The following is a 143,104-nucleotide window of genomic DNA, read 5'->3' on the forward strand; positions in this document are numbered from 1 at the left end:
GGCGCTGCGAAAATCTCCGCGGCGCCGCCGCAAAACCGGGACGCTTCGCGCCACGGCTGGCAGCCCTATCCGCGCCGGGCTCGTTCTCATCCCGCCGCGAGGGACGCGCAGCACCGCCGAGCACGAGGCCGAGCCTGGCTCTGGCTGGCCTCCCGCAAGTTCGGCGCTGCGACGCGGCTGGCCCACCTGCCAGCCGCCTCCCTCCCCTCACCGCCCACGCGTCGTAATTGCCCGCGCGGCGCCCGCCTGGCCTGGGTTGGGTTGGAAGACTTGTTGGAATGGAAAGCAACCGCCGTAACCGCGTCCGGTCCCCGGGATCCCGTATTCCCGCCTATAAATCCCCGCGCGCCTCCGCCTCAGCTTTCCCCTCCATCATCGGCGAGCAGCAGCTACGATCATACGAGTGCTTCCTAGCTTCAAGGCATCGCAACAAGCAAGGCATCAATCGCCACCAGCGACATCTTTCTTCTTCTTTCCCTGCGCGCGCGACACCAACACCAGGCACCAGCGCCATGGGCAAGGTCCGCTCCTTCTTCTCCCGCAGCGGCAAGCGCGCCGGCGGCGGTGGCAGCTTCCGCGCGGGCACGTCCTCCTCGCCCCGCTCCTCCTCCGCGGCCGCCAGCGCGCCGCCCTCCTCCTCCTCCCCGTCCCCGAGGAACGCGGCGGGGGCCCCGCGGGAGCAGGACGAGATGGAGCGCATCTTCCGCAAGTTCGACGCGGACGGCGACGGCCAGATCTCGCGCTCCGAGCTGGCGGCGCTCTTCGAGAGCGTGGGCCACGCGGCCACCGACGACGAGGTGTCCCGCATGATGGAGGAGGCGGACGCGGACGGCGACGGCTGCATCAGCCTGCCCGAGTTCGCCGCGCTCGTGCGCTCCGCCGACGCCGACGCCGCCGCCGTCGAGGAGGACCTGCGCCACGCCTTCATGGTCTTCGACGCCGACGGCAACGGCCTCATCACCCCCGCCGAGCTCGCGCGCGTCCTCAGGGGGATCGGGGAGGCCGCCACCGTCGCGCAGTGCCGGCGCATGATCCAGGGCGTCGACAAGAACGGCGACGGGCTCGTGTCCTTCGACGAGTTCAAGCTCATGATGGCCGCCGGAGGAAGCTTCGGCAGGATCGCCTATTCTTAGGGCAAGGCAGTGGCGACGGAACCTGCCCTGCTTCGGCTCTGCAATGCTCTGCTCTCACAAATTCGATTCGTTTTATTGTACATACCCCATAACAGCGACAAGAGATTATCACCAAAGTAGTAATTAGTAGGTCCATATTACACGGATAAAAAGCACGATTGGTTTTGTGTATATATGCATATATTGCAAATGTGCATCATCCATTGTATGGAGGCTTAATGGATTGTCCAATTTCAGTTCAAACTTGCGGCTTTCAATTTTTCAGTTTGCGTCTCATGGGGTTTTTGAGTTTTGTTAACTTTGGCGACTTGTGAGATTACGAGTGCATTTCGTTCATATGACAAAGGACGATCTTCTGCTTAATTTCACAATTACCACAACTCTTTTTGTTTCTCTTTTGATTGGAAAGCTCGAGTTACATTCAGTTAGAGAGAGAAACCTAGCAGGCTTCATGTGAACTATTCCACTGATGTATCGGCCCCGTGGCTTTGAGAAAAGTGGTGACAACAGGAAAGGAGGAAAACGACCCCTTGTTGATCCCCTTGGGTGTTCCTCAAAGTTCCTTTCGTGAAAACAACCGGCTTACAAGGGCATGGTTTAACTTAAATAAGGACCAGTAATGGTAGCCCAAACTTGCTATCTCCACCAAAGGTTAAAAGAACAGATGAAATTGGCCAAGTTGGAATAAACTGAAATTCTAAACTCGGACGCGCCAGCAGATTATGTGTATTATATACTCTGATTAGATCTGACCGGTGACAGTGCGATGACGAGGACGTCGAGCGGAGGATGATCCAAGAAAACGGATAGGATCAAACAAACAATTTTGATACTAGTATCAAGTTCGTGTCGGAATCCAGGACACATGAATTTTATCTTCTCACTGAAATTGTATCCTGTTGTGGGTTTGTAAGTTATTAGGCAAAAGGGGAAAAAAAATCAAAATGCCTTTTGGCAGGAACACCATCAGATCACAATCTACACCATGTGGCCGAATGAATGGCAATCAGATCATGTGCCAGAACAGTTATCCCACGAGGCAAACCTGTCCTACATGCCCCAGCGAGCACGGGGAACTCATGTGTCCGGGATGATCCAGATGCTAGTACATAGCATGATCAATCAGGCGCCTCGGGCTTTCATGAACAAGACGGAGCTCGTGAAGATCAATCGAAAGGGATGTTTTGTTTGTCGCCCTTAGGTGAGGATGACAAGCCATGCCTTTTAACGCCCAATTTTATTCAGAGATTCAGCTTCTGGAGCATACTGAAGTCAAGTCACTGCGGTGTGCGAATGTGAATGTATGGTAACTTTTCAGACCATGAGTCCTAAGAAAGGAGAGCATGAAGAAACGGGGATCGGAAACTTAACCAAGGAACAGGAACCACCGGCGAAATTTGCATGGCATGGGTAGTGTTATATTCTTGACCAGTGCAATGGCATGTCCATTTCCTGAAGCAAGTCCAGAGTAGTATATTTGTTCTACAAATGACTTCTGTGCACCAGGTTTGTCGGTAGCTTTCTGCTGGTAGGCTGGAAAGTCTGCAAAAGTTTGTAACATGTTCACCTGGTACCATTACCCCAGGTTCGAATTCCTACCTGTGAGAGGCGGTGTCGCAAGCTTTTGCCTGCCCTTTTGGCATCCTTAGTCAGATGGATATGCAAAAGGTTACCGGCTACGTTGTTGTGTAGAATGCTTACCAGAGGTTATGCCTCGATCCTGGTTACTTCTGTTTGGCACTTCCAGAGGTTTGCAGCTTACCGCGGTGATGCTTTTGTTCTTTCGGTAATTCTTTTCATACAAACTTCGGGTGCCATTCTTCTTCAATTGTTTGCCGAGCATGAAAAATCGTAATTCTGACAGAGCAATATGTTGTCTGGTGCAAAACAGAGGATTTGGCATCACCGTTCTGACAAGCAATCCGCCAACAGGAAATTCTTCCAAACTTCCAAGTCCAGCACGAGTTTGTAGAACAGCGCGCGCCACCTCTGCATATGCTAGGAGCGAGCGTAAAGAAAATTATGATCATGTAAGAGAAATATATGTGAAAGGCAATGAGAACTGCAGCGGAGAGCACACCTTAGCTTTCTCCTTGCACCGCCTTTTCTTTGCCAGATGTTCCTCGAGATATCAAACCAACGGCAAGAAGTAACGTAAGTAGCCTGTGACAAATGGCACTTGATCCAATCGAAAATTTACGTGCATGGCACCCCGTACAAATTTACAAAATACTTTTTTTAAAACGAAAATTTAAAAATATACTTGCAGCGGAGTTACGCAGGAGGGAGTCATCTGCCATCAGGGATTCCAAGTAGACACAGAAGCAGCTCGTCCGCATAGCTGCCAAGTGTAAACAGATTGATGCAATACATATGGTTGATGTCTGTAAAAGAAACAAGACCAAGAAATGATTGTATGTAACATCCAGGTTATTAAGATCTCGAACTTGACAGAAAAGCGGCAAAGGATGATATTCACATAGGAAGGAAGGAGGGTAGCGTGCACCTTAGCGCTTAGGAGAGGAGGTTGTCTAGCTGCTGGCCACAAAATAATATTTTGTACCAAGCATTTGAGCATGCAGAGACGAGGGCTCTGGCTGCATGTTGCCAAGCAGAGTGCTGCTGGACACTTGCCTCGTCAGTCACTACTAATTCAGGGATGTCCCTCACTCTGTCCCAGTAATCTCCTCCGGGTTTGCATTTTCTTACCAGTGCAGGGTAGTTAAGAACGGTGAAACTTTCTAGGCTAGGCAGCCTCTGCAGGAGACCTTCAGGTAAAGCATCCATGGCCGGACAGTCCGAAATATCTACGAACGTGAGTGCTACCAGATCATGCATCCCTTCAGGCAATGATGGCAGGCTGGCACAGTCTGCCAATTCAAGGCTTCGTAGGTTTGAAAGACACTGCATATCATTCATGGACTTCAAGCTTGGGCATTTACCAACTACCAATAGTTTTAACGTGTTATGGCAATCCAATTTGGCAGGTATAGACTCGAGTTTAGAACTTCCCCAGATAATAAGAACTTTTAGACAGGCAAAGCATGTTGGAAACGACACTAAGTTGGGGCAGTCACTAATGTCCAAGGATTCCAAATTGCACGGGCCCTCATACTCAGAGGGATCAACCGAGAGTGGGGCAGGTGATAAACCCGTGAACTTTTTATTCTCACTAGTATCATGGCTTTCCTCACTCTGGCCAAGATCATGTCATGTTGCTGAACTTAAATGACTTGCAACAAGAGAAAGGGATGATAAATGTTGTTAAACCTGCTGCTCTATGAAGGAGTGCTTTATTTCCTTTCACGATCAAGGATTTGAGTACTGGAACCTTAGGTAGAGCTGTCAACTTAGGGCAGTCCACAATTTTCACTGCATCAAGCAATGGAAAAGCAACTGATGATACTACCCCCACATCAGTTTCCTTCCACCTCTCTAAGAGTTCCATCTTCTCCAAAGCCAATAACTTTAATTTGGGGAATATCTGTAGAGAGTGACTGCACTCTTCTTCAACAAGTTTGCACAGCCAAATTAAACTGCTGCACAGGTATGCCAAATTACCCATCAATTCTAGCTGAAGGACCTCTAGACACGGAAGCTCCCACACTGACGGAATACTAGTTCAGTTTGCACAACCAATCAAAGTGAGCTCAACAAGTTTATGCAAGGTCATGTTGTTTGTCATCCACCTTGGGAACTGTGTCCCTAAATACTGATTTATTTCTAGAACTTTCAAATTGCCGTGAAGTTTCAGAGCTTCAAAGACTTCCTTAGAAACATCCACGTGCAAATCTTTAGACATGCGTACTTGTGTGTGCCGAGATGTACGTGTACCCCAGCAAAATTTCAGCTGCTCAATATTTGTTTTAGTCTCAAGATCAGCTTCTCTGGCCTCTAATGGATTAGTTAGTCTCATCAAACCATATATCTGTAGCTTGCCACAGAGTTTTAAATTTCTGATCTCCTTGATACCACGGTCAGGATCATCCCCAACTATGTACATGGTAAGTGTTTGTAAGGAACTGAGTTGGCCAAGACCAGCTGGCATGCACATTAAACTGCTACATTTGTCAAGGTAAACATGGCGAAGATTGACAATATATTTCATGCCCTCTGGTAGCTGAATCAGATTACTGCAGCCATTGAGCATCAATACTTGTAAATTATATAGTGCACTTGTCGCTTCAGGTATTGCTTTTATGCGGCTGAAAGATAAATCTAGGTATCTCAAGTGCTTCATGAATGCCAGCTCAAACGAAAATGCTTTACTCTGATGTATGTGAAGACCAAGCACCCTCAAAGTGGAAATTGTGAAATTAGGATGTGGGTCACTAGTCACAAGATTCTTACACAAAGAAAACATACTACGGATGATTCGACAATGCTGCACTGCTAAATCAATCTTGTGAGGATGAGGGTAAGCCAGATGATGGATGTCCTCTGGATTTTTTTTAATGTCAGAAAGTTTTTGCAAGCACAAAACTCTCATTACCACTTATTACTACTGCAAGATCATGCATCAGATCATGAATTTTGAATGTTACCACATCATGGTACCCATAGTTTTCCTTTCCCAACGAAAATGTTTTCCTTTCATTGTACGCATAGTATTCCTTTCCCAAAGACCCACGACTTAACATCTTGGAAAAAGGATCTCCAAACTAGCTGTGAAAAGATAGCATGGCCTTTTGCTTCCAGATCAGATGTCCTTTCAGATGGAATAAATCCATTTGCTATCCAAAGGTGTATCACTTCCAACTTATTAATCTCATAATCCTTGGGGAATACAGCACAAAAAAAACAAAACACTGCTTCATGTGAGATGGAAAATGTTTATAGCTCAGCATTAATGCTGCACGTATTGGGTTTTCCTCATCCTCCCAAGTATTGCTTTCAAGGATGGTAAACCAATCACTTATCTCAAGTTTTGTACTCATCAAGCCCCCAATACTCTTGAGAGCTAATGGAACTCCTTGACACTTGCAAGCAATTTTATTACCGATCCTAATAAGATCAGAAGACTCCAACTGACTCATGCCGAATGCTCTTCTACTGAATAAAGTCCAAGAATCTTGTTCACTGAGGGGTTCCAGCAAGAATGGCTCTACTGTTCCCATGATAGATGCAACTTCCAAATCTCGGGTTGTCACAATTATTGCACTCCCCACACCACATGAACCAAATAGTATTCTTAGAGCATCCCATTTCTCAACATATTTATTCCAAACATCATTCAATACAAGAAGACCTCTTTCGGCTCAATTCTTCCCGGAGGCGCTGCTGTAGCAACTCCATGTTATCATTCTTCAACCCACAATCATACCCAATTGCAGAATCAATAACCTTCTTCACAATATCTGGGACCCTGAACTTCTCAGATACACAAACCCACAAATGCTTTTGGAAACCCTTTTTAGCCTCGTCATCATTGAAGATCAGCTGTGCCAGAGTTATCTTGCCCAATCCTCCTATCCCGACAATACAAGAAATGGACAATTTCTCACTCTCGGCACCAAGCTGTTAAAGGATAGGTTTCGGTTCTTGTAAAAGAATTTTATGTGAACACGTCAAATGAACGAGGTGGTATTGGACACATAGATATGTTGGTTAAATCTTATTTTACAGATAGATATTGTATAGATAGAGGAGGTTTAAACCAACTATATCTTGTGTCACACATTGTAATCAAACTCTGTAATCTGTTGGGAATTCCCCATATATAACACGAAACCGTGCGCTAGCCTGAGTAGGCAGCCACGTTCACCCAATTACTATTATTTCTTTCATGGAAATCAGAGCTACTTCCTCAAAATACATCTAAGCTGCCGCAGCTATGGCTTCCAGTTCCTCGTCGTCGTCATCAAGTGCTCTCGGGCCGCCCGTCTCCGAGAAGCTCACGCGAGAGAACTTCATCCTTTGGAAGGCTCAGGTGTTGTTGCCGATCAGGGGTGCTTGTCTTCTTGGCATCCTTGACGGCTCATCCCGGCACCACCGAAAACAATTCAAGATGATGAGAAGAACATCATCTCCAACCCGGCGTACGAGATCTGGTTGGTGCAGGACCAGCAAGTACTCGGCCATCTTGTCAACTACATGTTGTCCACAGTGTTGGCGCAGGTAGCTACGTTGACATCGTCGTCCGAAGTTTGGACGGTATTAGAAGACATGTACTTGGCACAATCATGTCCACGAGTAACCAATCTACGGATGCAACTTGCAAGCCTCAAGAAGGGAAGCATGAACATCGCGACGTACTTCAACAAGATGAAGGCTATCGGAGATGAAATTGCTGCTGCGGGGAAGCCTATCGACAATGATGAGATGATATCCTTTATTCTGAATGGTCTTGATTTTGAATATAATCCCATTGTTTCTTTTGTTTTGGGTCAGTCAGATCCAATCTCTATCGATGATCTCTATGCTCAAATTATGGCTAATGAGATGCGGCTGGATATGTTTGATCAACGTTTAGGAGGTCACTATCAATCGTCAGCAAATTCAGCTTCTAGAGGTCGAGGAGGCTTCAACCCTCGTGGTCGCGGTGGAAACTGTGGGTGAGGGTCAAGCGACCGTGCTGGAGGGCGCAACAACTTTTCAACCACCAGCAACTCCACTAACAGTAATTTCAAGTCTGGAGGACAGTCAAGCAGACCTCGGTGTCAGATATGTAGCAGGACAAATCACACTGCTATTGAATGTTGGCACCGGTTTGAAGAAGATTTTCAGCCATCAAATAACAACAAATCAAGCTTGGCCACATATGGTGTTGACACTAACTGGTATATGGACAGTGGTGCGACTGATCATATTACTAGGGAATTGGACAAGATGACGGTACATGACAAGTATGGTGGTCAAGATCAAATACACACAGCGAATGGTTCAAGTATGAAAATTAGAAGTATTGGTCATTCAACTTCACATACCCCAGCTCGCAATCTTTTATTGAAAAATATTTTGCATGTTCCTAGCGCTCATAAAAGTCTTGCTTCAATTCATCGTCTTGCCTCTAATAATAATATTTTCCTTGAATTTCATCCAAATTTTTTCCTCATGAAGGACCGGGCAATGAAGAAAACTCTTCATCAAGGCAGGTGTGAAGGAGGCCTTTATCCCTTAGTTTCCAGTTCTTTTGAAGCAAGCACAAATAAAGTAGCGTTTGGAGTTAATAAGTCGTCCATGTATAGATGGCATAGTCGTTTGGGTCATCCATCTTTCTCTATTGTTAGGCATGTTTTGAAGAACAATAAGTTGTCATTTCTAGATGATACTAGTAATAATTTAGTTTGTGATCCTTGTCAAAGAGCCAAGAGCCATCAACTACCTTATGCAAATTCCAATAATGTGTCTACTTTTCCTCTCCAATTGATCCATTCTGACGTGTGGGGTCCAGCTCCAGAATCTGTTGGTAGACACACATATTATGTAAGCTACATCGATGACTATAGTAAATATACATGGATCTATTTGCTTCGAAAGAAGTCTAAATTTTTTCAAGTCTTCCATAATTTCCAAAACCTTGTTGAGCGCAAGTTTGATAGGAAGATTCTATCCATGCAAATGGATTGGGGAGGAGAGTATGAGGGATTGCATTCCTTCTTCCAGAAAATTGACATCTCCCATCGAGTTTCATGTCCTCATGCTCACCAAAAAATGGTTTTGCAGAAAGAAAATATAGGCATATAGTAGAGGTTGGGCTTGCTCTTCTTGCTAACGCTTCAATGCCCCTGAAATTTTGGAATGAAGCTTTCCTAACCGCTACTTATTTGATTAATCTTTTGCCTAGCAAAGTCATCAATTACCACACGCCAGTAGAGCTCCTTCTTCAAGAAAAACTCAACTATGCGTCTCTTCGTGTCTTTGGATGTGCATGTTGGCCGAATCTTAGGCCTTTCAATACGAGAAAACTTGCCTTCCACTCAAAAAGATGTGCCTTTCTTGATTATAGCTCTATTCACAAAGGATTCAAGTGTCTTGATATTCCTACTAGGTGTGTGTATATCTCTCTTGTTGTAATCTTTGATGAATCTATTTTTCCTTTTGAAACTCTCCATGAAAATGCTAGTGCTCGTCTTCATCAAGAAATTCTTCTTTTACCGGATCATCTTTTGAATAATAGCTCAGGGGATGTAAGTTGTAATGCTAATACTACTGATGATCATAACCCAAACCATGGTTCTAGTGCTGTCACATGTGCAGGAAGAATCTGGAGAAAATTTGGCACCAAACAGTGCTTGGATTGCTCAAAACCGGCAAGAAATTGGAGGTTCTCCATACAATAATAATCTGACCGGCACTGAAATTGGAGGAGATTCGCCAGCACATGCGGGTCCTGACTCCCAGGCAGATCTCCCTGCGTCGCTTGTTCGCCAGACACAATCACGCATAGCACCGTCTTCATGTGCCGCGCCGTCTTCGCCCGACAAGCCGTGTAGCGAGCCACAATAGGCGGGCGAGCCGAGTCACGTGCCCAGCGCAGGCCGCGCAGTGCCTGGCGAGCCGCGATTGGTGGGGAGCACACCACGCCCCAAGACATCGCATGGAGCTAGCACCTCGCCCGCATCTGCCTTGGACTCAGCGAAGATTCTCCCTCCGGGATCTTCTGCGAATACTACTCCGGGTGTAACTTCGGAATCTGAGTTTGTTTCCTATCCAACACCAAATATTCCTCCTCCTAGGACCAGATCTCAAAGTGGCATTGTTAAATAAAAGCAATATACTGATGGGACTATTAGATATGGGTTCTTCTTGTCTACAGGAGAGCCACATACTCTACAGGAAGCACTTGGGGATCACAGATGGACAAAAGCAATGGAAGAGGAGCTTATGGCGCTTCACAAAAACAAGACTTGGCATTTGGTTCCTCCTTCTAAAGGTAACAATCTCATTGATTGTAAATGGGTGTATAAATTGAAACGGAAAGCTGATGGAATTATAGATCATTATAAAGCAAGATTGGTTGCTAAAGGATTCAAACAAAGATATCGTATTGATTATGAAGATAGTTTTAGTCCTGTTGTGAAGATAGCTACTGTTCGGCTTGTACTCACTATAGCCATCTCAAGAGGTTGGTGTTTGAGGCAGCTAGATGTTCAGAATGCGTTTCTTCATGGTGTTCTTGAGGAAGAGGTTTACATGAGACAACCTCCAGGCTTTGAGGACGCAAAATTTCCAAACTATGTTTGCAAGCTAGATAAAGCTATTTATGGGTTGAAACAAGCTCCTAGGGCCTAATATTCACGGTTGAGTTCAAAATTACTTGATCTTAGGTTTAGAGCATCCAAGTTTGATGCGTCACTATTTATTTACACCAAGTCAAACACAACCATATTTATACTCATATATGTTGATGATATCATAGTAACAGGGTCCTTCATGGATGTAATTTCAGCCTTGCTTACAGATCTTCGAGCTAACTTTGCTCTTAAAGATTTGGGTAATCTAAATTATTTCCTTGGCATTGAAGTCAAACCAACTCAGGGAGGCATTATATTGTCACAAACAAATTATGCTTCAGATGTGTTGAAGAGAGTTGGCATGACAAATTGTAAGTCTTCTCCTACTCCTTTAGCAGCTTTAGAAAAGTTATCCTGTCAAGATGGCACGCCATTATCATTAGAAGATAGTACAAAATACCACAATATTGTTGGAGCAATTCCCCATATATAACATGAAACTGTGCGCTAGCCTGAGTAGGCACAATTACCATTATTTCTTTTACAAGCAGCATTTGCACTATTTTCTTTCTACCTCCCTCCCTTCTAATAACAACTTGCTCATCAACATATGAATGTGTCCGCATTCTCTCATCCATTGGCATGGAAGGATGTATGCTGAATCTAAACTGATTCATTTGTCGAACAAGTTCATCAATCCGTCCACTATCTGTTGGAGCCTCTTTCCTATCTTGTAGGTAAATAGCAAAGGATTATAATGAGGAGAGAAGAAGCCCCTTACATCACCATTTATCTTATGGCCATGACGAAGTGCCTCACGGTGGAGTGCCTCGTAACGCAGCTCATCAAGGGCGTTATCAGCATCACAGGCAGCCAACTTTAGCTGAGCGATCCAGGATTTCACAGCAGGCTTCTTGTATGCTTGTTCCTTGGCATCAGAAACCACTTGGTTGATGGCAAGCAGCAAGTTATGCAACTTCTGACGCCTCTGTTGAATGCTACCAATGAAGATAAACTCTGTGGAAAGAGACTCGCCAGGCAAAAGAGCAGAGAGTAACTGAGCCATGGATCAAAGCTCAGCAACTATAGGAATATGAAGAAATATAATAGCGCAGGGCCGGTAGCGTGGAGTTATAAACGCAATCGGATCCCTGGGCGGCGTAATTTTACATTCTCGCAAATTTACATTTCACCAAAACGGGTCGTACACTTTTCCTCATAGTGGGTTCCACATTGGAGGTGAGGTTTTCTATTGAGGCAATTTTGGTGTAAATATTTACATTATGAAGTAACGAAATTCCCCCTGAAACTGTGTTCAAGAATGCTCCCATGACGGGATAACTTTACTTTTTTGTTGGAGAACACCTTCGCATGGGGTGTCAAAGAGAATGCGCCTGTGACGCGATAACCTTACTTTTCTGTTTGAAAAAAACACCTACGCACGATGTGTTAAAAGAATGTGCTTGTGACGCAAGTCTTATCATTTTTCTATAAGAGAAAGAGATAAGAAAACACGTTCACACGAGGTGCAAAAGAACGCGCCTATGACGCAAGTCTTATCATTTTTCTATAAGAGAAAGAGATAAGAAAACACCTTTGCACGAGGTGTAAAGGAACGCGCTTGTGACGCGAGTCTTGTCATCTTTCTATAAGAAAAAAAAATAAGAAAGAGGCTTCACATAAGGTGTCAAAGAAATCAAACGAATTTACTTTTATGTTAATGAGAGGTACATCACATGCGAAGGTGTCAAAGAAAGATATCGCGATCATCAAAAACCAACTAGAAAGTAAAAGAAAGAAATTAACGTCGAAAGCAACCTAAAGGTTGCCATTTTGACACACAAGAGTTAGACTTGCGAAGGCTTTCAGCTAAATGAATCCATCATAGGCTATGTTCAATTATCAAAGATTACAAGGAAACATTTTCCTCTGCATCTCTATCACTTCCTGAAGGCGGGAGGGGGGGATGTTTTTTTGCAAAAAAACCTATTCCAAAAGTGATCGAGACTTGAAGAAAATCAAAAGTTTACAATTCAAAAGGGAAGTTCGATTACACAGCCCACACGACTAGGGGCTGTGCTAGGAACAAAAGCATCTAATACAAAACAATATTCTTTATCCTGGGGGCACTTGTTTTCGATCTTAACCTCCGCAGCACACGATTAAAAATCTGGTGCCTGGGATCGACTAACCCGTTCACCACCAGTAGAATTGAGCAAGTGACGTAGTGCATAGCTGCGCAATGGATAATAAGAACAACAAAAACGCCAAAAATCGTCAAAAGATTTATCTGGGTACTTAGCATGATAAACCGTCCAAGAATGACCGCTGACACACAAGCCTTCTCGGCAAAATGTTTTGGGAATTATTTCACACACAGTTCCATCACATGGAACCTACGTCATAGTCAATATTTACAACAAAATAAATACAAGTCTTTCCGGTCAACAACAAGTTTATCAGGCGTAAGCATTCTTTACACCTTCGACTCCTCTTCAGTTGAGGGCGGGTCTTGAGGTCGAGCATCGGGCAACAACGATTCTTGGGGCTGGGAATCCTGAGGCTCCTCAGACATGGACGATGCTGATGGTTTCACAGTCTCAGGAGCAGCGGACACTGAGGACAACACCTCCGCAGCAGCAGATTGATGGCTGGGTTCTGGGCCGGCCATTGAAGTGGAGGAGTATAGAGGCCTTGAGTAGCAGAATCTCCATGAAGCGGTTGAAGCTTGCGAATCTCCATCATTTGTTTTGCCCGGCCAAGATAGAACTATGAGGAAATAACCTCATAGCATCAAAAGATATTTCAAAGCATCCTCAAAATTGCAAAGAAGAAAAGAGTAACAGAGAAAAATTACCTTTCCAAGATGGTCAACAGCTTTTTTACGAGCACCTTCGCAGCCACTTTTAATCCAGAACTCCCTGAGAAATAACTTAGACACGGTATCGACATTACGGCTAAGGACTAGGATTTCGGAGTGGTTCGAAAACTTGTAACCGCGTGAGCCAAATTTTTTGAAGTGATTGTAGCCCTTGCCCTCGAGAATCTGAATCAGGGATTCGACACTCGTACCCACAACATAATCGCCAACCTTGGATAAAATCCCTGGCAAGAATTTCAATTCATCTGCCAGCCATTGAAAGAGCTTTCCAGTATTTCCGGTTGCAGGGAAAGGCTGTGGTTCAGCACCAAACTGGTTAAGAGTGTCGCGATATTGATGGTTTATATGAAGGCCCCATTGCCAAATCCTGGACTCATTTTCCTCTAGAATTTTCTCCTGGGAAGCATTGACTTGCCTTAGCTCAGAAATAATTTTATTTTTAGTCACCAATCTCTAGTTTGCGCGGTGGCAGTCATCTTGATGGTATCAAGCTCTTTGTGAACCTCGTGAAAGCACTCCGCATCTTTCTCAATCATCGCGTGAAGGTTATCAAGAGCTATCTCTTGCTGCTGATTACACAAGGTCAAAGACTTAACCTCAGCAGAGAGGTCTTTATTGTTCGCTTCCATTTGAGCAATTTGATCCTTTAGCTTCTGCACCTCGGCAGTGAGATCTGTTTTCTCAATGCGCAGGTCTTCCATCTTGTTCAAAACTTTTTCACAACCAAGTTTTCCAGCGATCACTTCTTTCATTGCGAACGTGGTCATCAATGAGCAAAGCTCAAGTCCGCTGAGACCCTTGATTCTTGACTCAAAAGCTGTCAAAAGGAAATCGATAGAATTTTCTTTATAAGCAAAACAAAAAACAAATAATAAAAATGTCATTAGCTAAGGTGTTAACCTTTCGAATAAAAAAATTGATATTGTGGAATTTTAGCGTTAGCCTCACCAGAGTCAACAGCTCGAATGACTTTGAAGGAATCCCCTTTTTCAACACTTGTTTCAAATGAGCTCACGTCTTTAACCAATCTCAGTTCATCTGAGTCAAGTTGACTCAAGGAAAGCAAAGCGCGAGCAACAGTTCACCATCTGCGCAAGCAAGACAATTTAATAGCATGTCAAATTGAATACACAACAAAAACACAAGGTAACACCGGGTACAAGTCTAAGGTAATCATCTTTAGGGGGAGAGAAAATCCCTTTACCATTGGCAGGGAATCTCATGAACCTTAGGAAAGGTAAAATCTTCGTCAGTCTTGGATGTAAGAGGATTCCCTTCGGCATCAATCTTGGGGGTAAGGTCTCATTGCCTTCACTCTCTTGAGCATTTAGCACAGGAGACAAATTAAGAGGTAGTTTATTGGACGAACAAACAACATGCTTAGCCTCGCATGACTTGGGCATCAAGGCTTGGCTAGAAACAACCGCATCTTTATCACAGTCAATTGGATCCTCATCTAAATAAATCATGCTTTCGTCTTGATCCAAGATGTCAGCCATCCTAGCAAAGGCAGAAGCGGAGGTACTAGGCATTTTGGCCTCGAAATTGATATTCGTGTCCTCCAGGTGCTGATAGTATTCAGCAACCAAGCCGTGATGCTGACCAATTTTGCTTTCAAGAGCATCAGTTCCTACCAAACTATCTTGAGGAGCATCTGCAGGCTCGGGCGAGGGTGTTACCTTAACGCCCGGTGAAAATCCATGTTTAGTCCCGTGCTGCTCGGCAACAACACTATGGTTTCAAGTACCTGGAGCGAGGGTGAACTCTCAACACTTGGTCGTGCGTTGGGAATTATCTTACGTTGCTTGGCAGCACCGGCTGTTTCCAGTTCTCTTTTCCGTTTCTACATTGCTGTCACAACCTTTGTTGATTTGGAAACAGCTGATGACCCCGCAACGTCTACCTTTTTCTTCTTAGAAAAGCTTTTTTCTTAACCTTAGGAATTTGAGAGCCAACGTTCCCCCGACAAAACCATTTTCTTCGCAGACCCACCAGGATGCGGACGCGGCTTGTAAGAAAGTTTCATCTCATCAAATACCCGATTAATTCGTGCACCGTGTTTCAAAGCCAACATCGCAGCCTCATGTTCCTTCAGTGAATAGTTGCTAATCAGGAGAACAACTTGCCTCTCAATTTCAGCTACGAACTCTGCATCTGACACACCATCTGGTTTCTTAACACCAAATTTCAGAAATTTAACTTCAAGGTCTGTATAGGGGATCTTTTTCTTAACAAAGGTAGTCGGTTTCCAACCATGGTGCGAGGGCCAGATGCCAGCAGCCAAAAACTCCTCGATGGCATCTCGACTAGAAACAACTTGACTGGCTTGGAAATAAGCAAATCTCGCAGGTGAAGAGCAGCCTCGACGTCTAAAAGTGGGCGCAAATTCCAATTCCATGTCTTTGATCTTGCAAGCCAAAGGATGCTCCAAAATTTCTTTGCCCTTAGAATATTTTCCAACAACAACAGGAATGGTTGCATAGAACCAATAAGAATCCCATTTGTTTGACCACTTATTTTTTTGGCTCGGAGCGAGGGCAACTGGCACTATGTTTTGACCTAACCGTCATGTCCAGAAGGTTCAGCATCGATACTGCGCCTCAAATTCTTCCTCGCCAACCATGAGGTGTTTCTTTTGGAGATGCAATTCAAAATGGCGAGCGAAAGATTCAGCATCTATTTTACCTCCAAAAGAATGACTCCACCAAAAATACTTCAGGATCTGTGGGATAGACTTGGGAGTCAACTGACAAATGCGAATCTTCGTCAGCCTGGCAAAAGATTTTTCTAGCAGAAACCTCAGCCCGGCAACAAAGAAGTCCCAAAAGACCACAGATTCGTTAGGCTCAGGAGCTAGGACATCTTCGTCTCCTGGTGGTCGGCAATCTCCAACATTGAAATAACCTTTCTCAACATAAAAATCGATATCATTTTGGCTAACCAAAGAATGACCAAAAAAGCAGCTGGTGGGAACCTCCGCAACCAGATCATTCACATCAACCTCCACGTTATCGAGATCCTCGCCTTCCTCTTCCTCTGCACCCTCAGCAGTGTCACCCTCACCATCAGAATCACTATTTTTCCCAATGGACGATTCCCCATCAAATGAGCTGTTACCTTCGCGGTTGTGCTGAGAGCCGCCCAAGTCATCGTCTCCACTTGGAGGCAGTTCGATCTCCGGGTTCATCGGATTTGCCGCGACATTTTCTTCAGCTTCTGGAATAACCAGATTGGCAGCAGCTAGTTCTTCTTCAGACATTAGTCTAGCATTAATCTTAACACGAGCCACTATATTCAAGGAAAGGTAGAACATATAAGAGAACATTAAATTTAAATCAGATGTTACAGTAGCATAGGTAAAGAAAATCACCTTCGCAGAGTCAAGAAGGGAGGAATCGAAAGGGACACACGAATCTCAAAGCACAAAGAAAGAAATCAGCAAGGGTCGTTGTCGAAACAAGGGTGCAGAAAAGTTACCGCACCCCCATCTATTTATAAGCATAGGAAGGCACTGTTTCGGTAATCGTGCTCAACAGTAAAAAAGCAAGGGCAAAATAGTCATTTAACTACCTTCATAGAGAGATCCAATCCAACGAGCAGGGGAGATGTTTTCAATCCTTGATCGAGATCAAATGATATTTTGAGGGTTTGGCCCACTGGAGTTGGACCTCACCCCCGAGGGGCTACTGTTGGGGATCTAGATTTGGATTGTCAACGTCACCCTTGCACGCCGCTTTAGAGAATTGGATCGTCACAATGATAATCAAAATGATCTTCACCATCGCTCAAAGCTAACAACCTCGTTTCCTTTCTTACCTTCGTCACCTCGCCTGCGAGGGTGCAGGCAAATTGTTTTGATCGTGTTTGCAGGTTCTCGTGCTGGAGGGCGCGGAGCGAAGTTATTCGGCAAATCGGGCGAAGGGAGGTGGAGGTCATGAGCACATTCGCTGTCCAAAGTTCAAGGTCCATTCAAGATCACTTTCGCGGAGGTGTGGAGGATTAGGGTCACGCTGCGAACGTGACCCGGGTGGCATGAATAGCATGACCTGGTTAGGGTGTACAAATTGGATTAGGACTCTTTGTTTATCAAAATGTACAACATATTCTTGGAATGTAGTGGTTGAATGAGGGTAAATTCGTTATGTAAAAGTTGGTTGGCCTCCCTATAAAAGGGGAGGCACCCCTACTGTACAAGGGTTCACATTTCTGGAGAAATACAAACCTTAGAGAGTTTTGTTTACCATTTGTGTGTTGTTTCTTTAAGTGTTTGATGAATAGCTTGCTCTGAACCAACACGGGTAAAGTGTACACCTCTGCGCAGAGTTATAAAACTATTCAAATAGCCGAGGCTCTCGTCAAGAGCTCACATAGCTAAAGCTTCCATTGATTAGTCATGACCAATTTCATAAAGGAAAGAGAGATTCAGGCTTGTCCTGGGATGTGTCTAGAAATAAGGCAAAGGCCAGCTCAGGTAATCCTTGACGGATCCTGATGCTCTTAAAACTTGGGGACATGTAGGGAGGTAGATTCCCCTCCAGGACCAACAACTTATAAATACTTGCATTACATCCTTTTCAAATGTTGCAACCTTATACACTGTGCATAAAATTAGCTCTTAGGTAAAACTAGCAGCTATTCCTTGAAACCCTGCATGAAATAGTACAACAACTATAGGATTTGCTGGGTACCTATTGTTTGGTACTCACTCTTACTTGCTATTCCTTTCTTACTCCAGAGGAAGAAGAAGTTGCCGCTGAAGAGGACGAGGATCCTGAGGATCTCCCATAGGAGCCAAACCGCCTGTTGGCTTGGGATTGCTACGTAGGACTCCACTGTATAATTAAGGTTGATGCTACAACCCCTCTTATATCATTAGTAGTGTGTTTTCTATTTTTCAACCTTATGTAAATTATCAATAAAAGTTGTACGAAGTATGGATGTGATACTTTTTGTGAGAAATGCTCGTATCATCTACAGATCCAGAGAATGATACAAATGACATTCGGGGTCCCTTTTTAGGGGCAACCCCCACAACTTCTGATTGCTTCCTTCCAATAGTCAGCATCAGGAGATCCATAAGCCTCAGCAATGGTTTTTGGAGTGTCATCTAGTGTCATCTACAAGGTACCTAATGAAGTCATCACTAAAAGACTTTTCAGTCCTTCATCTCTTACTCTTTCAAGTCCCTTCATTGTCAACCTTCTCATGTTTTTTCTCATGTAGTTTTTCAAATTGTAGTACTATATCATTATTTTCAGGGGAATTAACAAATTCATGACTAAAACTACTAGATGTTTCTTTCATAGGAAAAATGCTCTCAAAGAATATGACATCTCTGGACTCCATGATTGTACCAACATGCATGTCCGGTACTCCAGATTTTATTATCAAGAATCTATATCCGAAACTATGAAAAACATAGCCTAGAAAGACACAATCAACTGTTTTCGGTCTGAGCTTGCGTTTCTTAGCAATTGGTACATTAACCTTTGCCAAGCATCCCCAAGTACACAAGTATGAGAGTGTTAATCTTTTATTTTCCCATTCCTCGAATGGTGTATTCTCTTTATTTTTCATAGGAACTCTGTTAAGAGTATGACAAGAATCAACATGGCTTCACCCCACCATTCATTAATCTTTTATTTTCCCATTCCTCGAATGGTGTATTCTCTTTATTTTTCATAGGAACTCTATTAAGAGTATGACAAGAGTCAACATGGCTTCACCCCACCATTCCCAAGAATGTCCGGCTGTTTCTAACATGGCGTTAGCCATCTCAGTTAGAGTGCATTTATTTCTTTCAACCACTCCATTTGACTCAGGGGAATAAGGTGGTGTTTTCTCATGAATGTTGCCATGTTCCCCACAAAACAAATTGAACTCATTAGAGAAATACTCTCCACCTCGATCCGATCGAACATGTTTTTATCTTCCTCTCAAGTTGATTTTCAACTTTGGCCTTATAGATCTTGAAAAACTTAAATGCCTCATGTTTCATTTTAAGCAAGTACACATAGCAGTATCTAGTAGAATCATCTATCAAAGTTATGAATTATCTCTTTCCACCTTTAGTTAACACACCATTCATTTCACATAAGTCTGAATAAACTAATTCTAAATGTGCCAAGATCCTCACCTCGGCAGCCTTGTGAGGGTTGCGGGGTTGCTTAGATTGCATACACACCTGACACTTAGAATTTTTGACCAAAGTGAATTTCGAAATTAAACTCAAATTAGCTAGCCGCAACATACAATCAAAATTAACATGACAAAATTGTGAATGCCAAATATTTGATTCATCATCATCATTACACACATGATTCACAACTTTATTACAAGAGTCCGACATGGACAAGCGAAACAAACCATCACATATCCTTTACCAACAAAGGAACCAAACTTAGGCACAACACACTTGTTCGACTCAAATACCAACTTAAAACCATCCTTACACAGAAGGGATCTGCTAACAAGATTTTTATTTATTGAGGGGACATGCTGCATGTTCTTCAGTAGCACGGTCTTTTTGAAATAAACTTTAGATCGACCGTGCCAACACCATGAACAACAACACCTGAGCCGTTCCCCATCAACACAGATCCAGTCCCTGTGACCTGTAAGAGGAAAATAAAGAAATATCAGCACACACATGTATATTAGCTCTGGTGTCAATCCACCAATTTGGTAAATGATAAACTGAAAGAACAATAGCATGATTACCATACCCTGATGTCCCCTTCTCAGCATTGCTTATAACAACATTAGCAGACTTTTTCTCCCCGTGCTGCTGCTTGTCCTTGCGGTCCTTGGCCCAATGGTCAGAACCACCGTACACAAAGCACTTTCCATTGTTCTTCTTCTTCTTAAAGTTGATAGTCTGAGTAGTCTTGTGTTGAAACTTAACCTTCCCTTTGCCCTTATTCTTGTGAGATTGGAAGTTCCTTTTATGCACCACATGGGCGCTAGAACCTCCCTCATTACCACGTGCACGTGAATCCTTTGCTCTCGTCTTTTCCTCAACATCAAGAGCGACGATCAGACCGGCTACAGTGAATTTCTATCTCTTGTGTTTCAGAGTAGTAGCAAAGTTCCTCCACGAAGGAGGCAATTTGGCAATGATGCCACTGGCCACAAATTTATCCAGCAGCTCACACCTGACATTCACAAGGTCCTTTGCAAGAGTCTATAACTCATGAGCCTGTTCAACTACAGAACAGTCATCAACCATCTTGTAGTCATAGAACTGTTCCCTGATGTACAGCTCGCTCCCTGCATCAGATGCCCCGAAATTTGCCTGGAGTGCATCCCACAATGCTTTGCCAGAGGAAAGATGCATGTACGAATCGATAAAATTCTCTCCGAGAACATTGATCCTAGCCCCAATGAACAATGTGTTAGCAGACATGTACACACTATCCTCTGCGGATGTGTGCGGTCCCATAGGACGCTCCTTGGTAATGAACCACACATTCATAGCCGTGAGCCACAACTCAAGTTTGCCAACCCATCTCTTGTAATTCGTTCCATAAAAAACATTCGGTTTCAATTGCGCAACAAAGCCAACAACCGAAAAAACCCTATAATAAAGTTTTTGGATTGTTCGAATAAGAGGCATTTTATGGTCCATTTTAATTACAAATATTAAATAAAACATGACATAAACTATAGCATAAATAGGACCATAAACATTTGTGTCTATAGCAATAAACATAAAGCATGCGATGGAAATAACGAAAAACAAACAATGAAGCAAAAAGTTCATGAGAGAGTACCCTGCAGTAGGACCAGTGTCGGGAGCACCAGGTGCGCTGTTACTCGATATTTCAAGCCTATTCAATGTAGTCGATTAAAGTCGATACCACGCAGATGTTTACCGTGTAGTTGCGCCTCTAAGAAGAAGAGGTGGGCAGCGAGTAGTCACGCAGATGCGCTCCCCAAAAACTTTATTCGCCTTCACTTCCAATGCAGAAGCCGCGGAAGATGGAGGTTCTGGAGACCTACCTCCCAACACTAGTGCACGCGAGCACCGGGATGAGGATGCAGATTCCATGTAGCAACTAAAAAAAAGTGGAAGTGTATTTCATCTCATTTGTGAGGTCAAGCACCTTTCTTTTTAAGCAACGCATGGAGACACAAAGTCACCAGGGACCGCATGGGTTTTCACTTATGCAACGGAAGCAATTAGCACTTAGTGTATTAACCTTGCATGCACCTCATGGCTTGCAACGCATGCACCGAATAACTCCAAGGCTGCCAACGTTAACCGCATTTGCATGCACCTTATGGCTTCCGTTACATGCACACTATTCACACCAGTAATTGCATGATTTTATATTCTGCATGCTACCGCATATACACTTCACTCTTAGCATTGAAATGACCTTTGGAATTTATTGATTAATTGTATTTTATCAAAGAATAAACCCTGAATAAATCCAACACTCTCATTTTGCCGATGAAGATTGTAATAAAGGGGCTGTTTGGTTTCGTTTGCTTATTTTAGCACGTGTCACATCGAATGTTTAGATACTAATTAGGAGTATTGAACGTAGACTATTTACAAAACCCATTACATAAGTGGAGGCTAAACGGCGAGACGAATCTATTAAGCCTAATTAATCCATCATTAGCAAATATTTACTGTAGCAACACATTATCAAATTATGGACTAATTAGGCTTAATAGATTCGTCTCGCCGTTTAGCCTCCGCTTATGTAGTGGGTTTTGTAAATAGTCTACATTTAATACTTCTAATTAGTATCTAAACATCGATGTGACGGGTGCTTAAAAATAAGCAGCGTAAACCAAACCAGGCCAAAATCAGTATGAAATGCAAAGATCAGTCTAGCATTACTAAAGGTCATGATATACACGTACTAGGATCCCTTGTGTTTATTATTGGTTAAGGGTATGTTCTGTTCACATTCTTTTATTGAGAAAGTGGTGCTAATTTAGAAAAAAGATCGCAATGTCTGACATCAATATGTATCGCACACAGAAATGAGGGCGTCATAAATTTATGAAATATAAGTTTTTATGGAATTTAAATATATATATAATTTAACAGAATCCTAAAAATCATTTTAAAAATATTTGAGTATTCAAACAATTTTCGAGATTAATCCTCGGTTCGACGGTTCCTCACTTCACCAGTTGATCGTCTCAAGCACAAAACCGAAGCAACGACCACGAAGCCAACTGACTTCCCCACCCCCCACTCCCCTCTAGATCTCCCTTCCCTCCACTTCCCAGATCCACCCCCACCTCGTCGCCGGCCGCCGGCGCAATGGCCGCGCCACCCCCCACCACTCCGCGTCTCCTCCTCTCGCCGACCTCCAAGGACCTACTCACCGCCGCCGCCTTCCCCTCGCCACCCTCCCAAACCTCCGACGACCCCGCCTCCCCGCTCGACGCCTTCGCCTCCGACCCCGTCCTCTCGGCCTTCCTCTCCCCGTCATTCTCCCCCTCCGATTTCTCCTCCGCCGCGCTCTCGTCCGGCCTCGCCGCCTCCCGCGCCGAGCAGCTGCAGGACGCCATCCGCCTCCTCCGCCGCCATCTCCGCGCCGAGGTGCTCCGCCGGCACCCGCTCCTCCTCTCCCACCTCCTCTCTCTCCGCTCCGCCTCCGCGTCGCTCTCCACCCTCCCATCCCACCTCCACCTCCTCTCCTCCCACCTCTCCCTCCTCTCCTCCCACCTCTCGGCCCCGCGCTCCCATCTTGCGCTCTCCTCGGCCTCCCTCTCCAGCCTCCTCGCCACCGCCGACCTCCTCCTTCACTCCCACCGCCTTGTACGCCTCTCCTCCCGACTCCTTGCCTCCTCCCCTGCGCCTGACCTCGCCCGTCAGGCCGAGCTCCACCGCGAGATCCGCCTTCTCTACGAGGAGAAGAACCTCTCCGGGATCAATGCCGTTGATGAGGAGATGCGCAAGGTCGATGCTGCCGCATCCAAGCTACGCTCGGAAGCCAGCGCTGTGATCGACCGCGGTGTTGCTGAGTCCAATCAGAACGATGTGTGGTGCGGGCTTCAGGTGTACTACAATCTTGGGGAGTTGAAGCCGGCAGTGGAAGGACTTGTTGGGAAGTACAAGGCAGCAGGCGCAAAGAGTGTGGCTGTGGCTCTGGACATGAAGGCGATTTCAATGGCTGCTGCCAGTGGAGGTGGCCCTGGAGGAGTGCAGAGGAGTGGTACACCACAGATTGGTGGTAGTAAGAAGGCAGCAGAGGCACTTTGGGATAGGATGAGGCAGTGCATGGAGGAGCTGCATCGGGCTGTCAGCGCTGCTTGGCAGCTGCAAACTGTACTCACCAAGAAGCGTGTGCCATTCACACAAATGCTGTTCCTTGAGGAGGTTTGGCAGGTGAGTTGAGATGCATGAAATTATTAGGCTGGGTAAAAATGATATTGGAATGAAAAACTAGAACTTAAGCTCTATTATGGCCACTGCATATGTGGGACATATCATGAAAATATGAAACTATCTGTCGTGTGGCATTCATTTGTGAATTCACTGTTAAGACAGTATCTGTTGAAGAGATCTAAAATGGTAGTAAAGGCAGAACAAAGCGAGCATATCTATCTACCAGTGGACCTTATCTAATGAACGCATTAAAATTTAGGCTATATGTTTTGTTATACTTGGAACTTTGAATTTTTTATTAACCTTTGGTAGTGTGGTGGGAATTTCATGGCGTAGCTAAATTGTTTATGGTTTTAATCTCTTTCATAATGACGTGTTCAGTACTTGATGCCAAGCTAAAGCATATTTTGGATCATGGTGGGTGGTGTTGAATGAAATGCGGAATTGATTGCTAAATACCTGTGATCTTTTGACTCTTCCATAATTTTAGCCTTCTTCTGGTATTGGCATGCAGAATTGTGCATCTTAAGACCCTTGTGATACTGTTCTTACTCCTATGTGAATAATTCTGATGTACTATTTTCTTCAGTTGTTTTAATAACAATATAAAATAAAATCTTTTGTAGGAGGGTGAGCCTCTGTTAACAGAGAGAGTTTGGGATGCAATTGTGAAGGCCTTTGCAAGTCAAATGAAGTCTACCTTTACGGCTTCAAGTTTTGTGAAGGAAATATTTACTCTTGGGTATCCAAGACTGTTTTCAATGGTTGAAAACCTTCTTGAGAGGATTTCAAGAGATACTGATGTAAAGGGTACCCTTCCAGCTCTTACTCCTGAAGGAAAAGATCATATGATTTCAGCCATTGAGATATTCCAGACAGCCTTTTTGGCTCTTTGTCATAGTCGTTTATCTGATTATATCAATAGTATATTTCCAATGTCAAGTCGTGGAACTATACCTTCAAAGGACCAGATATCAAGATTAGTTTCTCGCATACAGGAGGAAATCGAAGTAGTGAGAACTCACGGGCATTTGCTTGTTCTTGTTCTACGGGAAATTGGAAAGATCTTACTTCTTTTAGCACAGAGAGCTGAATATCAGGTATTCACTTGCTACCTTCTAATGATCTAGTCAAGTTATTTATGTATGTTTTTTCACCTGTGGATTTCATATGCTTTCTACATTAGCTATGAGTAAATGTAGTCCTTGTGGCAGGTTACACTAGTAAGTTCTGAATTCTGATAGTAATGGTATACTTGAAACTGTGTATACATATTCCACTACCCTTTTTTGTCCTTGTATTGGGGTCTGTTTTACTGATTGTAACGCAACATTACTTGGAGCTTGACAAATCTCCTTTTGGTGATTCTAGTTGTTAGCTCCATATCTTCAGTAGGATAATTCTTTATAAGTCTTTGAGTAATTGAGTTGAAACCAAATCTGTTACATTAAAATCCATATAATTATATGCTTTTCATTATGTTGAGTCACTTCTTGTTCTTTATTTTTGTTCTTCTGAAAACCTTTGCCAAGCACAATAGCACTAATCTCATGAATCAAGTGTACTCACTAAGTACACAAATAGCTATGCAAGTTTTGGGTCAGTTGAGTGATTATTGTGGTCTTGGCTGAGTGAAAGTTGTAGTCATCTTGTATAATCAAACTTGTGCAACAGTTGGTTTTTAATGTGCTCTTGTTTGTTTGATATTTTTATTCTGATTAGTTACCTATTGATTATAGAAGTAAAGAGAACTTGGTACTCTGACGTGTACAAGTCATGACAAAATACTGTTCTATTGTTATGGCACTCCTCTGGATTCATCTCTGCTGTCCTGTATACTAGTAGGTTTCACTTGCGACTCAACAATATGAACAGTGTAGAGTGATTTTGGCTGTCCTAAAACCTTCACCCAAGGAAAGGCTGGTGGATCATATGCCGACCCTCTATGAAAGTAAAAGACCTGTATTATTGTAGCATATTGTTAAAGAGGATCGTATCCATCTTTTTCCTTCCTAACTTGTCTTATTAACTGTTTATTGTCTAGCCACTTTGCACGCATAGATAATAACTCCTAACTTCCTCTGTTATTTCTTGCGTGCTTATACAATGTCTCAAATGTCCATCTAACTTATGTTGGTTGCTGGGTACTCCCTCCATCCCAAATTGTAAGTTGTTTTGGTTTTTCTAGGTGCATAATTTTTGCTATGCACTTAGATATAGTATATGTCTAGATGCATAATAATATCTATGAACCTAGAAAAGCTAAAACGATCTACAATTTGAAACGGAGGGAGTATTGCTTTAGTTTCTGTGTGCAGTTGCTAACACATATTTTGCTTTAAATGTAGATCTCTACTGGGCCTGAAGCCCGACAAGTTACCGGCTCAGCGACTCCAGCCCAACTCAAAAACTTTGCTTTGTGCCTCCACCTTCAGGAGGTTCACACACGCATTTCGAGCATCTTGTCAACACTCCCTAATGTTGCTTCTGAAGTGCTTTCACCATCCCTTGGTGTCATCTACGGTGTTGCTTGTGATTCAGTGACCTCCCTGTTCCAAGCGATGCTTGATCGACTCGAGTCATGCATCCTGAAAATGCATGAGCAGGACTTTGCAGGTCATGGAATGGATGCAGCAATGGACAACAATGCATCAGCTTACATGGAGGAGCTTCAGAAGTGTGCCATCCACTTCCGCAGTGAATTCTTATCGAAGCTTTTGCCATCATCATCCTCTCGTTCCGAAACCATATGCACCATCATGGTTAGAAGGATGGCCTCAAGAGTCCTCATATTTTTCATAAGGCATGCTTCTCTTGTCAGGCCACTTTCAGAAGCGGGGAAGTTGAGAATGGCGCGGGACATGGCTGAGCTGGAGCTTGCTGTTGGTCAGAACCTGTTTCCAGTGGAGCAGCTGGGAGCACCATACCGGGCATTACGAGCATTCCGGCCTGTCCTTTTCCTGGAAACATCTCAGCTTGAGAAATCTCCACTCCTTCAAGACTTGCCGGCTAGCGTTATCCTCCACCATCTCTATTCTCGAGGACCTGATGAATTGCAGTCACCTTTACAGCGCAACAAGCTCACGCCACTGCAGTACTCTCTGTGGCTTGATTCGCAAGGTGAGGACCAGATTTGGAAAGGGGTGAAGGCGACCCTGGACGACCACGAGATGAGGGTCAGGTCTAGAGGTGACAAGGAGTTCAGTCCGGTGTATTCTCTCATGCTTCAGATTGGATCTGCATTGTCTCAGGCCACGATCTAACATGTATTCGGTTCACTCATGCATTTGTACCATCTTGTAGCATTGATTCCTGGAGGGATCGGGGGTGAGATTTTGCATAGTTTATACACATGAATGAAATAGCAATTGTATTTGTTTCCGGAAATAATTCTTAGAGTACAGAGTGTCTTGTAGTTCTGGTAGTTTCTGTATCTTGCTATCTTTGGAACTCTGATTCATATGAAATATCTTGAAGGGTGCCAATTTTTTAAAATCAATCTGAGTCCTGGAAAATAGGAACAGGAAAAAAAGAATCATAAGCTACCATCGGGTGTTTCTCCTTCCCCTTACACTCCATTTTAGCTTCTCTCCCTCGGTCCCTTCATCCTTTTCGCATCACTGTCCACCATCTCGGCATTTCCGGCGAGGTTAGGGGAGAACTGGTTCTCCGACAAGCTTCGGCACTGCGGTCCTCTGGCAAGGTAACTGGGGTGCTCCCTGGACTTAGACCGACAGTTAACCTGCCGGCTTCTGTTCAAAAAGATGTTGGGAGCAGCAGTGCGGCTAGACAGGCGTTGAGCGTAGTAGGTACGGAGCAGCGAGAGGGGTTTAGCCGCTGGGGACGGGGAGCGGAGATCGTGCACACCGGCGGCGAGCAAGAAGAAATCTATGTGAAGGAGGCAAGCAGTAAGGAAGAACGATTGAACGAAAAAGAAACGTTCCGACCGTTAGATAAAAAAATTATTAAGGGTCAGAAAAATCGAGTGTTTTGTTGAGTGTCATCTTAGATGCTAAACAAAGTTGGGAATATGAAATAATGCAATTGCAATCTTATAGGGAGGCTCCCTGTGAATTATTTTAGTCAAAAGGAATTTCTCTGATAAAATTTATGCAAAGTTCTATGGATTGAACAAAAATAAAATCATAGTAATTTACTCTTACAATATATAATACTATTACTATATACACGCTACACACATCCCAGATATGGAACTCCTCAATTATCTAGCCAAAAGAACATGATTATAAGAGTGCTAAAGAAGTAAATCGAAATCAATTTAAATACTATGGATGAAAGTTCATTAGTTCACTAACCCTAGAATAATTACTCCTCCGTTTCAAATTAGAGATCGTTTTGACTTTTTAGATTCATTAATTTTATCATGCACTTAGATATACCTATATCTAGATCCATAATAATATCTATGAACCTAGAAAATCCAAAATAACCTATAATTTGAAACGGAGGTAGTACTACTTGTCGTCGTGTTGAAGTTGTAATTTGCAGGCAAAAAGAATTCGGAGTTGCTGAGTCAAAGTTTGAGTTTTTGAGTTCAAGGTTTTAAAGTTGCAAGTTCACGATTTTTGTCTTGGATAAACTTAAATTTCGAGTTAGAATTTCTCTAGGTATTAAGTGTTGCAAAGTTTACACCCAGTTGTGAACGTTTGAAATTCCAATATAGATTTGACTTTTTAAAGTTAAATTCATTAGATAGAAAGGCATTATATATATTAATAAAAAATAAAAGCCAAAGACATGCCGTCAGCAGTAGCAGCAGACCCAATCTGAAGAAAGGGATCGCCTGAACAAAACAGCAGTGTCAGAGTGAAGAGTCTTGACACAGAAGCAGCAGCGAGATGGGGCGGTGGTGGTCGCCGGCGTCGGCGGCGGTGGAGCCGCGGTCGGTGCAGCTCCTGCTCCTGGGCGTCGCCCTCGTCGCCGCTTCCTTCTACGCCGGCACCCTCTTCGGCTCCTCCGCCTCCCCCGCGCTCATACTGCCCCCTTCGCGCCCCCGATCGCCCGATTCCTCCAGGTCCAAAGGTGCCTACCTTCATCTCCCTTCGGGCGTTTGCCCCGTTCCGATCCGCTGGTGGATCGCATTTCCAGTCCATTTCTGGGCGTCATAGAAAAAATAGCGGCTCATGGCCACTGTTGTTCGAGGTTCCTTGCTAATTGTTGTAATTTGTGCAGCGGATTTAGGTTTATTGTTGCAGGTTTCGTGTTATATGCTCCTGCATTGTTTGATTGAGATTTAGGAATTGCTTTGTGCCAGCAACAGAGATTAGGTCGAAGTGAGGGCCAGTATGTTGAAGTAATTTATATTGCCAATTTTTTCAGTAGGTCATGATGCTTTTAAGCAGATGCTATTTCTGAAACTTGTGTCCTGCTTCTCGTTGCAGCAATGTATGTGATACTAGAATGTTCATTTATCATCCCATCCTCCTAGCTTGTCATATCCCTATGAATGGCATTTTTCATTATATATCCATGCCAATGTGGTTAAATCAGTTTGCTTTTCAGTTGCAGATGCTCGAATGTTTACAAACAGAGTTTCTCTTACATACCGGACGAAACCAGTCAGAGTTCCAGATCATGGAGTTGATGTGTGCCCTTTGGAATACAATGAGTATGTTCCCTGTCATGATGTGGCCTATATAAGCAGCTTAAAGAACCTGGATAGATCTAGGCATGAGGATCTTGAAAGTATTTGCCCTCCACAAGAGAAACGATTGTTCTGTTTGGTGCCCCCACCAAATGACTACAAGATACCAATAAGATGGCCAACAAGCCGAGACTATGTATGGCGTAGTAATGTTAACCATTCACATCTTGCTGAGGTCAAAGGAGGACAGAATTGGGTGCACGAGAAGGGCAAGCTTTGGTGGTTTCCTGGAGGAGGCACTCACTTCAAACATGGTGCATCAGAGTACATAGAGAGGTAACCATAACTCCATAAGTGCTGCCTAACTCACATTTCAAATTTTGGCGTTTAAGCTTGAGAATTGTTTTATAATTAGTATTAGTTTGCAGTCCTGTGCCTGTAGCCTCATCTAGATGATGTCAGATGCGACGCCTAGCAGCAAATGCTGTGGCCTATTAATTTCGATCTAACATTTTATATTCTTGAGGGAACAACCTATTGAGTATGTTAGAGGTGGAGTGTATGTGCAGTGAAGGGACAGTAATTTAGAGCACCAATTAATTGAACATGGTCCATGCTAGAGCTTTCTTTTTATGTTGTGAAAAGGGTATTCTATTGATTTAGTTTTTGTAATTGGTCAATGCAGGCTAGGAAATATGACAACAAACAGTACTGGCGATCTCCGTTCGGCAGGAGTAGTTCAAGTTTTGGATGTTGGATGTGGTGTTGCCAGCTTTTCTGCTTATCTTCTACCCCTAGATATTCAGACCATGTCATTTGCCCCAAAAGATGGCCATGAGAATCAAATTCAGTTTGCTGTAGAACGTGGGATTGGTGCAATGATCTCTGTGTTGGCCACAAAGCAGTTACCTTATCCTGGAAACTCATTTGAAATGGTTCACTGCTCCCGATGTCGTGTTGATTGGCACGAAAATGGTAAGATTTACATTGCAGTTTGTCCTAAGCTACTGGCTTGATTTTACTTTCTATGAGACCTTTTTTTGTTAACAGCATTGTATGTGAGAAAAGTTATATTGTGTTGTACCATGCACATGATTGAATATAGCAATCTTGATTAAAAATCAGTTGATTCTCAGCTTATGTATCTATACTCTTGGACCATTAGTAGTTTTCTTACAAAATTACTTCTGATGGTCTTTTCTTTATTAGTTCTGCCTTCTGGATACAACATCCAAAACTTGACTCATCACCCATGGTTTTTTTCTTTTCAGATGGAATATTGCTCAAAGAGGTAGATCGTCTTTTGCGGCCTAATGGATATTTTGTATACTCTGCTCCACCAGCTTACAGAAAAGATAAAGACTTTCCTGTTATCTGGGAGAAGCTAGTTAATATTACAACTGCAATGTGTTGGAAGCTTATTGCTAAGCATGTTCAGACAGCTATTTGGGTCAAACCTGCAGATGAATCCTGCCGACAGAAAAATGCTGATATGAAGCTACTGAATATTTGTGAATCTAACGACAATGTTTCACCATCATGGAAAATCCCGTTAATGAACTGTGTGAGGCTTAACAAGGACAAATCAGAGATTAAGAAATTTCCCTCCAGACCTGATCGCTTATCATTTTATTTCAAGAGTTTGGAAATGATAGGTCAGCTCCATTTTTCCATTGCCTACAGAAAAAAAAAGATGAGACCTGTTTTGATGCTACAAATTTGAGTTAACTTCCATTCTGAAAACGATGTCCTCTACATTCAATCATAATAAGGTCTTGGGTTGTGAGGATCTAAAACTTGCTTAACCAAAGTGATTCAAACCTCTGATCTAAATCTAGTTTGACTTGAATTATATTGCTTATTCTGTGAATCATAATCAGTTTTCTGAACATATCTGTTAGGAGTTACACCAGCCAAGTTTGAGAAGAATAATGAGTTTTGGAAGAACCAGGTTCACAAGTATTGGTCATTTCTTGATGTTGAAAAGACTAGTGTCCGAAATGTCATGGACATGAATGCTAATTATGGTGGATTTGCTGCGGCACTAAGCAATGACCCTGTCTGGATTATGAATATAGTACCTTATACCATGAGCAACACATTGCCAATTATCTACGACCGTGGGTTACTCGGTTCTTACCATGACTGGTTGGTATTTCATTCGAAGAGAATAAACGTGTTCCTCTTATTTATGATGAAATTCAAGCCATTCAATACTCATGCTGCAGGTGTGAGCCATTCCCATCATATCCTAGGTCCTACGACTTGCTGCATGCTTTCCACCTCTTCTCTCATTATGAAGGTCGCAATGAAGATTGTTTGTTGGAAGATATCATGTTAGAAATGGACCGCATCATTCGGCCCCAGGTAACTACTGCCTTTTAGTTGATTAGGGACACTTTTTTAGATACTTCAGTGTATACCTTATTTAAAAATGTCCATGTTATGTTTGCAAAAACAAAGGATTCTTAATTTTGCAAGAGAAAACTTTATATCATGGAACAAGAGATTCCTGAACTTGGTCATTGGTCATGTGTTTTGTTATCAAATACTTTTGTACATGGCTCTTTTGTGTATCCTCAGTAGAGTGTACATGCCGTATGGTGTTAAGTTGTATCTATATCTTTGAAGAGCTGAAGCAGTACTTGCCTTTTCCATTCCAAACTAGTTTCTAAATGATTGAGCATGCCAGCCATAAAACAAATCACAAATAGCTCAGGTATTACCGGATTCACAGTAAAAGAACAATTTGTTCAGGGAAATTTGATAGATCAATCTTTCCCTCAACCATTTTGCCTTTCTTAGACAAATATATTATATAAAGCACAAACAATCTGGTTCTTCATTCAGAAATTTTCTTGTGTAGCATAAACTTCTATGTTTTGCTTTTCAAAACCAAGCAATCAAATATGCTTTTTTATGAACATGCAGGGTTCCATCATTATTAGAGATGAGAAGAACACTCTTTCAAGAATCATTGATCTAGCACCGAAGTTCCTTTGGGATGTTAGCACACATATGTTGGAAAATGAGGAAAATGGGACAGAGAAAGTTCTGATTTGCAGGAAGAAATTCTGGGCTATTGTTTAAAAGTTACACTTGGGCCGGAAGCTGCCAGATCCTACCTTGGGGTGTCCTACTGTCCTTTGTGTCAATACAGAACAGAACGTTAGGAGAACTTTTCAGCATGCTGTAGTTTGAGATGTCGCTCCAGTGAATGTAGTATTTCGTCGACTTCTCTCTGCAGTTGAGAGTACTGAATTGTTGAGAAAGCACATGGTATCATCAGGAGGTTTCTTCAGAAACTATCATACTAACTTGGATCCTTTTTTTTGCTTTTGAGCGGTACTGTTTGTAAAGGACATGCGCATGGTGTAAAGAGGTGAGATTTTGATTTGTGTAGTCTTACTAATAGCTAACGTTTTGTAGTTTCTCTCAAAAGAAATAGCAATTTGTACCTTGCTACTCAATTAGTAAGTTAGGGTTTTGACAAATTTTTTTCCTCGTGTTGTTTCTGTTGTTCCAATCTGGGATCATCTCTACTACCATAAACCTTATGATGGATTGGAAGGTATTCTGCTCTGTATCCTTGAATTTATCAGTCTCTTGGTTGCAAGAGCTGTGTCTGGACTATCTGCAAGAACTTCTTAGGGTGCGTTTGGCAACTAATGGGAAGGGGCATGGGAATTAGTGGTGGAAGTTGGAGGAGAGAATTCACCTGGAATATGATTTTTTAGTCCTATTCTTTTGTTTGTCTTTTGGAGGGAATTAAGAGTGGGAATTTAAATGAGACTTCATATCCTCCATTTGGTATAAAGGTTTAGAGGTGGGAAATTATATATTAAGTCATGATCAACGGTGTAGATGCATCCTTTTTCCACTTAAAGTAAATTCCCATCCAATTCCCACCCCTCCCCTTGGGAAGTGATTGGTGGGAGTTGCCCCTTTAAATTATTATTCCTTATCCCATATCTAAACTCCCATGCCCATCAAACAAACAAGAGAATTTTATCTCATATTTGAACTCCCCCTCTGACTAATTACCTTCAACCAAACGGACCATTAAAGTTTGTACTAGCTGGTTATTGATTCTTCACCTGAAACTAGAATTTCATATTAGCATGCTTGCTTGCTTTCTTAAACATCAAAGGGCCTAGAGGTAGGCGTGATCAACCATCCACAAGTTGGGATGATGGGGTGAAACAGGCATTCATTGATTTTTTTTCGTTGGGAATTTGATCTAGATAATTTACTGTTCTCCATGATCTAGGTCAAGAGGACAGAACGATCCTTTTTGCTTCTTTATTTCTTTTACTGGGAAAAAGGAGACATATAGCGGCCAGATGGATTTGAAATTAACAGATGGATTACCCTGTACTTGAAGATGTATGAACTCGTGGTTGTAGCTCACAGTGTATTCCCTCTAGTTACGAACACTTCAAGTACTCGCTCCGTTCCGTTACATACTGAATACACCCCGTTCTAAATCACAAACTTCTAGCATTTTAATTACACCAACAGAAGTTGTACAGCTTGAGTTGGAGCGTAAAGCGCACCATGCATCCCATCCCAAGATGAGGAACGCAAGTATACATTCCTAGTAATTTCTAGCAAAAAAGATATATTCCTAGTTATCGCAAACAGATTGAAAATGAACTCCGAGAAGCATGAAATGCAGCTATTGATGATGTGCCATGTTACTAATAACTACTGTAAGTTGTGGGGGGCAGAACCTAAACCATGTATACGCTAAATAAGTTACTACAAGTTTTGTTTAAATCTTCAATGTTTAATTTCCTGATAAATTCTCGCACGGTTTCATGTATTTTGAAAACAAAATCTCCACATCTGTGAGGTGGCCTCCGCCGCTGCAGCAAAGTTAAGTATTATACTAATTATAGTGAGGCTCATCTGCAGTAGTGCTGCAGCTGAGGCACTCCTAGACCCACATGTTAGTGACTCAACTGTAAAGCGGTATTATTGATATTATTGGTCTCTCTAGCAATAGAAAACCTTTATACGCTTTCCACTTGTGCAATATTCCACATGGCTAATAACATCAATGCTTTTGAAATTTGCTATGTGCAGCAAGGCTACCTTCAAAAGGTTTGAGCTATCTCTAAGTCACCCTACGTTATTTGGAGATGTCACACAAGAGACTCCGCCAACAATCTAGCTTTTGTAACACTGTTCAATATTTGTGGGACTAGATGCTAGCAATTATTTATCCACATCGATCCTCCCTTTCCATACTCACAAGGCCCATTGCATTGCTCCTCTCCTCAGTTCCTTAGGGGTCCACTTGTGACTCGAATAACATGCCATGAGCTAGTGGGAAATTAACCCCCATCATAATCTTTTTTGGTGCTCCTCCCTCATCTACATCAACTAGAATTTGACTGATTTCTCTCTCCATTGGGAACGGCCAAAGTGTATTCATCTTAACCATATGTGATCAACATCTTAAAAAAACTCTATGTGATCAAGGTTTTCTGTCATGTGTACTGTACAACTTATTAGTTAATTTACATACAATTATAGCCGTGATATAAATAGGAACAAGAGAGCCACAGACTTCGACACATATGTTGATAACTGATATTAGGTAGAATACACACGCAGCACACAACACAAAGCATCTCGTAAGTTTCATATATTCTCACGCAAAGAAAAGATAGCTGTTATATCCTGGATAAATTCTCTACACCACTAAGGTGAACCTATGCTCCAGACAGCATGCTCATGTAGTAGATGCAAGCATATCGGGCTATATAAAAGGATGGCAAGTATTACCACCATGAACACAAGCAGCCAAGATTTCCCCAAGAAACACGTACTAACCAAAACCCCTCTACCCACTGCTCATTTCACCCGGGAACAACATGTCTGCCAACGGGATGAGCAGGGTGTTCACCCCTGTGGTGCAAGGCAAGGACCAGCACAACAGCATGAACAACATGCAGGTAACTACACTATAACTTGTAATTGTAAGCATTCGTTCTGACTATCGTACAAGAAGATCATGTGGAGGTGGACTCGGGGATTGAATTGAACGAGCTGCTCGATCTTGTAGAATCATAGCACGGGCAACAACACAAGTGTCCCTGTGACTGGCACTTCCTTCACCGGTGGCTCCTTCTTCAGTGGCAACTCAGTTAACGCGCCGCCGCCGCAGGTGAAAAATACTCCTATCATATTTTCATTAATCAGTTTCGAACAGAGTAATAATATGCTTTAGTTTTGTTTCGCATTTAGGGCCCAAGCCATTACTCTACCTTTGGCATCGGGGGAAATTCCAGCTTCTGATCATGGGGCCGGCAGTGCCGCAGTGGCAGCAGGACTACCAGCTACAGCCTGAACTAATTAAGTAGCACGAGCTTGCAAGAATATATATGTATGTTTGAATAAAGTCATGATAGCTTGCTAGCTACCTCGATCAACGAAGCAACACAGTCCTGTTATGATCTATACGAACCTGCAAGTGCAAAGAATAAAGCAAGTAGCTCGATCAGCGGAGCAACGCAGTCCTGTTATGTATTACTCCCTCCTCCCAAATTATAAGAATTTTTAGCTTTTCTAAGTACATAGTTCTTACTTTGCTATGCACCTAAATATAAGTGTATGTTTAGCTATATACAAACATCTATGCTAGAAAAACCAAAAGGACCTACAATTTGAGGAAATATCTTCTATACTGCTAATGCCCTCAAAGCAAATGGCACGAATTTACAATTTTACATTGTGCATCACTCTGGGCACACACGTTTGGTTTATTGCCAACGTGCGCCTCGCCATTTTTTGGCGCGCCCATACAAATTTGGCCAGTGCTTGAATCGGTGCCGCTACCTTAGCGAACCCATGCCCCTGCGCCCGTGCCAGAGGAGAGCTAGTTCATTTTCTTGCCTAAGCATCATCGGCAAAACGAGCATGACAAATTTGTTCGCCCGCGCATTGGCTGGGTGAGTACGGGCTACAACCAAACATGGCCACAATAACAACGACATACTCCCTCTCTCCCAAATTTTCCAAATTATAGGTCGTTTTAGCATTTCTAGATGAGTAAATTGCACCCACCGTACAACAACTTGTGAGGTGGGTGCAGATTGATCCAACAACTTATAAAATACTCAATCCAGTATAATAACTTCGCATGTGGGTGCAGATTAGTCCAACAACTTGTAAAATATGCAATTTATTCCGTCAAAAAATATTCAATTTAGTGCAATAACTTGATAAACTTGTGCATCCGCAATCCAAATGTTATAACAAACCACATATTTGCTAATGTCTGGGTTAGGATATATATATTCGCGTCGGAATAAATTATTAAGCATTGTTTGACTATTGATACTTGCGTTGCAATGGCAATGTATTTGACCAAGCGTAGAACATTCAGTATTTAGGAAATTAATATCACGTTTCCTATTAATTATTTTTTATATCAATTTAATTTTTATAGGAATGTTTAATTTCATATTCAATAGTTGATAAGTTTGCCCTCATGATTTTTTACATATTTGATTATATGCATTGTTCAGCTAAAAAAACAATATGTTAATATGTACTAGCAATACATTTTAGAAGTTTGGCATAAATATTCTTTAAAGCCTCAAGTGCTTGTTTCGAAAAAAATGAGCTAAAAGAACAGTGACAAAACCTAAAGTCACAAGGTCCCTATTATGAAGTATAGTATCTCGGTAGAGCCAATGGTGTAATTCTAAATTATTATTTAATTTAAACTAATGAAAAAAATAAGCAATGTATATAGTTGAGAAGCAACAGCCGGTCATGATCAACAACATTTTTCGACAAAAAATAATAATTATTGACTAAAAAAATTCACATGTCCATCTACTTTTTATAATACGTTTTCGTTGTAATGTTTTCACTGTAGGTGCACCAATTTGCTGTGCTAAATTAAGTATTTACAAGTTGTTGGATCAACATTCACCCACTTGACAAGTTGTTGCATGATGAGTGCAATTTACTCTTTCTAGATTTATAGTTTTTACTATGTATCTAGATGGATAGCAAAAGGTATGAATCTAAAAATGTCAAAATAACGATCTACAATTTGGAACGGAGGGTATACACTCACGCACTCAAAGAACCCTGCCACTCCACCAATATCCTCAAAGAACCCTACCACTCCACCAATATCCAAATGAGATGCTCAATCAAGGACATCTATATAGCCAACCAACCCATCCCTATCCAAAGAATATTTTCGCATTCAAAAATGCTCTAATATTGTAACGCACACTAATTCATAATAACAACACAAGACTACCATGCAACCGACGACCTGTCAGTCCCAATGGCTGACCGCCTAGTTTAGTATATGGGTGAAGATCCTGCCAGCCAGCACTGTTGTCTTAGCCTACCTCTGGAACTACTCTGTAGGGCGTGATTGGTCCGTGGATGCGCACGACCTAACCCGTATCCTAGAGCCTATGCACTCGTGGCTCAGCTCATGCCAGGCATTAATGTTTGGTTGCTTGAATTCAACTGGCCTAGCTCATTGGAGCTGCTGATTCAACTTTAATGGTTATACTAGTACGTGATAAATAATCTGGTTCTCGAGTGCTCTCAAAAATACATTAGGATTTAGAGTGCTCTCAAGGGGAGTTATAATGAGGAAATCCATAATTGATCATGGTTATAATATACGTACGCAATTTAGGAATCTACCACGACGCGTTGTTGGCATATCTCTTAATCTCTTAAAGTTGTTACGTAGACAACCGATCGGAATTAGAATATAGTTTTATAATAATATTATGTATGGATAATTTAGATGAAGATTATGGGATACTTTAATACAACGGTGGGTAATTCAGATATCGGTTTAGAGTGTTACTTTAGAATATTTTTATAATGATAATAGTGGGTAATGTTTTTAGGAAATATAATAGAGAAAAAGACTATAATTATAAAGAGTCTTCACGTAAAGGACCTTCAAAAGTAGTTTTAATCAGTACTAGCAAGATTGATTTGAATCTACCGAGAAATGGAGGGCCAAAGCACATAACTGTGCCGACGAAATGCATGGACACGAGTACACGACTACATCGCATCAGATCAAAGCTTTTGACTAATTTGATGGTCACTTGCAGCCGGACGATATAGAAGAGATTTAAAGAGAACATCTGCTGACTCTCGCCGGATTTACTACATTGCACACGTGCGTAACGCAAGCCCACGCGCATCTTATACTAGCGCCCTCTGCTTAATTAGGTCTTCTTTAGTTTCCTTAAAATCCTAACTTTAACACTATGCAAAAAGAAGATTCCCCATCACATCAAACTTGCGGTACATGCATGGAGTACTGAATGTAGATGAAATCAAAAACTAATTGCACAGTTTTATTGTACTTTGCGAGACGAATCTTTTGAACCTAATTAGTTAATGTTTGGACAATAATTCACAAATACAAACAAAACGCTACAGTATGCTACAGTGCTGGCACAATGATTTTAGTTGGCCAAAATCGGGTAAATAGCTCAGAGCATCTCCAGAGGATTGAGAAAAACCCATTCCCTAGTTAGGGGATTGAGAAAATACGTTTTCAACATAAAGGGGATCAACGCTGCAGCAGATCCCCTTCCTCCATTCCCGTTTCCCTTTCACCTGCTTATGTGGGTCCCACTATCAGTGACTAATCTATTTTATTTTTTTCCTCTCCTCTTTTCCTCTCCCCTCCGTCTCTGCATCTCGCGCAAAGGAACTCCGGCCCGACCAGAGGGACGGTGGCGTGGTGGGGTGGCGGCCGGGCCAGCCCGCGCGGTGGGACGACGGTGTGGTGGGGTGGCGGCCTGGCCGGCTCGCGCGGAGGGATGGCGTCGCGGCCGGCCCGCGTGGAGGGACACCTCGCCAGGGGTGGGGGCGGTCCGGCGGCGGCGTGGGGGCAGCTTCAGCAGCGGCGCATGGCGGGCTGGTGGTCGACGGGGCAAAAGCACGGCCGGGCTCGCCGGAGAGGGGCGGCACCGATAGCGGTGGGTCGGCGACCGGCGGGCCGGGGCAGGAACTGGAGTATGGCACGTCAGGGCAGGAACGGGAGCGGGCCTGACGGCGCGTCGGGCAGAGCGGGAGTGGGGCCGGCGGCGCGTCGGAGTAGGGGCGATGGGCGGCGCGTCCGGGCAGGGGCGGCGGCCGGGCGCGACGGAGAAAGAGCCGGAGCAGGGGCAGCTCGCTGCAGCGGGGGAAAAGTATGAAAGGGGAGAGGAATTGGATACCCTTTCTAAAGGGAAGAGAGGAGGGCAGTTTTTGTCAATGGATAAAAAATCATAGGGAAAAGGGATCATTTTTTCAATTTGCTGGAATAAGTTTTTTCCATCTCAATTCCCTTTAACCAGTCCACAAATATAAAGAAAGGGGATTGATTTTGTCAATATGCTGCGGCTCTGTTCGCTTCAGCTTATCAGCCGGCCTATCAGTCACCGAACAGTATTTTTCTCTCACAACTTAACCGTTTTAGCTTTTCAGCCAACTTATAAGTCCAGCCGAAGAGCGGAACCGTTTCAGCTTTTCAGCCAGCTTATAAGTCCAGCCGAACAGACCCGCTCTTGTTGCTGTGGATCAATCCAGCGCCGATCACTTTCTGTTCCATTCGTGGCGCCTCCAAAAATTTCGGCGAGAACCTAGAACGAAGACGGCTGAGAAGCAAGGTAAACATATAAGGAGTGTACACGCACATTTTCCGTCCGCTGGCGCAGAAACCAGGCTGAGCATAACGATTACCAGCTATCAGTGGTCGGTGCGGACGCACTTTTGTAGGCGCACAGATTAACAGGTTTGTGGTCCGCAAATGAAAAAAACCCCGCAATGAGTCAGTCGATCTATAAAAACACAATAATTTGGTAACCAGCATAAATGAGGATTTGATTAGCATCTTCCGTGAGTTAGGAATGTTTAGATATTAGGAGCTAAAATTTAACCCTATCACATCGGATGTTCGAATGCTAATTAGGAGGAGTAAATATGAATTAATTATAAAACTAATTGCAAAACTCCTAAGCTAATTCGCGAGATGAATCTATTAAGCCTAATTAATCTATCATTAGCAAATGGTTACTGTAGCACCACATTGTCAAAATCATGAACTAATTAGGCTTAGTAGATTCGTCTCATGAATAGACTCTATCTGTGTAATTAGTTTTGTAATTAAACTATATCTAATACTCCTAATTACTATCTAAACATCCCACTTTAGCCCCCCGAGCCAAACATCCCCTTACTCATATCTTATCCCAAAATAATTTCTCTCCCTTATGAACAAAGCGGTATACGGATCCACGACGACCACTCCATTGGAAGCCGCGAAATGATGGCTCATATATATATATATATATATATATATATATATATATATATTAGGAAGTATACGATCTTTCTTTAAATTGGTCAACCCAAATTCATTAGATAGAACAATATATTTGTCAGGCTGGACATAATGCCCTTATTTTGCAAGCCAATAATTGTCTCCAGCTCCTCGATGCAGCCCTGCTAACGGGGATAAACCTGCCCCAAACCCGCTCCTACCCACAGCAAATGACACGACGTAAATTAGTCAACCCGTCCCACCCCGCAAATATACCAACCCACCCCACCCCACCCCATTTGTGCGGGTTAACCACAGCAAATACTATTTGCATAATAAATCAAACTTTCTAAGAAATCAAACTGGCGGCCTGGGGAGATCCTCGCCCGCAACACCGAGACAGAGTACCTCACCAGCAAGTGCGAGTACCTTGACTGTGCCACCTTCCGGGCCAAGGTTCCCATGGTGGAGTACGAGGACCTCCTGTCGGTGTTTTAGACCGGCAACCCGCCTAGGGGTACCCTAGGTGGTCTTTTATGTGGTAAGGATCGTCGAGAATCAAGGAATCAATGGTGACGCAAGGAACACGATTTAGACAGGTTCAGGCCGCTAGATCGCGTAATACCCTACGTCCTGTGTGTTGGTTTGTATTTGGTGAACTGGAGTTGTTCTTGTGTGTCCTGCCGAGCTAGGTACCCCTGCCCTCCTTTATATACTCCAGGGGGCAGAGTACTAGTCGGATTACAAGGAGGAGTCCTAGTAGGAGTACACGGGACTAGTCCTAGTCGGATTACAGGGGAATCCTAGTAGGAGTCTGACTTCTTCCTTCCTTGCGGGTACTGGGGATGTATCCCCGACACCTCCTGCCGTACATTTGCCGCATCGCCAATGGCGACCGCAGGGACACCCCGTCACCGAGTTCTTCATTAGCTCCGGCACGTTGGGCGGCGGGAACAAGCTGATACCCACCATAGAGGATGAGTTCCACCGCCGCTGGATGTTGCGCGGCCTCGTCAAGCCCTCATCAATTAATAAGTTACTAATACTGCATCTAGCTTGTTACACTCTGTACTAACAGTAATGGCGGCCGTGGAGCATGCAGGTATGTGTCTGGGCTTGATGAGGGATGTGGCCCCTACTTCCACTTCGCCAAGTCGGAGATGATGATGCCGGGAGGCTTGCCGGCGCGGACAGCCCTGATGAGCTTGTTCAAGAGTGAGGCATTCTAGAAGCTCCCTCCCAAGGCACTCCCTCCCTATGGCATCCTCTGGGCTGTCCACTTCTTCTAGCAGAAATGGGAGAAGCTCGCCGCTGACATCGAGGCCAGCGAGCTCACCGACTGCGGCACCGACCCGTGGTGTGCGAGGCGGTCGCCGGCGTCCTCCGGCCAGACCCCGAGCTCGCCCAGTTCGTCCGCGCCAAGGGCTTGGGGTCCAATGGCGACAGCAGGGCCGGGATTATCGCACGCATCTGGCCCAACACTAAGTACCTCGACACCGTCATCACCAGCTCCATGGCGCAGTACGCTCTCGCAGATCTGGCAAGAAGAAGAGGTGAAGGGGTGATGCGGAGGAGATTGAGGAGGGGACTGGAAGGGGACGCGTACTTGGATCCGTGGCCGTCGGAGGAGGGGTGGTGGCGACAGCGGCCGGTGCCGGTGGCGGTGGCGCCTTCTTTTTTTCTTGCGGGCGACGCGCCGACGGCCCGACTTGAGGAGGAAGGTGCGGTGGCAAGGGAGGAGGACGGCGCGAGGAGGAAGGGGCAGCAGCAAGGGAGGAGGACGGCGCGAGGAGGAAGGGGCGGCAGCAAAGGAGGAGGATGGCGCGAGGAGGCCCGACGTGAGGTGCCCATGCCTCCGTGAGCCCCTGCGCAGGTCAATCCTTGTAACCCGCCCCAGACCCACAACCCGCCCCGCCCCGCCCCAACCCGCTCGCCTCTAAACCCGCATCTACCATGCAAACGGATCCCCACGCAAGAACCCAACCCGAAATTCCCATTTGCCCCCGCCCCACTACCAGGCTTACCCCGATATCCTCATCAAAGGAATGTAGGGTTCAATACACTGCATGTGCTTGGCCAAACGATCAGGGGCTTCTTTTGTCTGACAATGAATAATAATCGGTTTCTCCTTCGTCCTTCGAGTAAGGACGAGTAGCGGAGCCTAGACAACCCAGTTGCTGAACAGCGGCGCCAGGTGCCTAGTGTGGTAACAGCATCTAGCACCCGGCGCGTCCTCGTCGTGGCTGCAGCAGCCATGATCCTGGATCAGCTCTTCTTTTTCATTTTTCCCCTTCCTTTTTATTTACTCGTCCTTTTTATTTACTTGAGTCGGCTAGTTTTGTCATTATTGTTTCTTTGACTTTTGGCTGATTTTTGTTTCCGTGATGTGTCCGATTCTTGTTAGTTCATGTTTTTTTTTTCTCTTTTTCAACCTCTAGGTGTTTCTTATTTCTCCTTTTTTTTTCCTTTACTTAATGTCAAGCATGTCCTTTTTTTTCTCTCTGTGCGGTAGAGATTGAAGATAATATGTTGGTATTTTGTGATTAGCATGGTCTTAGAAGAATTTTAATAGTGCTTATTTATGTGCTAATATGATCTGTACAATCATGGTACATCAAGGAACAAATATGGATTGAGTTGTGCACATGAAATATTTCCATATTATTAAAAGGTACATAGGGGTACATTAATATTGTTGTACAACGTTCATATAAGCTATGTACGCACATATCATGAAGTTTGGCTTGAGCAGTACCATGGTGTACCATGACTCCATAATGTTGCACGGCTAGAGAGGATGTAATGTTATTAGCAAAAAGCAAACAGAAGGTGATACGTGCAACGATAATAATTTGAATTTTGAACGGATTTGATGACTCGGTACAGTTGGTGAAGGACATGGTATGTGTACAGACTTTATTCCATCTCTTCTCTCTCATATGGCTAAAGTGGCTTTATGTTCTGTCTATAAGACAAGATTTTTGATGCATGTACAAGCATTCTTGAGAAAAAAACAAAATACAAAAGAAATACATGCACTAAAGACACCATCACACGGATCCCAAAACAAGATGGAGGGATGTGATAAATTCTACCATGAGTGACGGGTGTACCGATGAATTTTTGTATTTAGATGATCTGTTCCATAACTCCATTGAAGGAACAGTGGTCAGCCGGATAAGATTCCCAAGTGCTAAATGTAAATATACACGATAGTTCCCATGGACTGGATCCGAGTGCGCGTTCAAGCAACTAGAGATCAATGCATTGACCCACGCCGCACAGGCACACAAATATGCATCTAGAGATGTAGTATAGGAAGCGAAGCAGAGCAGAGCATACGTGTCACGCTGGTAACAATATCGCACAAGCACTCAATCATCACCGGAACTGGAGAGGTGGAGAAGCAAAGCCCAAAGCATAATTAGTCCCAGATCCAGGTCAAAGGTCCAAGCTGCTAAAAAACACACAAAATAGCCCCCAAAATAGGGGGAAAACATCACAAACTTGAGATGGATAACAATTGGCACAAATTTATATTTTCGTATATTACTCAAGATACATTATTACAATGACTTGTTGACTCCATAAGCAAAAGTATAGAAATGAGATGCTCGATCAAGGACAGGCATCCAATCAGCCCCCTCTCCTTACCCCCACAAATATATATATTACGAGGGAAGTTCTGGTACTCCGGCAGCTCGAGGTGCTCCTATGCACCTGCCACTTGCATCTATCGGATGCATCATTAATGGTGCAGGTGGGGGAGCTGTGCATCATATAACATTTTGCATCTTGTCCCGTCTTTTCTAGAAATTGAGCACAGTCCAATATTGGATTCACATGCACCGTGAATGATGCATCCAACGGATGCTAGAGGCCGGGTGCATGGGAGCACCTCAAGTAGCCGGAGTACCATAACTTCCCTATGTATATAACAACATGTGCCTTTTAGTGTGCCTGGTATATAAAGTAACCCATATGTGTAACAAATCAACAAATAAAAACCGCAAGCAACCTGCCATTCCTTCCCGTTCCTTCCCGCGTAGATAGGCAGTCGGCGATCGAACCGACGGCTGGCCAGCCGGCCGGTTGGTTTCTCTACGGGTGGACACCTGCTTGCCAGTCACCACGGTTGCCGTAGCCCGGCCCCCGGGTTAGATGACCCAGCCTGATCAGCCGCAGCCAGCCGGTGTTGCCTCCTTGTATCGCCGCCATGATCACGATGCAGCCTTGGATCAGCACGACGGCGGCCACCACCACCGCCCTGGCCTTGGCCATGACCGCGCGCCGCAGACGACGCCTAGTGAATTTTGCCGGACGAACAAGGTCGATGGATCGCGTTCGGGGTGGTACGGTTGTTGGAGCGAAGAGAGACGTACGGGCATGTTTTATAGGTCCGTGACGAGAGTTTGGAGCGAAGAGAGATGTACGCCGTTAAGAGTATTACCTAGTAACGAAGGAAGAAACACCGGGGAGCTGCACGTATTACAAAGTTAATTGCAACAGATCGGAATGAAATCGTTTGGAGCTGCCAACGTTAAGAAAGCAGAGCTGTGTGTGGACGGAATGGAAAAGTCCAATATCGCAGCACACGCACGAAGCTTTTGTTTAATTCGGCGGCCACTTACTTTCGGCCGAGAGAGGGGATCGAAAGAGAATTACTACAACGCTGACTCCTGCTGCCTGCTGGGAATTGTTATATTCTTGTCTTCCACGCGTGCGTCCAGCAAGTTCACGAGCATCTTTGGCAGCTGATGAGCAAGAAAACTGGAATCGATCCCTCTTGGCATGGGGGTGAAGAAACCCGACAGCCGCCCTCTTCGATCGCATCCCCGCCTGGCTGCAAGAGATAAAGAAAACAAGATTAAAAATGAGGTTAGCATAACGGCGTTGGTCAATCTTGTTTTCGTGGCAGCGGAGAGCTGAGACTAACGGATCGGATTAATTATTCCACATCTACGAATCAGTGCTGATGGCGCGCCAGGACGGCTGGTAGTGAAAGAAGGCCAGGTTCACATATGCACACGATTATTCCATGGAAAAATATATTCAAATAAGGAACTTAACTAATTTGATCAACATTCATGCACTTTCTACTCTCCCGTATCTTCTTCCCTGGAGTACTTTCTCACGCAAGTTGAATCAAAGGTAATCCACCAAACATGGCTTTAATTCACCAATAATAGAACACACACATGCTCTCTAAGGGATATGCTGCACAGACATACGCGTATCGGTATCGAGCTTATACAAATACGGGGATATGTGAAAAAAATCCGATACGTGGATTCAATACTGTCATCTAAACGCCGACTCGGACGTCTGGACTTACATTTGGGGAAGTTCTTTTTTCTCATCCTTCAAAATTGTTGGGATACGAGTTAGGCTACGCTAGCGCAAAATAAAATTTTTCTACCGCGTAAACCAAGAAAACTGCCGTATATGGATCACGAGATTACCACTCGACGCACTGGTGCGGAAGATGTAGAATCGTGTCGGGGCAGCGAAGTCGATTAGCGTAATCGAACACGTAGTCGATCACGTCGACGTCGAGCAGCTCCTCAGCAGCTCGTCCATGTGCAACAAGGTCGCCCTCGTGCCGCGGCTCATCGTCGACTTGTCGGCGGCTCGTCGTGGCTCGTCCAAGTACTGCAGGTGCAACACCTCCAAGGTATCCACATGTGTAGGGAGGAAGCGTCGCAAGCTGGACTGCTAGGTCCGCGAGTTGCAACAGGGTGAGGGTGTGGGAGGCATGGCAGATGTGTTTTCAGCCAAAAGGATGAAACCCTAGGGCGCCCCACCCCTCTATTTATAGAGGTTCCTGACGGGCCTCTGGGTCCGAGGCCCATTAGTACTTCTAAACCTGGTCCAACTCGGACCATATCTGAATTGGGCTTCCAGCCCCTTAAGTGTGTGACCCTATGGGTTCGGATACGTATAGACATGGCCCGAGTACTCCTACTCGGCCCAATAGTCGGTAGCGGCCTCTAGCAAGACGTGCCAACTCCCATACGCACACGAGGATCATATCAGACGAACCGTCACAACATTATGTACATGCTATTCGCTTTGCCTCACGATATTTGGTCTAGCTCCAAGCCAACCGCTCTTTCTCGATCCTGTGATTCGGAATCCCTTTGTAGGTTAACTCTTAACCGTACGTAACATGGCCATGTATTTCCGGATCCGATCACTTGAGGGGCCCAGAGATATCACTCTCAATCAGAGAGGGGCAAATCCCATCTTGATTGACCATGTCTCACAGCATGCTTCCTGACAAACCGGAAAGCTACCTTTTTAACTACCCTGTTACAGTGTAGCATTTGATAGCCCCTAAGTAAGTCGATCCACATCTTGAGTACATGCGACAATCTCATGTCTAAGGACAAAGTGTACATGTTATGTAAAGAGAGAACTACTTCTCGTGTTGGGTCAGTCCTAGCACATGTCTCTACATATGCCTACATTATTAGTTTGACATCTCCATGTCCATGACTTGTGAAACATAGTCATCAACTAATACATGTACTAGTCTAATATTCATGTGTGTCCACACATGAACTCCGACTAGGGACAACATTTAGAATAACCATACAAGTAAAGAGTTCCACATACAATTCACATAATTGCAGATCAATTCAAGTAGCCTTTAATGGATATTCAATGAACACAATATACAAATCATGGATACAATCAGATATCATCATCTCTATGATTGTCTCTAGGGCATACCTCCAACAAAGACTTATCGGCAACTCGTTGTCCATAGAGAAATCCATCTAGTTTTCAACTGGTTGTGGAAATTAAGGTGCCAGAACAAGCACAGGGTTTTCTTCTAGTTAGTCTTAAAAGGCAGACTTAGCATCAGAAATATGCTTAGGAGGAAACACATGGTGCTGCCCTCATATAACTGTGTCTTATGCCAGCAAGGGGTTGAGGAAACACTCTTTCACCTTCTTTTGGAATGTCCATTTGCTCAGGAGTGTTGGATCCACTTGAGTTTATTCCCCAACACACAGGATGAACCATATACAATTCTCCAAAGTTTTAGAGACCAACTACATGTTCCTTTCTTCATGGAAGTCATAATTCTCATGTGCTGGATAATATGGATGGGTAGAAATGATCTCATCTTTAAAGTACTTAACCCATCGGTCCAAGGAACCTTACTGTTCTTCAAACTGCTATTCACCTAAGTTAGTCATCGAGTTAAAGATACATGGAAGCCCATCGTATCTTTATGGCTAGAGCAATCATTGTAATCTTCATGATTTTTTTCTTTCTTTTTTTCCTAAACTTTCCTAAACTGTACCTCGGATTGTTTCCCTCTTATTTAATATATAACCAGCAGGGCCCCTCCTTCACAAGAGCACAAGCACACGGAGCAATAATGGCTAGCTAGCAAGCATAGCGCCAGGCCCAGATCCAGAGTTCCACACCCAGTGCCCACCGACCAGCACAAGCAAGAGCAAGAAAGGGTGTAGAGAGCGGAAGGGACATGAAGATGTACTCTTAAAAAGATGGATAGGAAGGGTGCATTGAACTTTTTTTTTCTCAAAAAACCACCGAATCGTCCGCGGAAGTCAGATGAGTAAGCAGGCGCTGATCTGTCGGAGCAGAAGGTGAGGGAGCAACTTGATGGAAGCAGTGCGCGGCGCCACCGCCCTCATCTCTACTCGCTCGCCGGTGAATCGCTGCTACCGGATCTGCCGAGCTAGTGTGCAGGTGCACACCGCTGGCAAATTGTGTCGAATATTTGTACAAGTCCGGTTACGATAGGACTTGAGTTATATTTAGCAGAATAGGGTAGAGTCCGTGTCATACTCTGTAACTCGAGGCTCCTTACAAATATGAGAGGAGGGCTGCTATTGTAATCATGATGACATAGCGACAGACTTGCAGTGGGGAGGTGGCACGATGCCGGGATCTTGGAGCGACCAGTGTTGCGGTATTAGGGAGGAGCGCCAATAGTCATGCTCTGGGGATGTAGGCTTCGGCTGAACCTCGTCAATAAAGATCGTGTCTTTGTTGTCGTTTGTGATCGTGCAAGTTTATCTCGGTAGATTCAATCGCCGTTCCACCACGTGAAGATTAGTGGGCGGCTCGTCATCGCGAGGGCTAATTTTCTAACAATTGGTATCAAGAGTTATGATTTGGATTGGATCTGTGCGAAAGATCACCTGGAGAAGTGAGGATTATACGTCTACAAGGTGTCGTCCAACGTGCGATCGGTGCGTAGTCGATTCGCCCAAAGTGGAGCATGGTCGTGGCCGGAGTGTGGAAGTTGTCCGCGTACGGTCACGACGGGTCGACGAGGAACGTCGATGGAAGCTGGAACCGCTAGCTGGAGATGTGTTGTCGTCGATAGTTGCACGTATGGTGTAGCATCCATTGGAGGCATGGTCGGTCAGGCCGCATGTTCGCTGCTACGGGGAGATTGACAGGTGCTGCAAAGCCCGCGCGAGGTGGTGCTGTGGCGAGGGGTCAGCTCGATTGGAATCATGGCAGCCGGTTGTGATTCAGTAGTAGCACGAGAGCGGTGCAGAGGCGGTGCAAAGCTGGGCGTGGACATGGAGTAGCATGGAGATCGTGACGGACACACGAGGCTGCTGGACTCCGGGTCGAACACGAATCGCAGGAGACCTCGTTGAATTATCATGGATGCAGAGGATCACGTGGGCACGCTGGTGAGGACTAATCGGAATTGTCTGTTTTAGTTTCTTTTGTGGCTTGTTTTTTTTTTTGGAGTTGTAGGACTCCAGGGTCGTGTGAAATTCCTTCGGACCAAGTTGCAGTGGTGAGGAAAATAAAAAAGGACAGGGATCCGTGCGGAGAAGTCCAACAGGAAGCAGGTGCGTGGTGTGCTAATCCATGGGCATATGGTGAGGTGTCGAGGCGGTTAGCAGTGGCACAGAAGAGGCTGATGCACATAGATGAAGTTTCGTGCAAGGCAGTTCGACAATGTACAGTTGGGTTCGGTGATGAACCCAAGCAGACAGGGTAGTCTGACGATCGGCCAGCCACGTCGGTCGGATCAGTTTATAGCGACGAGATGTATCGTGCAGAAGCGTAGCAGTGAAGGAGGAGAGGTGGTGTTGAGTGGAGACCTTTGGCTGGTGTTGCGGGCTCGTTGGCAATGAGTAGATACTGTCGATGGTGTTCAGTTGTGGTGCATATGGCGACTGATGGGAGTTCGACGGCAGTTCAGTGGCTGCTCAGGAGCGACGGAGTCAGTGACAAGTTGACATGGTCGAGGTGTGGAGTAGCTCACTGGGACCTGTGATGGTGTTGACGCTCATTATTGATACACTTTTAGTGTCATTTAAGTGGTGTTTTCATATATATTTTTATACTAACCCGTCACTTGTCACATGGAATAACCCCGTTTTTGCATATGCATTGTATTTTGGAGGACATTATATTTTTTTAGAAAATTGGACCTAAAAGTATATTTTTAGATGAAGTCTGAAACAAGCAACGAACCTGTCTAGGATGAAGGCCAGCAGGCTCAGAAAGAGCCCAAGCCGATCGGCCTGGTGAAGCCAAAGCCGATCGGCCAGAAGTCTTCTAGCCCTCTCCGACGCTCATTTTTAGCAAGCACACCTCCAAGATTACTTAAGGGCTAATATTGTGAAGGTATGACAAGTATCACTTCGGGATCAAAGAGGAACTAAAGAAAATCAAGCGGAGATTTAGAAAGTTATCAAAAATCAATCTCATCCTAAATCTATCGATGTGGCAAGCCCACATAAGCTTCCGGAATATTAGAGGAGACTTGGCGATGAAATTAGGTATGAGGGGATAAAAGGAAAGGCTAGGCCGATCGGCCCAGGGCTTTCCTTGTTCCCCTCGCCTTCCAATTTCAGGCACGCGTCTTCCAGACTATAAGTATGTCCAAAATTCATCGGCACATGCGGGCAATCCACCAAAACTCAACGAATAGAGGGACACACACCAAAGGAAGCAGAGGGCTGCTGCAAGTCTTTGAGGTTGTCTAGGAGATGGCTTAGGCTAGACCTTAGCCGCCATGGTCTTCCCTGCGAGGCGAAGTCATGGTGGAGTTTCGGAGCCAACCCTTGTGAACATCAAGGCTTATGTACACACGATGGTGAAACTATGATGCATGCTTATTTTCATATGTTTAGCTAGCATATGTTCTTAATAGGAATAGATGTAATCGTGGTGATTAGTCTATGTCTTGCGGATACATCTTAGTAGTGCATAGAAAGTCGGTGTGATTGCCTTTGCGTGGTGACAGCATGTGGGAGGGAAAAGGCCGAATGATTGCGTAATGTTGAGTAGGATCGATGGCAAGTATTGTGGGAGTCGTTGAGGTAAAGTTTTGGGAAACCAGAGGCGTTAACACGCACCTCACAGTGGTGACCACGAGAAAGTAGGCCGCTTGCGATCCGCCTTTCTGAGATATGATTATTTATTAAGGTGCTATATAGATTGGTTACCATTTTGGCTGGAACTACAACAAGAAGACAATAGGCTCATGCTACCTTTCGTTGTGTTACCCCATATATATGAATGTGATCTGTTTATCCTGTCTATAATACTTATCTCATGATTGGGTTTACCTTTATATGCAATTCATGCTTCATGTTAGGATTAGATTTGTTTAGCTAGATAGAGAACCCTAGTCACTTTACCGCCGATCCACGGATTGATAAACCTTGGATGGAATACTCTAAAGGAAAAGCTACGATAATCCGTGCACTTGTGGTTCACAAATTGACGCACTAACTGCCATCAACTGATGGCAGACGATTCAAGATGGCTGGCGAACAATTCACTTGGAGGGTGAACATACCATGGTGAAGCGTCCCCACAAAAGTAGAGACTAAATGTAATGCAAATATCAGTCCCAGGAGGCTGATAACATATTTATTCGACAGATAATTCAATCACCGTACAACTCCCGAGGGAGTGGGCGTGAAAGCCACGCAGCGATAAGAAGCAAATAAACAATAGCGGCTAACCAAGCGACTGCCAAAAGATAGCACTCGGGACTACACGGCAGCAGAAGCATCTTGGAAAGGCCAACACCACAGGCAGCATTGAGTGCGGACACAACCTCCTACTCAAACTCCTCGGCGATGAAGTCCGGGTCCTCCTCTGTAGCAACGAAGCAAGGGTGAGTACAAAAGTACTCAACAAGTCCAACCCCATCCACGAAGGGGGATACAATGAAGTATATGCATATGATATAGCAAGGATAGGCTAAGGTTCATTTGCAATAAAGCTAGATTTTCAACACATGCACGGGTCATTTTCAAAAGAGTTTTTGTAAAGCTTTACTTTAGTAACCGAAACAATGAGCGGGGTTGATCCTAGCCAAAGGATTCAAATTTTATTGCTATCGGACTCCCCGTCCGTCATAGCTCACGGCACAACTGCCGGACATTTCCAAAATCCAACACACGCGCGCGCGCGCACACACACACACACACCATGAAACCATCCATTCCCCAAGTGCTAGTTATGTGACCAAGCCGTTACTCGTCCAATTCCGTGGACACGGCTACCCGGATAGGTTTTAACTCTGTAGAGGTTGTACCCTTTTCCCACAAGTAGGGTACCGCAGCACGATCACCTTAGTGCCGGTGCGAATCCTAATAAAGCCATTACCCACCTTAGCTAAGACTGACTAGTCCACACGGAAGCACCCAAGGGGTTAACGACTCATCCATGAGGCCGTAACCGGGACCTAAGTCACCAAGATCTTACTCCTTTTCCATGGGCTCCCGTTGCTCACCAGCACACCTGAAGACTAACAATTCAGCTAGTGGGATTTATGCTAAGCCGTTGCCCATACAACGGTCGAGTGGTTGCACGATGGTTGAATTAGGCAAGATGACACATCAAATCGGTCCTTAACCATGACAAGATGGATATCTCCCAACTTTGCTCAACCACTAAGGTACGAGCACAACATTCTGGCGTTTCACACAAGAAACACCCATCCATCTCATCTACACATTCCTTTCCTTTGAACCCGGAAACCCATTTTCCCATTTTGAACACGCACACACATTCATTCTCTAAATAAACCCTTGTAACAATGATTGAAGTTGAGTAGCAATTTCCTAAGCATTCTAGCAGTAGTTATCATCTAAACAGAGCAAGTCATATTTAGAGATAAACATAGGACAACAAGGAATGTTCATAACAATCAAGCGGTGGATATCCAACCATGTCTTGCAATAAAACAATATGCATTTAATAAAACAGGCCGATAGGTTGTGTTTGAAAAACTAGGTATTAAGTATGCATCAAAGGGTGATATTGGACTTGCCGTCTTCAAAGCCTTCCGGGAGTTTCGGCTCATGCTGCTGGTCCTCAAGCTCGGGCTCGCGGTCAAGCTCCTCCTCGGGCTCCTCCTCAGGTACTCCGCGATCTACGGCACACACAAACGGGCACACAAATAAATAAAAGAAAATCGGTTTTTACCCGTTGAGCTCCGAACAGAAAACGCGAACGGAAAATAGGTAGAAAGAGTATTTTTAGGAAATTTGAATATGGATCGGCAGAAGTATACTGGAGGATGATGTGGTCGAATTTGGGATTAATCGGAGGAAGTTTGGTGCATGAAATGACGAGTTAAACATGGATTAGGGGGCTTAAAAAGGAGGTTTAGGACTGATTTGCGAGGAACCAGGGACCTTTCTATAAATACTTTTGGAGGTGGAGGGGCTTATCTGCGAAAAGGGTTATGAGAGTGGTGGAAGGGCTTATTTGAAATTTGGGGAAAGTTGGGGGTCAGATCGGGAATATAGGAAATCTTATCTCTTCTCCAGGAACTTGGAGAGGGAGAGAGAGATGGGGGTTGGCCGGTGGCGGCCGGCCGGCCGGGCCTCGCCGGCGGCGAGCCTTGGGCCGGGGGCGGCGGAGGAAGGGGAGGGGGCTTCATTTTGCCCCTTACCTTGGGGAGTTGGGGATGGAGAGGGGGGGGGGGCGGTGGTGGCTCGGTTGGCGGCGGCGCACGGGAGGAACGGCTCAGGCGGCGGCGCACGGGCGGCGGTGGCGGCTTGGCACGGGTGGCGGTGGCGCTGGAGGTGCTGGCGGGTGGAGGAGGTTGGGGCGTGGCGCGGTTTGGGAGAGGGGCGGCCGGGGCGGCCTCCTTTTATAGCCGGTGAGGTGGAGCGTCAAAGGCCGGCGGTGCGCGGCATGGAGGTCGGGGCCGGGCAGGTCGGGCCGGCGGTAGGGGCTCGGGTTCCAGGGGGCGGCGTCGCGGTGGGCGGCACGGCAATGGTGGCGTGCGGCGGGCGGCGCCGGAGGGGAGGTGGGGGCCGGCGGCGGCGCGCCGAGCGCACGGGGCCGGGCCGGTCGGGCGGCGCGGGGCCGGGCGGTCGAGGGGGCCGAGCGCCGGAGGGGCCGGCCGGAGTAATGGTGGGGGGGGCCGGTCAGGAGGAGTGGCGCCAGGAGCCGGCGTGCGATGCGCCAGGAAGAAGGAAGGAAGAGGAGAGAGAAGGAGGAAGGAGGAAGAAGAAAGAAGAAGAAGAAAGGAAGGAGAAAAAGAAAAAGAAAAGGGAGAGGAAAAAGAGAAAAGAAAAAAGGGAGACCAGCAGCGATTGTGGCACGCGGTCGGAGCACGCGCGCGGCGTCTGACGACGGCACGCGGCGAAAATTACGGGCACGGATAAAATGATAGCTGTCGGCTTGGGTGCCGGGACGGCGAAATCGCCGGGAAGGTTTTAGAATTCCGAGAGCTCAGCGGTAAAAAGATTTTGAAAACGATTTTTAACGGGTGATTTAGGTTGGTGATTTTGCGGATGTTACACATGGTGCATGACAGAGAGACTGGCGGCAATAGGCTAGTCAGACTGGGGGTCAGGAGCGATGATAACGTCAACGATAATGACATAGGAGCATGGCGGCTGATGGGGTTATCATTTTCCGTGGCGTGGAGACACGCGGCGCGATTTTAGAATGCAGGTTTGCATTGGAGGAGTTTGCGCGCTTCCAAATCAGCAAGGACGCAAATCGATTCGAGTTGTGGCCACGGGTTCTGAAGTGTGAATCGAAAGATGTGGTGGTACCAAAGGCTAAACTGGAAGGAAGTACAGACTGTGGTGTCTGTACTTGCAACTAGAGTAATCTGGTTGGACATGGCTGCAAGAGACTACGGTATAAGACGTCCGACGTAGTATGACAGCGGTAATGGAAGAGCAATGCTAGTCTGGCAATTTTGATATTTGACTCGGTAACAACTGTGAGGTTCTCAGTATCATGTGTGCAGTCAGATTGAGCATGGTGTGTTAGATTCAGTTTGCTATTAGGCTGGAGATGAATCTAATTGTTTGCTTGGTGGAGATTGTGGTGATAGAAGAGAAGGGTGCACAGTTGCAGGTGGAGTCATGGAGTTGGGAATTGCATGGAGAGCAATGTTTCTTCAGTCAGGAGAGCGCCAAAGGCGATAGCTCAAGTTCAATGTACATGGAGGTTTGCGCATGACGGCTTCAAGATGGCGGAATATTCGTCAAGCTGGAGTTTGTTAGATATTGTATTGAATATTTGTAGAAGTCCGGTTACAATGGGATTTGAGTTGTATTTAGCAATACATGGTAGAGTCCGTGTCATACTCTGTAACTCGAGGCTCCTTACAAATATGAGAGGAGGGCTGCTATTGTAATCATGACGACATAGCATAGGCTCGCAGGGGGGAGGCGGCACGATGCCGAGACTCTGGAGTGACCATCGTTGCGGTATTGGGGAGGAGCGCCCGTAGTCATGCCTTAGGGATGTAGGCTTCGGTTGAACCTCATAAACAAAGATCGTGTCTCTGTTGTCGTCTGTGATCGTGCAAGTTTATCTCGGTAGATTCAATCGTCATTCCACTGCATGAAGATTAGTGGGCGGCTCGTCACCGTGAGGGATAATTTCCTAACAAGTGGTATCAGGGCCAAAGGTCGGGAAACCTGGAACATCGTTCAGTCCCACATATAATGGGGGAGATTGTTATGTTTAGTCCCATATCAGAAATGGATGATAGGGGAGCACAACATATAGGTGGGGGCAGCCTTAAGGGCCTGTTTGGGAGTACTTCACTTCAGAAAAACCAACTCCACTCCACCAGCTCCACACTTTCCTAGCTCCACTCCAACAACTCCAAAAAAACATGGAGCTGCTGCACGTGTTTGGTTGGTGGCAGTGCTCCAGCTTCAAAAACATGAGCACTTGTTGTGAATAGCCTATTTTACCCTTTGTGAACGGACCCACATGTCTGTCTCTCCTCCCCTTCTCTTGTCTCTCCTCCCCTTCTCTTCCTCCTGTACATGCCTAATCTTTCTCTTTTCTTCCGGTTTCTTAATCTCTCTTTTTTTCCAGTTTCTTCGTTTCATTGTCGACAAGAATAAACTTGAGAAGTTTCATTGCTTGTTATTATCGACAAGAATAAACTTGAGAAATTCTAAAGTGCCGTCGCAAACTGAAGAAAATCCAGTTCAGAGAAGAATTCTTGACGTTCTTGGAGTTGGGCCACGCGGCACAACGCGGATGCCAATCCTGTCGTGCCATAGTAGTACTGTACAATCAGGATGAACGTTGGTGACAAGATCTAGCTTCGGCAGGAGGAGCTCCGGCCGCGCCGCCGCGGGGGAGCTCGCCCCCGGCCAGCCGTGCCGCCGCGGGGGAGCTCGCCCCCAGCCGGCCTGCGCCCCGGCCGCGCCGCCGCGGGGGAGCTCGCCCCGGCCGACCTGCGCCCCGGCCGCGCCCCCGCGGGGGAGCTCGCCCCCGGCCGGCCTGTGCCCCGGCCGCGCCGCCGCGGAGGAAACGGAGTGCTCGTGGGAGAAGGAAACGGAGTGCCCGTGGGAGAAGGAAAGGAGACGAGGGAGATAGAAAAATTAGAAACGAACCGGTACTTGTGTAACCAGTGCCAATGGTGGGTAAATAACCCCAACTCCATAAGAAGGTCTGAAAAGGGAGCACCTCTTGAGGTACTCCACAAAAAACGTGGATCTACCCCCTGCTCCACCTTTTTCCTGGAGCCGGAGTTGCTGGAGCTAGACGCGTTTGGTTGCGAAATTTTCAGAGTTGGTGGAGTGGAGTAATTTTTCATGGAGTGGAGTGCTCCCAAACACCCCCTAACTCATCAAGCTAGTCTTTTGGGTTGAATTAGGCTCAAAATCTTATTGTTGTGGGCTCTGATAGATATGTGCTTGATGGAGTACCAGCTCGTGGGTATAGCAGGTGGGGATTCTGCTGCCCACTTTAACACTCACGCTGGCGACAAGTACTTGCCTCGGCGTTCGTTGCGACTAACGGCGCCGTATGGAGCCGGAGGAGGTTGGACTCGTGGCCTGGACCGTATCCAACTGACATATGAAAGGCCGAAACGTATCAGCCCAAGTATCCAATTTTATTATTATTTATTTTTTATCAGATACTTCCCGGTACGTATGGCGGTGTATCCGTGACATACTTATCGGTGTAACACAACTCAAGGGTGTCAGAATGACCATAATTGGTCATAGCTATCATATACGTAGGGAGTTTAGGAATGGATAAATTGTACCCAACAACAACAACTTGTTATGTGGATATAGATTGGTCCAACAATTTGTAAAATATTCAGTTTAGCATAATAAGGTTGGTACATGTTCATCCAACAACTTATAAAATGCTTAATTTAGTGCAATAACTTGGCAAATTAGTGCACTTACAGTCCAAAAGTTATAATAATAATGTATTAAGCGAAGTACACGAACATATGAATTTTCTTCTGGTCAATAATTCTTTATTTTTTCCAATAAAAGTTGTTAATCATGATCAAGCTGCTTTTCAACTGCGTACATAATTAATTTGTTCATTAGTTAAAAATTAAATAAATTTTAGAATTACACCATTGGTATTATCGAAAGACTAATTTGTCGAAAGACTAAACTTCAAAATAGGGATTTTGTGACTTCAGGTTTTTATTATGATTCTGCTCATGTATTCAACATTTGTAAACAAGCTATTTTTGTCTCTAGCACATGAGACTTTAAAAATATTTACACCAAACTCCTAAAAGGTATTGTTAGCATGTATTAATACATTGGATTTTTCTGTAGCTGAACAATGCATATAATCAAATATTTAAAAAATATATAATGAGGGTGAACTTAATAATATTGAATATGGAATTGCATATTTACTGATCAAAATTAAATCATTGTACAAAAATAATTAGCATGAAATGTAACATTAATTTCATGAACCTGGGAGTTTTAATCCTGACCAAATACATTACCATTACGATGCGAATATCCATGATCAAATAATGCTAATAATGTGTTCCGATGCGAATATATACTTGACCTAGCATTAGAAAATATTTGCTCATTATAACATTTGGACTGCGGATACACTAACTTATGAATTTATTGCACTAAATTGAACATTTTACATCAATTCGCATCCACCTATTAAGTTATTGTATTAGATTGAGCATTTTACAAGTTGTTGGACCAATCCACACCCACCTGTTAAGTTATTGTATTAGATTGAGTATTTTATAAGTTGTTGGTCCAATCTGCACCTACCTCACGAGTTTTTGTATGGTGGGTACAATTTACTTTTTGTAAGGAATCTACCACAATGCTGAAGCAACAAAGCTTTTATCGGCACATCTCTTAATCCGCGCGACAGCTGCCACGAGGCAGACCTTGGCAAGCTGGCGCAGCGCGTATTAGGCCCCATTTGGATCAATTAAGATTTTGAGAATCAGAAATCTGTTGGGGGAAAATATTAACGACCTCCTAATGCCCATTAAAACAACAATCATGAAGGCCCAGGGCCCACTGAGGTGATGAAGACTGTCGTCGGTCCAACATGGGAGGGGAGAGCCCCGCTCCGCCTCGCCCGACCCAGTGCCCTAGGGTCGGACGTTCCCGACCCCTTGATAACCAGACTCCGCCTCGCCCGACCCACGGTCCCAGGGTCGGGAGCACCCAACCCCGCAAGACTCCGCTTCGCCCGACCCGGGGCGCAGGGGGTCGGACTCATCCGGGCCCACAAGACAAGTATCCGCCTCGGGCGCAGACTGGAAGATAAGAGCGTGGATCTCATGGGCCCCCCTGTCGATCTCGCCATAAATGCACCGCAGCTCTAGCGTGCAGAAAGGCGCCCGCGCCCCCGACGCGACCCGCCACAAGTACCCATGCACGACTGCACAGCATAGGCTACAGTGGTTGCCGCTCTCCCCGATTCGCTGCAGGGCACTCATGGCCTGCGCCGCCCGGCATAGGAGGAAGCCCTGCCCGTTCTCGTGCCCCGCGCATCCGGTGACAGGGACGCGACGTCCGCGTCCCACGGACCATCAGCAAGATAACAGGATTAGCCGTCTTCCCCGATGGGCACAGATGCCACGACCGAACACCATCATCATGCCTGGCGGCAACGGCCACCAGGAAGATCGTCAACAGGATCCGAAGGCAGCCGCCCTCTTCCGGCGGACGCGCTGACAGGAGCCGAAGGCCGGAGTGGAGGGCGGCGGCCCTGGACCTTGGTCCTTCCCCTTGTATTGTATTTTACTTGAATTAGCTTATCTCTTTTACTTCTCCTCGTGCCTGGCTCATCTGTAACCCCGGTGTCCTCCTTGCGCTATAAAAGGAGAACCGGGGGCCCTGAGACGGGGGATGCTCTCGAGCCATCAGAACACACACACACTCTCCTTCAGAGCATCAGTGCACACCCAAGAGACTTGGGACCAACTCCCTCTCTCGCCCTCCTGTAACCCCTACTACAGACCCCGCGTGGGCAACACGAGCAGCACCTCATACTGGACGTAGGGCTTTCCCTTGCCCGAACCAGTCTAAACCCCGTGTCTCCCACACTACCATCCGAAGCCTTACGCGCATAAAAGAAATTCACTAGTCTTAGTCTTGATCCGCTAATCTTGACAACGACAGTTGGCGCGCCAGGTAGGGGACCTTTGCGCGTACATCACCGGATTCAGATGGCCTACCATGACGCCAGCTTCGCTTCGGGCTCCCTGGTCTGCTCCGGGAGTCTGGACTTCCTCGCCACCGGGGAGGAGATCGAGTTGATCCCTCTCCTCGTCTTGCCTGCTCGTCCCATCATCTCTGGCTCCGCCATCGGGATAGCGGCGAGCGGTCGGGCGCGCGCCGAGGGGCCTCCTTCGGAGGGTCGGCCCTTCGGGCTGCGCAATGCCGCGGTGACCTATGGTCGTCTCCTGGCGCGGTCTATGACCGTGCCACCTGCGAGCAACGAGCTCGTAGGCGTGGCGAGGACGACTTCCGATGCCGGCTCCAACAGCGGGAGCCACCAACCCTCGCGCGAGTACTACATGGCCGATGTGCACTCCGAGGTGTCCAATGATGACGGCGTCGAAGGGAGGCAAAGGACTCCCCCACCGTGCGCCGCGCTACGACTGGGGCCCTTGCCAGGGCCCCGGTGCGACCCCGACAGCCAAAGGCGCGCGCGGCGCCCCGCCAGGAGGTCGAGCGCCCCCGCAACGAAGGCGGGGCACGACAACGGGCGCGCGACGTCCAGCAGCGCATCTGCGTGGACGAAGATCGCCCTCAGCTCCTCACCCGCACCAGCCAGAACATCGCCGCAGCGGCGGCCCTACTCCGACAACTCCCCGAGCCGGCGATGCCCGAGGAGCATCAGGCGCACCAAGAGGTGCGCAACCTGCTCGAGTGCGCCGCCGTCCAGCAGGCGGAGAGCTCCGTGTCCCGGCGACGCGGGCAGAACGTCAGAAGGGCAGCGCCCACCGCACCCCCCGAGAGGCGGCGGGAATCTGTCCACCAGCCTCCTCCTAGGGCGAACTAGGCCGCGCCCGCTCGACAGACACCGCCGCCCGCAGGAGGCGGGGCTCAGTCCGTTCACCGGCGCGTCGGTCCCATCCGCGACACTCGCGACACCCTGGACGCGCGGAAGCGCTCCCGCGCAGACAGGGAGGAGGGGGTGGACCGTGGCTACCACGTCCACCGTGGCGGTCCCTACGACAGCAAAGAAGACCGCAGCCCGAGCCCCGACCCGGCGGGGCCTCGGGCCTTCTCCGCGCATATCCTGAACGCGCCGTTCCCACCGCGCTTCAGGCAGCCAACGAACATGGCCAAGTACTCCGGGGAGACGAACCCCAGGCTATGGCTCAGCGACTACCGGCTTGCATGTCAGGCTGGTGGGGCGGACGATGACTTGTTCATCATCCGCAACCTTCCACTCTTTCTGGCCGACTCGGCGCGAGCTGGGCTGGAACATATCCCTTCGGGTCGGATCCGCAGCAGGAATGACCTGAAGGAGATATTCGTGGGAAACTTACAGGGCACGTACATGCACCCTGGCAATTCTTGGGACCTCTGGAGCTGCCGCTAGGGGTCAGACGAGTCCCTCCGGGACTACATTCGACGCTTCTCTAGGAAGCGCACCGAGCTCTCCAACATCGCGGATGCCGACGTCATAAGGGCTTTCCTGGCAGGAACTTTCTGCTGGCCTCTCATCCACGAGATGGGGCGCCGAGGCCCGCGGACCACAGAGGAGCTCCTCAATATTGCCACCAGCTTCGCCTCGGGCGAAGAGGCCGTCGGAGCAATCTTCGACCACTCCAAGGGCAAGGCAAATCAGGAGGAGGACGCCGACGAGGGCACTTCCAACCGTCAACAGAAGAAGAAGAACAAGCAACGGCGCGAGGCTCCCCTCGTGGCTGCCGTTGAGCGCAAGTGGGGACAGCCACCCCCAGAGGGCACCCCCGGCTTCTTCGACAAGCTTCTCGAGGGACCGTGCCCAAACCACGAGTTCCCCGCGAAGCACGCCTACAAAGACTGCAACCTCATGAAGAGGTATTTTGTAGGCAACCCGGTGAAGGGCGACCGGAGGCGGAAGCTCGACGAGGAGAAGAAGGACGGCGAAGAGAAGAAAGACAGCTTCCCTAAGGTGGACGGCTGCTTCATGATCTTCAGCAGACCGGCGGCTTACGACTCCAAGCGCCGCCAGAAGCTGGAGCGCCGCGAGGTCTACGCGGCCGAGCCTGCTACACCGGCCTTCCTCGACTGGTCAGGATCTTCCATCACTTTCGACCGGTCCGACCACCCGGGACGCGTCCTACAGCCAGGATGCTACCCACTCGTCATCGGCACGACGCGCCTCACCAAGGTTATCATGGACGGAGGCAGCGGCCTCAACATCCTCTACGCCGAGACTTTCGACACCATGGGGATCGACCGCTCCCGCCTCCGCCCCAGCAAGGCGCCATTTCACGGCATCGTGCCGGGGAAATAGGCGATGCCTCTTGGGCAGATCGACCTGCCCGTCACTTTCGGGACTCCTTCCAACTACAGGAAGGAGGTCCTTACCGTCAAGGTGGTGGGTTTCCGTGGAACCTACCACGCCATCTTGGGGCGCCCGTGCTACGCCAAGTTCATGGCCATCCCCAACAACACCTACCTCAAGCTCAAGCTGCCGGGGCTCAACGGGGTCATCACCATCGACACGTCTTTCCAGAAGGCGTACGAGTGTGACGTAGAGTGCTACGAGTACGCCGCAGCCATCACCTTCACGGAGGATTCAGCGGTCCAGCTCGCGGAAGGTGCCGAGGATCAGCCCGACTCCAAGCAGTTGGCCACCTCCTTCGAGGCCACCGAAGGCGTCAAGGAGGTCCCCCTCGACCCCAGCAGTTCCGATGGCCGGACCGTACGGATCGGCGCTACCCTATCTCCCAAATAGGAAAGCGCGCTCGTCGACTTCCTCCGCGCGAACAGCGACGTCTTCGCGTGGAAACCCTCGGACATGCCCGACATTTCGAGGGAAGTCGCCGAGCACTCCTTGAACATCAAGGCCGGCTCCAAGCCAGTGAAGCAAGGTCTACGCTGCTTCAACGAGGAGAGGCGCAAGGCCATCGGCGAGGAGCTCCAAAAGCTTTTGGCGGCTGGATTCATCAAGGAAGTGTACCACCCCGAGTGGCTAGCTAACCCTGTTCTTGTACGAAAAAAGAATGAGAAATGGAGGATGTGTGTTGATTATACCAGTCTCAACAAGGCATGCCCAAAGGATTCGTTTCCTTTGCCGCGCATAGATCAGATAGTCGACTCAACCGCCGGGTGCGAAACCCTTAGCTTCCTTGACGCGTATTCCGGCTACCATCAAATCGCGATAAAAGAGTCCGACCAGCTCGCAACCTCTTTCATCACCCCCTTCGGCCCCTATTGCTACGTTAAGATGCCATTCGGCCTCAAAAACACGGAGGCTACGTTCCAGCGATGCATGCTTAAGTGTTTCGGGGACCTCATTGGGCGAACCGTTGAGGCTTACGTCGACGACATCGTAGTCAAGTCCAAGAAGGGTGACCAACTCATCCCCGACCTCGAACTAGCTTTTGAAAGGCTGAGAGACAAGCGCATCAAGCTCAATCCTAAAAAGTGTGTTTTTGGGGTTCCGAGGGGCATGCTGCTGGGTTTTATCGTCTCCGTGCGCGGCATTGAAGCCAATCCGCAGAAGATAGCGGCCATCAGCGACATGGAAATCGGACTTCCCCCGGCTGCACTCCTGGAGGGCCTAAAGACAATATATACTCAGTAACAGAGCGACGGGAGGAAAATAACCACCAGGGAGAACACCATACCTGGCCAGCGGGAACGACGACGTCGTCTAGCTCCCCCATCACCGAGGACAAGGCAGCGCGGACATTTGCAAGTCCACCCTGCACTGCCCGCCACTTGCCCCACTCCTCGGCGTCATCCAGTATGAAGAGGGGTCTATGCAGATCATCGTGGGACATCAAGCGCAGGGTAGCCCCACTCCATGCCTTGGGAATGGGACTGACCGAGGCAAGGGTAGAGGCAGCTCCGGCCGCCCCCGGCGCCGCCGTCCCCGACGCCGCCGCCGGGGTAGGCGCCGCCGCCCCGGATGCCACTGGCCTCGCCGACGGCCCCGGCACGTGCGCCGCCATCCTTGTCAAGGTCGTCGCGGCCGTCGTCGACGCCACCGTGCGTCCCGATCCGTCCGCCCCCGCCACCATCTCCGTCGCGGCTGCCGGAGCGGGCGTTCCCGTCGCCACCGCAGCCATCATCGCGACCACCGAGGCAGGCATCCCCACCCCGTCGTGGTCGCCGGAGCAAGCACCCCCACCTCCGTCGCCGCCGCTGCCTTCGCCATGGCTCCCCGGGCGGATGTCTCCGCCTCCGCTGCCGCCGTCGCCTTCGTCGCAGCCGCCGGGGCGGGCGTCCTCACCTCCCCCGTTGCCGTTGTGCCCGTCGTGGTCACGGGGGCGGACTCTCTCTCCTCCGTTACCACCGCCGTCCCCATCACGGTCGCTGGGGCAACCGCCCCCATCTCTGCCACCGCCGTCGGAGCTGCACGCTCCTCCTCCACCTCGTCATCGAGGTCTATCACCACCCCGGTCGGAGGGCTCCCAGGGGCAATGCCCTCCCTCGCAGGGTCGGCCGAGGAGGCAGAGGGCGGAGCAGGGGTCAGACCCCGCCCCGTGCCCGGCTGCGGCACCACTCCACCAGGTGCCGCCGCAAGAGCCACCTCCGCGGTCTCCCCGGCGACACCGTCGCTCGCTGCCGGCGGGGTCGCGGTCCGTCCCGCGGAGGTGGATGATACCCGTAGCGCCTTCTTTGGCGCCAGTGGCAGGACGAGGCCTCGAGGGGCGGCGCTGCGAAACAACAAACAACATCAACAAAAATGACTCGATGCCAGGAAAGGAACGAGACTCGCGAGGAATTTCCACTCACACTCCCCCAGCGCAAGGACGGCACGTGCGTTTCGCCTCCGAGCCTGACGCCGACCCCGGGGCATCTAGCAACGGCCGCTTGCCGCTACTCCTCTACTCCTGGGCCGCAGGCAGAGGGACAGGGGTTGACTCCGTCGACTCCCGAGGCGCGCTCCGCGCCGACCCCTGGGGCGCGGCCCCAGAGCTTTGCAGGGTTGAGTCCCGGGCGGGCGGCCCGCTCGGTTTGTCCCCCGCGGCCGTTTGGGAGCGCGGCTCCCGGATAACGAGCGCGCCCGACCGGGGGGTCAGAACGAACTCCTCCTCTTCCTCCTCCTTCTCGTCCTCCTCCTCGTCATCGTCGTTCGACACAACCTGGCCTTGCCGCCGCCGTTGGAACTCCTTGGCGGCCTTCCTTTTCTTCCTCGTCGTCTCCTTGTCCTTGCGCTGCTTCTGCTTCTCGACGAGGAGGCGGTTCTGCTGCCGCTGCTCGGCGTCCTCTGGCACCGACGGGCGCGAGTCGACGACGCTAGTCATGCTGCCCTGCGAACATGAAAGCTTCGCATTGGAACGACGAACCAAGAAACACAGAAGAGGGAAACGGAAGCACGAAGTCCTCACCAGCTGGACGAAGTTCTCGTCCGGGCGTATCGGAGGGTGGCCAGGCACCGTGTAATCGGCATCCTTATCCTCCAGCGCCTCCCGGACTCGCTGCCGGATCTCGGAGGCGGCGAGCGCACCCGTCGCAAGGACGGTGCCCTCGGTCGGCGCGCTGAGGGTTATCTCGGTGAGCGAGCGGACCCGGAGCATCAGTGGCGCCACCCTCCGAGCATGGTACGCCCTGATAACTCTGGCACTGATCAGCCCCTTTCCCTTCAGGTACTCGATGGCCTGAAGCAAGCCGGTGATCCGCTTCTTCTCCTTGTCCACCGGGCCGTACGACCACAGCTCTGGCGCCACTTCAATGACGCGGCCGGTGAACTCCGGCAAGGGGGAGTTAGAGTAGTTCTTCACGTAGAACCACTACTGATGCCACCCCTTGTGGGACATCGCGGTCTTCATCGCCATGTACTCCTTGGCGCGAGTATGGCGGAGGTGGATTCCGGCGCACCCTATCGGCACCGGGGTTGCCCGCTGCTGGCTTCCTTTCTTCTCGGCCTTCTGGTACAGGCTGACCGCAAAGAAATACTTCCAAAGCAAGAACTTGGGCTCGATGCCCAGGAACCCCTCGCACAGCGTGATGAACGCCGCGATGTGTTGGATCCCGTTGGGATTAAGGTGCTGCAGCAGCCCGTGGAAAAAAAGGCTCAGCGGGGTCGCGAACCCTCTCTCGTGGAAGTGGGCGAACGACACAACGTAGCTGGCGGGCGGACTCGGCACCTCCTCCATCTCGGGGAACTGCCATTCGCCCCTCTCGGTCCTCTCACAGAGGAGGCCCTTCCTCGTGAGGCCGTCGGCGCGCGAAGTGCCAAAGCTTGTGCGCGCCCAGGATCCTATCGCAAAGGGGAGAAAAGCTCGATGGCGGAAGGCGAGGAAGGTTGCAGCGCTGGGCGGAGAAAGACGAACGGCGCGCAAGAAAGCTAAGGGAGCGCAAAGAGGCAAAAAGACTTGGGGGCAGATTGCGGGCAGAACCGGCGAGGCGGACTTCCCGTCTTATAGGAAGGCACGTGGGAAGCAGAACAGACGCCCCCATCGCAATAAATGCGGCGCTAGGTACGCCACGTCACGCCCACCCCTTTTTCGGAAATCGTGCGCACGACCTGCTGCAGGAAACATGGGAGGGGAGAGCCCCGCTCCGCCTCGCCCGACCCACGGTCCCAGGGTCGGGAGCACCCGACCCCTCACTGCAAGACTCCGCCTCGCCCGACCCGGGGCGCAGGGGGTCAGACTCATCCGGGCCCACAAGACAAGTATCCGCCTCGGGCGCAGACTGGAAGATAAGAGCGTGGATCTCGTGGGCCTCCCTGTCGATCTCGCTATAAATGCACCGCGGCTCTAGCGCGCAGAAAGGCGCCCGCGCCCCCGATGCGACCCGCCACAAGTACCCATGCATGACCGCACAGCACAGGCTACAGTGGTCGTGGCTCTCCCCGATTCGCTGCAGGGCACTCATGGCCTGCGCCGCCCAGCACAGGAGGAAGCCCCGCCTGTTCTCGCGCCCCGCGCATTCGGCGATAGGGACACGACGTCCACGTCCCACGGACCATCAGCAAGATAACAGGATCAGCCGCCTTCCCTGATGGGAACAGATGCCGCAACCGAACACCATCATCATGCCTGGCGGCAATGGCCACTAGGAAGATCATCGACAGGATCCGAAGGCAGCCGTCCTCTTTCGGCGGACGCGCTGACAGGAACCGAAGGCCGGAATGGAGGGCGGCGGCCCTGGAACTTGGTCCTTCCCCTTGTATTGTATTTTACTTGAATTAGCTTATCTCTTTTACTTCTCCTCGTGCCTGGCTCATCTGTAACCCCGGTGTCCTCCTTGCGCTATAAAAGGAGAACCGGGGGCCCTGAGACAGGGGACGCTCTCGAGCCATCAGAACACACACACACTCTCCTTCAGAGCATCAGTGCACACCCAAGAGACTTGGGACCAGCTCCCTCTCTCGCCCTCCTGTAACCCCTACTATAGACCCCGCGTGGGCAACACAAGCAGCACCTCATACTGGATGTAGGGCTTTCCCTTACCCGAACCAGTCTAAATACCGTGTCTTCCACACCACCATCCGAAGCCTTACGCGCATAAAAGAAATTCACTAGTCTTAGTCTTGATACGTTAATCTTGACAACGACAAAATCTATAATCTGGAAAGCTCCCAAATAGGTTGGATTCTTGGGAGAATTCGAGAATCCAGATCTGGATTCTCAAAATCCTAGAATCTGGTGTGGAGGAGCTTCCAGCGGCTATTGGATAGTGCAATTATGATTTTACCCTCGCTCTATCCTTTCCGATCCCCCTCCGTCATTTTCCCGTGCTCATCCGACCGACGCTCCAGGCCGCGCCACCCTTCTCCATCCCCTTTCCTGCTCCCCATCCGGACTCGCCCAGGCGACAGCAAGCCGGCTCCTGCTACATCCACCGCTGAATCCTCCAGCACGTCGCGCCCACCGACCCAGCCCGCATCCATCTCCCACTGCCTCCTCCGCCCATCCAGCCTGACACTACACACTGCTTCGGCTCGTCGATTCCAGCCAGCAGAAGCTGGCGTGGCAGCCGCTCCAGATCGATCCGGAAGTGGAGCACGACAACGCAGGGTTCTGTTGGGACTCCAATGCCAATTCGATGAATCTTGGATCCGATTTCTTCAACCAACCCCTGAGCTTTCCTGTGGGGGCATCCTCCTCATGCAGTCATGGCCGCGGACCTCATCGCGAACCACCGGAGTGGAGGGCTGGACCTCAACTCATAGGCTCTGGACATCACCGATGACATGTCCCCTGCTAAGCTCGTCGTCGATTGGCTTGCTCGGGGAGGGTGAGCACACCGACGCTGGCCGTGGCACTAGCCGCGCCATTAGCTGTGTCACTGGCCGCATCGTAGCGGACCACGACTTCGGCGTTCCTTCTCGGACAACCATTGGTGCACGAGGCCATGGCTGTGCCGCGCAGAGTCCTCCTCCTGGCACCACAGCGGCACGTCAATTCTGTCCACCTCGTCTGTCCAGAGCACAAAGCAATGCGGTTGTCGCAACTCTTACTGTTGCCGACGCCGCCTTCAATGGTGGCCTCCATGAACCTGCCGCATCTATATGGAGCCAGAACCCCTACATGTAAAGTCACTATGAAAGAGTGTTTGTATTGACAAATATTATGTGTGTGTGAACTTGTAAGCTTTGGTTGTTTCTTTTGTCTCGTTCACTGATATTGAGCAACCGCATCTTGGGCAACAAATGGTAGCAAGGGCATAATAGGCACATATCAACAAACATCCATAAAATCTGATTCTGGATTCCAAACAGGTAGAATCCAGTTTTTGGAAATCCAACCAAAATCCAGATTTTGGAAATCTATGATAGGATTCAGATTTTGCTTAGAGCCTGTTTGGATCCAAGGACTAAATTTTAGTCTTGCACTTTTAGCTCAAAATTTAGCTCTTGGGATCCAAACAGGAGGGCTAAAAGTGACAAATAGCTAAACTTTAGGAGCTAAAATTTAGCCCCCAAAGAGGCCCTAAAAGGGGCTAAAAGTGCTCCTCCCCCCCAATTTCCACACCCTGCCGCCTCCGCCCGCCTCCTCCTCCGCCTCCTCCGCCGCCGCCTCGCCCCCGCTGCCACCTCCTCCTCCGCTTCCTCTGCCGCCGCCGGCCGCCAGATCTGGGGGCCGCAGCTACTGGCAGGAGGGAGGCCGCCGTGGTGGCGTTGTACTCTCTCCACGTCTCGGTTGACGGCGAGCTCGATGACGTGTAGGACCTCCTCGGCGGCGCATTCTTCCTGCCGCTCTTCAAGTGGACCGCCTCGCCGCCTCCGACGCCCGACCCCTCCGCCTCCGCCCGCCCCTGCACCTCCGCCGACCCTACCGCCTCCGCCCAAGCCTCTGCCGGCAGTGGAGGGCAGCGAGAGGTGGCAGCGGCAAGGGCGACACGAAGGAGGAGGGCGAGGGAGGGCGTCACGGAGGAGGAGGTTGGGCGTAAGGGCAATCTCTCCCGTCAGAAGGAAAATAGAGCAAAAGCAACATAATGAGGGGCAAATCAGTCATTCATTGATGGGAGACTAAATTTTAGCCCATGGATCCAAACACCCCAGCATAAATTTTAGTCCTTGAACTAGTGATCCAGACACCACCTTAGAATCCAGATTTTGGAAATCCAACCAAATTAAATCCAGGAAATCTATGATAGGATCCAGATTTTGCTTAGAATCCAGATTTTGGAAATTCAACCAAACTCCAGATTTGTGATAGGATCCAAATGGGACCTAGAAAGTTTTGTTACATGGATAACCGATCGGAATTGGAATATAATCGTTTGAATCTGCCAAGAAATGGAGGGCCAAAGCACAGAACTGTATCATCGAAATTCATGGACACGACTACATATCGCATCAGCTCAAAGCTTTTGACTAATTTGATGACCACTTGCAGCCGGACGACATAGAAGAGATTGATAGAGAATATCGTTGACTCACGCCGGATTTACCTTGCAGGCTTGCACCAGTGCGTAACGCAAGCCCACGCGCATCTGATGCTACATGCTAGCGCCTCTGCTTATTTAGGCCTTGTTTAGTTCGTTGAAGTTGGCGCCATCAAAATCACTGTAGGCACTGTAGCATACTATAACATTTCGTTTATATTTGTGAATTATTCTCCAAGTATTGACTAATTAGGCTCAAAAGATTCGTCTCGCAAAGTACAACCAAACTGTGCAATTAGTTTTTAATTTCGTCAATATTTAGTACTCTATATATGTATCGTAAGTTTGATGTGACAGGGAATCTTCCTTTTCATAGTGCCAAAGTTTGGATTGTGGGGCAAGAAAACAGGAATCTTAGTGCCTCGAGACGGCCGCCGCACGCCGACAGCTATCTTGCTGATGAATCAATCCGGTGCCGACAACGTTCCGTTCCGTTCTATTCGTGGCGCGTCCAAAAAGTTTCGCCGATAACCTAGAACGAAGACTCCTCGGAAATTCTTTGTTTCCCGGTTTACAGTTTACTTCCATTTTGACGTAGCGCAGCGTTTTGCAACGCACCTGCACCCAATCACCCTGCCCTAGCTATGTTTATATATTCCTTCCGTTCCAAAATATAGTAATTTTTGGATTCAAAATTTATCCCTAAAATAAATTATTTTACTCTATTTGATATATGAAAATACATGCGGCAGCTAATTATAATATTAAATATGGCTAATAAATATGGGTAGTTATTTTGTTTTTATTTCTCCTGAAATTTCTAGAATAAATTAATTTTTAATCGAAAATAGATAATAGCGTGGGCTTAATGAGCACAAAGAGCAATCCCCATCTGCGTGGCTGCGTTGGTTGGGCCACAATCTAGTCAGTCGTTTGTTGTTACTCTAGCGGCGGTCTAGCCCACCCACCACGACGATTTGGATAAATTGTGAGTTATTTGGTGTTCCGTAGAATAGTTATCTTTAGCAGAACTTCGGAAGTTAAGGTATTACTCCCTTCATTTAAAATTATAAATTATTTTAACTTTATATTAAATCAAACTTCTTAAGTTTTAATTAAATTTATAAAAAATACATAAATGCATACCTCTTCAAACAAGTTTGCCTTATGATAAATCTAAAATAATCCATAATTTAAAATGAAGGAGTAAGGTCGAGCGTTCATCGACTTATGTCTTTCTAACATAACTAATATATTTTGTTTTCTCAATATTGTAATGCACAAATTTATTGCATCCGGTGCAGCTTGTAGGACTTGAAATGTGTTGTTAACACATTTCTAAATTAATCCTCCATTTCAAATTATAGTTTACTTTACACTAAGTTAAATTTATCTAATTTTGATCAAAATTATAGATAAAAACACTAACATTTACGATATTCAACTAGTTTATATATTGATGGTGAATTTATTTAATCTATAAATATGTCAACCTATTTTTTCTAAAAGACCAAGTTAAAACTAGAATAATCAAAGCCCAGAAGCAGAGTAATCCGCATTGCCTCTTGTGCTCCAACGGTCTTCTGCGCTACTCCCTCCATCTCAAAATAAGTGGCTCTTTTAGAAAATTTTAGATGAAATTGTGAGGACACAAAATATTCTACGTACCCCTAATCAATTTGTTTAGTTGGTTTTGATTCGAAAACTCGTTGGGTTGAATTCCGATCTTTTGATGAAAGTGAAGGGATAACTCGATTGGTGGATGGAAATGACGTTCACGACCCGAATACAGCCTTCCAAGGGCGCTGCGCCTTAGCAACCAATACACCACCTCCAATGGCTGTCACAATCTTGTGGAGCGCGACACTCTGTCCACTAGGGCACTCGTCTTGCAAGCAATCGAAAAACTAGCAAGAACAAGTAGAACAAGTACTGAATTACTATATGTAAATGAAGGTTTCAAACTCAATCTCCAATATGGTGGGGTTTTGAAGACAATAAGACAGGCGGCTAATCCAGCACCTGCGCTTACAAGCAAGTAGCAAAAGCTAAACTTAATCTAAACAAAATTAAAGTTTTCCTGGTGACGAATAAGGGATATAAATACATGGGGGGATGACCGCAAGGGTGTTGGGGTCATGCTCCAACCTTGGGACGCGTCCCTAATGGATCCAACTTGATACATGGCTCATTGAGCCAAAATAAGGTAACACAACACCGTGGATAGAAAAAGATCTCTGTAATAATTTGACGATTGCGGCCACCTTAGAAGATATTGATATGAGTCCAGATCCATATGAAAATAGATTTCATAAGGATTCCATGAAGTACTTGAACGCCCCAATCCGAATCCGTATGCGACCGTGGTGACCGTCATAAGTTGGCGCTTTTCTGCAGTCCGAATCTAGCCTGCGCGAATCCTTTTCCCTTTCGGTCTTCTCCCTGGTTCGTAAGCAAAACAAGAGTGCACGTGTCTCCATGATCTAAATATGAAGGACATGAACTCAAGAGTGTACTCACCTGACGGTTGAGCTGATGAGCACGAGCGCGAGTAATGGAACTAGAAATTGGTACTTGTGTCGGTGGTACTTGTGTCGGCGTGGATGTATCGTTGTTGATGTCCTCGTCACTACTTATAAACTCCCGAAGCCATTTAATTGTGCATGTATGTGACTTACATGGAACTAGAAATTGGTACTTGTGTCGGTGGTACTTGTGTCGGCGTGGATGTATCGTTGTTGATGTCCTCGTTACTACTTATAAACTCCCGAAGCCATTTAATTGTGCATGTATGTGACTTACTAAGCACCCCCAGTCCGAGAGAGGCTTGTTTAAATTCCAATTAGCTCATAATAACTCGTGAGGACTGCCAAAATTAATGTTCAACTAAGCTTGTCTAAAACCTAGGAATGCACTCTTTGTAGGATGCACTTTTTTATGACAAGATTTGAATTCTAAAGTATTACTTATTTTTATTTTGGAACATGTGTACGTGCATCGGTGCATGGTTATACTTCACAAGAAGCTGACTGTTAACGAGGGCACTGCGCACGGCCCTGTAGCCTGTAGCTAATAAGAAGCTCTGAAGGCGGACGGCGGACGAATATTCACGGCGGACCCGGCTCCTTCACATGCTTTCTTCTCCGACGCGCCCTCTATTTCTCTCACCCACCAAGCGTTGACCTGCCGGGCAATGAAAGGAGAATAGAGGCTTGCTTCCTCGCAGGTGGGGAGCTGGATCTCATCTCCTCTGATCTCTTGCCATTGTTAGTTCTCCGCACGGTACGCGTCTTGCGCAACCCCCCCCCCCCCCCCCCCCCCCCCCCCCCCCCCCCTCCTCTTTTCCCCCTCGTTGCTATACGGTTGGCACCTTTTTCGACTACTGGCTCGGAGACTGCTTGTGAGGAGCCGCTGCCATCCTCTCGAGGCGGAAGCTCGGCGCCGCACAGTTCCAACCCAAATCCACCGCAATCCCTCACAAATCCACCCCCAGTTTCCAATCAACCTACAGATCCTGAATCTCCGCATCTCCAATCCCCAGTTTACAGCTTGTTTCTTCACCAACGAGACCCCTCTGCTGCCATGGTGACTTAGGTGCTACAACCTCCGTCGGCGGCGGCGGCGTCGCCGGAGGGCGCCGCCGGACCTCCTCGCGCTCTGTGGGGTCTGCTCCTGCCTCCGGCAAATCGCCTGCTTGTGGAGCTTCATCCATCGCTGAGTGAACAGCGACCCGGGTTCCCGCGGCCACCGCTCAGGCAAACCTCCGGCGCCGCCGCTCTGATCTCCCTGCTCCGGCCTCCTCCGCCTAAGCCGGCCGCGGATTGGAGCTCTCCTCCAGACGCTCTCTCCATTAATCCCATCAGCAGCTCGTCTCCTTGCGTGAGAGGGGAGATCAGGAAGCGCTACGCAGCTGCTGCCGCCGGCCGATTCAGCGCCGAGGAGCGATGTGATTTGGCGTCGTCGTCCGCTCCCTCCCAGCAAGCTCGCTTGGAGGCCCACTGGTCCAACCGAATCCTGCAGCCTGCACCATCGCCGCTAGGCTAGAGCTACGAGGCCATCCAGAGGAGACGATGAGGACCATGAAGCGCTGCCGCTGCTGCCGACCCCACCTCTAGTAAGTGGTGGACTGCTCCACTGCTCCGCAGCCAGGCGCAAAGGAGCTGCCCTTGTCGCCTGCTGACGTCTCCGTGTCACGTCGAGCTCTGCTCCGGTGCCGGCATCCATCTCCACTACTTCGCACTATGATCGTCTTCCCTGACAAGCACTATCACGCCGAAGCCGACGTCTCATCCTCCGCTGAAGTTCCACCTACGGCCACGCGCCCTTGCTCGGTTGGCGCCTCCGCTTCCTGCTCCACCACCCACCACCGGTGGTCATCGCTTCAGGACCGACAGTCGGTTACCGCTCAGAATCCACTGCCGCATCAACCTTGTTCTCGTGCCCAGATGTGAGACAACAATGTCATCCTCCTCTCCATCGGGCTCTCTCCATGTGGGGTCTCGGGCGAAGTGTCACCCTCCCGAGAATCCGCCATTGCCATCGCGCTGCACCGTGCTCCCGTCGCCGCCACCAACCAAGATTCAGGCAGAGCGTAACCTCGCCTTCAAGAGGTGGGCTCGAGGTTGATGCTTCCGTTGCCTCGCCCACGACCATCAAGTTTGCTTCTGCAAGGACTTCTTCCGTTGCATCCGTTGTCGCCGTCCTGGGCATAGTGAGCGACAATGCCACTTCCGCTCTCCTACAGCTGCGTCGAGTTATCGTCAACCTCCAATTCAAGCTTGCCACTCTCAGCATACTCGCACCTCGCACCTAGGCGGATGTTGTGGCTATGTCTCCACCAAGTGGGCTGTGTGGTCCGTTGTCGGCTTCGACTTCGAACAACACGAATAGCGCCGCATGTGCTGCTTGTGGGTGCCTTTGTCACGTCACAAAAGGTTCGCACACCTCAGTTGAGCCGCTACTGGAGTCGCTTCGTTGTGACCTCCAAGAGTTCTTTGGATCTCGACTCGAGGAGATGATGCGCCCACTCAGAGCTGAAGCATCCACCATCAAGTTGTGGCTAGCACAGGTGGCCAACCATTTAGAACGTGTGGAGACGCATTGCAAGGACCCTTTGGTTGGTCTCTTTGGTCCTTGTTCCCCAGTTAGGTGTTCTCCAGATCCAACTTTCTTTGCTTCATTGTCAGCTGCATGCACGACTGCTCAGGATTCTTTGCCATGTGATGAGATTGCAGACCTTGGCAGCCAAAGCTTTCTGCGGCTAACTTGATGGATGTGATGCCCACAACCACAAAGGAGGAGGAGGTGAGGGCCCTTAATTCCATTTCTGAAATTGTAGCCATTGAAGATCTCACCAACAAGTTGGATGCAATGTCCTCACGGCCCTCTAAAGCAAAGGAGTACGAGGAGCTCTCCATGGAGCACACACTGCTCCAAGTTGTCGCCTCTTCTCGATCGTCGATCACCAAGGATTGTGTGCTTCCCATCATCAAATAGGCAGTTGTGGCGGCAACGCCTTTGGCCATGACCACTACAAGTTGCAAGGACATGATGACGAGCAAATGACCCAGCAAGTGGACACCTATTTTGAGGATGTTGTCGTGGTGGAAGACGCTTCCGAGGATGAGGAAATTGTCTCGGGTATGGGTATTACAATCGAGAGCCCCATATTTCTCATCACCGTCGAAGATGACCCTACTCATTCTACAGCTGACAGAGGATCCACCATTATAGTGTCATCTCCTGACACCACATCTATAAATGGTGAGTATCTTGGATGTCCTCCTATACACCCCCCTTCACCACCGTCCATGGCAACAAGACGCCAGTGCAAGTCTTACGATAGATCCTCGCTTCGTCGAAGTGCCCACCTTGCCCAATGTAATGTGTTAGAAGATTTGGGCATTCTTGAGAATGACGGGAATCTTAACGAGGATGCAATTCAAGAGTATGCAAATCGTCTTAAGGATTTATTGCCATTAGACCACCTCAAGCCACTAAAGGGTTTGAAAAGTCGTGCCTTCTTGGACCTACTGGTGGAGGTTTCTTGTTTTCTATGAGGATGATGTTGTGCTAATGCAGCTCATGTTGTGAGTGAAGTTGCTTGTTAGCGGAGTTGTCATTCTTAGTCGTAGTTAGTTGTTGTAGGGTTGCAATTGTTTTTTCTTTCCATTGTCAACCCCTTTTCGGGGATTGTTATTTGCTCAGTCTGAGCTTTCTTCTTTATCAATATAATCAGCATCTCTCCTGCTTGGTTCGTTTCAAATTTGTCGACATGGATGGCTCCCGCTGCCGTTCCGTTGGTACTGCAGTGCGACCATGTCTTGGGTTTTAAACATTTTGTAGCAACCCGTGGGCAGCAAGAAGAGTGATCTCATCAATCTTCACTTGGTTGCACCATGGTGTACCAGCCAGTATTCTATTCATTCGCTAATCTGCAACAAGCATCGATCTGCTTCTAATATGTTCTGATCCGAATCGATCAAATAAAGCGAGCATATACATGAATATATGATATCTAAGGATATCGAATTACTAGTTCACCCAGTACTGTTAGCAAGAACTAGTCCATCAACCCCTTCACTGCACATTCTAGCAGTTTTAGAAGACAAATTTGCCTTCGAAGTTTGTTTGGAAATTTCCAACATGGTCAATATTTTGAAAAAAGAAGGGAAAATGTGTAGCATTTGTTTTGGAAAAAAAGGTATAGGAATTTTATTTGCAAATATTATAAATGAAGACGGAATTAGATATGTCGCAACTACACATATGTGTCATGCTTTTTTTTTACTACCTTTCACTTGTTGAATTTATTAATAACCTACCTATAGAGAATGCGTCAACCCTATTAATTACTTGCTCACACACCATGCTTGTTGCAATGTTCCTTGCAATTTCTCTCTTCCCTTTGCTTCTAATGTATTATGACGTTAATATCAAAATGATCAAGTATATGAAAAACTAAACACTAATTATCATTAGATAATATATAGCAGAAATTTGCTAACAGGCAATCCACTGAATCAGCTTCAACTCTAGCCGTTTCATTAAATTTTGTACATCACCATTGAGATCGTTGTTGATTCCTCGCTAGGGCACTACTTCATGGTCACAGATTCACGTCATTGCCCAGTTACCCTTGCTAGATGCTAGGGTTACAGAAATAAATACCAATCCATCTTTGAATTAGAAAGGTTCGATGGTCAATGCGACTGAATTATTGAGAGTTGAAAGAGACACTGAAAGAATAAATATGAAAGAATAAATATGAGGATTCTTCATTGATTGAATGAATGGTCTAATTACATATTTATAAAGGGGAAGGGACATACCCAAAGGGTATTATGTCCCTTGGAAGTTGGCCCCTTCATGAATGGTTCACACCCTTTCATGAAAGGTCCTCTATAATTTATCTATAATATTAATTGATCATTAATAATGGATTTCACAACAAGACCAACTTGTAACCACTTATTAACTCCTTGCGTCCATGCCTACTTGCATGTTGGTGCCTTCACTTGGAAGAGGTTTCTTCCTTTTTACACAATTTGCATTCCTCTCCTCTCCACTTCCTCTTCTTCAGTTGCATTGCTGACTAGATTTTATCATGAAAAGTAGTTCATGTAAAACTTCAGTGCCTTCGTCTAAACTAAAAAGAAAAATGTCTTCAAGTTGAGTTCAATACTGCGAATTACTCACTTGTTTGTTTACTGTGACAGAGCCATCAGTACTAAGCTCACTAGTGTCTTTTAATGGCGTAGCTTCCTGAAAACAAGCTTACCGACTTCATCAAAATCAGTGAAAAGGCAAAGTGGAGACCAGTCAACAATCACAATATAAATTGCTTCACAGAAGATGAGATCAAACGGATCACTAACAGCTATAGCACTCTCATCGGTGAAGGTGGCTTTGGACAAGTTTACAAAGGTGCTCTTGATGATGGTACTACAGTTGCAGTAAAAAGATACATGTGCCAGAATCTGACAGAAGGGTTTGGCAAGGAAGTAATCGTACGTTGCCAAATCAACCACAAGAATGTAGTGAGGCTCTTGGGCTGCTGCATGGAGGAAAATGCTTTCATGATTGTCACAGAGTATGTCTCGGGGGGGAACCTCCATAATCTTCTTCATGGCAGCGACGATCCAATTTCCTTAGATGAAAGGTTGCATATTGCTATAGAATGTGCAGATGCATTAGGATACATGCATTCCTCCATGTATCAACCAATCATTCATGGTGATATCAAGCCCGATAACATACTTCTGGACAGTAAATTGGTTGCCAAACTGTCTGACTTTGGATTGTCGAGGTTGCTTTGCATGGATAAAACTCAATACACCATGCATGTCGCAGGCAGCAGAGGTTACATGGACCCGGAGTATATTGAGACAGGGCTTCTTGATCCAAAAAGTGATGTTTATAGTTTTGGGGTTGTTCTCTTGGAACTAATTACCAGATCCAAGGCAAGTGAAAGTGGGTTTGGTACTCACCTCAAAAGAAACTTCACTGATGCTCTAAGGAAAGGAAAGAAGGAGGCACGAAAAATGTTTGATACTGAAATAGCAAATGATAAATACACTAAGATTCTCGATGGAATCGGAAATCTAGCGGCAGAATGCTTCACAAAGGGTATCAAGGAACGTCCTGAAATGAAAAACGTTCAAGAAAGACTCCAATTTCTCAGAAGAGATCTTCACCGTGAGCAAGCCCAGGAAAAAGTCAGTCAAAAGTCGAGTATTCTGGGCATCTTCAATTGGAATAATGCACGCAGGGAGTATTTCCACAGGAATGGAGGGCAAAATACTAAAAACTTGTGGTCTAAATATTTTCACCGAACAGAGTCTAAAAAAAATCACCTGCAACTATTCAAATGTAGTTAGCAAGGGTTATTTTGGTTGTGCCTACATGGGGTGGGTTGATGACAATACGAGGGTGGTGGTGGTGAGGTTTATCCTGCCAGAAGAAGCCGGAACAGGTTCCATCATGAACGGACTACTATTTGCACACCACATTTCCCATAAAAACATCATCAGGTTTGTTGGCTGCTGTTTGGAGACGGATGTTCCTCTGCTCGTATATGAGTTTGCCGCAAATGGAAGTCTGTACGACGTTCTGCACGGTGATAACGGTAAATGTCGTCTCTCACTGGATTCCCGCCTCAATATTGCTATTGGATCGGCAGAAGCATTAGCATATTTGCACGCAGCGGGGACTACCCAAAGAGGATACGGTAACATCACATCCAACAATATATTGCTAGATCATAATTTCTTGCCCAAGGTCTCCGTATCATTTTTGGAAAGCATTAAATACGCCGAAAGTCTTAAATATGGGATTGTATTCGCCACTGCCTACGTCGACCCAGTTTACTTGAAAACTGGTGTCTTCATAACAAAGAGTGATGTCTACTCTTTCGGAATTGTCCTCTTGGAACTCATCACCAGAAAAGGAGCAGAATATCGGGACGGGGCCACCACCCGTTCCCTCCTGATTGAATATACCAAAGTCTGGAAGGAACAAAATAGTGGAAAACCCATGTTTGACAAGGAGGTTGCAGTCGAGGGGAGCATTGCTATCCTTGAAGAGATGGGGAAGCTAGCAGTTGAGTGTCTCAAGGAAGATGTAGACGAGCGACCAGAAATGGTGGAGGTGGCAGAACGGCTTCAGAACCTGAGAAGAGACTGGAAGCACGGCGAAGTTGGCTGCGGGAGCTCTCATGCCAAAGAGGAGACAACAGGAGGCCACTGATTCATGGGGCAAGTATTTCTCTGCGGTATGCGACATGCGAGTTGTTAGAGAAAGTATGTGCTGCTGTTTGAAGAACATTCAGCTAGCGGATGGCCGTGTATTGTAATAATAACAAATAAATTCTCAAGATTATTGTGGTTAACTTTGAATTAGTGAGAGGAACACAATGTTCAAATTAAAGCACAAAAATCACATTGTAATTATGTACTTAAATACACACACACGCACACACAGTATAGTAGTAGTATGGCTCTTGTTAAGCTTCTGGAATTTCGAGACATTAGATGATCGTGTAAGCTCTTGGGGTGTGGATCACTTTAGGAATTGGTCATGTGCCATGACAACCTCATGGGAACTTTAGGAATCTACCGCAAAGCATGCTGAACCAACGAAGCCTTTGGCCTTTGCCGACACATCATCTTAACCCGCGGCAACCGCCGGGGGCGGGGAACATATCTTGCATGGCATGCTACTAGTACATTAGTAGCGTAACACGAAGAGAAACTGATGTTTCATGCACAAACCGATCGGAACAGAATCGTTTGAAGCTGCTGGCAGCGAAAATAAAGCAGCGGCGTACGCCACCAGATCGTTCGAGGCCGGGAATCTATTCCGCGGCCCGCGCCGGGAGACGGCACACACGGCAGCACGCAGCTTTTGATTCGGCGGTATAGCAGCCGGCCGAGAGGACAGACTGATCGAGATCGCCGCTGACTCTGACGGTCTGACCAGATCCCGCGTACGCGCTAGCTGCAAGTCCATGCCAATCTTTCTCTTACTATATGCTCCGCCGCATTCGCCGACGACGAGCAAGAAAACCGGAATCGTCTTGTCCCTCGGCGCCGCACGCCGCTCACAGCTTGCCGGCGGATGGATCGACCTGGCAAGTTCCCGAAAGACAAGAGATCGAATCTGTCGTGCACCAGCTCGGCTCGGCTGTCGGCATCCATCTTTCTACTGCTTTCTAGTAGCTAATAACGCGGCCGGGCACGTCCCAAACATTGTGTCGGCGTGCTGGGCTCGCGATCTTTAATTTAAAGGCACTTACACTTTTCTGTTCTTCGTCAGCCTAGAAGACGGCTGACACGCAACGTACGTAGGTACGAGTTCCTGCGGTCCAAGGAAGAGGGCATTCCTTCCTACCTCGTCGACGTACGTGCTCCATCGGTCGCGTGCCTATAAAAGGAGGCCTCTCGCTGGCTTCTATCTCTATCACACGTACGGCCAACTTAACCATCAGAGGTAGTTGAGCTACACACTTGCACAAGCACTTCCAGCTGAAGATAGACGAGCCTGCTCGCATAGATCCCAAGACCCCCGGATTCATCAATGGAGAACAACGCCAGGAGCAACCCGCAGCCCCCGCCAGGTGTGATACGTACAGATGATGATCATAAAGATTAGCCTAGTCTCAATTGATTTCATTCTAATAAATTATTAAAGGGCCCAAGACATAGCTGAACCATCAGTTAAACGACAGCCAATTGCTAATTTACCTAATCTTTCTGCGAAATGTGGACATATATGCTTATATCTTCGTTGCTGGATCAGGCTATCCGACGGTTGGTCCGGATGGCGGCGACAAGAAGGGGTCGCGTCGCGCGAAGACGAGCAAGCAGCGTGGGGAGCCCAGCTTTATCGAAGGATGGTACGCGAGCTTGTCTAAGATCTAGCTTGGCGCTTAGCCCTTATTTTTATTTTTCTTTCAAGTTTAGATGCATGGCATGTGCTTTGTTTGACTGATCTCTCCGTTTGATCAATGTGTTCTTCGTCTCCACTACAGCATTGCTGCGCTCTGCTGCTGCTGGCTCTGCGATCTCTGCTGCGACTGAAGAGCCTACCGGAACTGATGGACCAGAGATACACGATATGCACCAGAGATGGATTCGCGCATGCGATGCGTGAAATTTCTTTAGTATTGTCGAGTGGAGAATAATGTAACTTACAATGATTGTGTAACGAGAAAGTTGTGCTTTCTGTTATATCTAAGAAGAGGACGAGTGTGTAATGTGCACGGGTCTGTGTTGTTAATCGTACCTGTGCAAGGAGCATGCTGTGGTCTAGATTTTTGGGTTCACAAGTTTGTGCTTCTTGGTTTTCTATGTAACTATTCCATGGTACTAAAGGAAAGTTTTGCGCTACCTACATTCAGCTATTTTATTTAATTTGCATGTATAGTTGTCATTTTTAACCTACTAGTTTGAATTTAACGCTTTGCGCTACCTACATTCAGCTATTTTATTTAATTTGGATGTACAGTTGTCATTTTTAACCTACTAGTTTGAATTTAATGCCTTTTGAATTCATTGATGCCCCTCAATATTTCTAGCATTTTTTCAGATCAACTTTTAAAATTTCTTCGTGAAATAGTCTGACAAGATTGATTTGTAGGAAATAGTTTGTCTAGATTGGAGCATTTTGTCTAGATTAAGGGGGTGTTTGGATACACCCGCTAAAGTTTAGCATCTGTCACATCGGATGTTTGGATACTAATTAGGAGTATTAAACATAGGCTAATTACAAAACTAATTGTACAGGTGGAGTCTAATTCGCGAGACGAATCTATTAAGCCTAATTAATCCATGATTTGATAATGTGGTGCTACAGTAACCATTTGCTAATGATGGATTAATTAGGCTTAATAGATTCATCTCACGAATTAGCCCAGGGGTTCTGCAATTAGTTTTATAATTAGCTCATGTTTAGTCCTCCTAATTAGCATCCGAACATCCGATGTGACACTGCTAAAGTTTAGCACCTAGTATCCAAACACCCCCTAATTTGTAGTATTTCTTCATGAAAGTAGTTTGTGATAAGATTGATTTCTAACATTTTGTGCAAGAAATAGTTTCTATCTAGATTGATTTCTAGAAGATGGGGACAGAGAAACAGGAAATTGGAACATCTAGCAATTTACTTCAATCTCATGGAAAAAAAACATGCAGACATTTTTACGAGCTAGAGGATATGGACATATGGTTGCATCACGCGGTGCCAGAGCTGAAATTGTAGGATTTAGGAACAAAACCACGAGCACATATGCAAGACATCTCTTGCTAGCACCCTAGCACAAGAAATTGCTAGCCACGGCCGGCATGAGAGAAGAGATTGAAAATTTTCTTTGCTCACATGGACACGTGTTTCTATACCGGTCCGTTAGTATATATGGTGGCGTCACCACACGGGAATTCCTTGGCTATCTAAATTACCTTTGACCAATGTCTCGTGAACCAAATGTGTTCAAGGTCGACCAGCAAATTTGAATTTGATATGGTGACTAGGCTACCTCAAAATGTATAGAATCTAGGTCGAATTGCTGAAACACGTGCTAATTTAATTTCTGGATAGTTCAGGTATAACTTTTGGTCCTCCTAAAAAAAGGGTCATTAATTGTATTCTCTTCGGCATGTGGTTATTTTGTGGGTCATTAGAATAATGGTTTATATAATAACACCATATACTCACCTCAGAAATATAGTACTAGGTCTTTTATGAAATAAAATCGTGAATCATATTTCGTCAATGGCATCCTAATATATATAAAGAGGGAACATTTTTTAAAGTAGCATTTCCATTTGGTAACGGGCACAATGACTTTCGGTGAGGTTGTCCCAAAAGCCCAGGGAAATATTTATTTATCTTCAGAAATAATAATCTTATGACTATTTAAGGGGTGTTGGGATATCCTTGCCAGCGGAGGCGAGCAGAATCGGCTCTCTCGCTCCAGTAAGAAAAATGCTTGAAAGCACATGTAACGAGGTGGTCAGGTAGACGTCCAAACACTCCGAACTTTGCTCGGCCAGACAAGGCAAGTTCCGGCAAGGAACCAAACTGGCCATTATTTTTAGAGGAACAGATGCACGACCACTTACTCTTTCTCTTATGTCGGGTTGTGAAAAATCTATAAAAGCTAACATTATCCATCAACATTCGTGTAGAAATCTGTATTTTATCTGCCTTCCAGCTAGAAATTTTCTATAATGTGTATATAACAACGGAGTAAAATGGGCCTCAGCTTTCTAAATGATATCCTTGGATGATGTACATAGATCGGGTAGACAAAGATCGTCTTAATAGGATCCATTGAACCCACTAACCTTGAAATTAAATCTGATCAAGGAGACCAAAAGTGTGGTGGTCGGTGATAATGTCGATGACGATACTAAGATTCGTAGCGGTGATGGGACGAAAGGCATGATAATCGATTCTCCATGTTAGATCGGTGCGACATGAAAGGGGACATTGGTATCTAGGTGTATGGTTGAAACCTCGATTGTTCAAACTAGGTGTTGCCCCCCTAAACCAACCAACCAAACCATCAAAATTGTACTACTACTAACTACTCACGTCTAACACGCACTAAGAGCAATTACTTGAATATATACTTGTGCTTGTGCATTACAATAATAGTTTTAAAAATCCTTCAATTCTGATATCTTTCTTTTGCACTAGAGTAGTGTACTGCTACATACCACAATAGCTGATTGGCCCCTCTTGATATATGTTCATGACCTGCCTCGATGGAGATGGAACCAAAATTTTCTGGAGGAGAAATGTATAGAGAAGGCGGTGCTGACATTGTTGTTAGCAATGTAGGGCCATAGGCACATCGTCGACTCAATTCAAGGAAAGATCGCTGCTGGCGACGGAAAGATAGCTACTCGACCGAGTTCATCTTTTCAATATCCACATCCGATTAGCTCGTGCTGGCGACGGAGTGATCACAATAAGAAAGTTTTCCACCGGAACGCCGCTCAAGGGAATAGTCTGAAAGTTCAGGCCGCCGCGGAGGAGAAAGCATGATCGATCGGGACCGGCGCCGGCGCCGTGTCAGGGGAACTGATTCCGATTCTTTGGCCCCTACTAGCTACATACAGCCGCGTGTATCCGACTCGGCCTTTGGCTTCCGGCTGAAGCCAGAAGGCAAAAGGGAGGCGATGGCTTACGCAGCGCCGATGCGGCGGCGTACGTGCATGATATGCATGCACGAATCAAAGCATCTCCATACGTACGTACGCTTCCTCTCAGTTCTCGTGTCCACACGGCGTGGCCAGCGCACCTTAACTTTGCCGCCGACAAGCTAGCTAGATCACGCGTGGATGGAAAACGGCCGGCGTGGTGGGTGAGGGTGAACTAACCAACCGGTTTCAGATTGGCTAGGCCAGGATCCATCGGAATTCAAATTTCATTTCCGCAAGTAATCTTAATGAAACAACTTTTTTCTTTGACTGTCATTTTGCTATATTTGGAGAACCGTACATATATTGCTTTTCATCTCAAACTGCTAAAATAATTTTCTCATATATTTTGGGATTGGCTAAATGTGATCAGTAAATGGCTAAAGTACACTACTGGAGGATCGACTTCCAGTACCGGTCGGTAACCCCTTTAGTACCGGGTGCCCGACCGGTATCACTTGATCAGTACTAAATGGCGTGGCATTTAGTACCAGTCAGTCCAACCAGTATTAAATGCACCATTTAGTACCGGTACTAAACTGCGAGCCACGTCGCGCTGTTGCGGATAGCAGTTTAGTACCGGTTGGTTTTACTAACCGGTACTAAAGTTTATTCCTTTTCTTTTTTCTTACCCTTTTGTTTTAATTCATATTCGTATCTCACGGACCTTTTACTAATAATATTACATTAATATATCAACTCATTCAAATCCAAGTATTACAAGTATCAACCCATTCATATCATTAACGCTCAATAGTTAGTACATCATTACTTAAGGTCTTAGAGAGAACAAGTTCAAATCCATAAGAAAAGGGTACGGTAGGAGTACATCCATTCATGCTACATATTTAATAATTCGCTTCACTTATGTAGATATGCCACATAGCTTAAGTCTCCAATCGTAAAGCCTAGAACTTTATCAATATAAACTAGAGCATGAATTAGTGTACTCTCTAGCGCTTCACAAGGATGGTCACATGCACTACCATAAATCTCGAACAATGGAGACGACGTCAACTGAAATGGCCTATAGAAAGTGAGATGAGCCTGAAGCTTTAAATCTCTGGTGCGTATCGGTTTTCCATCGGTATAACTATAATTCAACACATCTAAGAGTCGAGCCAGAATCGCATAAAAGCTCATTGCCACCAAGGTTTGACCAAAGACATCCTAAAAGAAGAGAATAATGTGATGAAATTTAAAAGATGTAACATAATTAAAGATAAAAGAATGATTAGATATGTGTTCCATACCATGTCATGTTGATTAAGCGGACAAAGCCTCTCAGTAGTCCTAGTCACATTGCTTTCTCTCTCCTCGAGTGCCTTTATTCGAAAATACGAGAAGTCTGGCACAAAGTACCCATGATTCTTAAGCTATGATAGGCAGGCCTCCACGGCAGCCCTTTCAAAAGTTACCCTACTTGGTGCTAATTGACCTCATATGGCAATTGAAACTATTGGGATGGGTTATCCTGGAACTCTCATCCGGTTGGCCTATGTTTCTCGAACAGGTACTTGAAAAGAGATTTTACTCTTTTAAAATTATGTGTACCAACTATCTCAGATTGCACTAAAGGAGAAGTATCACCTAGAGTTTCGACAACATCTTTCAACTATTCGATAAGCTAAGTAAATTTAGGAATTATTCACATGTAGTAAAAGAACCAATTACAAGAAGGAAACAATATTACTATGTTGGGAATTGTTCCTCTGCTTCGATCTCAATGACACGATTAGGGAAGTGAATTTCTGGAGGATGAGCCAACGATGGTTCCTCAAAAATGTAGTGTCCACGACCACCACCACCACGACGAGAAGAACTTCCACTTGCCATAGTTAGCCCAAACTGTCCAAATAAAATTGTGATAAGATAATTTGCCACTATTTTTCTTAACTAGTCAACTTTGCCACCAATAATACATTGTCATATACGCACATCATATACATTGAAATAAATCTAGACCACCATTTCATAGCCATCCACAATTATATCGCAATGCTACCCGTGATTATCTACATGTCCTCTAAGAGATATAGCTTTATGCCATAATTGTATCAAAAAAATAATTACTTAGCATCCAATACAAATTGGTTTCCAATTCAAGCAAAATCATAGCCACTTCAATACGGGTAGCAAAATCATTTTAATGCATCAAAATCAAAAATATCGAAGAAAAGAAAACCTAATCGGGGAGGGCGCGGGGGAGGCACGGCGGCGCGCGGGGGACGCGGGGAAGGGAGAGGTGCGGTGACGGGGACAGCGGCTAGGGACGGAGGGTGGTGGTCGGGGACGGGGCGACGGTGACGGAGCCGAGAACGGGGCGATGGGCGACAGCGACGGTGATGGAGACGGGACCGGGATGGGACAGGGTTGCGGCGATGGCGATGGAAACGGAGATGGGGATGGGACCGGCACGGCAGCGGTGGGCAACGACGACGGCGATGGCGACAGCGATGGGGATGGGGCAGCTGCGGTGGGTGAGGGCAACGGGGATGGAGCCGGCGCGGCGCAGAGGGAGGAATTGCTAATTTTTGGAAACTGCTAAGTGTTTGAAGAAGATGAAGTATTTGTAGGTGGAACACTTTAGAACCGGTGCTAGCCTTTGCCCGGTTCTAAATTCCTCCATTTAGTACCAGGCAGGACTCCCAACTGGTACTAAAGTTGCTAAATGGCGGGATCTAAAATTAGGGGCATTTAGTATCGGTTCCAGCGTTTGTCCAGTACTAAATTCCTCCATTTAGTATCGGGCATGTTTCCAACCGGTACTAAAGTTGCCAAATCGGCGGGAATTGAAACTGTCCACCTCTAACAGTTTTCATTCCTGCGCACACTATCTTAATTCTAATAAAATGTTTCAATCATTACGATAAGGTTGTCACATGTATATATGTATATATATATATATATGAAATAGTAGAGATAAAAATTTATCACAAATATTAACTAGAGTAAACTACATATGGAATTCATCGTACATATTAAATCTTACATAAAATGAGATACTTAGAACCTAGGATCATCCACATCATGGCCGTTAATCATTGCAACATACAAACTATGATTTATATCGATAATGTCGATTCCTAAAACCCTATTGACATAATCTATTGCATATATTAAGTCTTACATAAATAAAATATTTAGAACATAGGATCGTCCACATCACAACCGTTAATTTGGGAGACAAAAAGATACACTAATCCTAAAATAATGGTACAACATGAGATCTACGAGTCCACCTATTCTGGCTAAATATCATAAATGAATCTTAAAATAATTATCCAAATGTCTTTTTGAAGCGAGTGCCACGTTTTCATAATAGAAATATGGTGGCCCAATAGCCTGTCTAAGTAAAAGACCTGTTCACTGAGCATGGTCCATTTTGGCAATCCAAAACCAACCTTAAGCCGATGGGTCAAGGTCAGTGAACAAATCTCTGCCTGAACCTGCTATTGGCCACCATACTTCTATTATGAAAATCTGGCTCCAAAATATATTTGGAAAACTATTTCAAGATTTTTTTATGATGTTCAACCAGAGTTTGTGGACTTGAAGTTCTTCTGTTCTCCGGTATTGGAGGAGCGGAGGTGTTACATCCATTGCCGGTCCATCTACATCGTATTACGTGAAAAATGGACATAGAGCTTCGTATTAGATAGAGAACTTGACCAATATTAGGTAGGGGAAAGATAGAATAAATGTGTTAATATTATTTAGTCCTCACTCTAAAAAACTCTCCATTCTCCTCATTCTAAAAGATCAACAAGTACTCCATTTGTAATATAAAACTCATTCTAAAAAACTCTTCATCCTCCTTGTTCTAAAAGATCAACAAGCTAGTACTCAAACTCATTCTAAAAAACTCCCCATCACCTCACTCTAAAAGACTCTCCATTCTCCTTGTTCTAAAAGATCAACAAGTACTCCATTTGTAACATAAAACACATTCTTAAAAACTCTCTATTCTCCTTACTCTAATAAAGCAACAAGTACTCCAATTGTAACATAAAACTAGCTAATTCAAAAAAACCTAGAATACTATGACCAGAGGAGGGAGAATGAAGTTGCTAACAGATCTAATGAAGAAGTTGGTCAAGTGAAGAAAAACGAAGCCCGAGCAAATAGTGAGCTTGCTCGGGGAGGAAGCTAAGGAAGCAACTCATTTATATATAGAGCAAATGGTTGATATAGTATCGGCTGGTAGTTTCAACCGGTACTAAATGTTTTCATTTATTACCGGTTGAAGCTACTAGCCGGTACTAAATGGCATTCTCACCATTTAGTACTGGCTGAAGCCACCAGCTGGTACTAAATGGCTTCCTTGGGAATCTAGCTGTCGGTCACGCGGTCCACGTGCCACCATTTAGTACCAGCTGAGGGTCCAAACCGGTACTATAGGGGCTTCGGTGACACTATGTGTGATGACCGGTACTAACACCGCGTGTTAGTACCGGACGAAAAAGTGTCCGATACTAACGCGTTGGACGAATGATCAGTTTTTCAGTAGTTTTAATCATGGGTGGAAGATGTTTCTTATATATATCATGTCTTGGAGTTTACAAGATGTTGTTTATCATTTTGTGCTTCCCGTAACGTGTTTCAAGTGGGAGTTGTAATAAGAAATAGCTTTACACATTCGTGGTTGATGCTGTGGTTGCAATAATGTTATTCCTTTATTTAAAAGTAAATTCGACATTAGACTTTTGGCAATGGCTTTTCGTAGGCCTTCATTTCATTGTTCTAGGTTCATTGTTCTAGGTTGGAAAGAAAACTTGTGGCTGCACCATGTGACCGCAACAGATGGAGCTTTATGCAATCCTTGGATTTGATTCCGAACTCGAAAAGGCTCTTTACTCTTTCAATGGTTAGGTTCATGACTTGGCCCACGCTATAAACGTAATATATTTTAAAACAGAGAGAGTGCGTGAAATTATTTTTCACAATGGCTTTCCCAAAGCCTTCTTCTTATTCTTTTCCATATATTTTTTAAAAAGAGAATCTAAATATTTATTTTCGAAGGATTCAACTAAAAGTTTTCAATTTTTCTTGAAACTACTAATGACATCACATCCCCCATATATACGCAGGCCAAATTATTAGTACTGGATCTAAATTTGGTCATCCTTAGAGGTCTTTTAATTTAGTATCAGGTGTACTAATATCTATACATTAGTACCGACTGATGTTAACACCTGGTACTAATGTTTCTCCATGCTTTAGAGCCAGCTGGTGTTACCACCCAGTACTAAAGGATCCTCCACAGATAAATTCAAAAGGAAAGAATCTCTTACCTAAGTTAGATACGTGGTGTAGGTGGATGGTAAGAAAGCTACAAGTCAAACAAGAGGTCATGGATTTAAATCTCACGTACCATACACGTGTATATATATTTCGCACGAAAAATTTTGTTGTAGCTTGCGACATGCGTTATGTGGGCAGGTCTCCGTATGAATTTAATTTTTTTAATAATTCTTTGGATGGACCACTATTTAGTACCGGTTGGTGTTGGTAACTTTTAATACCGGGTCAGGAACCCAGTACTAAAGATCTATACTTTTAGTCTCAGTTTTGGTGTATCGTTTCTAAAACTGAGACTAAAGAGGGTTTTGGAATCGGTACTAAAACTGTATTGTTCCACTACTCCGCAGACCATCATCACAGCCGGCTCCAAACCCCCCTTCACCGTCGGTTTCGGATCCATCATATAAAGGTCAGCGGTGATGGGGCCGAGGAGGCGGACCTAGAATCTGCGGTGAAGGCCTATTAAAAAACAAAAAAAATTACGCTACATGGCCGCTACACACCTCGGTCGTGCACTGCCTCGCCAGATCCGGTCGGTTGCACCTTGCCGGATCTTGCCGCTGGCTGCCGACTGCCGCGGCCCTGCCGGATCCAGCACGGAGAGAGAGAGAGAGAGAGAGAGAGAGAGAGAGAGAGAGAGAGAGCGAGAGGCGTACCAGTGGAGAGGAAGCCGAGGCCGTACTGCCGGAGCCGCCCTCCGTTGAGGCCGCGTCGCCGCAGCTGTAGCCCGAGCCTACCGTCCGCGCCCGCCGTCGCTGCCGCTGCACCTCGCTCCGCCGCTGCTCCCCACTACCAGTGAGGGGCGAGCGGAGGGGGAAGGGGAGGGGCAACAAAGGGGCGGAGGGTGGTAGCTAGGGGGCGAGAGGGAGGGCCGGTAGGAGAGGAGGGAGGGAGGGAGAAGGCCGGCGGCGGGAGAGGAAGGGGTCGAGAGGAGGGGGCGGTGGCAGGAGATGAAGGGGAGAGAGAGGGACGGCGTGCGGGGTAGGTGCGGGGAGAGGGGGTTGGCGGACTCATCAACTGGAAAGGATTAAAATTTCGGGTTCGCCTCCCTCTTCACCGCCGGTTTGTTATACAAGCCGGCGGTGATGGTGATATTATTTTCACCGTGGGTTTTGATGTCCCACAGCTCCATTTGTTGTAGAATAGCTATATCACCGCAGGTTTACCTAAAACCGGTGGTGATAACAAGATCTGTAGTAGTGTTCGGTACTGGGATTTTATGTTTCATCTGCAGTGAGGGAAGAACAGATATCTAGACCATCTGACTCCGATTAGCCATGCATTGTCGACAATTAAGAAGAAAGAAACAAGAACACTCTAGCTGTTTGTTGTTCTGCTTCCTTCCAAGCATAGGATCTCTCACTTGTTGGTTGATGCCTTAACAGAAGCAAGATAAGTTGTTCCTTGCCACCCCTCGGGCGCTGGCCAAGCCTTTTGAAATTGGAATTTTGGGGCAGCAAAGCATATTCGCTACTTAATGTTTGCACGATAAGCCCCTTTACAATCCCTAGTACGTGCGTGCGTCGCCGTGTCCCTTTACAATCCCTATATATATTGGACATGTCGTAGCGCCGGTTATATCTTCACAGCAATCTTTCAAAGATTGGCCAACACATCTTGGATTGCCTTGTGAGCTCGTCCATTTCAAACTCGCAACTACTAGACTTCAGATCGTCGTCAGATGGACAGCAACAGGAACCGCTCGCAGCCTCCTCCGGGTGAGGATCATCACCACCCCTGTTCATTCTAAGCTCAATCAACCTGCGCACCATGTCATGGTTTCACATTTCAATTTATCCTCCACGGAAATTACCTAGGCTACCCGAGGATGGACGACGCGGAGCAGCAGGGCGGCGGCAAGAAGAAGAAGGGGTGCTGCGGCGGATCGTCGCGGCGCCGCGCGACGTCGGGAAAGCGTGGCGAGGCGAGCTTCATCGAGGGATGGTGCGTCCATTATTAGGCATTGGATCGACATCTCCTTTTCTCAGCTCGTTCTACTCCGCCATTATTGATTCAGAGCTAGCGCATTGTTTTAATTTGGTTCAAGCCCAGCAGCTAGTCTCATGAGATTGTATATTTATTAGTATATGTCTGGCTATCTGATTGGCTTTTCATTGTTTGCCCTTCTTGCATGTGGCGGCCGCGTCCTTCAATCCAATTCTCCATGGATCAGCATCGCCGCGCTCTGCTGCTGCTGGCTCTGCGAGCTCTGCTGCGATTAGCTTGCTGCTCCAAGAACCAAGCTAAGGTGGCGGACTTGTTGTGTGCCAACGCGGAGGCTGGTGTAATACGTCGTAAACCTTTTATTATTTGCTTGTGTGTGTAAGTGTGTGTTCCTCAGCTGGTGTCGTGATGGATGTCAATCGTGGGAATTAAAACAAAAATCTATGAATACAGAGTACGCATTGTGTTTATGTTTTACACATATGTATTGATCAATGTCTCGGGGCACGATGATGAGAAACTAGCTGGCTAGCTTAAGACTTGAGTTATGTCCCGCTTCTTATTCGCAACAGACATTATATTATTACCATTTTCCTGATAAACAGACATTATTATTACAAGTTTTCTTTACATGCATTACAGGGATGTCTATATATAGTCGATTTCTATAAAAATGAAGGAGTTAATTAAGTAAGCTAAAAACGGACGATGCTTGGGCCCTAAACTCCTAAAGTGATGTGCATGCAGTGAGTTCATCGATTTCAAAATCTACCGGCCCATTCTATCGTTTGTGTTCAGAGTTTCTCTCTCCCCCCCCCTTTATATATATATATGTGTATATATATATATACACATATATATACATATGTATGTACTTACTCTACGGCCGGCTATAGAATAGCTTATTCTGTGGTCCAGATCATCCAACACACTAGAATGATTATAATAACTTGAATGGTTTCATACGACATGTAGTCGACTTACTAGAATTGATATCCATTCTTGTATGTCGTAATTTACTATAAATCGGTTGTGCCATAATTTGGACTAGAAGTTACTACAATTATTTAGCGTCAAGATGCTTTTTTTGTTAAATTATGGTACAATCAATTTATAGTAAATTACGACATACAAATCAATTATAGTAAGTCGACTATGTTGTTGTCTGAAACCATTCAATTTATTGTAACCATTCTAGTGTGTTGGATGGGCTCGCCACAGAATAAGCTATTCTATGAGCTCCTGCATTGTTTTGCAAAATAATAACAAAACGTTTATTGATGACATCGTCCTACATTTGAAAAAATTGAATAAAAAACTAGTAAATTAAATTCCAATTTCACCACTATGTTTTGTATATAATAATATCTTCAAATCATGACCATACTTTGGGTGACATTTTTCTAAGAATATTTTTTATTTATCTGAAACATTTTGACTTTTGCAAATATATACTTGAACAAAAGGAATAAATTGGTTGTTTTCTTCAAACATAAGATTAAACATGACAAACAAATAATAGTATATTATGAAAATAAATGAATGTTATGAATATTTGATTGTATACGACAAAAAACAGAATCTGAACATAGCGAACAAATGAATCCACATTGTCGAACAATTTAGTCTATAATGTGAACAAATAATCGAAGATAACAAAAAAAATCATTCACAAAGTGAACAAAATAGCTCCACGTGCGAGTAAATTGTTTTACATAGAGAAGAAATGCATCATATTATTCATATATATGAACAATCTAGTCTGCAAACGAGGACCGGGCAGCTCATTTTTAAAGTAAGTTGTGGATTGAACATCTGAAAAAGAGATGCTATTTGTGTAGACTAAACGGAAGAAAATCTCGCAAATTTTTTTTGAAGTAAAGTTGCTCGCGAAATTAAATATGTATACATGGTGAACAGCTTATCTTGAAAAAATAATTGTAAAATAGAGATAAAGAATAAAATATAAAGAAAAGAAGAATAAAAGAGAAAGGAAATATAAAAGAAAATAAAATTAGGACGAAATGGGAAAAAGAGTAAAGGAAGGGAAATAAAAGAAAAGAGAGGAAAAAGGAGAAGGAGAAGGAAAGGTAAAATACGGAAAGAAAAGAAAACGAAAAGATGAAGAAAAGTGAAAGAAAAAGAAAAGAATAGAAAAGAAAAAAAAACTTGCTATCACAGGCCTAAATCGAGCCATGAGCCCGTTACTTGTGGCGCACCGATGGGCCGCGTAGAGTTTTCTTCTGCCTCTCGTATTATATGGGCCGAGCAAGGAATTTACAAGTCCCAGGCCGATTCTTATGGGCCATATCCCCCGATCCCGTACTCTTGGCCCACCTTAGACCAGCAAGGACGGCTTCTCAAGTTATCAGGCGTCAGATCCAGATCGGACGTACTATAATGGATTCGCTTACGTGCACCCGCTGGTGACGTGGCGAAGGTCAATAGCACAATATCGGGCACCCACGGGGTCATGTCTGAAAAAGACTAGCGGAAAACGCCGCAGGCTCGCTGCTTCCTCCACTTCCATTCTCTGTCGTCGTTCGCCGCCGGGACCCGAGGGAGAGGGAGCGAGATGGGGTTCGTCGGCGACACGGTGGAGTCGATCCGCTCGATGCAGATCCGCCAAGTGCTCACGCAGATCATCAGCCTCGGTGAAGCCCTCTGCCGCAGTCTCCTCTCTTCCTCCCCTGATTGTTTTTCTTTTCCGAGGTCTTCGGTGGTCAGATCAGTGCGTCGGGAGGCGTGTAGCTCGTAAGGTTTGTTGTGAGGTCTTTGCCATGCGAAACTAGTACGATTTCAGTCAGCGGGGCGGGTCTTTTCTCGATTTTTGGTGGGGTTTGGCCGTAAGATCGTAGGAATAGATTTTTTGGATTTTCATGTGGTTCTACTATCTTATCTCTTCAGTTATTCGTCTTAAGAATCATGAGAACGTGAAGAATATAACAGTATCGAATTAGGTGCGACAGCCTCGAAGAACTGAATTGCTATTTTTCTTCATCTCTTTTATTGTTTAGAGTGTGAACTGTGAATGCTGCATATGCTCTCTTGAAGAATTGCTTAGGCTTTTTGTGGGTTAACCTAGAGGCAAGTTGTTGCTCATAGTAATTCTGAGTTGGTAGTATTGTGATATTCAAGAGGGGAGCTGGGGGCACTTTATCCAACTTTGTTAGTAAGGCTGGTGTTTTCCTACAATTTGATGTTTGATTGTCAATTGCAACAGGAGTCTCATTAGGGAGTTTTAACTTTTAAAACATTCCTCTTTGCAGGTATGATTGTTACCTCAGCATTGATCATATGGAAGGGGTTGATAGTTGTGACGGGCAGCGAGTCCCCAGTTGTAGTTGTTCTCTCTGGTAGCATGGAGCCTGGATTTAAAAGGGTTTGTTACCTCTCTACATAACTTGAAAATGGTCTTAGATTCTGTATGCTTTTACCTAACTTGAAAATGTCCTGAGATGCTGTATGCTTTTATGATATTTACATGCTTGACGTGACATAAGTAATAATTTGGTTAACAAAATGTTTTTACTTCTACACGTGGACACTGTAAATTTCAGAAACTGCTACACAAAAGGAGCGTTTCCATTTTATTTTCATATGAATGATTTTGGCGATCTTTAAGTCCTACCGGTTTGCACTAATAGTTTGTCTGCATAGTTTCATTGTCCTTTAGCGTTTTACATATAAAATTCTGGAATCAACTATTACCAGATTTTTTTTAATATTCTTATCATCACTTGTTGGCGGTGTGCTATAGCACATATTATCTAGTATCTACTACTTAATTTTAACGCCAGAGTTCAGTGTAGCAGTACCAGCATCTTTGGCACCGTTATGTCTTAATGATTAATTATCTTCTTTGCAGGGTGATATCCTGTTTTTGCACATGAGCAAAGATCCTATCCGCACAGGAGAAATAGTTGTTTTCAATGTCGACGTGAGTTCTACTGCTTAGCCATGAATTATGTCACTGTAATGTTTGCTCATACAGTTATAAATACAGACACTAAATGCTCATCTGGCTCCCATTTATGTAGGGCCGTGAAATTCCAATTGTACACCGTGTGATTAAGGTAATGCGTTTTGAGTTCTTCACTTCAATTGATCGAATTTAAACTAGATTATAGTTTTATTCGTTTTTTCTTGCTCAGTTTGAATTTTCTCCTCTCTGTATAGGTCCATGAACGGCAGGACACTAAAGAAGTGGACATCCTCACCAAAGGTATACCCTTTCTTTCAGTTTGAATGACTATAATTTTTTCATTTTTCTTTTCTGATTATACTACCACCTGTTATTGTGTAATCCTGACAATAATCAACGGCTATTTGTATGATGTACTGTGATTGTGATTGCAATGTTCTTTTTACCTTACCAATGTGACTTTCAGGTGACAATAATTTTGGGGATGACCGACTATTGTATGCACATGGGCAGCTTTGGCTCCAGCAACACCACATAATGGGACGAGCTGTGGGGTGAGTTCAACTTATACAACACGCATCTGTCCTTATGCCTACTGGAAACAGTTTGACTTATCATACATTTTACAATGCAAACAGCTATCTTCCATATGTCGGATGGGTTACAATTATCATGACTGAGAAACCATTCATTAAGGTATGGTCTTTCTTCTGGTTTATATATTGATTGGCCGGATAACTAGTGTAGGGCTGTAGGCTAGAGATGAAACCCAACGAGCACCACACAAACCAATGTCGAATCTGAGTGTAGCAACACAAACCCAATGAAGAGCATATTCTGTTGATCTGAAAATATTGTGATTATGTTGAGGGAACTGCTCATGCATTCATCTTAGTAATGTATATTAGGCAAAGGCAAGTGCACGTTGTCCGTTTTAGTCCTCATATTAAACAATAATGTTGTGGCTCGCTGTCATTGGAAGGTCTGCTGATCGATGTTTTGTCTTGCTGCAGTACCTTCTGATTGGCGCACTGGGCCTGCTGGTCATAACATCAAAAGAGTAAAGATGTCAAACTTCCGCAGCATGTAGATTTTGCTCTTGTGGTGCAACAGCATAGAGCAGTGGCTGACCAAAAGGCTTTAAGAGAATCTGTTCTGTACTTCACCATGTATCAAATGAGAAGATTTCTTTGTCTATTTGGCAGGCGCCTGCCCTCTAATTGGATAGCCAGATCTCATGCAGCATCCACTTTTCCGTAGTTACAGACTAGTTGATGAATTGAATCAGCTGTTGGTTGTTGCATTTGATGAAGTTGACTCTTCATGACTTAATTACAGGAAAAATGCCTTGTACACCAACAGCCATGCTGAATACCAAAGGAAATTTTAAATTTCTAAGAGAGCATCTGTAGCAGATCCCCAATAACCTCATACTTCAAAAAACTGTCGCTACTGGGTTTTGGGGTGCCATAGCAGGTTTCCAATAGCTTTCCTAGTTCCCATATTTGTTTGGTGGCCATAAAAAACCAGCCCTCTTGTCCAAAAAGGAAAAGAAAAATACCGCCCCAAGCTTGGGCCATCCTCCCAAGTCCCACCAAACAAGCCGAGCACGCTCTGGCGAGACTTGTAGCAGCCCGGGATGAACAGTAGTATCTCGCGGGAGCAAGAAAACTACTCCTGGTATAGTGTGTGATTATTACATGTGATTTAAAGCATTAAACTAGTTTTTTTGTTGCAACCAATGATACAGTAAGGTTTGTAATGTCGGATCTTATTGTGTAAATTGCAGTACCAACTGACAGTATTGCCGTTTTTTAACCGTCTATAGAAGCTTTTTTGTAGTAGTCATGTTTTCTTGCAGCATTGGGAATATCACAAAGAAACTAGAGCAGGCGGAAAGATAATCCACATGTATTTAAAACAAGGAATAGCCCGTTTACTTTATTTGACTCTATTAGACTCGACCAATACAATACATCACTCGTACAATACCCATCATAAAACATTGGGGGGCTCTCATTTTGATCCAAATCTCGCTATCCAAACAGGTCCATCTTGATGAGAACCTTGTTTGTGCGGGGGGAATCGAATTGGTAGGATCTAGCCATCAAATCAATCAGTGCAAGTAATATTCGTATAGGTACTCCATAAGATAATCATTGGTTTAATAGGTAGTCAGACATCCATGTCCAGCATGAGAGCCGCGTCCCCTTTTGTCGACGTTGATTATTAATGCGAATTAAACCGTGAACACATAGAACCGAGTATAATCAAGCGAATTATTAATGCACTAGATTTCATTTATGAACTAAATGCATTTTTACTTATGTGGCACTCTTAGGGGGCGTTTGTTCCCTTTGTTTATTTTTAGCACGTGTCACATCGAATATTTAGATACTAATTAGGAATATTAAACGTAGACTATTTATAAAATCCATTACATAAGTGGAGGCTAAATGGCGAGACGAATCTATTAAGCCTAATTAATTTATCATTAGCAAATGTTTCCTGTAGCATCACATTGTCAATTTATGGACTAATTAGGCTTAATAGATTCGTCTTGCCGTTTAGCCTCCACTTATGTAATGGGTTTTGTAAATAGTCTACGTTTAATACTCCTAATTAGTATCTAAACATTTGATGTGACGGGTGCTAAAAATAAGCAGGAGTAACCAAACCAGGCGTTAGAAACATAAACATGAAACTTTACATTGAGAATAGTCTAAGACAATCATTGGTTTAATAGCTAGTCAGACATCCATGTCCAGCACGAGCGCCGCGTCCCCTTTGTCGACGGTGAATGCCTTGAGCATCTTCCCGGCCGCCGTGGTGACCTGCGCCACGTAGGTGCCATGGAAGCCCCTGAACCTGAACTGCCCGTCGCCGTCGAGGCGCCCTCGCGCGTCGGTGGTCCACTCATTCCGGAGCTCGACGAACCTCTGCCCGGCGCCGTTGACGGTGCCGTCGGCGTTGACGAGGGCGGCGTCCGGGCGCCACATGTGGCCCTGCATGAACCCCCAGAACACGACCCCCTCCACAGCCGGGTGCGCGTACGCCTCCCGGAGCACCACCTCGAGGTCGTCGGCGCGGAGCGCCTCGTCGGGCTCGCACACGTCGAGCTCGGTGATCCAGACGGGCAGGCCCGTGGCGGCGGAGAGCTTGTCGAGCGCGTCGCAGATGACCTCCCCGACGGGGTTGCTGACGTGACCCTGCAGCCCGATCCCGCCCACCTGCGCGCCGCCGCGCTGGAGCTCTGCGATCAACTCCACGTACTTCTCCGGCGTCGCGTTGGGGTCGTTGCCGCACTCGACGTTGTAGTCGTTGACGAAGAGCGCGGCGCCGGGGTCGAGCCGCGCCGCCTCCCGGAACATGAGCGGCGCGACGGCGTCGCCGAGGCGGTCGCGGAAGAAGCGGCCGTGGAGCATCTCGTTGTTGACGTCGTAGTGCGGGAACCGGCCGGCGTAGCGTCCGAGGAGGCCCCGGACGCGGGACTCCACGGCGGCCGCGAGCTGGTCCCGGTCGCCGGCGGGGATGTCCTTGATCCACTGCTGGACGTCGCCGTCGACGGCCCAGAAGATGCAGTGGCCGCGCACGGGCTTCCCGGCGCGGTCGCAGAAGTCGAGGAGGCGGTCGGCGTCGGCGTAGTTGAGCTGGCCCCGCTGCGCCTCCGTCCAGTACCACTTGAGCTCGTTCTCGAAGACGGCCCAGTCGAAGTGGGTGGTGAAGAAGTCCACGAAGGCCGGGATCTTGATCACCTCGCAGTTGATGCAGCTGCCCAGCGGGAAGGCGTTGTCCAGCTGCACCACGCGCACCGACGCCCCCGCCGACGCCGCGCTTGCGCACCTGAGGACCACGTCGCGCTTGCGCACCTGATGCAAACATTCACGGTTACAAGTGTCAACTCGAGGGGATGCCGTAGTACAATGTATTCTTTTTCCTGCAGGATTTAGTTCAAATCTGTACTGATCGAATTCCAAGGTTTTTCGATCCAAAGTAAAAGCCTTGCCAAGCATGCCTCGTTCTTTTTCTGACTCTAGTTAATCTTTGAGCACAGTACGCAATTCAATCAGCGAACGGTTGCATGCTAACATCAGCGTAACTGTAGAAGTGACAAGATGGTGAGAACTTTTGTTAGATATGAATTATTACTCCTACTTATAAAATAGTACCGCTACCGTACTGACTGACAGCGACTCCTGGGATACATAATGCATATGCGTACTGATTAGGGCTGGATATATACGTGCCGGTGCGGCAGCCAGCGGTAGGCCTGGATAAACGTCACTTTCTCCATGCGGCCGGCGAAGCCGAAGCGCAACACGGTAGGCATCAGGGGAAAAAAAAAATGAAAAACAATGCTTACGGGGCGCCAACTTTTGAACCGCGCGCGCTGCGGGCATATCGCTCCGTGCCACGCAACTGCAGTCGTGGCGAACCCCAAGAACAACGAGATACCAAGACAAGTGGCAACGGTGTTAATCGACCAAATGTACTATATCGGGTAGCTCCTCCGTCCACATCTCGTGTGCACATCATCCATTGTTCTTGGGTAAAATCCATTGGTTCAAAAATTTGAATATTGACGGCAGCTTGAATGTATTTTTGGAGTTAAACTATCACAAGTGGTTCATCAGTGCCACTGTACCTACTTTTTTCTGGTTAAATAAGCTAGCTATATATATATGATGACATATGACCTGACGGACCAAAGTAAGGGTGGATTAATATGTTTGGTTCATCCATTGATGTACAGTACACTCTTTGACATATGCAGCAATGTTTAATATAACGATAGGTCTGTTAGGTATGTGTCTTATATGTAAGTATCTTTACAAGATTCTCGATTGATGATTAAAACTTTCCTATAGGGCTTCTCTAAGTGCTATAGAGAAGTGGGTGTGCCTTCTTCTTTCAAAATAAATCAACGGTTAGATGGATATCACGTAAGAAAGATGGATTACCAGTAAAGGTCATCATACAGCCACAAAGTGGATGCAGTTGTGTGCCTTTTTCCCATTATCATGGAGGTTTTGAATAAACATCTAGTGTGTGAATATATTTTAGGTTTCGGCGACAAAGTTATCATAGAACGTATCATCTTGCTTCTCATGCGTGAAGTCTCATCAATTCATTTTTTTCTTCACAAAAATTAAGTTTTTTGTAATATGTTCATATTTTTGTATGATATATTTTAAAATCATTTGATTTTTTTGGTTTTTGCAGAAACAGAACCTCTGCTCTTGTGGACTTATTAGTTTTTCCCCGGGTATGTACTACTTTTAGTTGCCCCGCACCATGTGTCAAATTAAATCCGTGCGAAGAACGCACTAAGCTACTGATCTCGTTCTATTTGCAAACTTACCTTGGATTATCGTGTCGATGCCCGGCCTGAACGTTAGTTGAAAAAGGAAGAAAGAACATTCCCTCAAAAACCAAAAAAAAGAAAAGGAAGAAAGAGCATAGATACGGTGGTCAAAGCTAGCCACCCAGCAGGTGGTCCTTTCAACGTAGTAGCAAAGCAACGCGTGCTCTGTGCTCACCTTGTCCGTCTTGTCCTTGAGGTGGCTGAAGCGAGCCTTGCGGTCGGTGGCGATGATCCGGAGGTCCATGACCTTGACATCGACGCCGGCCGGCGCCCCATGCACGCGAACAACCGCCGCGCCGCGGGGGCTCTCCTCCCTGAGCCGGAACGCGCCCTTGATCTCCGCCCACCTGCCGGGCTCGGCGCAGACCGCGCCGCCGTCGACGACGCGGCTCCCGTCGCCGTCGCCGCCCACGCGGATGCTGACACGAACGGGGTGGCCTGCTCCGTCCTCCTCCTCCTCCGCCGCCGCTTGGCCGGCGACGCTGATCCAGCCGGCGACGCGGTACGTGACGCGGGGCTTGAGCGCGCCCGGGGCGATCGCCTGGCACAGGCCGTCGTCCTCGCCGGCGCGGCCCGCGGCGAGGACGTACCGGCCGCTGGGCTCGTGGCCGTGCTGCCCAACGGCCGCCGCCGTGGGGAGCCTCGCCGGGTCGTCCTCGTGGTGCAGGGACAGCGCCGTGCCCGCGCCGCAGGGAGCCCAGCCGACGGCGTTCACCTCAAACACGACGTCCTGCAGGCGGTCGACACGCACGAGGACGAGGTGAGTGCGCGCACGAGACGAAACAAACCAAGTGAGACAAGTGTGAGCTCGCACTGGACACGAGAAGACGTGACAGTGCGGCGGAGGAAACGGAGCTGCGGCATGTACGTTTTGCCCGTGCGACAAAATACAGCAGGCTATAGCTTTGGCACGTACGTCTACGTGTACGTATACGTACCTGGTGAGTGCAGGCCATGGTAGGCGACGATGATCGGCGGCGAGGCAGCTAGAGAATGGAGCCGGGAGTTTGGTATTGGGACGGAAGGGGAGCTTGTTTGCTCGTGATTGGTTTTGCATACGTGGTGAGCTGATTGAGGAGACGGGTCGAGGCAGCTGCCGTATTTAAAGGCATCCGGCCGCCATATCGTGGCAGAAAAAAATTATACCGCTAGCTACTTGCTTGCAATGCAACAATGTGTAGCCAAGAGCAACTTACCCCCATTGAATTGTTGAAAGTTGAAAGAACAAACTGCAATGAGGTATGCCATGAACATCTCCCTCCCTCCCTCTCCCCTGATTTTTTTGAGTCGCGGTGAAGCAAACGCAGCACTCTCATTGGCCCGATTATATTTATAGAGAAGATAATTATTGACACTTCAGAAACAAATGGGAGTTTTTAAATCTTCTGATATCTCGGTGTACCCTTCTCCGATCCACAAGTAGTAGCGGCCATCTGTGCAATATATAGATACCATCTCAACTGGAAAAGCAAACCAAGAGCTTTAGTCTCCAAATTATTGGATAGCACGGCCATAAATTATTCCATACAATCAAGAACACTGGATGGAAATAACTGATATGAACTAATTAATTAGTATTAAACTAAAGCCAAGGTCGTGGATGCATAACAAATAATTTTGATTCTAGGAATTACACAGATCAAAATGTTCCGTAGGATTACAGAGTTATATACACACATACAATCAAGAACTGCTATGAAAGTAAAGATTGGTCGTGGATATATAAGAAACAGTATCAATACCACACCATGGAGTTAGCATGCAGCAGATGGAGTATGTACAAAGTATGTACTTCACGGCGCCGCCGATTGCATGCAAGTTGCAGCCGCCATCGTCGTGGCTGCATGGTTGGGGAGACGATGATGCATGATGCACTTGGTTGTGGCGTGGGGCGTCCCCAAAAATCCATGTGCATGGCTTCAAGCCACGGATAGTGGCTAAAAGCAAAAGCACATAGCTAGCATATATGTGCGCGTACCCAAGTATATATGGAGTTTCACCGGAACGTCGCTCTCTCCTTGCTGACGTGCATTGCCCAGTTTATAGTGTTGTGGTTGGGAAGGGACAATTAAGCCGCCCCCGGCCGTGTAGGAAAAGCAACCGGACCAGGTGAGTCGGAGCTTTGGTTGGTGCAGTGGAAACTGAGCATTGGTCCTATCCCTTAGTACCGGTTGATTTTTGATACATTAGTACCGGGTCTAACGGCTAATTCCTCAGGAGCCCCCCGTAACCCCCTTTAGTACTGTTTGGGAGCTCCACCCGGTCTGCCGCCCCCTCTATCTTCCTCTCTCTCTCTGTCCTCTCCCTCTCCCCCGCCTCCTTAATTATCCGCTCCCCCTCCCCTCCCTCTCCCGCCACCGCTGCCCCTCCCCTTCCCCCTTTGCTCGCCCCTCACTGGCAGTGAGGAGCGACAGCGGGGTGAGGTGCAGGGCGCGCGGAGGTGCTCGACGACGCGCGGGGGAGCGGCAGCCAGCTGGAGGCGACGGGGCGCAGGGGTGCGGCGGCGGGGCACAGGTATTTTCTTTGTTTTTTTGCTCCACGGCTGACAGCGGCGGGCAACGGGAGGACGGCGGGAGGGCAGCGGGGGCCGGGCGGGAGGAATGGTGGTAGGAGGGCGGCGGCGGGGGCCAGGCAGGAGGGTGGTGGGGGCTGGGCGGGAGGGCGGCGAGATTTCTATTTTTATTTTTTTAATACCCCTTTAGTACCGAAGTAACAGTACCAGTTGCACAACCGGTTCTAAAGGGGAGGTTACAAACTGGTACTGAATGCCCTTTCCCCAGTAGTGACTATAGCTCCAGCTTTGCATTATTGGTCGATCATGGGCTATATTTGAGCAACCAATACTCGCTTTGCTCTAAAATGTGTTATTTTAGAGTTCAAAATTTATCCCATAAAAAGTGCATTCATAAATTTTAAACGAGTTTAAGTGGACCCACACACTAACTTTAGCAATCCTCACGAGTCACGAGCTTATTAATTCGGACCTGCTAGCGTCCGAACGTCCGATGGAAAATTTCCCATCGGATGGTACATCGCAACATGAAGAACCAGAAACTGCAACATTATAAATTACCTTTTGCAACAACTAGAAATAATAATATCGGATCTCATGAGATTCTAAGAAAACAAATTCCCACCGCAAAAGATGGAGAGTGTTTCGTGCAACATATGATCCAAAATCCCCTTTTTTTCCTCTAGGAAATAGAACCTCATAACCTAGATATCGAGACATCCGAGGACACCTCGTGCAACCTCAAAAAACGACTAATGCAACAAAAAAACATCACTTGTTGCAATATGAACAAGAAAATTCTATTGCAACATCAAGGGGAAAAAAATCCGTTGCAACATATACAACATAACTATGCAACATTTTCAAATCGCTATTGCAACATCTTCAAATCTCTAGTGCAACATGGAGTCAGGCCACATCATCGTTGGCTTCTGCTACCACACCATGTCGCCATGTCCAGCATGTATTTGAAGTGGTTATCTCAGGGATGCTTGTGTTGTGGAGTCGCTGCCTCTTCGACGGCATACGGCGCGGCTTCGGCTGTGATTAATCGGGTTGGGCGATGTTGGGGAGGCGGATAGGTGCTGCAAGGGAAGTAGCTGCGAGCACAACTGGCAGTGATGGCCAGGTAGCGCGATGCAAGGGAGGAAGCTGCGAGTGTTGTTGCGCGTTGATGACGAGGAGGTAGTGCGATGTGGGGGAGGCAGCTGCAAGTGCCGCTTCTAGAGGTGATGAGGCAGTGCGGGGGTGGGAGCTGCAAGGGGCGAGCGCCGCCACCTGTAAGGCAGCTGCTAGCGCTGCCACCGATTGAATGAGTGAGCTGCGAGCTACAACCTTGCCAGAATCTATTGACTGTGTGGATTGAATGAACGAGAGGAGCACGAGAGAATGAAAGGATAAGAACGCGTGAAAAATGTTTGGTGGAGAGACATCCTACTTTTTTCTGGATGGGCTGGTGTCCGATATTTCCACCGCGCGTCGGACGGCTGGCTGACCTGTAGCATTACCGTTATTAATTGGAAGCCTATCAAGGCTCCCTCTAATTATGTGTGCTTACTTAAGCCAGTTCGGACATCAAAGACAACTAAACAATAATTAGGAGCATGCATGACATTTTCCATACTCACTATTTTGTCTCAAACTTTCTAGAAAAATACTTTATTATGAGATGGAGGAAGTAGGTGTGTATATTTAATGGTATTTTGACCAGGTAATAATTGCATGGTTTATTATTTAGTTTATTTCTATCAAGGCATATTTTGATTCGGGAAAAGTCAAATTTTACAAATTTTGACCAATAATTAGTTAAATTATAAGCATATTTAGTGTATAAATTTTGCATCAACATATTTATACTCAAAGTCATTTTAAGATGATATTGACTATTTAGTAATTGACATTATATTTTAAGAGAAATTGAGAGTCAAATCTACTTTGAAAGATTTTTCCCCATTTGAAATATTGCTATCATTTATGAAGGCATAACTTGTAAGTTCATATTACTATCTCCACCGTGCTGGTTACCTCCATGCATGTGCAATCTTACTATTAGTAAGTGGACATTCCTTTTGAAGCCTCCACATGACGCTACCTATGATCCTAGGTGGACACTCTAAAAAGAGAGAGAAATTATAAATTTTTTTCAAAAAAGCAAAAACTCTTGCCATCAACCAAGTAGACTCAAATCATCGTAGCTACTGGATCTATTATTTTTTTCTAAAAATTACCCACTTCCATTATGAAAATAGGTTAAAGTAACCCCTAAATCTATATTTGGATCACCTACCTCTCCCATTAAATACAATAAACTAAAGTAATCCCCTGACCTTTATTTAAATTATCCACTTATTCAATTATAAAAAATTGAAATAACCCCCAAAATGTGCATCTAAATTGCCCACCACTAACATTATAAAAAATAATTTAAAGTAAACCCTTAAATTTGCATATGAATTATCCACATATGCCACATTATTAAAAATAACATGAGGTAACTCTAAATCTAAATCCAAATCACCTTCATTAAAAATATCTCGAGTGCACCAATATATAATTTTAAATTATATATTTCTTATGCTATTGGTATAGAAAAATAATAATTAAGGTATGTACATTGATGTGTGAGAGGAAGTGATGAGAATATGGATTTTTTATGGTAAAAATATAGCTCACACTTATGGTTTATTAAATAATCTAAGCGCATAATAGTGATGCAAAGTGCATCATAAATATGGCTGAAAATATTATAAAGTAATTAATAATTAAAGTATGTCACAATTGGGTAAAGATAATAACTACTCCCTCCATCCTTTAATATATGACGTTGGCTAGCTCAAAAATGAACTAACCAACGTCATATATTAGCGGACGGAGGTAGTATATATCTATATAAATATCATGATAGAATATTTAACAAATGAGAGAGTTCAAGGTAACAGTTATGATGGTTAGCTATGTGCTCTTTTTTTTTTAATTGGAGACTCCGAATTAATCCTCGCTCTTTCTCTTTCCCTTTCTTTCCTTCCTCATTTTCCTCTTCCTTTACTCTCTTTTATTCTTCCTCTCTTGCAAACATGACTAAAATTGTAGGAGAGACTCAAGGGAGGCTGCATTGCGTACAGAGCTGTAGGAGGGCCTTGAGCCCCAGCCGCCCCGCTCCTGCGTGCGAGCGACCGTTTCGATTTGGGAGTGGATGGAGGCGTGTGTTGAACGGCCAATTCATAGTTCATATAAGCTAGCCGCGTCCACATCCATGGAACTAGTACTAATCTTCTCGACTAGATGCTCTATCGTCTCTATAATATATATAGTACATATACTTCCAGATGCCTAGGTATGAGCCTTGGACACATTTGTGCCGGCTTACACATATTTAATTGGAATCGGTATATACACAATTCCACATGTAGCTAGTTCGAACAAAGTCATCAATTTAAATAGGGCATTAGTTATGATCACAAACAGACCAGTATGTAAAACAAAAGTATACATGATTGGCCTTTTGCAGTCATGAGCTTGCTTGCTTCCAGCGCTCTATTCTTGCCTCAGCTATAGGCTAATCCTTATCTGTTTTTACTTGTCCTAAACGTCATATGTTTAAGGATGGAGGGAGTATATAGTATATCTATCTTGCTGATGTTTAGAAATAACAAGTTAAAATTTTTGTTTGAATTATAGGTGTATAGAACGCTTTGCCCCTATTTTCTAGAAATAGCAGGAAAACTTTTTTTCTTTTCTATTTCATTGAAGAATATTAGTTTTCTATTTTGAGTGAAGGAGAACAAAAATTACATTTTCCTTTTGTTTGTACAATACAACGTGGTGATGCCGACAAATTATATATCCACCCACCCCACCAAGAAGGAAGGTTGTTGCTAACAGCCATAATGATTTTGATGATTAATGATAATATAGTTATGGGGACTAATGTGTTTGCAAGATGTACCTTTGTAGGTGCTTTATGAGTCTCAAGGATGAATTACAAAATCATCAAAATGAGAAGAAGAAGAAAGACTTGGAAGGATTCTATGGCATACAAATGACCGTAAAAATCCAGAGAGAGACACTATATGCACCGACTCATTCGGTGTCAACAGTGACCATCACCGAATTAGTCGGTGATTGTCGGCTCGGCTCAGATTCAACTCTAGAAGTTTTAATAACTTACACCGATTCTTACGGTGGGTGAAGTGCCAATGCAGCGAATTAGTTGATAAAGGAAGGCAGTGGAAGACAGCGGCTCAGGGGTCACCGACTTATACGGTGATGCCCTCACATGTCACTGAATCAGTTAGTGATTCATGTGGGTCCGGTTGATAATGGCTCAACGGCTACCTGGAGGCAGACCACCAACTCATTCGGTGGTGCACAACTAGGGGCACCGAATCAGTTGTTGATAACAGATTCTATATGACCATTGGAGCAACGACTAGTTTTTTGGTTTGATCTTACATATACCCTATTGCCCGGCCATTTGATGTGTTATAGAGCTTGGAGAAGCTATAGGTTTGGTTTCCACATTCACACAAGTGTTGTATCCACCAAAGTGCTCAAGAGAAAATTCAGGCAATTAGCATAAGGCTTAGGTCTTGATTAGTACTAGTTTAGGTATTGTTTTAGGATTTAGCCTAGAGTTAGATGAGGTTTGCACACCTCATTGTTATCGGTGCTTGCGCGCACCACGAGTTGTAAATCCGAGGCTTGTAAATCTTGCGAGACCCTCCAGCCGTGTTTGTGGATCGGAGTGGCCGTTGGTGCATGTGATAGGGATCGGATGAGAGGCCCTAGGTGTTTTGACGAAGCTCTACCAAGTAAAGAGTGGCAAGGAGCATTCGGGAGAGGTTAGGCGGAGAACCACTTGCGTTGGGAAGTCTTGTCAGCTATCCTAGTGAGTTACTTGACATGGGAGCTTATGCCCTTGCACGTGCATTCCCTTGAAAGGGGCTCCAACAACGAGGACTAGTGGAAAGTTTTGCTTCCTGATACTTCGGTAAAAATCGCCGTGTTGTCGTGAAGAGAGTTTACCTTTTCTCTACCTCATTTAATTTCCACATTTTTTATTACACTTACATTTCACGTTAACCTTTCCTAGAATTGCCTTGTGTAGTTTATAGGATTGGAATATAGGGTGCAAAATTCTTTTGCCGTAGAGAAAGCAATACGTAGAAAAAACTAGTGCACATCTAGATAGAAATTGAAATTATTTTTATATATGCTTGGAGCCTTAATTTTTAGAACATCCAAGTCACCCCTTTAGAATGTCACGATTCCTTCAGTTGTGACAAGTGATCATATGTTAAACTCTATCAGATGCTCTTATTCGTTAAAGATACATCTTTTCTTTTTCTCTTTTTTCCATATGTTACGTCAAGCATATACATTGGGTAGCACATCTCGCTTGTTGCTGGATGTATAGGAATCTAACAGGTCACCGGCTTAACATTGGGTTGCTCCTCTGCCTTTCGATATATATTCGGGTAATGTGTGTTGCGGAGGATGCATACATGTATGATGTATGATGTATCTCTCAGTTGATACAGGCTGAAAATGCAACCTGGTTGGTAAAGCTTCGGCATCATGTGATGTCTGCTGACAATTTCAGCCATCATACCGTGTGACAGAGAATATACTAGTTACGGCGAAAGTAGTACTTTGCACAGAAATTACTATACGGCCACTAATGCCATCTCTCAGTGACAAAACAAATGGGAGGCCACGAATCCAGGTCACCTCGTTCGAACATTTTGTTATTCTTCTATAGCTGCGAGTGTTTGGGTAAGGACGTAAGGTGTTCCACGTATGCATCTTTCATTTGGTGTTGGGCGAAATTGCGACAGCTGGTTAAATGATCGTAAGCGGCGTGAGATGTCAACGAACAAAGGCATTGCCGCCGGTCATTTCATGGAAATAAAGAAAATAAACCAGTTGCATTGCAGCAAAACATAGAGAAGAGAGGACCCTAGCTACCATTGAATCCAGACCACTAGGGAGGCAGAGGTCTCTGTCTCACCTGCTTCTGATGAGTTGCGGTACGGTGCTCAATGGCCTAATTTAACAGAGTTTCAACTGTCACTTGGCAAACAAATGGGAGATTAGCTAGATTCAACTACTTTCGTCCGCTGCTTCTCTCCACATGACTTGCACCTGCCACCTATTGCAAATTACTAGTAGATGCCATTGCGACTCGAATGAAGCCCTAGAATTAGCCCATTTGGACTGTACAGACCGTGAAGTTTTGCTGGAATACTCATTTCTAACAATTGCCACTTCAACAACTTCCTTTGATTTCTACAGTTTTTTATTTTTTGGCCGGTCAGGTACTCACGTCTGTTTTCTATAGCAGCTGCAACATGCATGGTGCCAGGAGGCCAAACAAATTAAACTGCCGCCCCCCTCTTGTTTATAGTCAATCTGTTCCCAAGGATCGATTAAGCTGACCCAAAGGTGATCCGGGGATATTGCATGCTGATACCTCCAGTCGCTTTCAGTACACGGAAGCAATTTCTACCGTACAAGCAGATAGGCATCATTTGAACTCCGGTACACGTATATGAATTTCTAGAGACCATGCATGCATAAATAAGTACGGAGAAGAAGTATGTATTATTCATTATAATAATACAATAACATGATCGAAACAATTAATTAATGTCTTTTAGGAATTTGACTTGATGGAGAAACTGTATAAAACTTTTGGAGCATAAATACCGTCACTGTAGCATATACCAATATACAAGAACTCGATGCATAGAAAATGTTTTTCTCTGTATGATAAGTGCCTGCCACCGGTGCATAATAGACATCATTGTGACTAGACACACGTATGACAGCCCTGGAATTAGGCCCCATTCGTTACTGTACAGAGCATAAAGAAGTTTATATTAGTTGGAAACGTATGCTCTGTTCTAGCGACTACCATTTCATCCAGAAGCTCTCCTTGTTTTCAAGATAACTACATGAGCCATGAGCTGTTCTTTTTTTGGGGGGTTGGGGGTTGGGGGTTGTTGGGGGCATTCAGTACAACGACACATATCAGCCAAATTATTAGTGCACATATATATCACCCCGCACAAAAGTAAAAGAAAGAAAAACACTTGCTCGGATTATTCAGCGTACAGATGTACAGGATGTATGGAGAAGTTTGTGCGTGTGGATGCATAATTTGGTTGGGTCGGTTGTTACGTACTTCCTCCGTACTAAATTGCAGGTTGCTTTGATTTTTTCTAGATTCATCGGTTCTAAATTGTAGGTCACATGCATAATAATATCTATGAATCTAGAAAAATCAAGACGATCTACACTTTGGAACGGAGGAAGTAGATATTTCTATGCAACTATAGTGTATGTCTAAATGCATACAAACATTTATAAATAAAAAAAAGTTAACACTACCTACTGTAAGTAGAGAATACTTTACATTTCAGCACTGAAACATGCATGGTCGCTAGGAGCCAATAACCAAACGGCCGCCCCTTTTTGCTTGAAGCCACTTCACCCATCTAACTAACTGCCGTGCGTGCGTGGTACACTGCTGGCCAAGTCGATCGATCAGTAGGCATGCAATCCATACTTCTTACAGATCGATTGAGCTGACCTGGATCTGATCCAGATGCAGGTTGATGACTACTTTATCCAGTTGCTTTCAGTCCACGTAGACAATTTCGACTGTGTGCACGATAAACATCGTTTCAACTCGATCTGTACACGTATGGATTTGCAGTCTGCACAAAATCGTAAACAAGTTTCTAGCGACTAGCATTATCCCTACATGGTTGTCGGCTTACTTTTAGTATAAAATAAAGAGCCCAAAATATCTTAGCCGTAACCGAGCTTTATTAATAAATGAGATGCAATGTTTTTTTCCTCAAAACACGACAGTAAAGGTGCAGATGTGCACACGTACGTATGCCAACACGACTCTAGGAACATCTACAAAAGACTAGCCTAATGAATCTTGAGATTACTCTATGAACATCTACAAAATACTAGCCTAATGAATCTTGAGATTACCAAAGCCACCACAAGTAGTTGTTATGGACCGACATACCATATACCACTTAAAAAAATAGCCACATTAATAAGAGACACAATATTTGAAGTAGTGTTTGCCTTCAAGCAAGTACTAAGGGCCTGTTTGGTTATGGATGCTTATTTATAAGCAACTTAAGTTGCTTATTGTAGTTGCTTATTTATAAGTCTAGGTGTTTGGTTTGGGTTGCTTATCTGATTGCTATTCACATATTTGCCCCTGCCATCCCATTTCCCTCTACCCCTATCTAGTATGGGTTGCTTATCTGATTCCCTCCATCCCATCCCGCGAGCGGCCGGCGGCGGGCGGCGGGCGCGGCGCGGAGGCGGGCGGCGAGCGGCGCGGAGGCGGCGACGGCCGGTGCAGCGGCGGCGGCCGGCGGAAGGGGCGCCAGGCAGTGGTGACGGGAGAGAGAAGAGAGAAAGGGGAGAGAGGAGAGAGAATGAGGGTAGGAGGAGTAAAGTGCCCCATAAGCAACCATAAGCAACCCAAAAGTTGCTTATTTGCTTATGCATAAGCAACTTATAAGCAACTCTATAAGCAAGAGTGTTTGGGTTATAAGCAACTTATTTGCTTATTTTTAAGTTGCTTATGGATAAGCAACCATAACCAAACAGGCCCTAATGCAACTAAGAATTACAGTAATAAATAAGATAGATGGAAACTGCTACGGAGTAAAGCTAGCAGTGAACTCATATGGCTAAAAGGAGCACCAACTTGCAGCCGCCACCCACACTGCATGCGATGCGGATGATGCCGCGTTCGTTCAATTAGGCATAGGGCGTTACCAAAAATGCATGCATGGATAGCTTCAAGGCTCGGATAACGGCAAGCAAAGCTAGCGGTGGTGAGAGACCAAGTTGAAATATGTTTTGATCTATTTGTGATGAGTGATTGACCGGATGATTTGAAGTTTTACCGATTAAGTACATATTTATATGTGCATGATTATGCTAACGGCTAACTAGAGGTGTTGTGTTGTGTGCGTCATGTTGTGGTGTTTGTGTAAAATATATCTTGTGTATTGTCCCTCTTAGTTTGGATGCGCAGGTGTTGGATGCGACGTGGCGGTCGACGGCATGAGGTCAAGCAAAAGGTTCATGCCGATGAACTAGGGCTGTGAAGATGGACACGAGTAAGTTTGGACCGAGGGATCCGAGAAGTCCGGGCAGAGTCGTGGGCGATCCACATGGTGCATGAAAGAGCAAGAGTACACGAACGGGATGAAGACGGCGTCGGTCGAGTCAAGCGGGACGGAGGTGAGTCGAGTAGGTAGCCCGGGAGCGGGAGCGAAAGACTTGGAGGCGTCGAAGGTTTGACGGAGGTCGGACATGCGTCGACATTGGTTAGTCACGTCGTGTGCGGCGTGCAAGAGCGTTTGACCTCAAAATCGGGGGTGAGTCATGCTTGCGAGGTGTGCAAGAGGGTTTGACTGGTTTGACCTCAAAACGGGAGGCGAGTCCAGTGTGGCTGGATGGCGTCGAGTCGGAGGACGCACGGCACCATCGCGAAGCTTGAGTCGAGGCGAAACGAAGTCGTGAAGGCGCCAGATCCGTCCGATGGTTCAAGAAAAATTTGGATAGTTTTACCCTTAGAGGGTATTTGGATTGTATGCTTCATGTAAGGGCATTTTGATCATTTACCAAATGTCTATATATATGAGGAGTGGCTGTTGGGGCAGACACGTCTCTTGGGGTTGTTTGATGGTAGACTTCTCATTTTCTTTGTGAGAGCTTTTGGGTGATAGAGAGGGAGAGGGATGAGAGGATCTTTGATTTGATCTTTTTGTCATCTTAGCTTTGATTGTGCTTAAGTGTGGCTTGTAAACAAATATGGTGGAGTAATCTAAAGATCAAATTTGTGCTCATTATTCCATCCTCTCAAGATCTGAGATTTCTCTTTTTCGTGTTTTTCGGATGTATTTTTGGGGATTTTCGTTCTTTGCTATTCGCTCCAAATTCAGTGAAATTTGTTAGAGGCTTTTGTTGCTAGGATGCTTGTGAGCAACTTTAGTATGATTTCCATTCAAATCCCTCACGGATTCGACGTGAATTTGAATTTTTACCGTGGCGTTCGGTTTTTTTCGAAATTTGCGGTGAATATTTGAGTTTTTCGAGATATTTTTTATATGGATCTACTAGCCCTTGAGGAGACTTCTATGGTTCAAATTTCGTTTGAATCCACGGAGTATTGAGGGAGTATTTTTCGTTGGAAGTTTGGAAGTTGTTCTTGTTTTCCTAGTCTGTGTTTGTGCGCAGGAACAGAGTTGCCTCGGGCGGCATCTCGCGGGCAGCACGCGATGCCCACACTCACGTGCGCGGCACGCGCGACGAGCGCTCGGCAGACCGGTAACCCAGCGCCGGTGGACGGGCCCAGCCGAGCGGAGCGAAGGCCCAGCTGCGTACGCGGCCTGGCACTCCACCCTAGCCAGCGGCTCAGCTCCTCCTGGCGAGAGGCCAGCAGGCCAGGGGAGCGTCCCGCAGCCCAGGCTGGTCAGGCGGCCCAGCACAGCTCCCGCAGTGGCCCAGGTGACGCAAGGCCCAGGCAGGCTCACAGCTCGGCCCAGCGCGCATGCAGGCCGAAATCAGCAGGCCAGCTAGCTGCATTTCTCTCTGTGGTGACCGGTGAGCAGCATCTGCATGTCGTCGTGCTACAATGAGTTAGGTAGCTCCCGTCACATCGGATATTCGATACGAATTAGAATGATTAAATATAGACTAATTATAAAATTAATTGCACAGATGCAGGTTAATTTATAAGACAAATCTATTAAGTCTAATTAGTTTATGATTTAACAATATGGTGCTACAGTAACTATTTGCTAATGGTAGATTAATTAGGCATAATAGATTCGTCTCGCGAATTAGTCCAGGGCTTCTGCAATTAGTTTTGAAATTAGCTCATATTTAATCTTTCTAATTAGCATCCGAACATTCGATGTGACAAGGGCTAAACTTTAGCCTAGTATCCAAACAACCCCTTAACCACGATTGCTATCATGACCATATCATTTGGATATTAGTTTATTAGATTTTGCTTGAGTTCATCACTTGATCTTGCATGCGTGGCCGGCTAGAGTTTTTATTTAGTTAATCTTTATCACCTTGTCTAGCTTTGTTAAGTAGTTTGGCGCATGCTAATCTTGCTATGTCTTTAATTAATTAATTAATTCAAGCCTGCTTACACAAGTGAAGGTTTAGTAGTATCTTTGCTTTTCTCTTGTGCAAGCTTTTCGATGCCTCTCTTTACTTTGCTTCCACTATACTTTGAGCATTTGTAATCGTTTATAGGGTGAGCTTGTCATGAGTTGACTTGTGTCATCTTGACGATTAGACGCGAGGTGTGTTTAGGGTGGCAATCGGGACATAGATCTTGTTCTCGGAGAGAATTTTAAAAGGCTCCCATTCACCCCCTTATGCCCGTCCCGGTCCTTTAGGTGGAGAAATAAGGGCAATCCCAACCCAATGATTAGGATGGTGTACATAGAATAATGAGCTGCTACCTAAGATAAAAGATAATGTGGCAAGGGAGTAAATGAAGAAAGTGAAGGAAATCAGATCTTGCATGAGATCTAGTTTCTACACACTATTCAAGATATAATGAGAGGGGAGTAGTATTAAAGTCAAGTGTGAAATAGTGACGTTTGTATAGGAAGAGTAGTGTCTAGTGCTAGTTTTTTGATGATGTGAAGCTTATAGAAACTATGGTACGCATACGTCTTCACGCCTATGTAGCCAAGCGGCAGTGTGGTAATTAAGCAGAGGTGAGTTGCACGGTATACGGATCGCTTCGGTTCCTCACTTGCTTCGGCTACACTGCAACGTGCACGACGATATCGCTCTCGAGGTGCTGACGACGTGCATGGGCCAATATACAGGTCGAGCCAAGACAAATCGCCCTGGCCGTGCTGGCCATCGGTCATCAGCTATGACTTCGGAATGACTGCATAATAGTAGTCTCGGCTGTACATATATCCGTTCTTAAATATACGTGACATTTAGGTAGAATAAACTAATTAGTTTAAAATAAACTAATTTACTTATCCTAAATATCATATATTAAAAAAAGACAGTATTAGTACACCTAGGTCATGTTGTACGGCGCAGATGTGTCTTATTACGAAAGAGTTCTGAAGAATTGTATGTAGCGAATTTGTTGCTAAATCAGTGCAGTGGGTGCAGAAGTGTCAACTACTTTTATTTAGGATGGGAAAAAGTTCATTTTACTCATCTCACTTATTTACTTTATCTACTTAACCTCCTAAGAAAAATTAATCTCACTTTACTTCCCCGAACTATTTCATTTGGTCCAATCTACCCCTAATTAGATTTTTATTTTTGTTTTTTTGCGTACAAGTTGAGTTTTAATTTCAAATTTTGTCAGTTGACTTATAACATGATGCTCTACATTAGAAAAATACATTAGCAATTTTTCATGATTAATTTTTGTACAGTTTTGTATATCTAAGATCAATTTTGTATTAAATATTCATAACCTATGAAAATAATCATGAAAAATTCTTAGTATAATTTTTTAATATAAGGCATCATGTTTTGTATCTGCTCACAAAATTTGAACTCAAAATTCAACTTATACATGGAGAAACAAAAAAGAGAAATCTAACTAGAGGGTAGATTGAATCAAATGAAATAGTTCAGGGGGAGTAAAGTGAGTTTAAATTTTGTTTAGAGGGTTAAGCGGATAAAGTGGATAAGTGAGGGGAGTAAAATAGACTTTTTCCTTTTGGATGCATATAGAGGAAGACACATAATTGTTTTAATCATCTGAACATCTTCAAGAAGCTTATCACACAGCTAGTTAGTGCAGATGACAAAATTGAAGAGAAAATAAGATCATCATACTGGTTTCATCCTTACAATCATGAGAGCAGTTGGTGATGCGTATATTCTCGTTGGGAAAACTGCTTTCAATGTGTTCTTCTACTACGAATATGACTCCTACATACATGTTTAGGAACCTTTAGAGAACTATATAACTAATGGAGTGGGGTCATAGGGAATTAATCAAGTCAAGAGCGAAGTGTAACACCTCACATCCAAAATCCGCTTATAGCCCAGCTCCTCGCACAACCAACTGTGTCCAAAATCTGTAAATATGAGGAAATTTTAATTGGTGCATGTTATAGATATTATTACTTATTAGTTCATCGATCTGTGGGCTACTAATTTTAAGAATCATCGGTATTAGAAGTTCATGAATAAGTTTTTAGCACACAATTCATATATTTTGTTCACATTCTAATACAATACTTATATACTAGATACTTTTAACATATATTTATTTATGGTAGAATTTAATTATCAATTACTGCTTTTTATATGCAGTACTAACCACAAAGTCCGAAACTCCAAGCATCCACAAGCTAAGCGAGGGAGAGAAAGGTCACTGCCTCACGTACTTATGAGTTACGGTGAAGCCTGGTGCAATGACGTCGTCCGGTGTCCTCATTGGCCTAATTTAACAGAGTTTAATTGCCTAGAGTTTAACAAGCAAACTGGAGATTATCCAGATTCTACTACTTTAGTGCACTGCTCGTCTCTCCACATGACGTGCACCTGCCACCTGCTGCAGATCACTAGATCAGTTAAGCCCCATTTGGACTGTACAGACCGCGAAGAAGTTCTGTTCATTTCTTGTGATTGCCACTTCAAGAACTTTCTTTGTTTTCTACAGCTTTCGCTTTGGCCAGGTACGTTACGTCTGCTCCCTAGTAGCTGTAGCTCGATGCAACATGTTAGCTGGAGAGCCAACCAAACTGCCGCCCCCTTGTTTATAGTCAACCTAATCCCTGCGGATCGATTGCGACCCAAAGCTGAATTTGTCCTGGTTAACCAATAACCATCAATAATTCAATTTGGCGGGAAGGAGAGCGCCAATAATTCAAGTTGCAGCAGCGCCGCCTGCACTGCATAGCCATCGATGACGATGCCGATGATGCATGAGGCTGTTCGTTTCGACACTTTGACAGGCGTGCGGGGGTTGCCAAAACCATATGCATTGGCTTCAAGGCACGGGTAGCGGCTAAAAGCAAGAGCATCGGAGACATATCTGCATGCGTCCCTAGCTTCTATCCGTGAATTGAATGTATCGACCGTTCGACGGTTAGAAGCTTGGCCTTGGCGCAACGACGACGGCCAGGGCTCTCGTAATTGGCCTAATTTAAAAAAGATTAACTGTCACTAAACAAACAGATGGGAGATTAATTAGCTACTTCCGTGAACTACTTTTGCTGCATGACAAGTGCCTGCCACCAGTGCATAATAGACATCATTGTGAATTATTAGGCCCCATCCCTACTGTACAAAAGCATATATAAAGAAATTTAGTTGGAAAGGTATACTCTGTTCTAGCAAGTACACCATTTCATCAGGAGCTCTCGTGACAAGTGCCTGACACCGGTGCATAATGCTGGAATTTGTGGCCTTGGTCCAAGACAAAATTCAGAAGTTCATAATAAATCTCAAAGGCTCATGTGGATACGAGGAAGTGGTGGAAGTGGCGCCACCTTGCTAGTAGGCTCATGTGGATATAAGGAAGTGGTGGCAGTGACGCCACCTTGCTAGTAGTGGAAGTGCAGGTGCAAACTTTTTTCAAACCAAATTTAAAATGGATTTCAAACTTGGTTTGGGACTTCATGCCACTTGGCTCACAAACGTCACAAGGTACTCAAGATCACACTCAATCATATTTGTTTGACATTTTCAAAATATTTTTCCAAAAATTCAAGTTGGTCCTATTTGCGGGATTTGAATCGTATTGGAGGCAAGTTCATTTAATTTGTTGCAAAATTTAAAAGGTTCACATTTTTAGTGTTTTGTAACTCACAGCAAGACATAGAGCGTTACAGTGGGGACTGGGGAACACCATTTTAGGTGGACATAGGAAAAGTTGCATTAGTGTATTGTGTATTATGTATGGGTATAGATTGGTCGACAGACCCTCCCAAGACATGTGGAAAGAGCGTGTGTTCTCCAGGAGCCACTTGGACATCTTTGGGTTTAGCATTCATATATATATATATATTCTGTACAGGCCTAATCTAGTTTCATGAGTGTTTTTATTTCTGAATCCCCACATCAATCAAATTTATTAGGATCCAACCAGTCGGAGAGATCTCTGACCACCCCATCTCTCTTTCTATCACGGCTAGGGAAAGGTCCATCTCTCTTTCTATCATGGCTAGGAAAGATCTAGGTTGGGAACCCTCCTTTAGTATCGGTTTCGCATGTTCGGTATTAATGGAGGGCCTTTAGTACCGGTTAAATAACGGGTACTAAAGGGGTCCCTTTAGTACTGGTTGGGGAGACCAACTGGTACTAAAGGGCCTACCACATCACGCACGGCGCAGGTCAAATTAGTACCGGTTGGTCTCCCCAACCGGTACTACTTCATTTTTTATTTTCTCATTTTCTTTTCTATTTCTTTTTTCTATATTCATATTTCGTATTTATTTCCTTTACGTATACTAGTTCTAATATGCTAATATGTATAAAGTTATATTTATCTTTAATATTACATTTGAGATACTATTTTTTATATATATACATATTGTGCATACACATATATGAATAATATTACATTGCCTCAACTTTCCAAGTTCAAAATTCCGTATCAACTATTTTGAACCCAAGTATTGACGGTGATGTAGATTTGATCCATCATTATGAAACTCCCCTGCTGGATTTACTACCTCATCCAGAAAAAAATCCAGAGAGTTGTTCTTGAATTGCCTTGATGCGGTCCGTGTCGAGGACTCTTTCCTTCTTGTACATCATCTGTGTCATTGGCAAAGGTTATTATATAGTAGATCAATAGATTTGCGCAATTAAAATTAATTTATTGTTAAGAATTTTGTATACGTACGCTTAATTTGTGGTCGGTCATACACTTCGGACCTACAAAGCCATGGATAAACTCACATACATAGTATTCGCATAAATTATTCCCCGGTTCCAATCTCAAACACTATATATATGGTAAAAAAATATTATAAAATATTTGTTGTGTTCAAGGAAGTGTCACGAGATGTGAAAATTCAACACATACCAGGAATTCAGGCTTCCAATCAAGTTCCTCCTTTAATTCACCTATGTGATTTCAACGAAATCGAGCCCATGCTTTGTTTAGAATGTCTATGTAGTCTTTGTATTGATTTCTTGGTTTCCTCAAAGAGTCCATGACATAGACCACGCTCATATCAGGCACGACAACAATGAGTATCCAATGGAAGTTGTAGAGCCAAAGCTAGTTAGTCTTATGTTTAACTGCTAGTTCGAAAAAGAAAGAGATGGGAAATATGCTCACTTGAAGTTGTACGGTAGTAGTATGTACTTTTGTAATGTTACTTCTCGAGGAACTTATATATATTATAATCTTCAATGTCTGATTTGGTTTATCTCATAGAGTTGACTCGTTTACAACATCAGAGTTCATGAAGCCTACGTCATAGTATCCTTTCCTCCGATAAGTTTGAATCTCCATCCTACATGACACAAAATTGAATAGGAGTTAAGACATCGCACAATGACTAGAGCGGCAATTTTGAAGTTAGAGCAAATTAAAGACTTACAAAACCTAAGAACTGATGAGTGACTTGTTAAGTGCGTCTTGATTGTAAAGGTAATATAGTTCCTCCAGTAGCACATTTATAATATCTTCCCCACGGAAATAATGTTGATTTCCAATCTGAACTTCGAGCACGAAGAAATCATTGGCTGAAGCCTCTATGTACCATTGGTGCAACTTGTACATCTTCATTGGAAGATGGTCCACCAACTGCGGCTACACAAGCGGTTTCCCATGCTCATATTTCCATCTAGCAGCTCCAATGTGCTTTGGGACATGATCCTCCCCTCGAAGTTGAGCTAGGGTGAGATTTGTATCTTTGGCGAATTGTAGCAGGTTCTGATCAAACTCCGAAAGCACCTTGAGCGGGGCAATCGATTGGTTGGATTGGGTTCCGAGTTGTGGAATAGTTGACCCACTTTTTTCCTTTTCTGAAAAGCCTTTGTTATTTGTCTGTCGTAGTCAGATACCGGTAGTTTCTCTAGCTGTTTCCTTCGCTCCACCTCCATGCTTCTGGTGAAAGCCTGAATTTTACCCTTATCAAGTGGTGGATCTTTCTTCGGCTTCTCCCTTGCGAAGAAAGCTTTAACCTCAGCATTCACTACTATGCGGTTCCTCATCTATTATATCACATGGGTACTTGGGCTCTGGTTCCTTTTCCTTTGGCTTTTTCTACTTCTTCGTAGCCGCAGTAGGCAAAAATGAAGGCGTCTTTCACCGTGTAGCCATGCTCATAGCAGGGGGAGGCGACCTTGAGGAGATCATCCAAGGTTGGGGCATTCGGCTGCGTAATCCTTATATAGCGCTTGGGCCATAGAATCCAACCATGGATGGCTTCTCCTAGATTCTTTTTCTCATCTCCTCCAGGGATCTCTAGTTCTAGGTCATTCCAACCATCGACCACTCGGTCCACCCCAACTTTGGCGTAACTGCGAGTAGGAATCTCCACACCATGAAGTGTTTGGCCTTGCGTCGGTTGCTTAGCCACACCATAAGCCACCATGATGAGCTTGTTTTTCATGGGAGTAACAAGCTCACAAGGGGCTCTCCCAGTGATGTCGTCCATGGGGTGGCGTTGGTTGTCCTCAAGTATGTCAGAAGATCCTCCAGCTGGAGCTTCTGTGGAAGCGACACTGCTTTGATGCTGAGAGGGGCCTACATCGACATGTGCCCCTGATGCTGCAGCTGCTTGTTCATTGGCTTGTTTGCTAAGAGTTAGAGCCATACACCGGTCGATTGCTTCCTCCATTTTTGCCTCTATCAAAGCTACATGTTCTTGCAACTCTCGTAGCTGTCGTGCGTATTCGACCTTACTTCTTTGGCAACTTCTGTATGAATCAATGTGCTCACGAAAGGCAAACTTCCATGGAATTACTCCTTTGCCTTGGCAACATCCAGGGTGTTCAGGATTACCAAGTGTCATAGTCAGCTCATCCTTCTCTCGATCAAGCACGAAAGATCCATCTTCAGGATTGAGCGTGCTGCCATGAGCATAATACCAATTCTTTGCTTGCTCCAGCCATTAAAGAGTCTGCGGTACTATTCCCCTAGTAATTATATCATCTTCCATCCTTTGCCATTTCATGATCCCCTTCTTGTAACCTCCTGGCCCAAGATGATGAAAGTATTTCTTCTTCTGAGCATTGTCGATATTGGTCTGACTTGTCTTAGCGCTCTTTTTCGACAGCTTGAATTGTACCAACTCTATCTCTAATCAAGCTTATCTCTAACCAACTCTATCTCTAGAATATTTTATTCTATAGGACAATCTCCTGTACGTGTGCTTCCCTTGGATGCCAAACTGTTGGAACTCTTGCTGTGTATATGTGTGCGTTGATTTCCTTCTTTTAATCTTCTAGCATTCTTGTTTTCTCTTTCTTCATGCACACGTTTCTGATTTCTGTGGCCAGCTCACAAACAGCCTTATTTAGAAGATTTCGTCATTCTTTACATCATCGGCCGATTCCTTCCTTTCAAAGCATATTTTCAAATTTTGGTGTTAACAGATACAAATGGGTAATTGGGTTTACTTCATTAGCTTATTTCTATCCTTGTGCTTCGAAATTCAGATTAGTTCAAATGAGTGAGTTTGGGGTAAAGTTAGACCGAATAAAAACCAGAGCTTGCATACCTCAGAGCGTCTCCGAAGTCAGAAGGCTAGAAAGTGAACGATTCAAAGCTGTGGATAATGATTGCACTTGATCGTACATTATGATTAGTACGTCATCAACTGAAGGCTGAATGATGGATAAGAGTTGAATCTAGTTCCAAATTATTCGTACATCAATAGACTTCTTGAAACAATATGTGGCTTGCACGCTACATATTTTGGAGGGAGCAACGTACCTTTTCTTGAATAGATATTCACTACGGGAAATTTTAAATTTGCCGAGTGTTTCTTTTTCGACACTCAGCAAACAAGCTCTTTGCCGAGTGCCGGGCTAAAAACACTCGGCAAACGAGGGACTTTGCCGAGTGTCAAAAAAAACACTCGGCAAAGAGGGGGTTTGCCGAGTGTTTTTTTTTGACACTCGGCAAAACAATAAATTTTTTCCTCTTTTCACCTTGAAATTTTTTCTACTCCCCACATACAACATGTGGTACTCCATGTTAAAGTTTGGTATATTTTTGAATTTGTTTGCTATATTTATTTAATTAATTGCATTTCAAGAAAATTTTTGGTATAAGTCAAATTTGAACCACAAGTGATTCAAATTATAGAATAAAATGAGTAGAAAAATAATATTCATGTTATTTGGCCCAATTTGACACCTGACCCGTGAAATGAAAACAAATTTCGAACATCTTGTTCAGGAAACACGACCACGAACGTGTGACAGTGGTATTTTTAAATTGTAAAAAAAACAAGCAAAGTCTGAAAATCATGAGATTTGTCATGATGTGATGATATCATACGTGGAGGCTGTGGAAAAAAAATTGAGAAGGTTTTGCACATTTCGTCACGTACGATATTTACAAACCAAAGCATCTCAGAAGAAGAATAGTAACATTGAGAAGGATTTGATAAGATTTGGAGTCAAAGTGACGGTCGAGTTTTGATTTGTCTACAAAACTTTTTGTATAGTCAATAGAGAATATATATTATTTCATGTGAATTTTTGGTAATTTTTTTGAAACTGTTGGATAATTTTTGAATTTTTTTTAAAATAGCTTTGCCGAGTGTCCTAGGTTAGACACTCGGCAAAGCAACCCTTTACCGAGTGTCACACCTAGGACACTAGGCGATTTTTTTTTGTTTCCGCACCGCCTCCAGGACATATAGTCCCACCGACCCCAGCACCCCACTCGGCCCCCTCCGCAACCCCGACCCGCCCTCTCGTCTTCCTCCGCAACCTCCACCCACGCCCCCCGTCATCTTCCTCCGCCACCCCTACCCGGCCCCCACCTTCCTGTCCCTGTCACCGTCGCCCGGCGCCTGGCGCCAGCCCCCGCCGCTGCCCCTTCCCTCCCTCCCTCTCCTTCCCCGGCTCCCTCCCCTCCGGCTGGATCCGCGCCCCCTTCTTCCCCTCCGGCGCAGATCCGGCGGCCCCCAGCTCTCTCCCCTCCGGATCTGAGGTGGGCCAGGGGCGACGCGGGCTTGGGGCGACACGGGCCACGGAGCCGTCCAAGAGCTCCGGGAGGTGTCGGCGGCGGCTTCGGGTGGTGTTGGCGGCGGGCTTCCCCCCATCTCCCCGGATTCCAGTGGCGGCGTGGTATTGGTGGTAGCGGCGGGGGCTGGTGGCGCGGCGGCGGCGGGGGCCGGTGGCGTGGCGGTTGCGCTGTTGGTGGATGGTGGCAGGCTTCGTGGCGTGGTGGCGGGAGGCAATGGTGGCGGCCTGGTGGCAGCGAGGTTCATGGCCTGGCGGCGGGAGGCAAGGGTGGCGGCAGCCGACTGCAGTGGCAGCGGCCGGCGGTGGCGCTAGATTGTTTTTTATTTTATTTTTCCCAAAAAATCATTTCCATGTGTTTTTTTGCCACTAGGCAAAGCTTTTGCCGAGTGCCTGACAAAAAACACTCGGCAAAGTTTGTTTGCCATTACATTTTTTGCCGTGTGCCGTTTGCCGAGTGTTACACTCGGCAAACGGTTCGCCGAGTGTTTTTTGCCCTTTGCCGAGTGCCCCCGGCACTCAGCAATTTTCCTGTGTCTCATAGTGATTGTATCGTACAACGTTGAAGTAGCGTACATAGAATAGTGTGCCAAGTGCCCATCCCAAAGAAATTGAAAAGCATCTTAAATTAATTACGTCATTTATTAATTACGTACATTAATAAAATTTACCTGCACTGGCCAACCTAGCCCAATCCCGGTTGGATCTAGGAATGGTGACGTTCGTGCCATCCGCCAGGCGCGACATCGTCTAAGGGTCTATTTGGATACACACTCCTAAATATTAGGACTCCACATTTAATCCACTTTTAGAACTTGTGCATCCAAACATGGATCCTAAAAGTGCACTCATAAACTTTAGGAGAGCTATTTTTATTAGGAGGACCAAGGGATCCTAATGGGTCATTTTTCTCCTAAAAGTGGTCCCCAAACCCTCCTTTACCCCTGTTGCCCTCCCCTTCTCTCTCTCCATGGCTGCACCATCTTCTTCCTCCCGCAGATCTTCTCCCGCACGCATCTCTCTCTTTCCACCTCCTGCGGCTCTTCTACCGCATCTCCACCCTCCGCCGCCACCTCCTCCCTCCGCCGCTCCCTCCTCCTCCCACCGCCACCTGCTCCCTCCGCCGTCCCCTACTCTTTTCTCCGCCACCATCTCCTCCCTTGGCCGCCGCCATCTCCCCCCTTTGCCACATCCTTCTGGGCCATCTTTCGTCGCCACCACCATCTCCTCCCTTCGCCGCCACCTCCTACTCGTGCCTCCTCCTCCACCTTTCACTGCCACCATGTAATACCTACCATTTTTAGTCATTAAAGTTACTCCAAAGAAATGGAAGCAATTCATGAAGAAAAGAAGAAGAAATTGGCCAAAAATCAAATTCGGGTCAAATTTGACCGAAATTTGAATTTTGAATTCGAAATTCAGAAAAATTCAGCAAAAATATGGAATGAAGGTGTAAGGGTGATTAGAACTTAAAGATCAAAATTTGGGACAAGGATTGGTCCTGAATACCTCAAGAAAATCAAAGAAAGAAAATGAAAAACAAGTTTACTGTTCCCCGTCCGACAATAGCAGTTTCAGAAAAACAGCACAGAGTTCATTTTTGGAAATTGAATTCTGTTGAATTTTTCAAATAAGTGGATCAAAACAACTATACCATATTAAAATATGGACTTTGGACAAGCATCTTCAGGTGTTGTTGATCAGGAACAGTAGGGGGAACCATTTCAAATGGAAGCTCAAAGTCGGCATCTTGTCACGGTGGACTGCACTACTGAATTCAACTAAGTCTGAAAACAGCAATATGTGGCCGAGTTTGGAGCTGATTTCAGAGAAATGTAGATCAGAAAGTATAAGTGTTTTTGGGCAAAATGGAATCCTTGAAGGTTGTAGAACACAAATGGGAAGAAGTTGGATTACAAGGAAGGGATTTGGATCCCTGAATTCATTCACAAAGTGAGGTAAATGGCATTGTCATGTAACTGATGAACTGAACTTCGCGTTCAGAGAAATTCAGTTGAAGAAGAAAGGAAATTCGAGATTTCACTGTGCTCGGATGTTTATCTCGGGTCAGAGCCAAAATAAAAGTTGAAGGATTCAAGTTTATCTACAACTTTGTTTAAGCGACTTGTGAACCGTCAGATTCAAAATCAACCGTGGTGGAGCTCTGAATTTCGGGCGTCAGAAATAAAGGGGGGGAAGGATGACAGGGTCGCGCTCAACGTGTCGCCGCCGCCACTCTCGGTCGCCCACCAGCATGGCAGCTACGCCACCTCCTCACCACGCAAGCCTACGAGTAGACCACGGTGGCAACCATGCGCGCGGTGAAAGCCTTGAATAACTACCGCTCCCACGCCGCCCGTTTTTACCGCCGCTCTTTTCACCGCCGCCGCTCCTCTGTCCAGACCGCCGTCGCCCAGCAAAATTCCTCTGCCATGCCTCACCTCCCGTCGATTCCTCTCGCCCACTCCTCCACAGACACCCCAGCCACACCCCAGTCGAGTTGTTGTCCAACCTCCTTGCCGGAATACCCTATGCCGCCGTGGTTTCTGTCCGCCGTCGCCGCACCTCCTGCTCACGGTGAGCACGTCCTTGCGCTTGCTCTCTTTCTTCTTGGGTAGCTATAGGCAGGTCCTTAGGATGTTAGGAAGCTGTAGAGGGAGTCGTCGGGGTAGGTTGCCCCGTCGTCGTGCGTAGCCGCGACCGGCCATAGGCGCCGCCGCCCGCCGCCCTAGAGGGAGGGGCTCCGGCCATCTCCCGAGGAGCTGTCGCCGCGTGCGGGTGCGTGAGGGCACAGAGATGCTTTCCCGACCTAGCCCCGTCGCCGGTAGGGCGCCGGCCGGCGAGCCGCGCCGCCCCCTGTCGCGCCAGTTTTGGCGGGAGGAGGAAGAAGGAGCTGGAGTAGCGGACCCGCATGTCAGAGGAGGCGGAGGAGTGAAGGAGGCAGGCCGGCCGGACGCGGAGGCCAGATGGGCCGTGGTCTTGAAGGCCCAAGAGCGCGTGCGGTTGGCCGGTGGGAGAGAAAGGCCGGAGGCCCAGAGATCCAGCAGGCCGGCGCTGCAAAGAAAGAAGAAAAAGAAAGAGTGGGCCAGTGGGCCGATGCTGGGTTTCGGATTAAAGAAGAGAGGAGGAATCGGTCCAATAGAGCCCGGCCAAGGAGAAAGGGGCCGGCGGGTAGAATGAATAGGAGAAGGGGTGGGTCCGCGCCGCGGGCCCAGCGTAAGAGAGAGGGGGTAGAAGAAGGTCGCGTGAGAAAAGTTGCCGGGGGAGTTTTTCGGGAAAATTTAGATTTCCTTTATAGAATAATTAGTTTAAATCCGAATCTCACCATTTAAATCACAGAAGTTTCTAGGAGTGTCCAAAATTAGGGAAACCAATTTTGTTAGGCTTGTTTTATTTTCCTTTATGCATTAAAATTTTTATACCCTAGAAAAATAATAAAAATTTGGGTATTTATTTAATGCCTTTCTTTTAAGGTAATTAAATAAATACTTAATTTTTATTAAATGCATAAAATATGGAATAACATTTTCATAATCACAAATTATTATTAACTCATAGGAAATTAGGTTTTCAAGTTAGGAAATAATTGTAACATTTTCTAAAAATAAAAGAAAAGGCCTTAAGTAAGGATAATTAAGGAAATAAAAATTGTGGGCAAATCTTTTCGGGTTTTTGTGTGTTGGCTTGCAACTTTATCATGATAAATTGTATAGTCCTTGTTGGCTTGCAACTCTATGATGAAGGAAAGTTGTATAGTCTTATATTCAAAAATTTGCATTCCTAACCCCTGCATATGTTATGCTATAGACCCCGAAGCACCAGAAGGAGATTACTCGGAATATTCAGAAGGATCTTCGGAGTTTGAGGAAATCTTTGAATTGGTCCCCTGCGAGGCCAACCCTTCGGACAGTGCTAACTTTTTAAGCGAACAAGGCAAGCCCCGGTGCATTATACCTATTATTTTGAAGTCAATATTTCATGTGTCCATTATTTAGCTATTTGCTATATGTATGCACTAAGTCTAGGAGTTGCTTGAAACCCATTCTTGTGCATTATCATACCTTGTTTCAAGGATATCTTTGCCATTTGTTCAAACCTTTAGTAGATAACCCAAGTCTAGAATTGCTTAGTTGCTTAAATGCTTGGTTTACCAACCTTAAGGAAAATTTTTGAGTCATACATGTTATTTATGGAAAGATGATGTGGAAATTGAGAAGCGGGCAGAAGCTAGGGATGTAGTTCTGTCTGCTAGATTAATTTGGTTAAGGCCTGATTCGTTGTCTTAACCTTTGATCAAGTGATAATCATCTGATCACTTACTGGGTATGGGACCAGTAAAGCCCAGTAGGTTAGTAAACTCTCTGATCGGGAATACTTCATACCCGCGCTTGACGTGCTGGAGATTGGCAGGGGCGTAGCCTGAAACTCACATGGTGATCGGGCCAGACGTGGGGTCCCATGTGGGGTGCGTCCCTGGGTCCGGGTAGTCTTATTCCCAATCATTGAATTTGCTAATCGAAAAGTCGTTACGTACGACCTGGACAGTGGTATATAATTGGTGATCAGGGTACTCTCCTGCAGGATGTAATATGATCCGGATCGCCGCAATTCTCGGTTATGAATGCACTTGATCACTGTTGAGCATCGTAGCATAAATTCATGAATGTCATATCTTTCTGGTAATGATTGGTGTATGACTTAATACCTTGTTGTTCGCATTTAATCTTTTCTCATAATCTAGAATGGTTAGGTAACAACTTAACTCAAATAAAAGATAAAACTAAGGCATCACTTGTAGTAAGCTTTTCGACAAAAAAAATGTATCAACCAAGTACACCAAAAAGCTATCATGTACTTCCAAGAAAAACTATTATATTGGTTAGTCGGGTAAGACTTGCTGAGTACCCCGTACTCAGGGTTATCCCTTGTGGCTATCTTTTCAGAAGCACCGCAGGAGTCCACTGAGGAGGAAGCCCCGAAACCCTAGGGTATTGTTATGAGTCTCACAATACCCTTAGAAGAAGTTTTATAATGCTCATCTCCACCCGAACCGTTTATGTTTTAAGTCCTAGAACTCTGTCTAACACTGCACTGTTAAGTTTGCTTCAAACTATGTAAAAATGTAATATTTGTTGATGCTATCCCATCGTGGATATAATCCTGATGTATGGCTATGAGACACGATGTGGATCTTTCGAGGAGTCCTAGGGACACTCGACGGACGACCGGACTTATACTGTTTTAAGTGCGTTTCGGATAATTGCTGCGTCGGCAGCAATTAGGTGCATTTAAACCAGTTTAAGTTGGACGGTTCCGCCACAGCTGGTTTCAGAGCCGTAGGTTGGGATAATCAACAGATATTACCATTTAAAAACTGAGACTCTATCTTTAAAATAAAGAAAACATGAGTCACAGGTGGCAGTAGTGTTAACTGGTTGTTTGTTTTGCAGATGCTAACTGTTTGTTGTGTGTCGCTAGTATTCGGTAGTATATTATTAGGGAGAGATTATGATGCCACCAATTTTTCTACGAGTGTGTATATGAGTCTGTGAGTACGTAGGAGTCGTTGCATCATGTTGCATAAGCATGTTTTAAAAACTTTTGGGTTTGGTGAGTCCGTTAGACCTAACCTTGTTTCTTTTATAGGATGTTTCAAGAAGGCTACATCGACCAGGACGGATGGACTCGAGGGCATTACCTGGATAAGCCAGGGTTTGTGCAGCTGCTATGGAAAACACTGCAGGAGTTAGGCTTCCATAACCCTCCAAAGTACTATTGGAGGAAGGAGGACACGGGTCACAAGCAGTGCTGCACTGTTTATGTGCATATTCCAGATGAAGACACCAACCCCAATTGGCGTCTAGAAGAAGTAATGGAGTCATGCTTTGAGTTCAACGACACAATTGAAAGGGCGGCTATGACTGCTCTTACCGACCTATGTGAGAAGCACAAGGTAGAGATAGGGTCGAGCTCTGCTCGATTTTATCCTATAAAGCACCAAGATGATGGAATCTGGAGGAGAAGGATTAAAGCCCTGAAGAACTCTTCTCGTGTAGAGCATGACATCCTGGTTGCTGCTGCCTCTGACTACATGACGGCCATGTACAACTTGCACCAGTCTTGCATCAGAGAGTATTATAATCAGAGGAAGAAAAATGAAGATGCCAAGATGGAGTTAATGGGTGCCAGACACGATAAGGAGTTGTACAAGAAGGCGGCATTAGCAAGGGAACACGACATGGAGAAAATCATGAGAGAGAAGTCTAAAAGAATAGATGAATATGAAGAGAAACTCAGGGTAATGCAAGGATTCATAGAGGCCAGTAGGAGTATGGCAGACAGGGCAAGAGAAGAAGCCGAATCCAATGTTAATAGGCTCGAGGCAGAAAGGTTCCAGCAGCTGGACGAGATCTTATCACTTCGTCTGGCTTTGGAGGAAATGCAGGCCCAGGTACCTGCGCAGAACATAGTTAATGTTCCACCACCTCCACCACCAGAAGAGCCCCAGCCACCGAACCCAGAAGAAGCAGACCAGTTGGTGGATGTTGTAGGAGTGGAGGGTGATATTGCTCCACCTGCAGCTCCCGAGATTGACTTATACGCTCACGAGAACTTAGAAGGGTTTGATGTTGACATGGAGGATGATCAGGGTGAAGCTCCCATGGGAAACCAACAATTTACCTGGGCCAATGCAAATGCCGATGGGTTAGATCCTCAGGGCTACGGGCCAATGCAGCAGTGGGGCGAAGCGGAGCAGGAAGACGGGGACGAAGAAGAAGACCCCGAAGAAATGGAGGGAAATTCCGGGGTTAGTACCTCTGCATCCTACACTTCCTACACTTCGAGTGACCCCGGGCCAGAGTCAGAAAGTGAGAACTCAGTGAATCAGGCCCCACCTGTCGCTCCTCCAGGATAGACGCTGATGACAGTGGATCAAGATGCTCTGCAGGCAGCGATGGCCCGGCTAGGACTGAATGCCGAAGAGCTAGGCATCTACCCTTATGATGGTTGAAGCAAGACCGTAACTGAGAGATGTTGTAATGTATTTATGTAAGATAAATGTGATGGACGGAGTAGCACGTTGGTTTTGTAAAAAGTAACTTCAAGTCATGTAATATAAATAAATATGTGTATAAGTGTGGTTTGTGAATGGTCATGCTGTGATGTGTGAAATATTAGTGTTCAGGGAACTGTTGGTAAAATGCACCTTAGATATTAATATTCTGTTTACTTTTGACAGCATGACGGATCCAAGAGGTCCACGAGCTTCAGGGTCAGGGGGCCACGAGGAGAATTTACCGAGAGCTCCAACACTGGCAGATGCTATAGCCACCCTTATGAATTCAGGAGCCGAACAGGCTCGACTGCTTCAAATGATCGTACAAAACACCGGTAATGGTGGAAATCGACGGGATCCAGAGCGGGGTGTATCTTACACCCAGTTCCTGGAGACTCGTCCTCCAATATTCTTGAAAGCTGAGCATCCACTTGAAGCTAATGAATGGCTTCAGACGATGGAACAGAAGTTTCGAGTAATTCCCTAGTGCACCACCACCCAAAAGGCGGAGTTTGCAGGACTCCAGCTCCAAGGTCCCGTTGGGACCTGGTGGACCAGCTATCTGGCTAGGCAACCAGTTCGAAGGGAGGTTACGTGGGAGAACTTCAAGGAAGCCTTCCGGACACAGTTTGTGCCAGAAGGTATCATGCGTATGAAGCTAGAGCAATTCTTAGGGCTACAGCAAGGGACCCGCAACATACTGGAATATACCAATGAGTTTGATCACTTAGCCCAGTATGCACCGGAACATGTCAATACAGAGTCCAGAAAAAGAGATTGTTATCTTCGTGGGCTTAATGCACGAATGCAGGAGAAGCTGTCCACCTGCACTTTTGCCGACTATAGCTCTGCGGTAAGCACAGCCATTACTGCAGAAGAAAAGATGAGGATTTTAGATGAGACTTTAAAGAAAGAAGAATCCTTGAAGAGGAAGAATATTCCTTTTGGAACCTTCGGGAGTGCCCCACAAAGAATGAAGGTGGTATACCGAGGTCCTCCTCGACCCAGGTATCGACCTTCGTTTCAGCAGAGGCCCTTCCAACCCTGGAATATTAGAGCTCCTATTAATGCTCCTCGTCCTGGAAATGCACCACCTCTTGGGTTTCGTAACCCTACTCCTCCAGGAAGTCCCCAGGTTTGTTTTAACTGTGGGAAGCTGGGACACTTTGCCCGGGACTGTCGTTTTCCCAAGGTTGGGGGAAACGCAAATTTAAGGGCTCAAACCTCTGGTCAAGGCACCGGACAGAAGTTTGTTCGTCGCAAATTTCTGAACACCAAGACAGGACAGGCTCATTATATGAACGTGGAGGAAATTCCGGAAGGAGAGCCTATTCTGGCAGGTATGTACCTTGTTAACGATTATCCTGCCATGGTTTTATTTGATTCGGGTGCATCACATACTTTTATGAGTAGAAAGTTTGTTATGCAACACCAACTAGAAGTACACACCTTAAATGTCAAATATGCTATTCAAGCTACTGGTGCTACTCAGAATACAAATCAAGTAGCTCGCAATGTGATTTTGAACTTAGAAGGAAATAAGGTGGGTGCTTATCCTTTAATTCTGGAAGATCAAGGAATAGATATTATTTTGGGGGTGAATTGGATGAAGGAACATAAAGTTCAAATTGATATGAATAATCGGGTCGTTAGTATGAAAGATGACCAAGGCCACCTTTTTGAGCTCCAATTACCCGCTCATCCTTGTTTGGATCAGATGGTCAAAAAGACTAGAGCAGTGACTCTAGAATCTATTCCTGTGGTTAATGAGTTTATAGATGTGTTCCCAGAAGATCTGCCTGGACTATCGCCTGATAGAGCGGTAGAGTTTACCATTGAGTTAGAGCCGGGCACTGCTCCTATCTCGAGAAGACCGTATCGAATGTCACCTAAGGAGTTAGCAGAATTAAAAGTATAACTCCAAGAATTGTTGGATAAAGGTTTTGTCCGACCTAGCACTTCACCATGGGGCTGCCCTGCTCTATTTGTTAAAAAGAAAGATGGCACATTAAGGTTATGTGTGGATTACCGTCCTTTGAATGCGGTAACCGTTAAAAACAAATATCCGTTGCCACGGATTGACTTGTTATTTGATCAACTAGCTGGAGCCAAGGTCTTTTCAAAAATCGACCTTCGGTCAGGATATCATCAGATTAAGATAAAACCCAAAGACATACCTAAAACAGCCTTCTCAACTCGATATGGATTATATGAGTACTTGGTTATGTCTTTCAGACTGACAAATGCCCCAGCACATTTTATGTACCTCATGAATTTAGTATTCATGCCAGAATTAGATAAATTTGTGGTCGTCTTTATAGATGATATCCTTCTCTTTTCTAAAAATGAAGAGGAACATGCGCAACACTTGCGTATTGTTCTAAATAGACTCCGGGAACACCAGCTGTATGCCAAGTTGAGTAAATGTGAATTCTGGTTAAAGAAAGTTCCATTCCTTGGGCACATATTGTCCGAAAAAGGAATTGAAGTAGATCCCGGAAAGGTCAAGGACATATTGGATTGGAAATCACCAACCTCTGTTCATGAAGTAAGAAGTTTCTTGGGAATGGCCGGGTATTATCGTAGATTCATCCCCAATTTCTCAAAAATTTCCAAACCAATTACAGAGTTATTAAAGAAAGAAGTGAAATTTGAGTGGAAACCTGAATGTGAAGAATCGTTTCAAGCTTTAAAGAAATTGCTGACTACAGCTCCAGTGCTAGCTCAACCTGATATAGAGAAGCCCTTTGATGCGTACTGTGATGCCTCAAGAACAGGCTTAGGGTGTGTTCTTATGCAAGAAGGCAGAGTCATTGCTTATGCTTCTCGTCAACTGAAGCGTCATGAAAAACATTACCCCACCCATGATTTAGAGCTTGCTGTTGTAGTCCATGCATTAAAGATATGGCGACACTATCTTTTGGGTAGTGAATGTCGTATCTTTACTGACCACAAAAGCTTAAAATACATTTTCACTCAAATGGACTTGAACATGAGGCAAAGACGGTGGTTGGAGCTGATTAAAGACTATAATTTAGAAATCCACTATCATCCTGGTAAGGTTAATGTGGTGGCCGACGCTTTGAGCAGAAAGGCCCAATGCCACTGCACTACCATCCAATCTAACCTTAAGACCTTATGTGAAGAAATGGAAAATTTAAGTTTGGAAATAGTAAAACGTGGCGCCCTTCAGAACATTATTGTACAAGATACCCTAAAGGAAAGAATTATAACAGCCCAAAAAGAAGATCCTTGGATTAAGGTGCTCTATCAACAAAAAGCAGAAGGAAAGATCCCCGAACTCAATCAAGAAGAAGATGGAGGGCTGTACTTCAAGAAAAGGATAGTAGTTCCTAAGGATGAAAGCCTAAGAAAGTTGATCTTAGAAGAAGCGCATCTGTCTAAGTTCGCTATTCATCCCAGAAGCAATAAAATGTACCAAGATTTAAAGCAAAGGTTTTGGTAGGCCAAGATGAAACCTGAAATTGCAAGATATGTAGCCGAGTGTGATACTTGCCGGAGAGTTAAGCCCATACTACAAAAGTTGGCAGGTTTACTTCAACCTTCAGAAATCCCTGTCTGGAAATGGGAGGATATTTCCATGGACTTTATAGTTGGATTGCCTACCACTTCAAAAGGATATGATTTCATTTGGGTTATTGTCGACCGACTTACTAAATCAGCCCACTTTATCCCAGTCAAGACTACCTATCCAGTGTCGACATATGCTAAACTCTATATAGCCCGGATCGTATCCTTGCACGGAATACCAAAGACAATTATCTCCGATCGAGGCTCCCAGTTTGTTTCCAGATTTTGGGAACAATTACAAAAGGACATGGGCACTACTCTAATTAGAAGTTCTGCCTATCATCCCCAAACTGGAGGACAGATAGAAAGGGTCAACCAAATCTTAGAAGACATGTTAAGAGCATGTGCCCTTACCTTCTCTAAGCTATGGGACGAATGTTTGCCCCTAGCCGAGTTCTCCTATAATAATAGCTATCAAGCTAGCATTAAAATGGCACCTTTCGAAGCCTTGTATGGTCGAAGATGCCGAACCCCTTTGAATTGGTCAGAAGTAGGAGAAAGGACACATTTGGGATCAGATCTGGTTATGGAAACTGAGGAAAAAGTTCGGAAAATTCGTAAACATTTGGAAATAGCCCAGTCCCGACAAAAAAGTTATTCAGACAAAAGGAGACAATCCTTAGAATTTCATACCGGAGATTTTGTATATTTAAAGGTATCCCCGATGAAAGGAATACAACGATTTGGAATAAAGGGTAAATTAGCCCCAAGGTATATTGGTCCTTATGAAATTCTGGAACGAAAGGGCCCGGTGGCATACAAGCTGTCGTTACCAGACCAAGTTACTTCTATACATGACGTATTTCATGTATCCCAGCTTAAGAAATGCTTAAGAGTTCCAGAAGAGATTCTAGAAGATCCAGAAATTGAGCTCGAATTAGATCTAACCTATGAAGAAAGGCCCATTAAAATTCTGGATCAAAAGACAAGAGATACCCGAACTCGGAGTATTACGTTTTACAAGGTACAATGGAAAAATCATACTCCAGATGAAGCTACTTGGGAGCAGGCTGAAGACCTAAAGTCTAAATATCCTGAGTTATTTGAAACTGTCAGGATCAGATGAACAGAAGCCACCACCCCACTTTCCTTATAAAAAAGAGAAAATTAGTTAGCCTGACGCAGTTTCCTTTCCATTCTCAAAACCGAGGATTTAACCCCGGGAATCTCGGGACGAGATTCTATTAAGGGGGAGAGGCTGTAATACCTACCATTTTTAGTCATTAAAGTAACTCCAAAGAAATGGAAGCAATTCATGAAGAAAAGAAGAAGAAATTGGCCAAAAATCAAATTCGGGTCAAATTTGACCGAAATTTGAATTTTGAATTCGAAATTCAGAAAAATTCAGCAAAAATATGGAATGAAGGTGTAAGGGTGATTAGAACTTAAAGATCAAAATTTGGGACAAGGATTGGTCCTGAATACCTCAAGAAAATCAAAGAAAGAAAATGAAAAACAAGTTTACTGTTCCCCGTCCGACAATAGCAGTTTCAGAAAAACAGCACAGAGTTCATTTTTGGAAATTGAATTCTGTTGAATTTTTCAAATAAGTGGATCAAAACAACTATACCATATTAAAATATGGACTTTGGAAAAGCATCTTCAGGTGTTGTTGATCAGGAACAGTAGGGGGAACCATTTCAAATGGAAGCTCAAAGTCGGCATCTTGTCACGGTGGACTGCACTACTGAATTCGACTAAGTCTGAAAACAGCAATATGTGGCCGAGTTTGGAGCTGATTTCAGAGAAATGTAGATCAGAAAGTATAAGTGTTTTTGGGCAAAATGGAATCCTTGAAGGTTGTAGAACACAAATGGGAAGAAGTTGGATTACAAGGAAGGGATTTGGATCCCTGAATTCATTCACAAAGTGAGGTAAATGGCACTGTCATGTAACTGATGAACTGAACTTCGCGTTCAGAGAAATTCAGTTGAAGAAGAAAGGAAATTCGAGATTTCACTGTGCTCGGATGTTTATCTCGGGTCAGAGCCAAAATAAAAGTTGAAGGATTCAAGTTTATCTACAACTTTGTTTAAGCGACTTGTGAACCGTCGGATTCAAAATCAACCGTGGTGGAGCTCTGAATTTTGGGCGTCAGAAATAAAGGGGGGGAAGGATGACAGGGTCGCGCTCAACGTGTTGCCGCCGCCACTCTCGGTCGCCCGCCAGCATGGCAGCTACGCCACCTCCTCACCACGCAAGCCTACGAGTAGACCACGGTGGCAACCATGCGCGCGGTGAAAGCCTTGAATAACTACCGCTCCCACGCCGCCCGTTTTTACCGCCGCTCTTTTCACCGCCACCGCTCCTCTGTCCAGACCGCCGTCGCCCAGCAAAATTCCTCTGCCACGCCTCACCTCCCGTCGATTCCTCTCGCCCACTCCTCCACAGACACCCCAGCCACACCCCAGTCGAGTTGTTGTCCAACCTCCTTGCCGGAATACCCTATGCCGCCGTGGTTTCTGTCCGCCGTCGCCGCACCTCCTGCTCACGGTGAGCACGTCCTTGCGCTTGCTCTCTTTCTTCTTGGGTAGCTATAGGCAGGTCCTTAGGATGTTAGGAAGCTGTAGAGGGAGTCGTCGGGGTAGGTTGCGCCATCGTCGTGCGTAGCCGCGACCGGCCATAGGCGCCGCCGCCCGCCGCCCTAGAGGGAGGGGCTCCGGCCATCTCCCGAGGAGCTGTCGCCGCGCGCGGGTGCGTGAGGGCACAGAGATGCTTTCCCGACCTAGCCCCGTCGCCGGTAGGGCGCTGGCCGGCGAGCCGCGCCGCCCCCTGTCGCGCTAGTTTTGGCGGGAGGAGGAAGAAGGAGCTGGAGCAGCGGACCTGCATGTCAGAGGAGACGGAGGAGTGAAGGAGGCAGGCCGGCCGGACGCGAAGGCCAGATGGGCCGCGGTCTTGAAGGCCCAGGAGCGCGTGCGGTTGGCCGGTGGGAGAGAAAGGCCGGAGGCCTAGAGATCCAGCAGGCCGGCGCTGCAAAGAAAGAAGAAAAGGAAAGAGTGGGCCAGTGGGCCGATGCTGGGTTTCGGATTAAAGAAGAGAGGAGGAATCGGCCCAGTAGAGCCCGGCCAAGGAGAAAGGGGCCGGCGGGTAGAATGAATAGGAGAAGGGGTGGGTTCGCGCCGCGGGCCCAGCGTAAGAGAGAGGGGGTAGAAGAAGGTCGCGGGAGAAAAGTTGCCGGGGGAGTTTTTCGGGAAAATTTAGATTTCCTTTATAGAATAATTAGTTTAAATCCGAATCTCACCATTTAAATCACAGAAGTTTCTAGGAGTGTCCAAAATTAGGGAAACCAATTTTGTTAGGCTTGTTTTATTTTCCTTTATGCATTAAAATTTTTATACCCTAGAAAAATAATAAAAATTTGGGTATTTATTTAATGCCTTTCTTTTAAGGTAATTAAATAAATACTTAATCTTTATTAAATGCATAAAATATGGAATAACATTTTCATAATCACAAATTATTATTAACACATAGGAAATTAGGTTTTCAAGTTAGGAAATAATTGTAACATTTTCTAAAAATAAAAGAAAAGGCCTTAAGTAAGGATAATTAAGGAAATAAAAATTGTGGGCAAATCTTTTCGGGTTTTTGTGTGTTGGCTTGCAACTTTATCATGATAAATTGTATAGTCCTTGTTGGCTTGCAACTCTATGATGAAGGAAAGTTGTATAGTCTTATATTCAAAAATTTGCATTCCTAACCCCTGCATATGTTATGCTATAGACCCCGAAGCACCAGAAGGAGATTACTCGGAATATTCAGAAGGATCTTCGGAGTTTGAGGAAATCTTTGAATTGGTCCCCTGCGAGGCCAACCCTTCGGACAGTGCTAACTTTTTAAGCGAACAAGGCAAGCCCCGGTGCATTATACCTATTATTTTGAAGTCAATATTTCATGTGTCCATTATTTAGCTATTTGCTATATGTATGCACTAAGTCTAGGAGTTGCTTGAAACCCATTCTTGTGCATTATCATACCTTGTTTCAAGGATATCTTTGCCATTTGTTCAAACCTTTAGTAGATAACCCAAGTCTAGAATTGCTTAGTTGCTTAAATGCTTGGTTTACCAACCTTAAGGAAAATTTTTGAGTCATACATGTTATTTATGGAAAGATGACGTGAAAATTGAGAAGCGGGCAGAAGCTAGGGATGTAGTTCTGTCTGCTAGATTAATTTGGTTAAGGCCTGATTCGTTGTCTTAACCTTTGATCAAGTGATAATCATCTGATCACTTACTGGGTATGGGACCAGTAAAGCCCAGTAGGTTAGTAAACTCTCTGATCGGGAATACTTCATACCCGCGCTTGACGTGCTGGAGATTGGCAGGGGCGTAGCCTGAAACTCACATGGTGATCGGGCCAGACGTGGGGTCCCATGTGGGGTGCGTCCCTGGGTCCGGGTAGTCTTATTCCCAATCATTGAATTTGCTAATCGAAAAGTCGTTACGTACGACCTGGACAGTGGTATATAATTGGTGATCAGGGTACTCTCCTGCAGGATGTAATATGATCCGGATCGCCGCAATTCTCGGTTATGAATGCACTTGATCACTGTTGAGCATCGTAGCATAAATTCATGAATGTCATATCTTTCTGGTAATGATTGGTGTATGACTTAATACCTTGTTGTTCGCATTTAATCTTTTCTCATCATCTAGAATGGTTAGGTAACAACTTAACTCAAATAAAAGATAAAACTAAGGCGTCACTTGTAGTAAGCTTTTCGACAAAAAAAATGTATCAGCCAAGTACACCAAAAAGCTATCATGTACTTCCAAGAAAAACTATTATATTGGTTAGTCGGGTAAGACTTGATGAGTACCCCGTACTCAGGGTTATCCCTTGTGGCTATCTTTTTAGAAGCACCGCAGGAGTCCACTGAGGAGGAAGCCCCGAAACCCTAGGGTATTGTTATGAGTCTCACAATACCCTTAGAAGAAGTTTTATAATGCTCATCTCCACCCAAACCGTTTATGTTTTAAGTCGTAGAACTCTGTCTAACACTTCACTGTTAAGTTTGCTTCAAACTATATCTTGTATTAACTCGTACCTCTTGTATGTATGTAAAAATGTAATATTTGTTGATGCTATCCCATCGCGGATACAATCCTGATGTATGGCTATGAGACACGACATGAATCTTTCGAGGAGTCCTAGGGACACTCGACGGACGACGGTACTTATACTGTTTTAAGTGCGTTTCGGATAATTGCTGCGTCGGCAGTAATTAGGCCATTTAAACCATTTTAAGTTGGACGGTTCCGCCCATCCGCCAGCAGATCCACGAGGTTATGTGCTCCCCACGCCGTCCACAAGATCCACGATTTCCTCTGCCCCTCCAGTCCTCCGCCGTGCCCCCAAAGATCCATCGGTTCCTCATGGAGGGCAACGGCAACGATGGATTGGAGGATTTGTTCCCCCAGGCCAATCCACAAATTCCCCCCTGCAGAATCGATTTTTTTCTCTTAGTCCAAGTCTTCATTTGCTCCCCATCACGGCTTGGAGAACTTGGACCTCAACTCCCAGGCTGAGGAGTTCGCCGAGCTGAGCATGTACTCAGACTACCTTCGGGGAGATGTTGTTCCCCGGGGCTGCAGTAGCCGTACTCTTGGCATACGCGCGGCTCGCAATGCAGGTCCAAATGGTGGAGGAAGCAAGGGAGCTGGTGGCAGCAGAGGGGCTGGCGGCGGCAGAGGGGCCGGCTCCATTCAAGGTGCAGGCAGTAGCAGGGGTGCCAGCGACAGCAAAGGACCTGGCAGCAGAGGTGGAGTAGGGCGTGCAAGGTCATTGTTTGGTGGTGGTGGTTCTGGCAGTGCAGGTCGTGGAGGAGGCCGTCGAGGTGGTGCTCGTGGTAGAGGAAATCCAGGCCCTCTAGAGGATGTTTTTGATGTCTATGAACAAAATGTTGTTGAGGATGCAGCTGTGGAAGTTGTGTTTCCTGCTTCAAAGGTATAATCTTGATACTTGCTGCCTTGGTACTAATTGAATTGCTATCTAAAAGTGAGTTAGTATGAATTTAGAGTGAATTAGTACCTAGATCATGTATTCTAGTATGAATTTAGGGTGAATTAAGAACTACATACTAGATGAATTAGTGACTTGTACTTGCTGAAATTGTGGCTACATGTACTCTGCAATGGTATTGTGCCTTGATGAATTTGTGGCTTGATGTACTTTGCAATGGTATTGTGGCTTGATGAATTTGTGCCTTGATGTGTTCTGCAATTTGTGCCTAAATGAATTGATGAATTCTATGCCTACATACTACCTAAATTAGTTGCTGAATTAGTGTGTTGACTTGATTTAAGTGAGCTGATTGTAGCATTAGAGACAACATTTTAGGAACTATATTGGCTGGTTTATTTGAATAACAGTAATTTTTGTATTGGTATGCAATAGATTAAAAGAGACAAAGCATAGTGGACAGAAAGAAATACTGGGATCTTCTGTGATTTGTTAGTTGAGCAAATTAGACAAGGAAACTGTCCCAAAGGCAACATGTCTACTAGAGGGTTGAAGATAATAGCTGAAAAGTACCACATGGCTACTGGTTTGAAGCATGACCTCTCTCAGTTAAGGAATAGAAGAGATCTATTGAAAAGGATATATACCTTTTGGAAAAGCCTACAGAAGGAATCAGGGCTAGGTAGAAATGCAGATGGGACAGTGTTAGCTCCTAATTGGTGGTGGGATATACACACACAGGTGAGAGACATATTTACAACTAACCATTTTATTTCCAGGATGTAGTGCTCCTGACTTGGAACTACATCTCACTTGCAGAATCATCCTGATTTGAGGAAGTTGCAAAATGGTGCTCGAGAGTACTTAGATCAATTAGAAGAAATGTTTCATAAAACTGTAGTTGATGGCAGCACATCATACATTCCAAGAGTTGAAGAGGAGGAAGAACAAGATGGTGAAGGTGCTGAAATTGGAGACCTTGGAGTTGATGGAGAGGATTTTGATGCTGACTTTCTATGATGGCCCAAAGAGCTCAAACACCATGAAGAGGTCCAATGGAAGCACAAGGTCAACTGCTACTAGTCCAGGAAAGAAATCAAGAAGCCCAATGGTCAATGCGGTGACCAATTACTTCAATAGGCAATCTTAGAAGGATGATGCAGCCATAACATTTTCAGGAGTGTTGGTGAATCAATTTTTAAATTCACAGAAGAGAAAAGGCAGAAGATGAACATCAATGGAGTGGCAAACGATGTTAGGAAATGCTAGCAGTTAGCACTAGAATGTGGTGCAACCAAGGACAGTGCTGAAATGTTTGCATGTTTGGACATATGCAAGGATCAATACAACAGTGATGCAGAGGCTAGGATGGCTTTTTTGAAAAGATGGTGCAAGACCAAGAATTTAGACTAGAATTTAGTACTAAAAATCTGTGGCTGTTTGATACTTCTATTGTTGGTTTGTGAACATTTTATTGTGCCTGTTATAACATGTTATTGTGGTTGTTTGAACCTTGTATTGTGGCTGTTTGAACCTTCTATATGTGGTTGTTTGAATAATATTGTGCCTCTTATTTGGTTGTTTGAATAATGTACGACTGATTTACTTTGTAATGGTCAATTAGGATGATGGTCAAGAAGGAGATTCTGATGAAGAATTTATAAATTTGACGTGCCAGTTTATGGAGATGGAAATGATTCGTCGAAAGAGGAATCGAGAGATTATGGAGTCCTCAATAATGCTTGGTACGTACTATGATACTTACTTCAACAAAGGGCCACCTAGGGTACCCACTGTATCTGGCATACAATGGGTGCAAGAGACACTATCAAATGCAACTTCATGCTACAACATGTTTAGGATGTCTTGCACTTTATTCATCAACTTCATGACCTGTTGGTTGAGTCTTATGGTTTGAGTGGAACTAGAAGAATGTCAACGATGGAGGCTTTAGCTATATTCCTATGGATAAATGGTGCGCCCCAATCACTAAGACAAGTTGCGGATCAGTTTGTAAGGTCATTGGAAACAATAAGCCACACATTCGATGTTGTTTTGTCAAGTGTTCTTAAGCTAGCAGTAGATATAATTAGACCAAAAGACCCTCATTTTAGAACCATTCACCAGAGGTTGAGAAACCCTAGGTATGCTCCATATTTCAACAATTGCATAGGAGCTATAGATGGGACTCATGTACTAGTTGTGGTGCCAAATGATAAGCAGACATGGATATCCTACACAGAGTATGCTGGCCATTTGTGACTTCGACATGAGATTCACATTTGTTGTTAGTGGATGGCCTGGATCAGTTCATGATATGAGAGTATTCACTGATGCCATAAATAAATATGATGATAAGTATCCACACCCTCCTGCAGGTACAACTTTGCTCACAACATGTTGTCAAATTCATTTATATGGCAATATTGCTAACCATATTCTCTATACATTTGTAGGAAAGTTTTATCTAGTAGACTCTGGATATCCTAACCGTCCAGGGTACCTTGCATCATACAAGGGTACGAAGTACCACCTTCCTGAGTTCCGTAGTGGCCCAATTCCGAAAGGTATGAAAGAGACGTTTAATTATGCGCATTCATCACTTAGGAATGTTATTGAGAGGTCGTTCGGAGTTTTGAAGATGAAATGGAGGATTTTATTGGGAATTCCAAGTTTTCCAATGGAAAAGCAAAGCAAAATAATAGTAGCATGTATGGCACTTCACAATTTCATTAGAGAGAACGATAATGTGGATAGGACCTTTCATATGTGTGATCATGATGAAAATTTTGTTCCTTTGGCCGAAGAATCAAGTTCTGAAGGACATGAGGGTATGGACATGAGGGAAATACCGAAGAGTCAGACGGAGACCAAAATATGAATGAATTCCGTGATAATATAGCTAATGCTTTGTTCAATAGATCGTAGAGGTTTTGTATTTTTGAGTTGTAATGACATTGACGATGGACTGTGCTTATTCTGTTGTTTAATGTTTATTGGACATTGCAAAAATATTTTATTCGACAAAGTTAAGAAGAAGGGCCGGCAAAATAAAAAAAGGGCAGCCAGCACTTGCGCCACAAAGCAGAGCTGCGCGCCAGAAGCAGCGCAACGTGCACGCCACAAACAGAGACATGAACAGTGCAGGGGTTAGAGGAGTAATTAGGGGTAAAAAAGTCATTTTCCCTCTAACATCCTAAATATTAGGATTCCATCCAAACAGCCCACTTCTATCCCAAAGTTTAGGACAATCCTAAACTTTAGGAATTTGTATCCAAACAGGCTCTAACACTAGCACCAGCCATGGCAC

General features: G+C 45.4%; 6 protein-coding genes, 2 long non-coding RNA genes, 1 other non-coding gene and 2 pseudogenes across 12 annotated transcripts; 9 read left to right on the forward strand and 2 right to left on the reverse strand.

The window, feature by feature from the left end:
• The first annotated feature begins 353 nt into the window (after window positions 1-353).
• LOC117847306 (probable calcium-binding protein CML10) lies at window positions 354-1,376 on the forward strand. The gene has a single exon (XM_034728494.2). The coding sequence runs from the start codon at window positions 513-515 to the stop codon at window positions 1,131-1,133; it is 621 nt and encodes a 206-aa protein (XP_034584385.1). The 5' UTR covers window positions 354-512; the 3' UTR covers window positions 1,134-1,376.
• A 2,271-nt stretch (window positions 1,377-3,647) lies between these two features.
• LOC140222189 (putative disease resistance protein RGA3) lies at window positions 3,648-11,405 on the reverse strand (annotated as a pseudogene).
• LOC117851121 (small nucleolar RNA Z247) lies at window positions 7,437-7,575 on the forward strand. Its single transcript, XR_004639482.1, has one exon. It is a non-coding gene; the product is annotated as a small nucleolar RNA Z247 (small nucleolar RNA).
• A 10,985-nt stretch (window positions 11,406-22,390) lies between the features above and the next one.
• On the forward strand, window positions 22,391-27,046 carry LOC117848299 (conserved oligomeric Golgi complex subunit 5). The gene is made up of 3 exons (XM_034729644.2): window positions 22,391-23,547; window positions 24,174-24,647; window positions 25,896-27,046. The coding sequence occupies exons 1-3, from the start codon at window positions 22,477-22,479 to the stop codon at window positions 26,808-26,810; spliced, it is 2,460 nt and encodes an 819-aa protein (XP_034585535.1). The 5' UTR covers window positions 22,391-22,476; the 3' UTR covers window positions 26,811-27,046.
• A 1,285-nt stretch (window positions 27,047-28,331) lies between these two features.
• LOC117848301 (probable methyltransferase PMT7) lies at window positions 28,332-32,746 on the forward strand. 2 transcript variants are annotated; one of them, XM_034729647.2, is made up of 7 exons: window positions 28,332-28,590; window positions 29,077-29,488; window positions 29,838-30,127; window positions 30,424-30,807; window positions 31,054-31,300; window positions 31,381-31,519; window positions 32,084-32,746. In XM_034729647.2, exons 1-7 carry the CDS (start codon window positions 28,407-28,409, stop codon window positions 32,240-32,242), a joined length of 1,815 nt encoding a protein of 604 aa, XP_034585538.1. In that variant the 5' UTR covers window positions 28,332-28,406; the 3' UTR covers window positions 32,243-32,746. The 2 variants fall into 2 exon arrangements, with proteins under 2 accessions (XP_034585538.1, XP_034585537.1); XM_034729646.2 differs by having other exon boundaries at window positions 28,333-28,590; window positions 29,071-29,488.
• Window positions 32,747-34,939: 2,193 nt separating this feature from the next.
• Window positions 34,940-35,735, forward strand: LOC117847039 (uncharacterized). Its single transcript, XM_034728181.2, has 3 exons — window positions 34,940-35,115; window positions 35,226-35,327; window positions 35,408-35,735. Exons 1-3 carry the CDS (start codon window positions 35,035-35,037, stop codon window positions 35,456-35,458), a joined length of 234 nt encoding a protein of 77 aa, XP_034584072.1. The 5' UTR covers window positions 34,940-35,034; the 3' UTR covers window positions 35,459-35,735.
• A 27,841-nt stretch (window positions 35,736-63,576) lies between these two features.
• LOC117850099 (uncharacterized) lies at window positions 63,577-81,097 on the forward strand (annotated as a pseudogene).
• A 9,679-nt stretch (window positions 81,098-90,776) lies between these two features.
• LOC117850033 (uncharacterized) lies at window positions 90,777-91,635 on the forward strand. The gene is made up of 3 exons (XR_004639164.2): window positions 90,777-90,932; window positions 91,032-91,158; window positions 91,388-91,635. It is a non-coding gene; the product is annotated as an uncharacterized lncRNA (long non-coding RNA).
• Window positions 91,636-93,630: 1,995 nt separating this feature from the next.
• LOC117849664 (uncharacterized) lies at window positions 93,631-96,481 on the forward strand. Its single transcript, XM_034731294.1, has 8 exons — window positions 93,631-93,812; window positions 94,428-94,540; window positions 95,027-95,098; window positions 95,199-95,234; window positions 95,338-95,383; window positions 95,550-95,637; window positions 95,722-95,779; window positions 96,097-96,481. The coding sequence occupies exons 1-8, from the start codon at window positions 93,734-93,736 to the stop codon at window positions 96,145-96,147; spliced, it is 543 nt and encodes a 180-aa protein (XP_034587185.1). The 5' UTR covers window positions 93,631-93,733; the 3' UTR covers window positions 96,148-96,481.
• Window positions 96,482-97,752: 1,271 nt separating this feature from the next.
• Window positions 97,753-102,468, reverse strand: LOC117849662 (endo-1,4-beta-xylanase 1). Of its 3 annotated transcripts, none has more exons than XM_034731292.2 (4): window positions 102,196-102,468; window positions 101,645-101,908; window positions 100,624-101,178; window positions 97,753-98,952 (listed from the first exon to the last, which is right to left on the reverse strand). In XM_034731292.2, the coding sequence occupies exons 2-4, from the start codon at window positions 101,762-101,764 to the stop codon at window positions 97,834-97,836; spliced, it is 1,794 nt and encodes a 597-aa protein (XP_034587183.1). In that variant the 5' UTR covers window positions 101,765-101,908; window positions 102,196-102,468; the 3' UTR covers window positions 97,753-97,833. The 3 variants fall into 3 exon arrangements, with proteins under 3 accessions (XP_034587183.1, XP_034587182.1, XP_072148899.1); XM_034731291.2 differs by having other exon boundaries at window positions 102,191-102,465; XM_072292798.1 differs by having other exon boundaries at window positions 101,387-102,456.
• Window positions 102,469-112,461: 9,993 nt separating this feature from the next.
• On the forward strand, window positions 112,462-116,678 carry LOC117847931 (uncharacterized). The gene is made up of 2 exons (XR_004638743.2): window positions 112,462-113,653; window positions 116,335-116,678. It is a non-coding gene; the product is annotated as an uncharacterized lncRNA (long non-coding RNA).
• Window positions 116,679-143,104: the final 26,426 nt, after the last annotated feature.

The sequence above is a fragment of the Setaria viridis genome, chromosome 3, assembly GCF_005286985.2.
Source record: "Setaria viridis chromosome 3, Setaria_viridis_v4.0, whole genome shotgun sequence".
Classification (NCBI taxonomy): domain Eukaryota; kingdom Viridiplantae; phylum Streptophyta; class Magnoliopsida; order Poales; family Poaceae; genus Setaria; species Setaria viridis.

Excerpts from the sequence above, each read along its gene's own strand:
- LOC117847306 (XM_034728494.2), top strand. The coding sequence starts at position 513 with ATGGGCAAGGTCCGCTCCTTCTTCTCCCGCAGCGGCAAGCGCGCCGGC.
- LOC117848299 (XM_034729644.2), top strand. The coding sequence starts at position 22,477 with ATGGCCGCGCCACCCCCCACCACTCCGCGTCTCCTCCTCTCGCCGACC. Across the intron at positions 23,548-24,173 it reads TCCTTGAGGAGGTTTGGCAG|GAGGGTGAGCCTCTGTTAAC; the intron begins GTGAGTTGAGAT and ends AATCTTTTGTAG. Across the intron at positions 24,648-25,895 it reads CACAGAGAGCTGAATATCAG|ATCTCTACTGGGCCTGAAGC; the intron begins GTATTCACTTGC and ends CTTTAAATGTAG.
- LOC117848301 (XM_034729646.2), top strand. The coding sequence starts at position 28,407 with ATGGGGCGGTGGTGGTCGCCGGCGTCGGCGGCGGTGGAGCCGCGGTCG. Across the intron at positions 29,489-29,837 it reads GCATCAGAGTACATAGAGAG|GCTAGGAAATATGACAACAA; the intron begins GTAACCATAACT and ends TGGTCAATGCAG. Across the intron at positions 31,520-32,083 it reads ACCGCATCATTCGGCCCCAG|GGTTCCATCATTATTAGAGA; the intron begins GTAACTACTGCC and ends ATGAACATGCAG.
- LOC117847039 (XM_034728181.2), top strand. The coding sequence starts at position 35,035 with ATGTCTGCCAACGGGATGAGCAGGGTGTTCACCCCTGTGGTGCAAGGC. Across the intron at positions 35,116-35,225 it reads ACAGCATGAACAACATGCAG|AATCATAGCACGGGCAACAA; the intron begins GTAACTACACTA and ends TCGATCTTGTAG. Across the intron at positions 35,328-35,407 it reads TTAACGCGCCGCCGCCGCAG|GGCCCAAGCCATTACTCTAC; the intron begins GTGAAAAATACT and ends TTTCGCATTTAG.
- LOC117849664 (XM_034731294.1), top strand. The coding sequence starts at position 93,734 with ATGGGGTTCGTCGGCGACACGGTGGAGTCGATCCGCTCGATGCAGATC. Across the intron at positions 94,541-95,026 it reads TGGAGCCTGGATTTAAAAGG|GGTGATATCCTGTTTTTGCA; the intron begins GTTTGTTACCTC and ends TCTTCTTTGCAG. Across the intron at positions 95,638-95,721 it reads ATAATGGGACGAGCTGTGGG|CTATCTTCCATATGTCGGAT; the intron begins GTGAGTTCAACT and ends CAATGCAAACAG.
- LOC117849662 (XM_034731292.2), bottom strand. The coding sequence starts at position 101,764 with ATGAGAGTGCTGCGTTTGCTTCACCGCGACTCAAAAAAATCAGGGGAG. Across the intron at positions 101,179-101,644 it reads CTTTCAACAATTCAATGGGG|GACGTCGTGTTTGAGGTGAA; the intron begins GTAAGTTGCTCT and ends GACCGCCTGCAG. Across the intron at positions 98,953-100,623 it reads TCAAGGACAAGACGGACAAG|GTGCGCAAGCGCGACGTGGT; the intron begins GTGAGCACAGAG and ends TGTTTGCATCAG.